The sequence below is a fragment of the Choloepus didactylus genome, chromosome 20 (genome assembly GCF_015220235.1).
Source record: "Choloepus didactylus isolate mChoDid1 chromosome 20, mChoDid1.pri, whole genome shotgun sequence".
NCBI classification, from domain to species: domain Eukaryota; kingdom Metazoa; phylum Chordata; class Mammalia; order Pilosa; family Megalonychidae; genus Choloepus; species Choloepus didactylus.
In genome coordinates this window covers 58981997-59102551 of record NC_051326.1, presented here as the reverse complement: position 1 = coordinate 59102551, position 120555 = coordinate 58981997, and the positions used below count along the sequence as shown (strand labels likewise).

The 120555-nt window shown below is 40.0% G+C and overlaps 1 protein-coding gene across 2 annotated transcripts; it reads right to left on the bottom strand.

Annotated features, from left to right (window-relative positions):
* Positions 1 to 47573: 47573 nt before the first annotated feature.
* GRHL1 (grainyhead like transcription factor 1) lies at positions 47574 to 118413 on the bottom strand. 2 transcript variants are annotated; one of them, XM_037813380.1, is made up of 16 exons: positions 118250 to 118413; positions 114837 to 115023; positions 112259 to 112329; positions 110444 to 110834; positions 109255 to 109331; positions 107701 to 107857; positions 107496 to 107607; positions 106428 to 106522; positions 77928 to 78086; positions 61428 to 61515; positions 60048 to 60187; positions 58935 to 58972; positions 53630 to 53721; positions 52991 to 53076; positions 50359 to 50423; positions 47574 to 49205 (listed from the first exon to the last, which is right to left on the bottom strand). In XM_037813380.1, the coding sequence occupies exons 1-16, from the start codon at positions 118267 to 118269 to the stop codon at positions 49091 to 49093; spliced, it is 1893 nt and encodes a 630-aa protein (XP_037669308.1). In that variant the 5' UTR covers positions 118270 to 118413; the 3' UTR covers positions 47574 to 49090. The 2 variants fall into 2 exon arrangements, with proteins under 2 accessions (XP_037669308.1, XP_037669309.1); XM_037813381.1 differs by having other exon boundaries at positions 61464 to 61515.
* Positions 118414 to 120555: the final 2142 nt, after the last annotated feature.

Sequence of the window (120555 nt, the reverse complement as noted above, 5' to 3'; positions counted from 1 at the left end):
TGACTGTAGTTCCTGCCTGTTTTTCCCATTTTAGTTTCCCAGCTCCCCCATGGATTGTTAAAGTGCTTTTCTGCCTAGCTTAAAGTGGTTTCTGTTGCTTGCAACCAAGAAAACCCTGAATGACTGAAGTAGAGGCCACATATGTATCAGGCGAATCCCAAGCTCCCAGTGCTAGGCTCAAAACGAGGTAAAAGCCCACAAGAGGTTAGCGTCTTCCTTTTCCCTCTGCCTCCAGGTGGAGACACCCCACCTGCTTGCAAATCTCCTTGGAGAAGAAAGGAAACCACCTGCTAATTTACTGCACGTAGCTTCTCACGGGGATTCCTGAGAAGCCCCTGGGCAGACACTGCCACGTGGTCCTCTTCCCAAAGTCGGTGGCCAGGCCACTGGTGAGCCGCCAGGCTGGCACCCTCCCCCCTGTCCTGTGCACATGCGTGCACCCCTGTGACGGCTGCACCCCCTCTTTGTGCACACAAGGACTTCACTGCCATGTGTGATACTCTGCACCACTGTAAAGCCCCCTCCCAGCACCAGGATTGAAGGGTTCAGTTGCCTTTGCTTGGACACCCCCAGTTACCAGGGCAGCCTTCATTTGAGTCCTCTGATCACACTGAACCCAAATCTCTTTCCCTGTCTTTTCTACTCCTTGATCCCCTTTCTGCACAGTGGTCTCAAACACTTCTCCCCCTTTTGTCCATGAGGCCCTCGTTGATCTCAGTGGGTTCAGACCCCTTTCCTCCTCCTTCCCCATTTCCTCCCAAGCACACGCTGCAGCTCTCTGGCCAGAGCCCAGCTGGATCCATTGAGAGACGCTTCAAATGGACACCCTCTCTAGAGGCCCTGGCTTTGTCTACACTGGCAAGGCTTTGTCCACACTGGCAAGGTGAAGCAGGTATTCAAGATGGAGAGGCCCTGGAGCAGATGGCAGCAGATGGTGTTTAGGAACCCCTCAGCCCAGAGGATTTTATGAGAGGGAAAATACCCTCTTTGTTTAAAGTGAAACAGCCTGGCACCACGGGGAGAGCAGGTAGCTGTGGGCTGGGGGGGGGGGGGGGCAGGTGAAGTGGAGACCTCACCATGTGCCCACCTGAAGGAGCTTGGCTCTGGTGGGCAGGCGAGAGAAGGGGGTTATCTGGAGATGACTTTAGTTGAGGGAGAGATGGTTGCGTTTTTAAAGCTGGGAGGGTCTGGAGCCTGCGGACAAGCTGTTGGGGAGATTGCAGACGCAGGAGAGAGGTGGCAGGAGGGTGGCCCTCAGCATAGCGTCAGGACCCTGCTCTTTCCCATCTGGGCATTTTTGAGACACAGGCCTGAAAGCAGTTGGTGTGGTGAGTTGGCAGCAGAAAGCCAAAGCCCCTGCTCAATGGCTTCTATTTTTCACCCTGAAGTGGAGACGAGTTCCTAGAGCTTCTGGATGCCCCGGGATGGAGGGGTCTGTGGGGACGCAGCCTGCAGTGTGGACTTCCTCTGGCAGCTTCAGCTGCTCTGACTGTGGTGGATCTGAAGATGGATCCGGGCAAGAGACTAAGTGGGGATTCCTGAGGGGCGAGGTACCAGGAAGGAGCACAGGGTCCCGGCTTGAGGAAGGAGAAAAGGGAGCTGGAGGTGGGGAGAAGCTGAGAGAAAGGGCTGGGTCCGAGGGATGCACCCCGGAAAGCTGGGGAAGGGCTTTCCAGCCCGGCACAGGGCGTCAGATGGGAGCCAGCCTTCCTTGGGGCAGGGACCTGCACCCGGGCAGGCTCTCAGTGAAGCAGTTTGGTTTTTGACACCCCAGTGGAAGAGAACCTTGGAGTGTTTCCTCCTGAGCATTTTTTGGTGGGGGAAGGGGAAAGAATAGGGGTCATTTGGGCTCAGAAAGAAGGGGTGCCATCCTGGGCAGAAAGCTGCAGTAGGGCAGGGGCTGGGTGAGCTTAGTTCACACGCTCTACCCACCACTGTGTACCCAGGGTGCTTGGTACACTGCAGGTGCTCAATACGGATTTCTTTAAAAATGATTTTAAACTATTCCTTTTACCATTTTGTTTATTTTTAAAACAAGTAAGTAATGCATGCATATACTGTTGTAAAAAATTAAAAATCCAGATCTGCACATGTAAAAAATGCACATCTCCTCCCCTCCCCTTGTGTCTCCCCTCCCTCGGGGCTCACAGCTGTTATGCAGATGGGATTTTCATAGACTAGAAATATGTAGTGTCGTGCACTGAATCATGTAGCTCAGTTTGGACATGTTCTTGGTCTTGGTGTGGACCCATCGTAAATAAGATCTCTTCATGATTTGACTTCAGTTAAGGTGTGGCCCAAATGAATCCAGTAGGACTTGGATCCAGATTCAAGAGTCCTTTCTAGGCAGAGTGTAAGGCAAATGGAAGCCAGGAGAAGCCACCATGCGCATTGCCACGTGACAGAAAAGCCAAGGACCAAGGATTGCCGGCAGCCAGCCCAGAACGCCGCTGTCTTCCGGGAGAAAGCAGCGCCTGGCTGACGCCTCCATTTTGGACTTCTCTAGGCCCCCAAGCCATGAGCCCGTAGATCCCTGTGGTGTAGGCCAACCCACTGCATGGTGTTTGTTTTAGCAGCCAGGAAACTGAAGCAACTATTTCCTAGAAATAGAAACATGTTGCTCTGTTTTGTGTTTCTTTGTTCTAGGAAGGCCCAACCCCAGCCCTGCTTCCTTTGAATGGCTCTGAAGGCATCACTCCACCCCCCTGCCCTCGACCCCCTCTTTGCCAGTCCCCGGCTGTGTGACTTGGAGCACACCCTTTCACCCATTCACCCCTTCTCCGTAAGCAAAGTGGGGAGAATAACGGTGGCTTTTATGGGGTCACATGATTATGCACCAGCTCAGTGAACCAGGTGCTTGGTGCATTGTAATCACACCACCATCATCTTCCTCTCCACAAACCCCGTGGTAACCACCAGCAGGAATTCTGGGCTTTAGATCCCCCAGGAAGCCACGAAGAGCAAGCATTGTGCTGTTTTCCTGTCTGGTTTTTCTAAACTAAGAAAACCCTTCTTCAAGACCTTGATAATTATTCATTGATGAGTGATTATTTCTTTATTGAATGAATGAATGCGAGTGAGAAGAGCACGTAGAAGGGGGGATGTGCACACATAGGAGCCACAGATGATGTAGGGGTCATATTTCACTCTGCCCCTCGCTCGCCCTTACTGTGGCCCCGGTTTCCTCACTTATAAAACCAGCACTGTTGGCAGCTTGCCCAGCGTCCACCCCCCACCTTCTCCCTAGCTGGCCTGGGTTTTGCTCAGGCACCCTCCCCACTCCATGGGCTTTGGGGCAGGTAAGACCTTTCCCACCCCTGGAGGTGAGTCCTGATTAGCCCAGGCCCATCCCTGCAAATCCATTTCCTTCACCAAGGGTTGGTTTAGGAGTGGGCATGGCACCCAGCTCTGGCCAGTGAGATGTGAAGAGCTACACAGGCAGAGAAAGCCCTTGGTCGCCTTTGGGCCTTGTCTTGCCTGGAGCTGGGAGCTGTAGGGCCATCTTGCTCTCAGCTTTAAGAGGAAGCCAGCAGACGGGGCTGGAGGAGGGCAGAGGAGGTCACAGGGGGGCAGAGCTGGAGTCCCTGGAGCCTGTCCTGTGGCAGGATTATTGCTGGCAGGACGACGCAGGAATGAGACACGGACACAAAGCTAAGAATTAAGGGAGCAGGGGGCCCACTTGCATCTCGTGCTAAGTGGATGACAATGCAGCCTTGCTCCAGCTACTTCAGATCAGGTGTATATGCTAAAGGTGCTCAGGTGGGGGAGAGCCCACCAGATACCTATGTTTACATCAGGTGCATACAATCTAGGTTTAAGACAATGGTAGTCACAAGACACACGTCTTTACAGGGCGGGCCTGCATGGCATCTATGCAGGCCTGCGGCTCCGCGTTCTAAGCCACCACCCCAGATGTGCCTCAGGCGACCTGGAAGACTCAGTTCCCCACACAGGACGTCTGGTGAAGTTGGACGGTAAGTGTCCTTCCTGTTGAAGCCACTTGGCGCCGCGTTCTTGTGTGCCTTGAGCGAGGGCACCCCACCTGACCTCAAGGCCACCTCCTGGGTGGGCTGGGGGATGCACGGTGGTCTTGTGTTGGGGTCTTGATGGTTTCCACAACTGTGAGGCCATTCGATTAAGGAGCAGAGCAGAAGGCACGTCCTCTGGTGACCCAGGCCACCACCGAGCCTCCGTGCTGCCGAGCTGGAAAGAGGCATCTTGCCTGGTTCCTTCTCTCGGCCCCCAGGAAAAGGGGCAGGGTCTGACCCTGTCCCGGACCACCAGGGATGAAGGTGAGAGGCAGCAGCTAGGGCTGGGCAGGGCTGAGAAGCAGATTCTCAGGGGCCTGGGCCCCTCCAGAGTCAGACCCCAGCAAGGCCCAAAGCCAAGGCCACAGTGAAGGGGGTGAAGGCTGTGGGCAAAGCCCGTGGCCCCAGACACAGCTCTACTGGCCAGAAACCGAGAAGCCTTCTGAACCCAGCGCTCAGCTCCCACCTGCACCACGCTGTCTCCAGCCGGGCTCAGTCTGGCCCTGTGGAGGCTCCCAGGCTGGGCCTGCAGAAACCAAAGCTTAGGAGAGGTGGGGTGCAGGAGCTCGGCCTGGGGGAGCCACGGAGCCAGGGAGGGGCCACAGCCAGGCAGTCCGGCTCTCCGGATGCTTCTCTGCAACTCAGAGCCAAAGTGGTTTGGGACACTCCAGAAATACAACCAGAGTCCCTTTCTCCCCTGCCCCAGGCCCCCAAGTGCTGGGCTCTCCTCTTTGAGCAGAAGCAGCCTTTCCCAGACTCCGAGTACCTTCTCGGGGCTGCAGCACAGGCTCACCTGGGGGCAGCGGAGACTCAGCAGGGAACGAGGGACCTCGGAGGCAATCGAGATCCTGGGGGTGCAGGGGTCTGGCGGGAATCTGCTTCCCTGTTTTCTTGCTCATTTCCCACAACTCTCCCAGGGGCACGTCTTCAAGTTGCGCTCTCCTGCCCCTGACCCAAAGACCTAGCTCTGCCACGGGGGACGGCTGCCTGGGGGTACCTCTTCACTGCATTCAGCATGTGGTCTGGGGAGCCCCTCACCCAGGTCTCACAGAAGAGAGGCTGGAGGCAGGGAGGCCCTTTCAGGGAGCAGAATAGACAGGCAGAAGGAGCCACCACCTTGGCTTTCATCCGATGGAGCAGTTTCCTGCCGGGACCTAGCTTCCTTCTCCAGGGGCAGGGGGATAGCCAAGATGGCCTTTCTGCATTCCTGACCCTACCAGGGATGGAGGCAGAGTTGGGGGATGGCGGTGGCAGCCGTTGGATGGGCCCTGTGCTCCTCGTGGGAAGGGGCCTCTGCCACCCTGCAGGCAGGTGTGAGAGGGAGGGGAGCCACCAGCTCCGTGACCCTGGGTTCTCGAGTCCAGGTCTAGGCAGGGTCTGGCGCTGGGGGTCACGGGGCCCAGGTGTCTGGCACCAATTTGCCTCTCTGGGACACGGTTTCCCCATCTATGCCCTGTGTAGTGTGGTGGAGCCCGCCTGGGCTCAGATCTGGCCCTCCTGGCAGTCACGAGGGCCTCGGGGGCCTCTTGGGCTGGCCAGGCTCTGCTCTTTGCACACACCCACCTGTCCCTGGGGTCCCCCTCGAGAGCCCCATGGCACAGTCCTGGCCTTGAGGGGGCAAGGGGCACATCCCCACAGGAGACAGAGGACTCTGGGCCTTTGGAGGCTGTCACATGTGCCCCCAGCTCAGGGTGGGGAGGGGGCATCCCAGCAGAGAGGAAACGTCTCCTGTCTGAAGTGGGGAGCTGGAGGGTGACACCAGAGCCCTAGGTTGGATCTGGGAGCTGGAGGGCCTGAAACATTGGGCCGAGGAGCCCAGGCTTGACCCTGCAGGTTTTGGGACACCATCGAGACCCCAGCAGGGCAGTGGGAGGGGCGGGGGTCACAGTGAGCTCAGGCCTCCTGGATTTGATTGAGGTCCAGGCCCTCCACTGCCTGGCTGTGCGAGCTGGGGCAAGTCATCTGCCCAGTGGGCCTCAGTTTCCACAACTTTAAAATGGATGTGATCAAATTATTTCAAACAGTGATGCACATGGAAGGGCTACAGAGAGGAAAGTGTGGGGCGCGTTTTTCACTGTTTGTCTTGAGAATCCGTGTCTGGATGTGTGTGAGGAAATGGAGAACCGGGTGGGGAACAGCCAGGGGGGAGCTGGGGCACCAGGCTAGAGGGTGCCAAGGAGCCAGGCCTGGGCTGTGGTCGTGGGGTTGAAAGGCCGATCACAGAGGCTAGAGAACTGCTGGCCTTGGCCTGAGGTGCCGGGAGGCAGAAGTGGCTCTGGTCCCGTGAGGCCCCCGGCACCAGACCCAGCAGCCGCAGCTGCCAGTGGGTCCCTGGGACTCAGGCCCCCTCAGCAGCAACACAGGGTGGGGGGCTCCCTCGCCTTCTCATGGGGGGCTGCCTAATGGTGGGCCCGTCAGGCCCTGGGATAAGCCAGGAGCTTCCAGCAGGGGCTGGAGGCGGGGGGCCTTGAGGTCCATTTACCTCAGCCCCACGGAGGACAGTCCAGGCCCCCCAGCTCTGTGGCCGGGCCTGAGCAGCTGCCAGACATTCCTCAGGGCTAGGGAGGCCCCGTCCCTGCTGCCCAGAGCCCGGAGGGAATGCAGGGACTGGCGGGAGACTTGTGCCAGCCACATGTGACTCCTGTCAGCTTCAGGGGCCTGGATTCACCCCGAGGCCTGAGCTGGGAGTCGGGGAAAGGGCACCACATCGTGCCAGCTGCAGGGCTTGGGGCCAGGGGACGGCTGGGCCCGACACCCGCAGCCAGGCCCTCCTGGCCAGCTGCCCTGGGAAGGCTGCGTGTGCCTGTGAGGGGCCCAGGGGCCCACTGTCTCCGGGGAAAGCAGGCTGTGGGGTGAGCCCTCTCCCTCCTCCTGGCTCTGACGGGGCGTCCCCAGGCCCAGCCTTTGGCCCTTTCCAGGGCAGGGCATCTGGAGCGAAGACGGGCAGAGGGTTGGCACTGCAGGGAGAGAGGGTGAGGCCTCTCTAGTGGGGCTCCACTATCCCTGCGGCCCTCCTCACCCGTGGGCAGAGGTTCTCAGAGGAGAGAGAGAGAGGGAGAGAGAACTGGGCAAGTTTGCAGAAGCAGAATTAGAGACAGAAGGAGGCAGGCACGGGCTGGAGGAAGAAAGCAGGGAAACTGGGCCCAGAAAGGACAGAAGGGACAAGAGAGGTACAAGCTCAGCGCTCAGTGAGCAGAGTTCCCCTCCCTCAGCTATGCTCTGGGCCACTGCAGGCCATGGTAGTGAGTCCAGAAGGCGTCTGCTAACCCGGAGACGGGTCACTCACGAGGCCAATACACCGGCCGGTTCGCAGCTCACCTTGTCCAGGCCGGGATGGTTCCGCCTTCCTCCCTTCACCTTTATCCGAGATGCTACCAAGTCCTCCTGCTGTCTGACCACAAAGCGTCGCCCTTAAATGACTGTACCTGAGGGTGCTTGCTCAGTCCTTGGCTGCTGACCATTTAGGAAGCTTCCAGAATGTTTGCTGGATTTGTTTCAAGCAGCAGGGTTTTAAGCCAGGCTCCTCACTAAGCGCCTCCCAGCTCACGGACAAGCAAGCCCGGCTGCTGTCCTCCAGCTCACCTCCTCGAGCCAGAGGCAGTGGTGTAAATGGAAGATTCCAGTACAAGTGGCAAGAGTGCCCTGACAGGGGCAGGAGTGGGGGCTGCTGGAGCCCCGGGAGGGGTGTGTGGCTAAGCCCAAGGGTGAGTAGGGGTTAACTGGGGAAAGCAGGGGGCTCCCCAGGCTGGGTGAGCAGCAGGGGTGGAGACCCAGAGGCAGGCCAGGGCAGTGCAGAACTGAGGGGCTCCAACCCAGCTGAGGCTGCAGGGCTGGGGCCGCATCACTGGGGCCTGGGGTGGTATCTTAGTGAGAGTTGTGATTGTGGAAACTCTGGGTGCAGGCAGACTGCAACTGTGGGAAATGGGGAGAAGATAAAACAATTATTTTCAAGTTAAGAGAGCCAGGTAATTTTTAAATGTTTGAAAAACAGCTTGACCAAGATAAATTATATATATCTTGATAAATTCATATACAATAAACTGGCCCTATTAAAAGTGTACAATTTGATAAGTTTCAACATATGTATATACCCATGAAACTGTCACCCTCAAGATAATGAATATATTCATCACCCCCAAAGTTTCCTTGTACCCCACTGTGCCCTTCCACTGTGTCCTGTCCCTTCCCACTCTACCAGCCCAATCCTGAATTGATCTGCTTTCTGTCACTATAGATTAATTTGCATTTTCTAGAATTTTCTATGAATGGAACCAAATAATATGTTTTCTTTTTTTGGTCTGGCTCCTTGGCTATACCATTTTACATTCCCTCTAGCAATGAGTTGGATCCAGTTTCTGTGTATGCTCAACAGCGTTTGGTATTGCCACTGTTTTTTATTTAATGGATATTTGGGATATCTCATTGTGGTTTTAATTTATATTTCCCTAATGGCTAATGATGTTGAGCATATTTTCAACTGCTTATTTGCCATCTGTATATCAAATACAAGCAGGTCACCCATACAAAGTATACCTCTCGGTGGTTTTTTTGGGTGTATTCTGAGTTGTACAACCATCACCACAATCAATTTTAGAACATTTTTATCATCTCAAAAATAAACTCTTCAGCAGTCACCAAACTCTTCCCCTTCCCTCCAGCCCTGGCAACCACCAATCTACGTTCTTTCTCTATGGATTTGCCTCTTCTGGATATTTCACATAACTGGAAGCATATAATATGCGGTCTTTTGTGTCTGGCTTCTTTCACTTAGCAGAATGCCTTCAAGGTTCCTCAAGTTGTAGCATGTTCAATACCTCATTCTTTTCTATGGCCAAATAATATTCCATTGTATGGATATATCCTATTTTGTTTATCCCTTCATAAGTTGATGGACACTTCGGTTGTTTTCATTTTTGAGCTATTATGAATAATGCTTCTATGAACTCTTGTGTACACATTTTTGCGTGCTCATATGATTTTGTTTCTCTTGGACATATTTCTAGGAGTGGAATTGCTGGGTCATATGTTTAACCCCTTGAGAAACTGCCAGACTGATTTTTCCAAAGTGGCTGCACCATTTTACATTCCCACCAGGAGAATATAAGAGTCCCAGTTTCTCTACATCCTTGCCAACACTTGTTGTTATTTGTTTTTATATTATATCCATCATAGTAGATGTGAAATTGTATCTACTGTTATACACAGCAACATTGATGAATCTCCCAGATATAATTATGAGCAAATGAAGCCAGACACAAAAGACCATTTGCTGGTGGGCGGGGCAAGATTGCGGACTGGTGAGCTGTATGTTTTAGTTACTCCTCCAGGAAAGTGGGTAGAAAGCCAGGAGCTGCATGGACTGGACACCACAGAGCGGTCTGACTTTGGGCATACTTCATACAACACTCATGAAAACGTGGAACTGCTGAGATCAGCGAAATCTGTAAGTTTTTGTGGCCAGGGGAACCGCACCCCTTCCTGCCAGGCTCAGTCCCATGGGAGGAGGGGCTGTCAGCTCCGGGAAGGAGAAGGGAGAACTGCAGTGGCAGCCCTTATCGGAAACTCATTCTACTGATCCAAACTCCAACCATAGATAGACTGAGACCAGACACCAGAGAATCTGAGAGCAGCCAGCCCAGCAGAGAGGAGACAGGCATAGAAAAAACAACACGAAAAACTCCAAAATAAAAGCGGAGGATTTTTGGAGTTCTGGTGAACATAGAAAGGGGAAGGGCAGAGCTCAGGCCCTGAGGCTCATATGCAAATCCCGAAGAAAAGCTGATCTCTCTGCCCTGTGGACCTTTCCTTAATGGCCCTAATTTCTCTGTCTCTTAGCATTTCAATAACCCATTAGATCTCTGAGGAGGGCCCTTTTTTTTAATCCTTTTTTCTTTTTCTAAAACAATTACTCTAAGAAGCCCAATACAGAAAGTTTCAAAGACTTGCAATTTGGGCAGGTCAAGACAAGAGGAGAACTAAGAGAGCTCTGAGACAAAAGGAGATAATCCAGTGGCTGAGAAAATTCACTAAACACCACAACTTCCCAAGAAAAGGGGGGTGTCCGCTGACAGCCATCATCCTGGTGGACAGGAAACACTCCTGCCCATCGCCAGCCCCATAGCCCAGAGCTGCCCCAGACAACCCAGTGTGACAGAAGTGCTTCAAATAACAGGCACACACCACAAAACTGGGCGTGGACATTAGCCTTCCCTGCAACCTCAGCTGATTGTCCCAGAGTTGGGAAGGTGGAGCAGTGCGAATTAACAAAGCCCCATTCAGCCATCATTTCAGCAGACTGGGAGGCTCCCTACACAGCCCAGCAGCCCAGATCTGCCCTGGGGGGACGGCACTCACCTGTGACATAGCACAGTCATCCCTCAACAGAGGACCCGGGGTGCACAGCCTGGAAGAGGGGCCCACTTGCAAGTCTCAGGAGCCATACGCCAATACCAAGGACTTGTGGGTCAGTGGCAGAGACAAACTGTGGCAGGACTGAACTGAAGGATTAGACTATTGCAGCAGCTTTAAAACTCTAGGATCACCAGGGAGATTTGATTGTTAGAGCCACCCCCCTCCCTGACTGCCCAGAAACATGCCCTACATACAGGGCAGGCAACACCAACTACACACGCAAGCTTGGTACACCAATTGGACCCCACAAGACTCACTCCCCCACTCACCAAAAAGGCTAAGCAGGGGAGAACTGGCTTGTGGAGAACAGGTGGCTCGTGGACGCCACCTGCTGGTTAGTTAGAGAAAGTGTACTCCACAAAGCTGTAGATCTGATAAAATAGAGATAAGGACTTCAATTGGTCTACAAATCCTAAAAGAACCCTATCAAGTTCAGCAAATGCCAAGAGGCCAAAAACAACAGAAAATTATAAAGCATATGAAAAAACCAGACGATATGGATAACCCAAGCCCAAGCACCCAAATCAAAAGACCAGAAGAGACACAGCACCTAGAGCAGCTACTCAAAGAACTAAAGATGAACAGTGAGACCATAGTACGGGATACAAAGGAAATCAAGAAGACCCTAAAAGAGCATAAAGAAGACATTGCAAGACTAAATAAAAAAATGGATGATCTTATGGAAATTAAAGAAACTGTTGACCAAATTAAAAAGATTCTGGACACTCATAGTACAAGACTAGAGGAAGCTGAACAACGAATCAGTGACCTGGAAGATGACAGAATGGAAAATGAAAGCATAAAAGAAAGGATGGGGAAAAAAATTGAAAAAATTGAAACGGACCTCAGGGATATGATAGATAATATGAAACGTCCGAATATAAGACTCATTGGTGTTCCAGAAGGGGAAGAAAAGGGTAAAGGTCTAGGAAGAGTATTCAAAGAAATTGTTGGGAAAAACTTCCCAAATCTTCTAAACAACATAAATACACAAATCATAAATGCTCAGCAAACTCCAAATAGAATAGATCCAAATAAACCCACTCCGAGACATATTCTGATCACACTGGCAAACACAGAAGAGAAGGAGCAAGTTCTGAAAGCAGCAAGAGAAAAGCAATTCACCACATACAAAGGAAACAGCATAAGACTAAGTAGTGACTACTCAGCAGCCACCATGGAGGCGAGAAGGCAGTGGCACGATATATTTAAAATTCTGAGTGAGAAAAATTTGCAGCCAAGAATACTTTATCCAGCAAAGCTCTCCTTCAAATTTGAGGGAGAGCTTAAATTTTTCACAGACAAACAAATGCTGAGAGAATTTGCTAACAAGAGACCTGCCCTACGGGAGATACTAAAGGGAGCCCTACACACAGAGACACAAAGAAAGGACAGAGAGACTTGGAGAAAGGTTCAGTACTAAAGAGATTCGGTATGGGTACAATAAAGGATATTAATAGAGAGAGGGGAAAAATATGACAAACATAAACCAAAGGATAAGATGGCTGATTCAAGAAATGCCTTCACGGTTATAACATTGAATGTAAATGGATTAAACTCCCCAATTAAAAGATATAGATTTGCAGAATGGATCAAAAAAAATGAACCATCAATATGCTGCATACAAGAGACTCATCTTAGACACAGGGACACAAAGAAACTGAAAGTGAAAGGATAGAAAAAAATATTTCATGCAAGCTACAGCCAAAAGAAAGCAGGTGTAGCAATATTAATCTCAGATAAAATAGATTTTAAATGCAGGGATGTTTTGAGAGACAAAGAAGGCCACTACATACTAATAAAAGGGGCAATTCAACAAGAAGAAATAACAATCGTAAATGTCTATGCACCCAATCAAGATGCCACAAAATACATGAGAGAAACACTGGCAAAACTAAAGGAAGCAATTGATGTTTCCACAATAATTGTGGGAGACTTCAACACATCACTCTCTCCTATAGATAGATCAACCAGACAGAAGACCAATAAGGAAACTGAAAACCTAAACAATCTGATAAATGAATTAGATTTAACAGACATATACAGGACATTACATCCCAAATCACCAGGATACACATACTTTTCTAGTGCTCACGGAACTTCCTCCAGAATAGATCATATGCTGGGACATAAAACAAGCCTCAATAAATTTAAAAAGATTGAAATTATTCAAAGCACATTCTCTGACCACAATGGAATACAATTAGAAGTCAATAACCATCAGAGACTTAGAAAATTCACAAACACCTGGAGGTTAAACAACACACTCCTAAACAATCAGTGGGTTAACGAAGAAATAGCAAGAGAAATTGCTAAATATGTAGAGATGAATGAAAATGAGAACACAACATACCAAAACCTATGGGATGCAGCAAAAGCAGTGCTAAGGGGGAAATTTATAGCACTAAATGCATATATTAAAAAGGAAGAAAGAGCCAAAATCAAAGAACTAATGGATCAACTGAAGAAGCCAGAAAATTAACAGCAAACCAATCCTAAACCAAGTAGAAGAAAAGAAATAACAAAGATTAAAGCAGAAATAAATGACATAGAGAACAAAAAAACAACAGAGAGGATAAATATCACCAAAAGTTGGTTGTTTGAGAAGATCAACAAGATTGACAAGCCCCTAGCTAGACTGACAAAATCAAAAAGAGAGAAGACCCATATAAACAAAATAATGAATGAAAAAGGTGACATAACTGCAGATCCTGAAGAAATTAAAAAAATTATAAGAGGATACTATGAACAACTGTATGGCAACAAACTGGATAATGTAGAGGAAATGGACAATTTCCTGGAAACATATGAACAACCTAGACTGACCAGAGAAGAAATAGAAGACCTCAACCAACCCATCACAAGCAAAGACATCCAATCAGTCATCAAAAATCTTCCCACAAATAAATGCCCAGGGCCAGATGGCTTCACAGGGGAATTCTACCAAACTTTCCAGAAAGAACTGACACCAATCTTACTCAAACTCTTTCAAAACATTGAAGAAAATGGAACACTACCTAACTCATTTTATGAAGCTAACATCAATCTAATACCAAAACCAGGCAAAGATGCTACAAAAAAGGAAAACTACCGGCCAATCTCCCTAATGAATATAGATGCAAAAATCCTCAACAAAATACTTGTAAATCGAATCCAAAGACACATTAAAAAAATCATACACCATGACCAAGTGGGGTTCATTCCAGGCATGCAAGAATGGTTCAACATAAGAAAATCAATCAATGTATTACAACACATTAACAAGTCAAAAGGGAAAAATCAATTGATCATCTCAATAGATGCTGAAAAAGCATTTGACAAAATCCAACATCCCTTTTTGATAAAAACACTTCAAAAGGTAGGAATTGAAGGAAACTTCCTCAACATGATAAAGAGCATATATGAAAAACCCACAGCCAGCATAGGACTCAATGGTGAGAGACTGAAAGCCTTCCCTCTAAGATCAGGAACAAGACAAGGATGCCCGCTGTCACCACTGTTATTCAACATTGTGCTGGAAGTGCTAGCCAGGGCAATCCGGCAAGACAAAGAAATAAAAGGCATCCAAATTGGAAAAGAAGAAGTAAAACTGTCATTGTTTGCAGACGATATGATCTTATATCTAGAAAACCCTGAGAAATCGACGATACAGCTACTAGAGCTAATAAACAAATTTAGCAAAGTAGCGGGATACAAGATTAATGCACATAAGTCAGTAATGTTTCTATATGCTAGAAATGAACAAACTGAAGAGACACTCAAGAAAAAGATACCATTTTCAATAGCAACTAAAAAAATCAAGTACCTAGGAATAAACTTAACCAAAGATGTAAAAGACTGTGCCAGTTTGAATGTATTGTGTCCCCCAAATGCCATTATCTTTGTGGTCTTGTGGGACAGATGTTTTGGTGCTGGTTAGATTTGCTTGGAATGTGCCTCACCCAGCTGTGGGTGGTGACTTCGGTGGGATACTCCTATGGAGGTGTGACTCCACCCATTCGGGGTGGGCCTTGATCAGTGGAGCCATATAAAACATGCTGACTCAAAGAGACTGAACGCAGTGCAGCTGTGAGTGATGTTATTTGAAGAGGAGCAAGCTTGCTAGAGAGGAATGTCCTGGGAGAAGCCATTTTGAAACCAGAACTTTGGAGCAGATGCCAGCCATGTGCCTTCCCAGCTAACAGAGGTTTTCCGGACACTATTTGCCATCCTCCAGTGAAGGTACCCGATTACTGATGTGTTACTTTGGATACTTTATGGCCTTAAGACTGTAACTGTATAGCCAAATAAACCCCCTTTTTATAAAAGCCAATCCATCTCTGGTGTTTTGCATTCTGCAGCATTAGCAAACTAGAACAAAGACCTATACAAAGAAAACTTCATAACTCTACTAAAAGAAATAGAAGGGGACCTTAAAAGATGGAAAAATATTCCATGTTCATGGATAGGAAGGCTAAATGTCATTAAGATGTCAATTCTACCCAAACTCATCTACAGATTCAATGCAATCCCAATCAAAATTCCAACAACCTACTTTGCAGACTTGGAAAAGCTAGTTATCATATTTATTTGGAAAGGGAAGATGCCTCGAATTGCTAAACACTCTAAAACAGAAAAATGAAGTGGGAGGACTTACACTCCCTGACTTTGAAGCTTATTATAAAGCCACAGTTGCCAAAACAGCATGGTACTGGCACAAAGATAGACATATAGATCAATGGAATCGAATTGAGAATTCAGAGACAGACCCTCAGATCTATGGCCGACTGATCTTTGGTAAGGCCCCCAAAGTCACTGAACTGAGTCATAATGGTCTTTTCAACAAATGGGGCTGGGAGAGTTGGATATCCATATCCAAAAGAATGAAAGAGGACCCCTACCTCACCCCCTACACAAAAATTAACTCAAAATGGACCAAAGATCTCAATATAAAAGAAAGTACCATAAAACTCCTAGAAGATAATGTAGGAAAACATCTTTAAGACCTTGTATTAGGCGGCCACTTCCTAGACTTTGCACCCAAAGCACAAGCAACAAAAGAAAAAATAGATAAATGGGAACTCCTCAAGCTTAGAAGTTTCTGCACCTCAAAGGAATTTCTCAAAAAGGTAAAGAGGCAGCCAACTCAATGGGAAAAAATTTTTGGAAACCATGTATCTGACAAAAGACTGATATCTTGCATATATAAAGAAATCCTACAACTCAATGACAATAGTACAGACAGCCCAATTATAAAATGGGCAAAAGATATGAAAAGACAGTTCTCTGAAGAGGAAATACAAATGGCCAAGAAACACATGAAAAAATGTTCAGCTTCACTAGCTATTAGAGAGATGCAAATTAAGACCACAATGAGATACCATCTAACACCGATTAGAATGGCTGCCATTAAACAAACAGGAAACTACAAATGCTGGAGGGGATGTGGAGAAATTGGAACTCTTATTCATTGTTGGTGGGACTGTATAATGGTTCAGCCACTCTGGAAGTCAGTCTGGCAGTTCCTTAGAAAACTAGATATAGAGCTACCATTCGATCCAGCGATTGCACTTCTCGGTATATACCCGGAAGATCGGAAAGCAGTGACAAGAACAGATATGTGCACGCCAATGTTCATAGCAGCATTATTCACAATTGCCAAGAGATGGAAACAACCCAAATGTCCTTCAACAGATGAGTGGATAAATAAAATGTGGTATATACACACGATGGAATACTACGCGGCAGTAAGAAGGAACGATGTCATGAAACATATGACAACATGGATGAACCTTGAAGACATAATGCTGAGCGAAATAAGCCAGGCACAAAAAGAGAAATATTATATGCTACCACTAATGTGAACTTTGAAAAATGTAAAACAAATGGTTTATAATGTAGAATGTAGGGGAACTAGCAATAGAGAGCAATTAAGGAAGGGGGAACAATAATCCAAGAAGAACAGATAAGCTATTTAACGTTCTGGGGATGCCCAGGAATGACTATGGTCTGTTAATTTCTGATGGATATAGTAGGAACAAGTTCACAGAAATGTTGCTATATTAGGTAACTTTCTTGGGGTAAAGTAGGAACATGTTGGAAGTTAAGCAGTTATCTTAGGTTAGTTGTCTTTTTCTTACTCCCTTGTTATGGTCTCTTTGAAATGTTCTTTTATTGTATGTTTGTTTTCTTTTTAACTTTTTTTCATACAGTTGATTTTAAAAAAGAAGGGAAAGTTAAAAAAAAAAAAAAAAAGAAAAGAAAAACAAGGAAAAAAAGATGTAGTGCCCCCTTGAGGAGCCTGTGGAGAATGCAGGGGTATTGGCCTACCCCACCTCCATGGTTGCTAACATGACCACAGACATAGGGGACTGGTGGTTTGATGGGTTGAGCCCTCTACCACAGGTTTTACCCTTGGGAAGACGGTTGCTGCAAAGGAGAGGCTAGGCCTCCCTATAATTGTGCCTAAGAGCCTCCTCCCGAATGCCTCTTTGTTGCTCAGTTGTGGCCCTCTCTCTCTACCTAAGCCAACTTGAAAGGTGAAATCACTGCCCTCCCCCCTACGTGGGATCAGACGCCCAGGGGAGTGAATCTCCCTGGTAACGTGGAATATGACTCCCGGGGAGGAATGTAGACCCGGCATCGTGGGACGGAGAACATCATCTTGACCAAAAGGGGGATGTGAAAGGAAATGAAATAAGCTTCAGTAGCAGAGAGATTCCAAAAGGAGCCGAGAGGTCACTCTGGTGGGCACTGTTACGCACACTTTAGAGAACCCTTTTTAAGTTCTAAAGAATTGGGGTAGCTGGTGGTGGATACCTGAAACTATCAAACTACAACCCAGAACCCATGAATCTCGAAGACAGTTGTATAAAAATGTAGCTTATGAGGGGTGACTATGGGATTGGGAAAGCCATAAGGACCACACTCCACTTTGTCTGGTTTATGGATGGATGAGTAGAAAAATAGGGGAAGGAAGGAAACAGACAAAGGTACCCAGTGTTCTTTTTTACTGCAATTGCTCTTTTTCACTCTAATTATTATTCTTGTTATTTTTGTGTGTGTGCTAATGAAGGTGTCAGGGATTGATTTAGGTGATGAATGTACAACTATGTAATGGTACTGTAAACAATCGAAAGTATGATTTGTTTTGTATGACTGCGTAGTATGTGAATATATCTCAATAAAATGACGATAAAAAAAAAAAGACCATTTGCTGTATGGCTTGTTTATATGAAATGCAAGACTAGGCAGAACTATTTATGATGATAAAGTCAGAACAGTTATCAGGGGAAATGGGGACACTGACGGGGAAGATGCCAAAGGGAGCCCTCTGGGCTGCTGGTAAAATTCTATGTCCTGATCAGGGCAGGTACATGGGTGTGTACATTTGTAAAAATTAATTAAGCCATACATTTAAGATTTAAGAATGGAAGTAAATGCAACAGCATGTTAGCAGTAGTTTTTCCTTTTTAATTGCCATGCTAAGAATTCCACTGTATGTATATAGCACAATCTATTAATTCTACTACTGATGAACATTTGGACTGTTTTCAACTGGGGCTATTATGAATAAAGTTGCTCTAAACCTTCATATACACGTTTTCTTGTGGTCACATGCACCCATCTCTCTTAGGGATATATTTCATAGCAGAATTGCTAGGTCATAGGGTAGGTAATTGTTTAGTTTGGTATATATTAAGCATAAAATTTTGAGGTTTAAAAATAATACAGATCAAAAAAATAATACAGCTCATATTATGCATTAAGTTTTGTGGTCTGCTTTTTCACTTAACATTATAATAAAATTATGTTTTTATTTAAACCTTTATTTGTGATAACTATAGATTCATATGTAGTTGTAAGAAATAATACAGAAAGATCTCATGTACCTTTTACCCAGTTTCAATAATATGTGGAGACTTCCATACCCCACTTTCAATAATGGGTAGAACAAGCAGGCAGAAGACAGACAAAGAAATAGAAGATTTGAACTACACTATGAACCAACTAGACCTAACAGACATCTGTAAAACACTCTATCAGGAGGAGCTAAGATGGTGGCATAGAGTGGAGTGGAAGACTGTTAGTCCCCCCCAGGAACAATTCATAAATGACCAAAAAACTAGTAAATAACCTGGAATAACTGCGGGGAGAGAAACGTGGCTGTCCACTCATCATCCACCAACCTGAATCAGGAGGAGTGCCCAAGATCACAGCATAAAATCTGTAAGTAAAAACTGCAGACCCGCGCTGAGAGCCGAGAGCTGAGAGCTGAGAGCCCCTCCCTCACAGAAGACTTGCGGTGCTAGAGAGCAGCACTCTCTCAGCCCAGCTCCGACTGGGGTTTTAATGTTAACTGCTCAATACAGACAGCGAATCCTCAACAAGCAGACAGAGGCTTTTGGTGACGACTGACCTTGGGAGAGTCAGGGGACATATCTGTCTCAGGACGGGGAGCCCAGAGGATCGGGTGCTATTCTGGCTGATGGGTGAACCTGGGAACTTTTCTGTCCCTTTCTCTCTCTGTAGAGAAAACCTCAGCCATTTTCAGCCCACAGCTCTTTGCAGTAAAGACAGCCTCCGCCATTTTAAAATCAAAACACTTTGATCAGCAGAGTCAGAGAAACAAAGAACTTATTGATATGCAGATGACATCTCTGGAGGGGGCATAGCTTCCCAAGAGGAAAGAGAGGGGCCCAGCTCTACTTCTTGCTTTTCCAGAACCAGACCTCAAAGCCTGGGGGAGGAGAGCCACAGGCCACACCCTTGTACACCAGCCAGTGACAGGCTGACAGGTGCGTCTGCCGGGCAGAAAAGCACAGGTGTATCAATCCTCTAAGAAAAACCATCAGGGAAACCAGATACTGAATATTTCCTCCTTCTGTGACCTGAGCCTGTTCTCGTCTGGGAAAACCTGATTGGGGTGGCCTAGGAGGTCAGATGCCTAGACAACAGAAAACTACACCGTACACTAAGAAAAATGAAGCTATGGTCCAGTCAAAGGAACAAACCTATACTTCAACTGAGATACAGGAATTTGAACAACTAATGTTAAATCAATTCAAAAAGTTTAGAGAATATTTCACAAAAGAGATAGAGGCTGTAAAGAAAACACTGGGCATACATAAGGCAGAAATCAAAAGTTCAAAAAAACAACTAGTAGAATCATGGAAATGAAAGGCACAACACAAGAGACAAAAGACACAATGGAAACATACAACAGCAGATCTCGAGAGGCAGAAGAAAGCACTCAAGAACTGGAGAACAAAACACCTGAAAGCCTACACGCAAAGGAGCAGATGGAGAAAAGAATGAAAAAAATATGAGCAATGTCTCCAGGAACTTAAGGAAGAAACAAAGTACAAGAAGGTATGTATCATTGGTGTCCCAGAAGGAGAAGAGAAGGGAAAAGGGGCAGAGGCAATAATAGAGGAAATAATCAATGAAAATTTCCCTTCACTTATGAAAGACATAAAATTACAGATACAAGAAGTGCAGCATACTCCAAAAAGAATAGATCTGAATAGGCCTACGCCAAGACACTTAATAATCAGATTATCAAATGTCAAAGACAAAGAGAGAAACCTGAAAGCAGCAAGAGAAAAGCAATCACAGTGGAAATTAGGAAATTCTTTGAGATGAATGAAAACAAAACCATAACATACCAAAACTTATAAGATGAAGCAAAAGCTGTGCTTAGACAGAAATTTGTAGCTCTAAAAGCCTTTACTTAAAAAAAAGAAAGATCTCAAATCAATAATCTAAACTTCCAGCTTAAAAGAACCAGAAGAAAGAAAACCAAACAAAACCCAAGACAAGCAGAAGGAAGTGTTAAAATGAAATTCAGGAGGCCATTAGACTGGGGCGACTGGCCTTGGCCAATCCCACCAACAAACCCAAGTAGCAGGATTGCAGCTTGAGAGAAGCTGCCTTTCCATGATGCCTGCTGTTGGGAATGGAAAACTAACACCAGTCAGTCAGAAATAGACACCATAAGAAGGGGCTTTCCACTATGAAACGGCCTAAGCAAGGCAATGCAGCTTAGATATACAATCAGAACTTTTCCTCATTGGTTTCCACATTTGCCCTATGTTCTATTTTGCTAATGCTGCCAGAATGCAAAACACCAGAGATGGATTGGCTTTTACAAAGGGGGTTTATTTGGTTACAAAGTTACAGTCTTAAGGCCATAAAGTGTCCAAGGTAAGTCATCAACAGTTGAGTACCTTCACTGGAGGATGGCCAATGGTGTCCAGAAAACCTCTGTTAGCTGGGAAGGCACATGGCTGCCATCTGCTCCAGAGTTCTGGTTTCAAAATGGCTTTCTCCCGGGACATTCCTCTCTAGGTTGCAATTCCTCAAAAATGTCACTCTTAGTTGCTCTTGGGGCATTTTTCCTCTCTTAGCTTCTCCAGAGCAAAAGTCTGCTTTCAATGGCGATCTTCAAACTGTCTCTCATCTGCAGGTCCTTTCTTCTCAGCTCCTGTACATTCTTCAAAGTGTCCCTCTTGGCTGTAGCAAGCTTGTTCCTTCTGTTTGAGCTTATATAGTGCTCCAGTAAATCAATCAAGGCCCATGCCGAGTGAGTGGGGCCACACCTCCATGGAAACCATCCAATGAAAGATCTTGCCCACAGCTGAGTGATTACATTTTGATGGAAACATCCAACCAAAAGTCTCCAACCCAATCAACACCAATATGTTTCCTGCCCACACAAGACTGCATCAAAGATAATGGCATTTTAAGGGACATAATACATCCAAACCAGCACACCCTATATAAACCTTCTCTTTCCACTCCCTCAGTGGAGTTCCTTACATCTTTCGGTTTGACACTGCCCAATTAGGGAATCATTTGTTGCCTGAATAAGCTTTGACAAAATTCCAAATTGCCACAGTTTATCTTTTACAGAAGGAAATAATAAAGTTTAAATTAGAAAATAACAGAATAGAAAATATAAAAACAATAGAGAAAATCAACAAAACCAAATGTTAGTTCTTTGAAAAGATCAACAAAATTTACAAGTCTTTAGCTATCCTAAACAAGAAAAAAAGGAAAGACTCAAATTACTAAAGGTGGAAATGAGAGAGGGGACATTACTACTGACCTTATAGAAATAAAAAGGAGTATAAGAAAATATTATGAACAACTGTATGTCATAAAATTAGGTAACCTAGATGAAATGGATGAATTCTTATAAAGACAAAAATTACCAAAACTCAAAAATAAATAGAAAATCTGAGTAGACTACAACAAGTAAAGAGATTGAATTAGTAATAAAGAAACTTCCCACAAAGGAAAGCCCAAGATCACACGGCTTCACTGGTGAATTCCACCAAACATTTAAAGAATGATTAACATACAATCCTTCACAAACTCCTCCAAATAGTGGAAGAGGAGGAAACACTTCCTATTCATTTTGTAACACCAGTATTACCCTGATACCAAAACCAGACAAAAAACATCACAAGGAAAGGAAACTAAAGACCAGTGTTGCCGTGGTGGATTGAGTTGTGGACCCCAGTTTGGATATGCTCTTGGTCTTGGCCCACATTCTGGTGGGAGTGGATCCATTGTAAACAAACTCTCTTGAAAATTTACTTATATTAAGGTATTCTTAACTAAATCAAGTTGGGCTTTAGTTCAGTTTACTGAAGTTCTTTATAAGCAGAATGAAATTCAAAAATAGAGAGAGAAAGCCACAGGGAAGAAGTCAACAGAATCCAGAGGGGAAAAAAGACATTGCCATGTGCTTTGCCATATGACAGGAAAGCCAAGGACTAAGGATCACCAACAGCCAGACCCAGAACGCCACAGTCTTAGGAAGAAAGCATCACCTGGCTGATGCCTCAATTTTGGAGGCTAGAAGGATCAGTGTGGTAATGGATTAGAGTTGGAGACATTAGAAAGACCTCTTGTTTAACTTAATATATATACAGATGTTTACACATAGAAAAATGTATACTTGTGTATAGATACATTGGTGGTATACATATATATATATATATTTCTTTGCTCTGTCTTCTAAGAGAGATGAAAAGACAGGACACTCTAGTAGCACCTATGCCAAGATATTTGTTTCTAATATACTCCAGTAAAATGAACCAGTGCTACTTGTAGAAATGACTGATTCTAAGATTGTAGCAGAATATATACAAGATGAGTCTGGAGCATCTTGTGGTGCCAGAAAGTTAGAAAGCACTCAAAAAACAAACACTTCCCCCACAATTATGGAGGTATGTTAAAGTGGCACAGGAACCAAATGAAAGAGCTCCCAGTAGCCAATTTGAGCAACAAAATGAAGTAGTATTGGATTATAACACAGAATATAAAATAAATATCCACTAATCCATCTGATTATTCTGGTTTGCTAAATCTGCTAAAAATGCAAAACACCAGAAATGGAATGGCTTTTACAATGGGGATTTATTAGTTCACAAATTTACAGTTTCAAGGCCATGAAAATGTCCAAGTTAAAGCATCAAGAGGTAGATACCTTCCCTGAGGAAAAGGCCGATGGTGTCCGGAACCCCTCTGTCAGCTGGGAAGGCACAAGGATGGTGTCTGCTAGTCCTTTGCTCCTGGGTTGCATTGCTTTCAGCTTCTGATTCCAGTGGCTTTCTCCTTAAGCGTCTGTGGGTTCTCACTTAGCTTCTCCAGGGCAAACTCTGTGCTTCCTCTCTTAGCTTAGCATCTCCCAGCGTCTGGGTCTGTGTTGTCTCTGAGCTCTCTCTCTCTCTTCCTGAGCTCTCATAAGGACTGCAATAAACTAATTAAGACCCACCTTGAATGGCGAGGTCACATCTCCATGGAAATAATCTAATCAAAAGGTCCCACCCACAATAAAGTCTGCCCCCACATGATTGGATTAAAAGAACATAGGCTTTTTATGAGATACATAAAAGATTAAAACCAGCATAGATAGATAGATAGATAGATAGATATAGATATAGATAGATAGATGGATAGATAGGTAGATAGATAGATAGATAGATGAAATGATAGGTTGATGGATAGACAGAATGATACAGCAAATATCATAACATGTTGAAATTGGTGGTTCTGGATATCTGGGGGGTAAGGGTATGTTGAAATCTCTATATGGGGGTTGTATTATTTTTGTAACTGTCCTATAAGTTTGAAAGCATTTCAAAATAAACGGTAAGAAAAACAACCCAAAATGAGATGTCACCACACACCCACCAGGATGTCTATAATCGGAGACAAAAAACAAGTGTTAGTGAGGACATGGAGAAACTGGAACCCTCATATGCTCCTGGTGGGAATGTAAAATGGTGCAGCCACTGTGGGAAACAGCCTGGCAGTTCCTCCTCAAGTAGTTAAACACATGACCCAGTAATTCCACTCCCAGTTATATACCCAAGAGAAATGAAAGCCTATGTCCACGCAGAAACATGTGCATGAAAGTTCATGTCAGCATTATTCACAACAACCAAAAAGTGGGAACAAACCAAATGTCCATCCACCGAGGAATGGATAAACAAAATGTAATATATCCATATAATAGAATATTAGTCAGGCATGAAAAGGAATGAAGTTGTGATATACGCCACAACACGGATGAACCTTGAAGGCATTCGGCTAAGTGAAAAAAGCCAGACACAGAAGGCACATGTTCCATGGCTCCGTTTTTATGAAATATCCAGAATAGGCAAATCCGTAGAGACAGAAAGTAGATCAGGTTGCCAGGGATGGGGTAATGGGGAGGGACCAATAATGGGTACTGGGTTTCTTTGTGTGGTGATAAAAATGTTCTGAAATTACATAGTGGTGATGGTTACACCACCTTATGAATACTAAAATCCATTGAATTGTACCATTTTAAATGGTGAATTCTATGGTATGTGAATGATATCTCAATAAAACCTAATACTAATGGTGTATATTAAAGTTGGGATGGAGACCTTCTTAGCTGTGATGGGTCCTTCCCATTTGAGTGGAGACATTCTCAAACTATTTGGTAATGGGTGTGGTGGTGGGGGGCTCCCTGAGCCCCAGGCAGATGGAGCAGGCCTGAGTGGGCCAGGAGAACTTCAGGAGGCCCGAGGCTCTGGGTGCTTTGAGAAGGTGAAACGTGGCACCAGGACCAGAGTGGTGGTGACCTCATGCCTTTATCTTGTCAGAGAGTGAAAGGGATGGAGAACAGAACCTGGCCCCAGCAGTGCCTACCCTTGGCACAGGGCCACCCCGGAAGTTTCCCCCATACTCAACCCCCCAGGCTTGCTGCAAAAGGCAACTTTTGACCCAAACCACATATGCTGGTATGGTGAGCTGTCACAGAGGTGACGACATGATGCTCTTCCCCCAGGTGACTGACTGCCCCAGGGTTGGGTGGCCTGGATGAGCTGTCTTTCCCTGTGCTTCCCTCCTAGACACAACTGCCTTGGCCTTCCTGGCCAGGGACTTCTGAAGAGCTGGCCTGTGCTTCTGGCCAGATGTGCCCAGTGCCCCATGGTCAGACTCGCTTGGCAGCCAGTCTTTCCTGAGGTCCAGTTCATCCCTCAGCAGCTGCTGCAGTGACCTCTCTCCCAGACCCCTCCACCTGGGCTCGGGTCAGGGTTCAGCCAGCCCCAAATGGCAGCAGAGTGCAGGGCCTCTGGGCCTCCGAAGGGTAACGTCAACTTGTCCAGAGCCACTTCACACCCTGCTGCTTCCTCTCCACTCCCGACCCTTGCCCACCCTCAGAAAGCCGCCTGGCCCTGGCTTCCAGTCTGGAAATCCAGGCTGGGGAAGTCACTAGTGTCCCCTTGACCACTCCCTTCCAATCCCGAGGGAGCTGGAGGGAAAGCAGCAGGTCAGCCGGGGCCTCTGAGGAAGCAGCTGGTTCAGACCGAGGGAACAGTCAGGCTGGCTTCTATCGAGCTGAACACTCCTGCTTTGAGGACTGATTCAAAAAGAATAAAAATGAAGAAAAACGGAGTCAGCTATCCAGAGTGGATTAGAAACCGAAAAGGGGGCTGCTGTCTCCAGACAACCCATATCAAGCATCTCCTGGGTGCCAGGCACGGCGCTAGGCTCTGGGGACAGTGGGAAGGTGGCGGGCTCTGTCCCTGACTCTGTGACGGGGAACAAGCAATTGAGCCTCCGTGAGCCTCAGTTTGCTTCTGTGCAAAATGGAGGTGATGACGTCTCCCCTGCAGTGCCCTGCTTCACCGTACAGCATCGCTTCGAGAGTCCATGGCACAGCTGATGTGTGAGCAACCTTAGGATGGATTTCTCCGCTCCCTTGGTTTCTCCTCCAGGGACCGTCTTGATCCTTGGGGACACCCTTGCCCTATGGAGCCACAGCTCCCCGGCCTGCGTGGCCTGCACAGTGTTTGCTCACTCTTATCACAGCCGGCCACACAAACAGAGATGAAGTGGCTCTGTGTGGGTGCCCGGTAACTGAGCCATCCCTGCCAGCTGCCAGGCTAGCCTGGTGTTCCATCTGCAGTGACAGGGCGAGGAGCCTACCGCCACATCTGGCTCAGTGGAAACTGAGAGGGTTAGACTGAGGGAAAATCCAGTTTGCTGGAAGTTGGGGAAATGCAGACCTCAGGAGAAGGTGCACTGCAGCAAGAAGGGCTGGCTGGCCTCTGGCCCCAGGAGGACTGGCAAGGGCTGTGGGGCCCCGGTCCCTGCAGGGCTGAGCTCCAGCTCTGTGCAAACAGGCCACTCACAGAGCCCTTCTTGGAAGGAGAGTCACCCCTCGGCACTAAGGAGGGACGGGGAGCCAGGGCAGGCAGCCTGCTTACTCCCCAGAGAAGCACTGTTTGACCTTGGGTTTAGATGGGCAGAATCAGGAATGGAGGGCAGGCTGGGTCCTTGCATGCCCTTAGCCTGTGGTCAAGTGCTGCAGACCTATAAAAGAGAGAATTTTGTTCATGTGGGGAAAATTGTAAAGATCTATATTTATTCCAATGTTAACCACACTCCTCCTTTAAGGTGGCTCACAAGAGCAGTCTGGGTGATAAACTCCCAGGTGAATTTTAAGCATTTGAGACTAGAAGGAATCATGCTTCACCCCAAGGAGAGACCTTGCAAACAAGTGGGTGGGCTGTTACCATTAGGAATTTTCTCATCCAATAGGTCCATGGCCAGTGGTGGTTGGACTTGACATATGGTAAGACACAAAGAAAGAAAAATAATCTTCAAAAGTAATAGAGCAAAAAACAACTATTTTACATTTATTTTATTTTTTTTTTAAAATCATTTCGTGTTTTCCTAAAAATTAAGCAAATGTGTGCATTTTTTTTCCCAGTAGGGCAAAGTAACTAGGTCATGGAACGAATGAAGAGATAATCATGATGAAACTGTGCAACTTGCTGTATGACCTTGGGTGATTTCTGAACACACAGGCTGGTGTGCACTTGGGTGTGAAATGATTTCCCTGGGCTTTGGACTTAATTTTCTATAAAGAGTAACAGAAAAATCATGACTTGAAAGGCATAGAGGTCAAAAGTAAAATCCACTTAGAGCACTGAAATTATCGTCCTTCAAGTACACACACTTCAGTTGAACCTGAGCTCCAGGGGTACATCAGATGGGAACACTGATAAAAATTCCAGGGAAAGAAAGTCAAAGTTTTTTTCTCGATCACTGAGAGAGAACGCACCCACTGAATTCATTACCCTCCTATGAAGCTGTTTTACTAGCTTTCCTCAGCATTTCATAACTTGGAAGAGAGACGGGTAGACTTCCTCTTCAGCAGCAACATACAAGAGAATGACTGTTCAAGAGAGAAGAGCTGGGATTCAGCAAGTCCAGTGATCTTTTAGGGGCTGCTATCTATTCATTCATGTCACAAACATTTGATGGTGTGATTGATTCATTCATTCTTTCAATGAAAGTTTATTGACCACTTTATCAATCAGGAAATAAATGGCACACCCAAAATAGGATAATTCAAGAAGGGATTATGTATAATGGGGAACATAAAGGGTAAGGGTTGTAACTTCCAGCAAGCAGCAGCTAAGCCCTGAGGGAGTAAGGAAGTGGCTGCTGCACGCGGAGGGAGAGCTGTGTCCAGGACGCCCACCTGAGAGGTCCAGGGAGCCCCAGGAGAGCAGGCACTGTGACGGAGATGCTTGCTTGCGTGACTTGCAGGTGGAGCTAGGGAATCAACACCCTGACCTCATGCTCTTCCTTTCCTCAGATCTCCTGCCAAACCCACACAGATTGATGTGGTCCACGAGGGTCAGCCTCTTGGGGAGGAGGGTGGGGTGGAAAGGATGGAGAGTGGATCTGGAGGAGCCAATAGAAGAAATTCAGCACAAGTGTCCACAAGGTGCCAGGCACTTTCCTAGGTATTTGGGACTCATCAGTAGATAAGTCAGACAAAACCCTTCTTCGCTTGAAGGTACCTTCTAGCGAGGGGAAGCAAACAATAAACAGTGTGTATAATAATTAAGTAAATTATATAACAGATTAGAAACTAAGTGCTATTGTTTTAGCTTGCAGGCTGCTACAACAAACACCACACTGTGGGTTGGCTTAAACAATGAGAATTTATTGTCTTCTGGTTTCAGAGGCTGGAAGGCTTGTTTTTCTTTCAGGTAGTGTTCTAGTTTGCTAATGCTGCTGGAATGCAAAACACCAGAGATGGATTGGCTTTTATAAAAGGGGGTTTACTTGGTTACACAGTTACAGTCTTAAGGCCATAAAGTGTCCAAGGTAACACATCAGCAATTGGGTACCTTCACTGGAGGATGGCCAGTGGCATCCGGAAAACTTCTGTTAGCTGGGAGTGCACATGGCTTGCATCTGCTCCAAAGTTCTGGTGTCAAAATGGTTTTCTCCCAGGACGTTCCTCTCTAGGCTGCAGTTCCTCAAAAATGTCACTCTTAGTTGCACTTGGGATATTTTTCCTCTCTCAGCTTCTCCCAGGCAAGAGTCTCTTTCAATGGCCATCTTCAAACTCTCATCTGCAGCTCCTGTACTTTCTTCAAAGGGTCCCTCTTGGCTGTAGCTCCTCTTCAAAACATCACTCACAGCTGCACTGAGTTCCCTCTGCTTGTCAGCTCATTTATATGACTCCACTGATCAAGGCCCACCCTAAATGGGTTGGGCCACACCTCCATGGAAATATCCAGAGTCATCACCCACAGATGGGTGGGGCACATCTCCAAAGAAACACTCCAAGAAATCTAATCAAAACTGATAACATCTGCCCACACAAGATTACTTCAAAGATAATGGCTTTTGGGGGACATAATACATTCAAACTGGCACAGGTAGGTAGTATTCTGTATGGCCAGCAACCCTTGGGTTTCTTGGCTTTCCCATAACATGGTGATGTCTTCTCCTTTCTCTTCTGGGTTCCACTGACTTTCAGCTCCTTCCCCTGACTTTCTCTCTGTCTGAATTTCTTCTGATTATAAAGGAGTACAGTAATCAGATTAAGGACCACCCTCATTCATTTGGGCCACCTGAACCAAAATAACAACTTCAAGAGATCCCTTTTACAATGGGTTGGCACAATAGGAATGCAGATTAAAAATAAAAACATGTGATTTTGGGGGTATATAATTCAACTGACCACATCTATGGAAAAAAAAATAGAGCAGGATAAGGAGGCCTGGGGGGTTAGGGGTGAGAAAGGGAGGAGGTGGAGGGGCCAAGCAGCAACTTATTCTTCACCTGGGAAGGGATATCTTGACATGCCACACATGACTGGGCCCATAGACATTTTACTGAAGTAGGTTCCTGAATTTTTGTAGGATTTATTGTCCATCTTCTGGCACACATGTACCTTACTAACATGTCTAAAGAAACTGCTATTGCTTTGCTCACCAGACCTTTTGGGCATATCATCAGTGGAGGAGACGGACTTGAATGGAAAGGTGATCGAGATCCCTACAGAGTAGACTCCAACACAGGGCTGGAGAGTTGATTTGAGCACTGATGTAGGAGAGAGACAGTACATTGTTGGCCCTGCCAGCTGAAAGAAAACTGTTTCTGGTGACTTTTGTTAACAGATATAGAGAAAAAAGCATTTGTTAGGAGGGGAAAGTCTGAGACTTAGATTTTTATTCATCTTGCTATAATACCACTGGCTTCCCTCAGGCTCATACAGATTCTTTCTGGTAACGTGACAAAGACTGAGCATCTCTAACATGACTCTCAGTCAAACATGGTGGCTTTTATTGCCCACATGTCAACATTTGCTTTGGACATCCTGAAACCTTAAGTGACGTAGCCATGTAGTATATCAGCTGATGGTGTATGCAACTAAAAACAAGCACAGAGCAAGGCCAGAATGGCTGAAGAAGACTGAGAGGGGAGAAGTAGTAAGAGATGAGGTCAGAAGGGTCAGGGAGACAGATCCTGTATACATTATAAGAGACTTTGGTTTTACTCTGAGTGAAACGGAGCAAGCAGATAAGGAGCTCCTGCAACAGCGAAAATGAGAAGGAAAGAGAAAGAGGAAGAAATGCCAGGCCTTAAGGTCTAACTGGATGTTGGGGGTGAGAGGACAGAGTTAAAGATGACTCCTAGATTTTTGACTTGGATGCATTCAAAATATATACTAGAGGAGAAGCATGATTGAGAAGAAAGATGAGTTTAGTTTGGGATGTGTTAAATTGAAGTACCTGGTTGGACATCCAGGGAGAGATGTCCAGTAGGAGGTTAGCTCTGGGGATTAAGGGCAAGATCAGGATTGGTGAAAGAAATGTGGGAGTCATCAGTGTTAACAGTGACTAAAATCAGAGATGGGAGCAGAGACCACAGGCTGGACCTGGGGAAAAATAACATTTCAGTTGTAGGTGCGGATGGTAAAGGAATGTTTTAAGAGGTAGGAGAATCAGGCGAGTGTGCTGATGTGGTAAACATTTCTCTGTTCCTTCTCTATGATCCATTTCTGTTGCCAGTTGCCGCAAAGCCCTGATTTCTGTTTGGGAAGTTGTGTGGTTAAGGGAAAGAGATTTTCATCCCAGGGCCGTAATGATTGGTTCACAGATGGACATGTAAACAGGGATGATTCAACCAAAGTGAAACCTATGACTTTTTGCTGGGAATCCTGGGGCTAAAATGCTTTTTCTTTTTCTTTAGGACTTGAACCAGGAGGCAAGTAGTTTTAGGAACAGGTGGAAATAATCTGTTTTTTCCTTTAAACTTTTTATTTTGAACTAATTTCAAACCTACATGACAGCTGTGAAAATAATACAAACCCCATACAGAGAACGCCTACATATCTCCAACCCCTAGTACCAAGATCCTCCACCAATTTTAGTATTTTGACACATTTGCTGCACCACTCATCTATCTATCTATCTATCTACCTATCTATCTATCTATCTGTCTATCTATCTATCTACCTATCTACCTATTTTCTGAACTTTTGAAAGTAGACTGTATACATCATGTTCCTAGAACATTTAATACTCCCATGTACATTTCCAAAGAACAAGGATATTCACTTAACCGTAAGTGCAGTGATCAAGTTCAAGGCATTTGAACTTCGATATAAAGCCTACAGTCTATATTTCAGTTTTTTTTCATATGTCCCAGAAATGTCTTTGGGCCTTTTCTCCTCCCTTGTTGGATCCTGTCTGGGATATACTGCATTTAATTGTCATTGTCTCTTTAGTCACTCTCTCTCTCTTTTGTTTTTAGTCTAGGATCATATATACAACCTAAACTTTCCCATCTCAAGCACTCCCAAACATACCAATGGGATTAATCACATTCACAATGTTGAGGTACCCTTACTACCTTCCATTATAAACAGAACCTCGACACCCATTTTGCATTAACATCCTTTTCCCCTTGTCCCCTGTCCCTGGAAACCTACACTCTACTTTCTGTCCCTATGAGCGTGCATATTCTCCAACATTTTCTCTGTAGCTACCATGGAGCTTAAATTTAACATCCTAGATATGTAACAATCTAGTTTGGTTTGATACCAACTTAACTTCAATAATGTACACAAACTATGTTCCTATACCCCTCCACGCACCTCCCCCCTTATGTAGTTCTTGTCACAAATTACATTTATATATTATGAGTACAGGTCGGTGGGGCAAGATGGTGGAGTGGTGAGGTGTAGGTTTTAGTTACTCCTCCAGGGCAGTAGGTAGAAAGCCAGGAACTACGTGGACTGGACACTGGACAGTAATTTGACTTTGGGCATACTTCATTCAACACTCACAAATGCATGGAACAGCTGAGATCAGCGAAGTCTATAAGTTCTCAGGCCAGGGGACTCGTGCCCCTCCCTGCCAGGCTCAGTCCCATGGGAGGAGCGGCCGTCGGTGATGGGAACGAGGAGGGAAAACTGAAGTTGCGGCTCTTATTGAAAACTCTGTCTGCTGATACAAATGCCAAACATAGATAGACTGAAACCAGACACCGGCCAATCCGGGAGCAGTCAGCCCAGCGGAGAGGAGATAGGGGCTTGCAAAAACAGCAAAAAAAAAAAAAAAAAAAAAAAACCCAAAATAAAAACAGAGACTTTGGGGAGTTCTGGTGAACACAGAAAAGAGAAGGGCAGGCTCAGAGTCAGGCTCTTATGCAAATCCAGAGGGCGAGTTTCCTTGTCTGAAGAGCCAGTTTCTCTGCTTTCTTGATTGTTCCTTAATGGCCCTAATCTCCTTGTCTCTTAGCATTTCAATAGCCCATTAGATCTGCAAGGAGGGCCCTCCTTTTTTTTTCTCTCTCTTTTTCTAAAACAATTACTCTAAGAAGCCCATTACAGAAAGCCTCAAAGTCTTGCAATTTGAGCCCAGACAAGAGAGCTCTGAGATGCAAAGCAGTAAGTCCAATGACAGAAAATTCGCTAAACACTGCAACTTTCCAAGAAAAGGGGGGCATCCCCTTACAGCTATTTTCCCGGTGGGCTGGGAATGCTCCTGCCTGGTGCCAGTGCTACAGCTCAGAGCTGCCCCAAACAACCCAGTGTTTCAGGAAGTGTTTCCAACAACACATGCACACACCACAATATCAGGCATGGACAATAGCCTTTCCTGTACCCTCAGCTAATTGTTCTGGAGCTGGGAAGGTGGAGCCATGTGAAAAGGGGGAAATTAACATGCTCCATTCAGCCATCCTTTCAGCAGACTGGGAATGCCCCTACACAGCCCTGTGACCCAGAACCTCCCTTGGGGGATGCTGCTCGCCTGTGACATAGCACAGTCGTCCCTCAGCAGAGGACCTGGGAGTGCACGGCTTGAAAGATGGACCCACTCCCAAGTCCCAGGGACCATACGCCAATGCCAAGGGACTTGTGGGTCAGCAGCAGAGACAAACTGTGGCAAGACTGAACTGAAGGATTAGACAATTGCAACAGCTTTGAATCTCCAGGAACACCTGGGAGATTTGATTAAAGCCACCCCCCACCTCCCTAACCGCTCAGACAACATGCCCCATATGCAGGGTGGGCAACACCAACTACACATGCAAGCTTGGTGCACCGATTGGACCCCACAAGACTCACACCCCCACTCACCACAAAGACAAAGTGGGGGAGAACTGGCTTGAGGGGAATAGGTGGCTCATGGATGCCACCTGCTAGTTAGTTAGAGAAAGTGTACTCGACGAAGCTATAGATGTGACAAATTAGAGATAAAGGCTTGAATCAGTCTACATATCCTAAAAGAACCCTATCAAGTTAAGCAAATGCCAAGAGGCCAAAAACAACAGAAAATTTTAAAGCATATGAAAAAACCAGATGATATGGATAACCCAAGCCCAAACACCCAAATCAAAAGATCAGAGGAGACACAGTACTTGGAGCAATTAATCAAAGAACTAAAGACAAACAATGAGAGCATGTCACAGGATATAAAGGACACGAAGAAGAACATGGCACAGGATATAAAGGACATGAAGACCTTAGATGAGCATAAAGAAGAAATTGCAAGAGTAAATAAAAAAATAGATGATCTTATGGAAATAAAAAACTGTTGACCAAATTTAAAAGATTCTGGATACTCATAGTACAAGACTAGAGGAAGCTGAAGAGTGAATCAGTGACCTAGAGGATGACAGAATGGAAAATGAAAGAACAAAAGAATGGGGGAAAAATAGAAAAAAACAAAATGGACCTCAGGGATATGGTAGATAACATAAAACATCCAAATATATATTATGAGTCTAAAGCCACTGATTCCTCATTACCTTTTATGCATTTGCCTTTAAATCCTATAGGAAGTAAAAAGTGGACTTACAAACTAAAAACACAATAGTACTAGCATTCATTTTTACCCATGTTGTTACCCATATCAGAGATCTTAATTTCCCATGCAGCTTTGATCTATTTTCTATTGTCCTTTCCTTTCAATCTGCAGAACTCTCTTTAGCAACTCTTGTAGGGCTGGTCTAGTGGTGTTGACTTCCCTCAGCTTTTGTTTAACTGGGAATGTCTTAATCTCTCCCCCTTTTCAAAGACAGTTTTGCCAGATATAGAGTTCTTGGTTGGCAATTTTTTGTTTCCAGCACTTCAAATGTGTCATCCCACTGCCTTCCTCCATGGTTTCTGGTGAGAAATCAGCATTTAAATATCACTGAGCCTCCCTTGTACATAACATGTTGCTTCTCTCTTGCAGCTCTCAGTGTTCTCTGTCCTTGGCATTTGACAGTTTTATTATAATGTGCTACAACATGGGTCTATTTGGGTTTACCCTGTTTGGAGTTCTCTGAGCATCTTGGAAGTATATATTGTCTTTTTCATTAAATTTGGGAAGTTTTCATCTGTTATCTCTTTGAATATTCTCTCCACCCCATTCTGTGTCTCTTTTCCTTCTGGGATTCTTTCATTGTGTTTATTGATAATGCTTGATGGTGTCCCACAGGCTCCTCAAGCTCTGTTCATTTTTTTTGTTTCTTCCTTCTGCTCTTCAGACTGGATGATTTCAATTGTCTTATCTTCAAGTTCACTGATTCTTTTTTTCTGCCAGCTCCAATCTTCTTTTGAATCACTCCAGGGAATTTAAATTTCTGTCACTGTAGTCTTCAGCTCTGTTTGGTTCCTTTTCATAATTCCCACCTCTCTATTGATGTATTCTCTTTGTATTCATCTGCCATTTTCCTGATTTCCTTTAATTCTTGATCCATGTTTTCTTTTAGCTCCTTAGGCATATTTAGGACCATTTTTTAAAAGTCTTTCTCTGGTATGTGCCAGGTCTGGTCTTCCTCATTGATTGTTTCCAAGGCTTTAATTTTCTCATTTTCCTGGGCAATTGCTTCCTGTGTCTTTGTATGTTTTACTGAAACCTGGACATTTTGATATTTTAATGTGTGTTATTGCTGGAATTTAGACTCTGAGGTGTCTGTTCCTTAAGCTTGTATCCAGTTAGCATTATGACAGCTTTCCTTGAATGTCGGGAGCTAACATAAATAAATCATTCAATAAATAAAAAGGAAAAAACTCTCTCAGACTTGGCAGATTAATTGGAGGGAGTTCTCTCCTTTGGGGGTTATCCATAAAATGATTTTAGAGAATAACTCATGACCAACATGTAGGAGCCTCCCTGATCCTTTCTGCACATGTCTTGTCTTGGGCATGGACATATGGCCCTGGGAATTCCCCCATTTACACAGATATGCATGTCCTGTCTTCCCTAGGGAACTGTTTCCTCAAGGTCCTGGGAATTGCACTGTATGTCACACAGCCAGCAATCCCTCGTCCCAGGCAGCACAACTTGACTGCTCTCCCAGTGTTCTGTATGAAAGCTCCATGAGCTGCCTTCTACACACACACACACACACACACACACACACACACACACACAAGGTCAGTCCCTCAGACCATCACCAGAGGGAATGGGCCAGTCATACCTACTCCCAGTATGTGCATGAGAGTTACTCTGCTCCTTTTGGAACTCAGACCAGGGACCTGCACCAGAAGTGTGGGCCGGCATTTGCTGAACCAGTGAGGGGAAGGGGGTGGGACCAGCCAGAGCTCCACAAGAGCCTAGCACTTTTAAGTTATCTTTTTCTTGATTCAATGCTTTCTGGGTTACTGCAATCCTTCAACTGTTTTCTGGAGCTTTGAGAAGGATGTTTCTGCCAGTTCTTGCTGGTTGTTCAGAGCTTCTGTAGGAAGATGGAGTCCAATATCTTGGTAGGTGCAGAGCTGTTGGCAATCATCTTGAGACCACAAGAAGAGTGAGAAGATGAAGCTCACCCAAAGAAGAGAGTAAAAAACTAGGTTGCTGGCTCCAGGTTCAAGTTTTGCCACCTTTCATCTTTTCAATTATGAAAGCAAAATGTTTCCTTTATTGTTTAAATAAGTTTGAACAGAGTTTCTGATACTTGAAATCTTCTAGCTGAAACACTGGTTATGAAAGCCAAAGTAATTTAAAAGGTTGCCATTAAGATGATAAAGAAAACAACAAAAACAAAATAACAAAAAAAGGTTGCCATTAATATCAAGTGCTGTAAAGAGATACATGTAAGCAATTAGCAATTAGGCAATTTAGCAATCAGAAGGTCACTGGTAACCTTGGAAAAGTATTTTCAGCAGAAACAACATGTGACAGTGGAAAGAAATGAAGTTTGGTGTTAATCATACTTCTGTCTCTTCTTAGCAGTATGATCTCCTGAACCTCTTTGAGTCTCGTCTGTGAAAAGAGGGCAATATCCCCCATTTCATCTGATTCCTGGGAGGCTTCAAGGAGATTATGTCAAGGGTCTAAAAGCTCAACAAGTTAGCTCAATAAATGGTATGACAGGGATTGAGGTCAGATTGCTGTGGATTGAAGTGCACAAGTGAGAAAGTGGAACAATAAACAGATTATTCTTTCAAGGATATAAACATACAGCATACAAAAAATGACATACAAATGGCCAATAAATATGAAATTTGTTCAACATCAGAGAAGTGCAAATCAAAGCAGTAAGATACAAGTGTTAAGATGTCCAGATACAAGTGTTAAGATGTGCAGAAATAAGTGTTCTCATACACTCAGTTGGTAGGAATATAAATTGGTTCTCTTTGGATGGCAATTTGGCAATATCTACTGAATATGAACTAAACATATTCTTTGACTCAGAATTCTTCTGCTAAGAATTCATCCTACAATTTTACATTACAAGTACGTAAGGGTAGATATACAGGCATGTTTTATGCAGCAATGTTCAAAATAGCAAAAAGTTAGCCTAAACGTCCATTAGTGGAGCACTGATTAAAAATCTATATAACAGAATACAATACAGTCATTACAAAGAACAAATGTCTGAAGGATATTGATAAATGAAATCATTAGTGAAAAATAGTATGAATAGTATATCAGTTTGCGTAAAGGATTGCTGGGCTGCCTTCAAGAAGTTATCAATGGTCACCTCTGGGGAATGGAATTGCATAGGTAAGAAACTCATTCTTTAGAGAAATCATCTCAGGAGGTTCTAAAATTCATGCTAATTGCCTACTTTTTTTCTTAACATGTGTTACATTTATAATAAAATTGATGAAATAAAGTTTAAAGATGATTTGAAGGGGGTAATGGATAAAGGGGTTGAGGATTTAGGAAGTCTGTTGTGTTGTGTTTTTTTTTTTTCAAGATTCAGTATAAGAGACTTGAACAGAGAAGAAATGATTTATTTACCTATTGTTACTTTTTTTTTTATTAAATTCAGTTTTATTGAAATACATTCGCACACCATACAATCATCCATGGTATACAATCCACTGTCCACAGTATGATAACATAGTTATCCATTCATCACCACAATCTATCTCTGAACATTTTCCTTACATCAGAAAGAACCAGAACAAGAATAAAAAATAAAAGTGAAAAAAGAACACCCAAATCATCCCCCCATCCCACCCCATTTGTCGTTTAGTTTTTATCCCCATTTTTCTTCTCATCCATACAGTAAACGGGGTGTGATCCACAAGGTCTTCACAATCACACTGTCACCCCTTGTAATCTACATTATTATCTAATTGTCTTCAGGAGTCCAGACTGCTGGGTTGGAGTTTGGTAGTTTCAGGTATTTACTTCTAGCTATTCCAATACATTAAAGCCTAAGAGGTGTTATCTATATAGTGCATAAGAATGTCAACCAGAGTGACCTCTCGGCTCCATTTGAAATCTCTAAGCCGCTGAAACTATTTCGTCTCATTTTGCATCCCTCTTTTGGTCAAGAAGATCCTCTCAGTCCCACGATGCCGGGTCCACATTCATTCCCGGGAGTCATATTCTGCATTGCCAGGGAGATTTACATCCCTGGGAGTCGGGTCCCATGTAGGGGGGAGGGCAGCGAGTTCACCTGTCGAGATGGCTCAGGTAGAGAGAGAGAGGGCCACATCTGAGCAACAAAGAGGTACTCAGGGGGAGACTCTTAGGCACCATTACATGCAAGTTTAGACTCTCCTTTGTGGTAATGAGCTTCATAAGGGCAAGTCCCATGCTCGAGGGCTCAGCACATCAAACCGCCAGTCCCAATGTTTGTGACAACATCAACACCAGTCCAGGTGAGGATGTCCAACACATCCGCACCTTCCCCCAGATCCTTGGGGCTGGGGAGGGGGAGGCTGTAAATATATTTTTTATTATCTGCCCAAATTACTCTGGGATGTGTCACTATTTCACTCCAGCCTATACTAACCTACTGTATCTCACTTCCTATTCAAAGTTCCATGCAATTGTGGTGTTTGAACAAATCGACTGTGGAGTTGTACCGTTTAGAAAATTTAGATCCTGTACCAAATAGATATCTATTCCCTTGGTCTCATATGGAAGTTGAAGTTTTAAAACACAATCAGTTTCAACCTTTACCCTTTGGCCTGGCTTGCCCTGGTCTTAACCAGACCTGCTTCATTCATATCACTAATTGAAGTCTGGGCTCTTTTTCAGCTTTTTTTTTTTTTTTTTTTTTGACAGTGGCTGTATGCACTAATACTGACATTCATATCTGCTGAGCTCTAGCTCTGAGTTTCAGGTGTCTCAGAGATATGCATTGTTCCAGAGACCAATCAGGTTATACACTAGGGGATCAGCATCTCAAAGTTTAGAGATCGACATTACAATTCAGGGATAGAGTTAACTGCTGTAAGAGCTTACAATCTAGGGACTATTACAATTATTATGTCCATGTTAGGCTATGTTCTAAGATTAAATTCTGAGTTTACACATTGTAGTTAGTCCATATTGGTGAGGCATCATCTCTCTCACCATGTTTTCTCCAACACTTCTACTCCTATATATATTTTTTCCTACAATTTTATAGAGTTATATTCTCATACCATACATTTATCCACAGTGTACAATCAGTTGTTCATGGTATCATCATAAAGTTGTACATTTATCACCACAATCAGCACTTGAACATACTGATTACTACAAGAAAAAAAATTTTTTTAGCAATAAGAAAAAAATGATAAAAAGAAAAATAACATGTCATAGAATACAATATACTAGTAAGGACAGCAAATAACACTGCTACCAAGAATCCCATATTCCTCCCCTATATCCCTCTCTCATATACATTTAGCATTGGCATATTGCCTTTGTTACATTATGTGGAGTTATATTACAATGTTACTGTTGACCATAGACTCCAGTTTACTTTGATTATGTTTTTTCCTGAATACCATCCCCTTTTCAAAGTTCTACATGGTTGACATTCATTTGCTTTCCCACATGCAAAACCATTTTTGTATTTGTATATCTAGTAACAGTCATTGGCCAGTCCAGTTTTTGCCATGTTATACAGTCCCAGTCTTTATCATCTATCTTTACCTCTGGTGTCATACATTCTCTTATCCCACCTCTTTCAGCTTTACTCACAGACATCTTTGTTCAGTGTACTTACAATACCTTGCTACCATCACACAGTATTATGCTATCTATTTCTGGATCTATGCAATCAATCCTAAACATTCTGTAGTCCTTCAGCATCAAATGGCTGATCTCTGCCCTCTTTCTATCTCCTGGTCGCCTGTGTTGTCAGCTTTTAACTCCCAAAGTTTGTCCATTAATGTCTGTTCATATTAGTGAGACCATACAGAATCTGTCCTTTTGTTTCTGGCTAACTTCACTCAACATAATGTCCTCAAGGTTCATTCACATTATTACATGATCCATGTCTTTGTTCTGTCTTACAGCTGCATAATATTCCATCATGTGTATATACCACAGTTTGTTTATCCACTCATCCTTTGATGAACATTTGGGCTGTTTCCATCTCTTGGCAATTGTGAATAATGCTGCAATAAACATCGGTTTACAAATGTCTGTGTCTTAAGTTTCAGTTCCTCTGAGTATATACCTAGCAATGGAATAGCTGGGTCACATGGCAAATCTATATTTAGCTTCCTGAGGAACCTCCATACTGTCTTCCAGAGTGGTTGCACCATTCTACATTCCCACCAACAATGAATAAGTGTGCCTCTTTCTCCACATCTTCTCCAGCACTTGTCATTTTCTGTTTTTTGGATAATGGCCATTCTGGTAGGTGTGAGATGATATCTCATTGTGGTTTTGATTTGCATTTCCTTAATAGCCAGTGAAGTTGAGCATTTTTTCATATGCTTTTGAGCCATTTGTATTTCCTCTTCAGAAAAATGTCTGTTCATGTCTTTTGCCCAGTTTTTAATTGGATTGTTTGTCTTTCTGTTATTAAGATGCAGGATTCCTTTATATATTCAGGATATTAAACCCTTATCTGATACATGGTTTCCAAATATCATCTTCCATTGTGTAGGTTGCCTTTTTACTTTTCTGACAAAGTCCTTTGATGTACAAAAGTGTTTAATTTTGAGGAGATCCCATTTGTCTATTTGTTCTTTGGTTGCTCGTGCCTTGGGTGTGAGGTCTAAGAAACCACCTCCTATCACAAGATCTTTAAGATATTGCCCTACATTTTCTTCTAAGAGTTTTATGGTCTTGGTGCTAATGTTTAGGTCTTTGATCCACTTTGAGTTAATTTTGGTATAAGGTGTGAGATGGACATCCTCTTTCATTCTTTTGGAAATGGATATCCAGTTCTCCAAACACCATTTATTGAACAGGCTGCTCTTTCCCAGTTGCTTCGGCTTCACTGCCTTATCAAAGATCAGTTATCTGTAGATGTGAGGGTCTACTTCTGAACACTCAATTCGAGTCATTGATCAGTATATCTGTCCTTATGCCAGTACCATGCTGTTTTGAGAACTGTAGCTTTCTAATATGCTTCAAAGTCAGGTAGTGTGAGACCTCCCACTTCATTCCTCTTTCTCAAGATATTTTTGGCTATTCGGGGCAACTTACCCTTCCAAATCAATTTAGTTATTGGTTTTTCTATTTCTGTAAAGTAAGTTTTTGGGATTTGAATTGGTATTGCATTGAATCTGTAAATCAGTTTAGGTAAAATTGCCATCTTAACTATATTTAGTCTTCTAATCCATGAACATGGTATGTTCTTCCATTTTTTCGGGTCTTGTTCAATTTCTTTTAGCAGTTTCTTATAGTTTTCTATGTAAAGGTCTTTTGTGTCCTTGGTTAAGTTTATTCCTAAATACTTGATTCTTTTGGTTGCCAGTACCATGCTGTTTTGAGAACTGTAGCTTTCTAATATGCTTCAGTCAGGTAGTGTGAGACCTCCCACTTCATTCCTCTTTCTCAAGATATTTTTGGCTATTCGGGGCAACTTACCCTTCCAAATCAATTTAGTTATTGGTTTTTCTATTTCTGTAAAGTAAGTTTTTGGGATTTGAATTGGTATTGCATTGAATCTGTAAATCAGTTTAGGTAAAATTGCCATCTTAACTATATTTAGTCTTCTAATCCATGAACATGGTATGTTCTTCCATTTTTTTGGGTCTTGTTCAATTTCTTTTAGCAGTTTCTTATAGTTTTCTATGTAAAGGTCTTTTGTGTCCTTGGTTAAGTTTATTCCTAAATACTTGATTCTTTTGGTTGCTATTGTAAATGGGATTTTCTTTCTTGATTTCCTCCTCTTGTTGCACATTACTTGTGTATAGGAACACTACAGATTTTTGCATGTTGATCTTGTAGCCTGCCACTTTGCTGTATTCATTGACCAGTTCCAGTAGCTTTGCTGTAGATTTTTCTGGATTTCCTACATATAGAATCATGTCATCTGCAAATAGTGAAAGTTTTACTTCTTCCTCTCCAATTTGGATGCCTTTTATTTCTTTTTCTTGCCTAATTGCTCTAGCTAGAACTTCCAGCACAATGTTGAATAACAATGGTGATAATGGGCATCCCTGTCTTGTTCCTGATCTTAGAGGAAAAGCTTTCAGTCTCTCCCCATTGAGTGTGATGTTAGCTGTGGGTTTTTCATATATTGCCTTTATCATATTGAAGAAGTTCCCTTCTATTCCTATCCTTTGAAGTGTTTTCATCAGGAAAGGATGTTGAATTTTGTCAAATGCCTTTTCTGCATCAATCGAGATGATCATGTGGTTCTTCTGCTTTGATTTATTGATGTGATGTATTACATTAATTGATTTTCTTGTGTTGAACCAGCCTTGCATACCTGGAATAAATCCCACCTGGTCGTGGTGTATAATTCTTTTAATGTGCTGCTGGATTTGATTTGCGAGTATTTTGTTGAGGATTTTTGTGTCTATATTCATTAAAGAAATTGGTCTATAATTTTCTTTTTTTGTAGTATCTTTGTCTGGTTTTGGTATTAGGGTGATATTGGCTTCATAGAAAGAGTTAGGTAGCTTTCCCTCTTCATTTTTTTTGAAGAGTTTGAGCAGGGTTGGTACTAATTCATTCTTGAATGCTTGGTAGAATTCACATGTGAAACCATCTGGTCCTGGGCTTTTCCTTTTTGGAAGCTTTTTGATGACTGACTCAATCTCTTTACTTGTGATTGGTTTGTTGAGGTCATCTATTTCTTCTTGAGTTAATGTTGGTTGTTTATGCTTTTCTAGGAAGTTGTCCATTTCATCTAAGTTGTCTAGGTTATTAGCATAAAGTTGCTCATAGTATCTTCTCATTATCTCCTTAATTTCTGCAGGGTCAGTAGTTATATTTCCTTTCCCATTTCTGATTGCATTTATTTGCATCTGCTCTCTCTTTTTTTTTGTTAGCCTAGCCAGTGGTCCATCGATTTTATTGATTTTCTCAAAGAACCAACTTCTGGTTTTGTTGATTCTCTCTATTGTTTTCCTGTTCTCAATTGCATTTATTTCTGCTCTAATCTTTGTTATTTCTTCCCTTCTGCTTGCTTTGGGGTTAGTTTGCTGTTCTTTCTCTAATTCCTCCAGGTGAGCAGTTAACTCTTCAATTTTTGCTCTCTCTTCTCTTTTAATATAGGCATTTAGGGCAATACATTTCCTTCTCAGCACCGCCTTTGCTGCATCTCGTAAGTTTTGATAAGTTGTGTTTTCATTATCATTTGCCTCGAGGTATTTACTAATTTCTCTTGTAATTTCTTCCTTTACCCACTGGTTTTCTAAGAGGGTGTTGTTTAGCCTTCATATGTTTGTGAATTTTATGACCTTCTGCCTTTTATTTATTTCTAACTTCATTCCATTGTGGTCTGAGAAAGTGTTTTGTATAATAATCAATATTTTTAAATTTGTTGAGACTTGCTTTGTGACCCAACATGTGGTCTATCCTAGAGAATATTCCATGAGCACTTGAGAAAAAAGTGTATCCTGCTGTTGTTGGATGTAGTGTTCTATAAATGTCTGTCAAGTCTAGTTCATTTATCATACAATTCAACATCTCTGTTTCTTTAGTGATCCTCTGTCTAGATGTTCTATCCATTGATGAGAGTGGTGTATTGAAGTCTCCAACTGTTATTGTAGAGGTATCTATTTCTCCTTTCATTGATCGCAGTGTTTGCCTCATGAATTTCGGGGCATTCTGGCTTGGTGCATAAATATTTATGATTGTTATGTTTTCTTGATGAATTGACCCTTTTATTAATATATAGTGTCCTTCTTTGTCTCTTTTAATTGTTTTGCTTTTGAAGTCTAACTTGTCTGATATTTATATAGCTACTCCCGCTTTTTTCTGGTTGTTGTTTGCATGAAATATCTTTTTCCAACCTTTCACTTTCAGTCTATGTTTGTCCTTGTGTCTAAAGTGAGTTTCTTGTAGACAGCATATAGATGGATCCTGTTTTTTAATCCATTCTGCCAGTCTGTGTCTTTTTATTGGGGAGTTTAATCCATTTATGTTTAGTATTGTTACTCTAAGGGCAGTACTTTCTAGTACCATTTTGTTTTTTGGAATTTATATGTCATATCTTATTTTTTCCTCTCCTTTTACCTTTCCTGATAATCATTTCTGCACTCTTCTCCAACTCTCTCTCTCCTGTCTTTTCCTATCAGCTTGTAGCACTCCCTTTAGTATTTCTTGTAGTGCTGGTCTCTTATTCACACACTCTCTCAGTGTCGTTTGTTTGAAAACGTTTTAATCTCTCCCTCATTTTTGAAGGAAAGTTTTGCTGGATATAGAATTCTTGGTAGGCAATTTTTCTCTTTTAGTATCTTAAATATATCATGCCACTGTCTTCTTGCCTCCAAGGTTTCTGCAGAGAAATCTGTACATAGTCTTATCGACCTTCCCTTGTATGTGATGGATCACTTGTCTCTTGCTGCTTTCAGAATCTTCTCTTTGTCTTTGACATTGGACAATCTGACCAGTGTCTTGGAGTAGGTCTATTGGGATCTATTCTATTTGGGGTACGTTGCACTTCTTGAATCTCTAATTTTCTGTCTTTTATAAGAGTTGGGAAATTTTCAGTGAATATGTCTTCTATTACTCTTTCTGCCCCTTTTCCCCTCTCTTCTCCTTCTGGAATACCCATAACACATACATTTGTGCATTTCATGTTGTCACTCAGCTCCCTAAGACCCTGCTCATATTTTTCCATTTTTTTCACCATCTGTTCTTTTGTGTGTATGAAATCGAATGACCTGTCTTCCAGTTCACTGATCCTTTCTTCTGCCTGTTCAAATCTACTGTTGTGTCCCTCCATTGTGTTTTTCATCTCCTCCATTGTGGCCTTCATTCCCATGAGTTCTGCCATTTGTTTTTTTAAGTTTATGAATACTTCTTTATGGTCATCCAGTGTCTTCTTTATATCCTTCAGCTCTTTTGCTATATCTTCCTTCATTTCATCGCATTTATTTAGCATTAGTTGCCTCCACTCCTGTGTCTCAGCTGAGCCACTAGTTTGTTCCTTTGGCTGGTCCATGTTTTCGTGTTTCCTGGTATGGCTTGTTATCTTAAGTTGTCTAGGCATCTGATTTTCTTGATTAGTTTATTTTGGAGCTTGTTTTCTATCTTTTACCTAGTAGTTTTCTTGTTGGTTGGCTTTGTTCTCTGGCCTCTGTTATTCAGTTCAACTTATTCTAGACCTCTAACTTAGGTTCTATTTAGTTGATCAGAATTTTTCCCCTCTTGTTTTTTCTGTTTCTTGCTCTGCCTCTATGTAACCTTTTTGTGAGTGGGTCTCCTCAGATATGGTCGACCCTAGTCAGATTTTCCCAGTCTAGTGAGGCCCAGGTCTCATCGGGAGGGTATGGAGTTTTCCTGAGAATGAGACCCTCCTATGAGGCCTTTAGAATTGGTGCTTTTCCTCTCCTGTCCAGCAGGTGGCGCTGGCCAGCCCGCAGCTCCCCCACCAGTGTAAGGAGGTATGGAGCCTTTAGTTCTCCTGGTGACTCTGATCCTGTCGGGGGCATGGCAGACTGAAGCCGGAATCTGAATTCCAGCCCCTGGGGTCTGAGTTCCCAGAAGGAGGACTGCCAGTTGAGCTGGACCTCCCTCCACTCTCCCAATCCTCATAACTCCAGTTGTCTCTCAGGGGCACTATTCCCTTCTCCCCTCTCCTCTTTGGGGCCTCCCCAGGTAGATTCCTTGGTCAGCCTGAGTTGCCAATTAAAGATGGGAGTGGAGGCCTTCAGTAGTGAATACGGAATTCAAAGACACTGTGGGTACTCTGTCTCCCCCCAAGCCCAGCCTAGTCCCTCAACCTGGGCTTTCCAATAGAAAAATAACCACATATGTTACTCTTAGATTAAAAAAAAAAAAAAAAAATAGAAAAGAAAAACAAGAAAAAGAAAAAAGAAAAAAAAAAAGAGTCTCTTTTAAAAGTCTTTCCCCAGCCTGGAAGTTTTGTCAGTGTCAGAATAGAGCATTTAAAGATATGCTTTGGGCTATCGTCTGATAATTACTCTCCAACAGCTTCAGTTCCACCCCTGCCGGGGGCTACTGAAATGCAAAAAAATAAGGGATCAGTGAGAAGCCCAAAGGGACAAAATGTAGGGGAAAAAAAATGGCTTTTTTGGAGTCTGGGAATGGGTGCCTGCTTTTATGTGCCCCCACTTCTCGGAGCCCAGCCCTTCTTTAGCACCCCAGCTCCCAAAGTTAGTTAATTAATTTGTTAATTAATTCTGCAGTTGAGGATGGGTTGGGCCTCCCTTCTTGCCCTCAGATTGCTGTTTTTTGTCTTTTTCTTCCCCCCCTTTCAGGGAGCCGGCAGCAAGACAGTCTGTGAGGTCTGGGTGGGGAGGGGCGCCAGACCCCTGGTCCGGGGAACTTACAATGTTCGCTGCGATCTCAGCTTTTCCTCCAATTACAAACTTGCGTCCAATGTGTGACTGGTTACTGGAGACCCCGAAAACACTGTTTCATATAGTTCTTGGGTAATTGCCAGCTGCTCTAGGGGAGAGACGAAATTCTGCTCCTCACCACTCCGCCATCTTGCCCCACCCTCTACCTATTGTTATTCTGTATCCCGTTGTGACAGCTGTTGAGATTGGACAGAACACTGGAGAAGGAGTCAGAAGTCAGAAGTACTAGATTCAAAGCCTGGCTACAGTACTTACTAATTGTGCAAACTAAGGTGAGATGAAAATATTGTTAACATTGGGTGAAAATAATACAATGCCTCTTTCATAGGGTAAATGAGCTAATGACCATGAGAGCACACAGCACAGTTATTCCAAGTAACAGCCAGCTAGCCTTGTAGGTGCTCCATTCAGTCTTCTCCTGTTACTCCTTCCTAATTAAGATCATGTCTTCTCCTTGAAGCCACCTTTTCTTGAGCCCCATTGTCTCTTCTGCTTTACTGATTGCCACCCTGTTGAACAGACAATTCCCACTTCCTGTCCCCACTCGGTGTCTACTGGTTCATGTCCAACCCAAGCTAATTACTGAGCTTATAACTTCTAAAAAATCTCCTTGCTGTCTTACAAGTTACAAAACTGTTTCTTGGGCATCTACTACGTAACTAGCATTGTGTTGGGTGCCAGAGATCCAAAGTTGACTAAGACATCAAACCTTTTCTCAAGGAAATTAGAGGTTGTGAGGACTGGCGAGTTTCCAGTTACAATATACAGTAGTGATTGCTGAGAGAGAGGGAGCATTGTGTGCTGAAGAATCCAAGGATAATGCCACCGGGGAGATCCGGAAAGGCTTGTTGTCATGAGGGGAAAGCCAAGTTTTGAGGCAGAAGAAAGAGCTAAGTGACAAAGGGAGAAAAGAAGTGCAGTGTGTGGGAAGGTAAGGAATATAAGGGAATCCCAAATAGCTCCGTGGATCCCTGGTAAAGGGAGAGCATGGGAAAGCCCTAACAAAGGCTCGAAGAGAATAGATGGGCCAGATCCCATAGAGCTTCCTGTGCTAAAACTGTGGAGCCACTGAGTGATCAGGGACTAAGTATGTTGGTAAGGATTCTTGACTTGTGATCCAAGGATCAGAATGAAAAATGCATAGATGTCACAGGAAGTCTATCAAAGAGTTTACTTCATTAATTTAATCATGTATTCATTAAAAATATTTTTGGTATCTATCACATTCAGGCCCTAGTTTACCTGAATATGCTCAGAACAGCTGTTTGATTTAGAAATTCTGGTAAATTTAAACATTACTGGAATATTCTAAATATTTTATGCTATCTTTTAAAAATTAAGAACACTTAAGATTTTAGTTCTGAAAACCTTTACCACTACTTTATCTTTAATGGTTCAAATGTGGTAATAGGTGAAACAGTATTCAGGGCTTCCTTAATTATTCCTTGGATCATTTCAGATACCTGTAAGGAAAAAGTAACAGGAAGGAAGGGACCTAAGTATACTTGTTGAGAAACAAGGAAAAAGTACTAAGGAGATTCTTTACAGCTCTCATATTTCAAGATCCAAATTTTGCTTTACTGACTAGTGAAAGGATAAAGACAAATTGAATAACAGAAGAAAGACATATTACGAAATAGACATATAAAATTTAATCCCTTTGGTTTAAAATACATCTTCAATTATACAATTAAAAACAACAAAGACAAAATCAATGTCATAAAATAAAATATAAAATAGTATATGACCCGTGTCCCATTGTATCTTATATTAGAAAACCCACAATTTAGTTCACAGACTTCATTAGAATATCCATCAATTCTACTTATACAAATGACCTATTCTAGTTTCCAAAACCTAAAGATACCCATGATTTTATTTCTGTGATGAACTTACATTTTTTAGTATTTTTATATATTTAAACATGTGTAGAAAATGTTCCCCTGCCATAGTAATATATTCTCATAAATTCATGAATGCTTTTTAGAATTGTTAACATACAAGATAATCAAAGCTTAAAGGCTCTGAAACATGATAAAATAAAAATAATTTCTTATAACAGGAATATCAGGAAGAGCTGCATTCTGAGCTGGATAGCTTAGTTCACAATAACTGCAATATGCCTGTTGTAATTACTGTGTTTGTTCCTCTGTATTATAGGCACATCTGACTAATACAAGCAAACACAACAGACATGCATTGCAGTAGTATTTTTCTTCTACTTCATTCGTTAAACAGTGCAGAAATCCAAAAAATAATATTCTCAATAGCAAACAGAATCTCTGTCATTTGAGAAGGTTTGCTATACTATGGAATGATTGCTTGTGTTTGGGAAAACACAGAAAGCTTTTTAGTGGGTTCCACTAAACACAGTATTCTAACTGCTTGGTGCACATTATCAAAAATAACTTAACCTTTTGTCTAGAGAACCTCTTTAAGGTAGATCTTATTGAATATCTTCACTATATGTACACAGATACCATATTTATATATTATATATTTATATAAGACATGTATGTACACATTTACAGAAACAGACCTTCAAAAATATATTGCACTTATATACAATGCAGCTTTATCTTAACTGATTTCATACTGTAATCCATTTAAATTCTTCATAAGAAAGACAGTTGATATGTCCAAGAAAGTTGCAAAGGAAGATTTCAGTAACATGCCCTATTCTAGTAAACATTTATTGGAGGATTAGAGTTTAAGGGAGAAAGGGGCTCATCCCTTTATTCTTCAGATGCAACTTTCTCTAACCTGAGGCAGTCCGAGTTATACTGAGTTCAGGCAAGAGCACAAAACCCTTAAAGCCAAGCCTATTGCTTTTTCTGAGTTCCAATGAAGAGACAGAAGGTAGGTAGCCCAATATTTTTATAAATAATGTAACTAGATAGCCTAAAGATTCCAAGATAATCTATTAAATTTTAGAACAAAGTTTTCATTTTTAATCCTAAGTATCTGTACTAGAAAATGCAAACATAATGGTATATGGATTTCTCTGTCACCTGAAAAAGGCCAATGCAATATATTAAACGTTATCTTCAAGCCAAATACTTCTCCTGACATCCATCCACATTTGGAAGGTAGTTGACTGGTATGCCTACAGCTTGCCAAACAATAAGATCTACTTAACACCTTCATTTAACTCATGAAGTTGTGGGCCAGTATGCCTTTAGATCTCAGTGAGGGTGAGTTTGTATGAGCCTCCTGCTTCCTCAATTTGTAACTGGAAGGTATCTTCATTGGAATAATGCTTCACAATGTTGTCATCCATGTTCACCAGTATCCTGAATAAGGAGAGAGAAAGACATTCACTTCATTCCTACTAGGCTTTAGAGTCAGACCCAGATTTTTAAATAGCTACCTCTGACACTTCCTAGCTGTGACATGAGAGACAAATTACTTAAACCTCCCCAAGCCTCAATTTCCTCATTTATAAAATGGGGATAATAATAGTACCGATCTCATAAGGCTGTTGTGAGAATTAAATGAGGGAATCAAGTTTTATAATAGTGTGTGGCACAGAATAAACAATAAATATCAGCTCATTTATTGTTACTTTGGGCATGTAGCAATCACTAAAATGGTAGCTAACATAATATGATAAAATAAATCTACAGAAGGAATACTTCATTGGTCTTGTTTTAGAAAGTATATTTATCAAATTAATCTACATGATCTGCAGCCACAGCTCCCTGTAAAAAATGTCTGCCCTGGTAAGTTATCCTCAAAGTTTAACTGAACCACTTTCCATTAGTGTCATCTAGAAAATGCCAATTAAGATTTATTTTAGAATTAAGCCCACAAAGTCTTCTACTATACCCTGCTTATCCATGCCAAACAGCACAGGCAGTTAATCAAAACAAAATCGAAAGTATTAATTTCTGGACAACAGAACAAAGTCTCTTGACTTCAAAATATTATCTAGGGAAGGATGATAAAGTAGAAAAATTAGAGACTTTAGAATTTGAATCATGGTTCTATTAGTAACATGCTGCAAGACCCTGGTCAAGTTTCTTAAGTTCTCTGTGCCTCAGCTGCCTCATCTATAAGCTACAAATAAAACTACCCATCTCAGACGGATGATGTGAAAATTAAATGAAATATATGTAAAGTGCGTGATCCAGTGCCTGGCTCATGATGAGTGCCTGACAGACAGAGTAATTATTATTGTTATGCTTAGTAAACTTAATAATGTGTTCTGAAATTTAGAGCCACTTCACTGCTGCCAAGTATGGAAAGAGCAAATAAAAACTTTACTTGAAGGAAAAAAAAAACATCAAAGAGGTTTTTAAAAGGTAGACCAATTTTACGTGGATAATTTAATGAGAAAAAATACATTCTAGCATTAATGTTTCTATAACTTTCTGGACTGGGCACAAATGCATATAAATAACATAATTTTATTTGGAGGTACTAAGAATGTCAGTCAATGCTCACCCCTTTTTACATTTCTTAAATATTTTCCCAATCTTGTCATGGGGAACATCATACTTGTCTGAGATCTAAAAGAGAAAAGAACAACAATTACAAAGTGCTGTTTTCATGGCTTAAAAATACACACACACACACACACACACACAAACTCAACTTTCTATTTTGCAAAAATGCCTATAACAAGACATGAATAAGACCCAGTTCATGTCTTTGGAGCTTTACCTTCCTCTGGGGGGAGCTGGAATCAAGTTCCTGTTAGTTCCCCCTAATTTACAGATACCAATAAGCCAAGTGATTGGAAAAATATATACAACTAAGACAAGGTAAGTGTATGATACAGTCACAGGTATTTTCATCAAATGTATGAAGGCCTCCCTTTGGAGTAGACACATCTAAGTCATTAGCTCAGTCTCCCCTCATCAATAAATGAGACTCTCACCACAAACTTCACAGGATTGTTGTGAGGATTAAAGACTGTCCAATTTTAGATACAGAATTATGGGAAGGAAAAGAATTTTAATATTCCATAGTCCAGAAGAAACATCAAAGACTTCTCTGACCATGAATTAAGAATTCCGCCTTTGCCAATTCTACACAGAGCCTCTCTAGAAAACAATAAGGAATCTTGGAAAATCATGAAGGCTCACAGCTAAACCTCAGCATCTCCTCAGTCTCAGCCCCTCCTCTCTTTTCTTAATTGTCATGAGTGGGCTACACAGTGTAGTGAATTTTTTATCGGTGTAAATTTTGGATGTTTTCCTTTCAGAGAATAGAAGCTACTGCTAAAGAGAAAGGAAGAATTACTACTCCAAGGACAAACAGCTAATTCAGTCCACTGGGAAGTCACAGATCAAATGCTTTATTTGGAATTGTCTAGACCACTCTCAAACTGGGATTACTGCACCGGCCTCAATTTGAAGAGCAAAGCTCAAGGCAACACTAAGAGATGAGGCCTCAGAAGACCAACCTTCATATCTCTTTCAATTTAATAAAAATAAAAATTTCAAACCAAACTCAAGCTTTGTACTCCGATCATAAAAATAAGTCCATTTCTTTTTTGTATCAATGGTTAATAATTCCTTGTCTATTTATAAATTGCCAGCTCCAAGAGATTTAAGATACTGTAATGAATTCCTTATGAGTTACGAGCAAGTAATGTTTGGCATAGTGAGCCCAATCTTTTCCACACTCTCTTCCCTTTCCATAATCAAGAGTTTCCATGATTCTTAAGAAATAGAAGAGAAACCAAGGAGAAATCAAAATGGTCCTTGTTGTTTGTGATATAAGTGGGAAAGAAACATGCTATAAGAGATGTCTGTGAACTCCAGGAGCTTCCCTTGAGAGATTAAACAACAGCTCCTCAATAACCTACTGTCTCCTCACTTCGCTTAATTTTTCTTCATTATACTTATTAATATCTTAAAAATTACAAATTAATTTATTTACTTGCTTTGTCTCTACCTTTCTGACTAGAACTTAAACTCAATTAGGCATTGCATCGCCTACTCTTGTAACTCTAGTTCCTGGAACAGTACCTGGCACAAAGCAGGCCCTTAAAAAATATTTCTGAAATGAATTCAGTACACTGTAGTTGTCAGGGGGAGCCAGAGGAAACATACTTGTAACTAAATGATGCATATGCTTTGAGCTTAAAGATTTCTATGATTTATAGGAGGCTGAGGTTGACAAATTTCTGGATAAATGGATGATCCCTGAATTTTACCCAGGGGCAAGGCCAAAATGGGGGGCCAGTACAGCACCCTTTACATGTTGTCTCTCTTACTGAGGTCCCAAAAGGGAATACTCAGTTCAGTTTCCTCTTCAGCCCTTTGTTGAGGTCGTGGGGGAAGATTTATGAGCATCACAGGTTACTTTTCCAGTTTCTTTCAAATATGCTTTGGGTAAGGTCTTAAAACAAGTTCAGTAATTCCCTAGAACCAAGAGTTTCAAAGACATATCTAGGAGCCACTTATTTTTAAAGAGTTTACCCGTTTATACATCCTTATATGTCTTGTCCATCTGCCCATCTGTGTGTATATATCTGTATATCCCTATACAAGAGGAAAGTGGGACTTTTCATATAAAAATCCAAAATACAATTCTGACTATTAACAACTTGCAGAATGAGTCCAAGGTATGACTATGAAGCCCCAACCAAACCATGGGGAGCAGAGGGCCTGTGGGAAGGCCTCGGGGCTGGGTAGCCTCAACACTGGAGCCACTATTTTTATGTGCAAAGTTTTTAAGATTTTAATATTTTAAAAATATTTTTTTTTTGCTAAATGGTTTGCTAAACGGCAATTTCACTTTAACCAAGTATATAAAATTTAAACTATTTCATAGTCCATCACAAATTCATTCAATTCAGTGAAATAGGCAATTGCTGAGTGATAGTGATTACTATGAGCTAATGTGCTTGGCACAGGAGTGTAAGACACAGTTGGAAGAGACAGACATGCAAACAAACAACTACAAGGTAGGATAAAGTGTGTGATATAATACAGGTGGGAAAGGTTTCAAAGATTTGAATACAACAAAGGAATCTGGATAGTTTGATAAAATTTGTTTCAATGGAATTTTATCTAAGTTTGCTTTCATCTTTTTTTAAAGGCATTATGAAGTTTATACTACTTACAGCTTCCATTAAGCCTTTCAAAGACGGAGTCTTGAGCATCAGGGCATCAAAGACTTCTTCTGACTCCTTTCGAACATAGAGTAGAACTAACCAGGAATAAGGAGATGAAATGGAAAAAAAAAGGACACAAGTTAATTCATATGAGAAGACAATAATGGGTAGTGATTGAAATAAAAATACACATCCATATCAAGGGCAACAAACAGGAACCAAAATAAAATCTGTCCTAAAGAACACAGCGTTTACCTTCTCTTTAACTCTAAGTCTAAGCTCAAGCTAGATGTTGGTCTGATGGAAGAATATTCAAGAAAATGAAAATACAAAAGATTCTTGAGCAATTTATGCTGTTAACAGATTCAGGACCCACTTCTAATTTTATTTAATTAAGTAATTATTATTAAGATTTATTCTTACATCATACAATCATCCAAAGTACACAATCAATTGATCACATTACCATCATATAGTTGTTCATTCATCACCCCGATCTATTTTTATACTTTTTCCTTGTACCAGAAAAAGTGAAAAAAAGAATAATAAAATAAGTAAAAAAAGAACACCCAAATCACCCACCCCTCCTGCCCTATTTTCACTTCTAATTTTAAACTTGCACTAAGAAACCTAAACCAACACACCTACCTCTCTTTGGTTCTTCTATTCGGGTCAGTTTAGTAGGAGGTGAAGTAGCAAACTCATCTTCTGTTCCATATGGCCCCCTTTTCATGTTAGATCTGCAAGTGATCCCAAGTTTACAATTAATGACTTCAACTTAAATGCCAATTATCAAATCAACGGCATAAACAAAGAGAGTTCTAGGATTATCACTGCATTTTAGATTTAAAATGACCTTCATTCTTTATCTGGTTCAGCTTCCTTACTTTGTGGATGAAAAATTGGAGGCCCAAAGAAAGGTTCTGACAGACTTAACTAGGGCTCAAGAATACGAATGGCAGGTTTACCTGCAGACATCTTCCATCGCTCTTCCCCTAGATCAAGCTGCATCAAAATGGAGACTTTTTACATGAAAAATTTTATGGAGTAAGACGGAATTAAAATAATCTTGTATAGGTGGTAACAAAGGAGAGGGAATTTAAAAAAAAAATGGAGGAAAGTTTAAGTAGGAAAGTGCAAGGCCAGGACAGATGAAACAGAATGCCCCATAGGAAAGTAAATCTAGAAAGCTAGGTTGGGCCCTACTGGGGAGTATCTTGATCATTAGGCTCTAAAGGAATTACAGATTTTAGGTTGCAGGTAACAGGAAATCTTTAAAAATTTTGCAGAAGAGAATGCTGTGATCAAAGTGTGTGGGAAAGACTGGAGGGGACCTCAGGACCTACAAGCAGAATAATGAGGTAGGGAACTTTTAGGTTAATCAGAATAAGATTATAAGAATTTAAAATTTAGTAATGCCAGTGGAAATAAAAAGGAAACAATGGATACAGGAGATTTTGAAGAAAGAAGTGAAAAGATTTTAGTGACTGCTATCAAAGGCACAAGTTGAGAGTTCAGTGATTTTGAGGCTCAATGTGGGTAAACAAAAACATAGCAAAATAACTGGAAATGAAGAAAATGAGTGCTTGATTTGAGCAGAAGAATTAATTAAAGAATAGGGGTTGGGCCTTAAAAATATTCAGTCTGCCTGCTTCTAGAACATTAACAGGCAACCCAATGTAAGTCCCTGAAGGATTTATGTCTAAAAGCACTAAGAATTCAAGTGGCCTTTCAGAGACAGACTAGGAGGCAACATCCATGGAGGTAGGTTCCAAAAACAAGAGTTCAAGTCATGAGAATGGATTAAAGATGAGGGAAAACAAAGGGATGGGGGAATGAACCTCACAGAAAATCCTAACTTAGTGTGTCAGGAGTAAGCCCAGTGAACATGAGAGAGAAGATCTGTCAGAGGTCTAAGAGAATCAAGATTACAGCAACAGCAGAAAAACAAAGGGAGCAGAGTCTTAAGAAGCAGAGAGAGTCAATGGTGTCAAATGGGGCAGATAAATTATGAGGAGGAGAAGACCTGGTAAAAGCCCACTACTGTACTATTATGCAGCTATTAAAGTGATGCTTAGGGATAAAATTTACAACATGAGAAAATATGATAAATCAGAGAAAAAAATACAGAGCTATATATAAAGAAGTTCTTGTTCATAAAGGAAAAAACACATATATACATACTTACAAACACACGAACTCAGAAAAAAGTAAACTTGGTAACTCGTAATGTTAATAATGGTTTCTGCTAAGTAGTGAAATTATTTTATTGTTAACTCTTCATTTCTTACAAAAGAAATCAGAAGGGATCCTTAAAAGAAAGCTATGAAAATGGAAGCCACATTTAGGGAGATGAAGCACAGCCTGGATGACAGAAAAGCAGAGGCAGCAGACAAATAAAATGCATTAGGGAAAAACAGTGGTGTCAAAAGGAGATAAAGAAAGTAAAAATAAAGGGCAAAAGATATACCAGAGTGAAATAAAGTTAAAAAACCTGTGATAAAGCAAAAGTGCTTTCAAATCATCTATTCAATTGTGATAAAGCTATTCATTAATTGAAGCCTCAGAAATTCTTCAAACTTTGTTTTTAAGGCTACCTCCCCTGTGGATCTGTTTTGAGTCATCTAGAATTACACTTCTTCCCACATATAAATAAAATTTGTCAGCAAGTCCTGTTGGCTCTACTTTCAAAATAAGTACAGAATCCACCTGCTTCTCACTACCTCTGCTGCTATCATCTTGGTTCAAGCCACCATCAGTTCTGGCTGGATTACTGCGATAGTGCCCTAATTTGTCTTCTTGCTTCTTCTCTTCCCCTATATAGAATATTATGAACAGAGCAGCCAGAGTGATTCTGTTAAATGAAAATAATATCATGTTTCTCCCTTTTCAAAACCTTCCAAAGCTACACTGTTCAACTGACATGTGATGCAAAATATAAAATACATACTGGATTTTCAAAACTTACTATGAAAAAAATACTAGGTTATTGACTTTTTATATTGATTATATGTTAAAATGATAATATTTTGAACATGTATATTGAGTTAAAGTCTATGGTTAAAATTATTTTCACTTGTTCTTTTTTACTTCTAATGTGGCTATTAGAAAATTTAGAATGACATATGTAACTCACGTCACATTTCTATTGGACAGCATAGCTCCACTGGCACCCTATCCTACAGTAAATGCCAAAGTCCTACAATGGGTTATGATGCCCCACAAGTCTGACCCTATCCCCTATTTTCCCCTCACTCACTCCTCTCCACCCACTCTATCCTCCTTGCTGTTTCTTGAATATGCCTCATATGCTCCTGTCTAAAGGCCTTGGCACTTAATGTTTTCTCTTTCCCTAGAAATTTGCATGGCTCTTTTCCTCATCATCCTCAAGTCTGTTCAAATACAGCCTTCTCTGTAAGGCTTTCACAGACCATCTTATTTATGTCTACAAACCTCAGTACTTTCCATCTCCCTTCTTAATTAATTTTCTCCCTTGTACTTATCACCATATAGAAATTACTTCTTTATTTATTGTCTGTCTCCTCTTTACTAGAATGTAAACTCCATGTCTGCTTATTCACTTATGTAACCCTGTACCTAGAACACTGCGTGGAACATAGCTCAATTTATGGAATGAATGTTACAGGATGCTTTCCTTCAGTCAGTATAAAAATATAAATAAGTAACATAAAACATAAAGTTATCAAGGGCTTAATGGTGCAATCTAGGTTCTCAGGAACCTCCCTCTACTTAAAAGATTAGACATGTATTTTACATGAAATGTTTAATTTTCGTACTACCTTTAGCAGATAAGGGATTGCTGAATGTCATATGGGCAAAGTGGCAGAGATGGGAGCAGTATTCAAATAATGAAGAGCAAAATGGAATTCAAAACTTGCATAATGGACTGAACAATGTATAGACCTACAGAACCAGAAAATAACAACAGCATGAACTGTATCACCAACATGGCTTCCATTCTCAGAAAGGAGAAAAAGATATCGATCTGGATATTTGGGTTGCTTCAAATCAAGAGTATTGAATTTAAAATAATAAAAACAAGTTACCATTTATTGAACACTTACTATGGGCATTTTATAGTCATTACTCCATTCAATTTAATCTTCATAACTATACTGTGAAATACAAACATTGTAGCCTCATTTGACAGTTAGGAAAACTGAGGTGCAAAATAATATGCCCAAGGTTACATAACCAGAAAGTGATAAAGTTTATGTGTTTTTAAAACATAGGTTCTTTCCATCTGGTACACTTTTCTAAAGAGTAAATCAGTGTCAAAAGGAAAAGAGATTTAAAAACCAAGGCATACTCATGCCCCTTTCCTCAAAAATTTAGTTCTGAAACCATCAGGTGGGAGAGAGCAAGGCTAGGTCTGAATAAGAGGAGGAGGAGGGCGCTATAATGGCCCCAAAGAGAATACCAGATCCACAAGAGGGTAAGGAAAGCATCTAAGGAGGAAGGGTGCCCAGCATGGGAAGTCAGAATCCAAGTGGAGTCCCCGAGGTTACCCACATAAAGAGGAGGCAGCAATACCTCAAAAGCAACAAGCACACCTAGGGCGCCAATCTGGGATTCTAAAAGCCATTCTCTATTAAAAGGAACCAGGGTTCCTTGAAGAGGCTGATTCCAGGGTTGGAGAAGGGAAAGTAGAAGAACCTGGAACATTCTGTGCCTGAAAACAAAGGAATGCTTAAAGAATAGGCTGGCATGCTGAAACGATCCAGCGGCTGGCATGAATGGCTCCCACTGACCAGTTCTGGGACAATTTGAGCATGGATTATAACTTACTGAATAAAATAGGAAACCGAGTCCATACTGACTTAAATAAATGAACAGATAGAAAGTTTAATGTGGAATGGGATATTTACAAAGTTTTAAAGTATCCTCCCATAAAACAATTACAAAAGGAGAGTAACTTCACAGTAGACAAGCCTGACAGACAACACTTTAATTAAGTGGTCATTGTGTGCCACTTGATAGGATACACTGAGAAAACAACACAGCAAACTTCTAAGGTATTCCTGTCATGCATAACTCGAATCTAGTCATGAGAAAATGAGACACAAACTGAGGGACAATTTACAAAATAACTAGTTTATAATCTTCAAAAGTGTTAAGTCAGGAAAATCAAGGAGAGTGAGAAATTGTTACTGATTGGAGATTAAAGAGACAAGTAAATACAATGTGTTATCCTGAAGGGTTCCTTTTGCCCTAAAGGACACTGGAACAATTGGTAAAACTCAAATGGGGTTCCAGGATTATATGGTGTACTGGTTTGAAGCTATGTACACCAGAAAAACACGTCCTGAAGCTTCAAACCATTCCTGTGGGCGCAAACCCATTGTTAAGTAGGATCTTTTGAAGAGGTTACTTCATTTAAGGTGTGGCCCACCTCAGTCAGGATGGGTCTTAATCCTATCACTTTATAAGCAAAATGAAATTCAGACACAGAGAGAAAGCCATAGGAAGCAAGAAGCTGAAGGTCAATGAACCCGTAACACAAGGGCGAGGCTGCCATTTGCACTGCCATGTAACAGAGGAACCAAAGACCAACACCACTGGCAGCCAGTCCAAATGCCAGTCTTCAGAAAGAAGGCATCACCTTGATGGGGCCTTGCTTTGGACTTCTCCTAGCCTCAAAACTATAAGCCAATACCCATTGTATGGTATTTGCTTCAGCAATGAAGAAACTAAAACATATGGCATCAATATTAATAGAGTGATTTTTGACTGTTATTCAGGAGAATGAACTTGTTTGTAGGTAACATACACGAAAGTATTTAAGAGTAATGGGTCATCAAGTTGGCAAATCACTTACAAATGGCTCAGGAAAAAATGAAATTTTTGCACCACACTTGCAATTTTTCTGTAAGTTTGACACTGTTTCAAAATAAAAAGAATTCATTAAAACAAAACAAAATACAAATCTTACCCTTCACCCTCCAATTCTTCTGAGGCAATGGGAAGAACCTAAGGCCAAAAAACAGATTGCTTTTCAAAAATTGCTCAAAATGTTTCAAACCATAAATGTATTGTTTGTAAAATGGGAATAATTTTGAATTTTAACAATCTAACACAAAAGTCTTTACCCTTATTTTTCAATACCAGATAATTACAGATATCTTCAATTACTTTAACCTAGGGGTTGGCGAACTATGGCCTGTGGGCTAAATCTGGCCCCAATGGCTGCTCATATAATTAAAGTTTTATTGAAACCCAGCCATGCTCATTCAGTAAGGTATTGTTTATGTCTACTTTTGCACTAAAACGAAGAGGTGAGTAGCCATGACAGAGATCATATTGTCCTAAAAAGCTTAAAATATTTACTATTTGGCCCTTTACAGAAAGTTTGCCGAACTCTGCTCACTCCAAAGTTTCTCCTTAGAAACTGAACACAAAGGCAATGGTTTCCCTAACAACTCTGAAAAAATCATTAGTCTTTACAAATTTACCTAAAAAATGCATGGTAAACTGTCTTTTTTATATTTATTTGAGCTCAGCAAAAAAACATGCTCCACGCACTCTCCTTAAGTTTCCATCTCTAGTAAGCTTTTGCTGACAAGCAGAGAGTGACTATTTTTTAGATTTAGAATTAGTTGCCAATGATGATTCAGTTACTGAAACCACCAAGAGAAGCTTCATAGTTCTTTATGTTATTAATGCTTCCTACCCTACATATTCCACTGGCTCTTTCCTTCTATCAAGATCCTATTTTGATCATCTGGGAATACCCTTATTCCCATGTTAGTTAAATTCACAAGACCACCGACTCAAACTCCAAATTTTGTTACTATTCTAGAATCTTTTAAGTTAGGAAAGAGAACTAAGATGATAGTTTGGCACCTGTCTTCCAAATGAACAAAGCTGACACATATTTATTGCAAAGGTATCATGTCACCCCAACTGAAAGTTCCAAAGAGCTGACACTTACCACTGGTCAAACTTCACTAAATTTTGGCTTCTATTTACCATGAATAATGCCAAATAATTTCTTTTTGTCTTGTCTTACTTCCCTGCAACCACCCCTGGAATACTGGTTACCTACATGAGTGCCCCGTTGAAGGTTGACAAAGTGCACATCAGGAATGAAGAGGACAGGCTGGGTATCAAGATCAACAAAGGGTTTGAAAACCGTGATGTCCATTCGTTTGTGAGAGGGAAGCAGTGGCACTTTAACGTCAGAAACTGAAAAAAACAAAAACAAAAACGAGGAGACCCAAGTCAACAGATTTTATATACAGGCTGAAGGAAGGCCACAGAGCATTCTCAATGTTTAAGAAATTTAAGGAACACATTAAGGTAAAACTTTATAAGAAACAGATCATGTTTCCTGAATTAAGAGAAAAACCAGTTTTATGAAGGAATATGTTATGCGTATTTATACTCAAATCAATTGAACACCTTATCAAAATCAAAAAAGGTATTTTTAAACACACACAGACATACACAAACAAGATTTCAAACAGAGGCAAAGCATATTTAGTTTTTGTCCAAAAGGCTAAAAGTTATAATTGTATGAACATAATTTGGAAGTAATTCCACCTTAGCTGTCCTCATTAAATCACTTATATTCCAACAGTGATGTGTCCTTCAACTTTAGAACATACTGAGCAGCTCAATCCAGAGGTGAAAGAGAGGTGAAGAGCAAGCATGACTGTCTAATTTTTAACTTAATAAATTACAGACTTCACCATGCCCTATAATCTGGCCTTGAACTACTTAGTGGTGAGGTTTCCCAGTCAGTTAGCTGCTGTCTGAAGTGACATCAGGAGATGGCACTTTGGTGCCAGTAGGAGAACCTGACTGAAGTCCTACAGGACAAACGTCTGCTGAGGCAGACAGACTGCTCAAAGAACAGATGCTGGAAGCCCACACACTACAGATGAAACACTTCAAGAACAGGGAGCTTTGTTTTTTCCCTTTTAGCTAAAGAAATACAGGATTTTATGAATATGAATAGTGGTCACATAAAAAAAAATAAAGAAAGCTTTCCTACTAAAATATTCAAATAGAAACCCTATAGATTCTGCAAATGTTAGAACACTATACATAAGAAAATTATACTTACTGGGAATGAGGACTTCCTGAATTCTCAAAGAGTCTTACTATTTTTTTTTAATCTAGACAAGTCCCAATTTTACTATCAGCTATTTAGGTATAATGTATATTATTTTTCAGAACTGGAACCAGCAACCTTAACTAAAATTGGCTGCCAAAAAGCCTGAGAGCTCTGGAAAAACTCAAGAATCCTTCCTATAGTTCTCAAAAAAGAAAATTACTTAGATTAGCCAATCATACCTAACCCCTTCACAATTTTCTGTTTGAGCAGGAGCAAACATTCACTATTATATCTTCTGCTTGAAAACTCAAGCCACTATTCTGAATGGAAAAGGCATTAAGGCATGGTGGAAGCATTTCTACTTACAGGCATTCAACTGAGAGCTGGGGTCAGTACACTTGCCTTTTCTTTTGCTTTGTTTTCGTTCTTCATCCCTGATTTTCCGTTCAGCTCCCTGAAAGTCAAGGGAAGACAAGACATGACTCTGTTTATCTCATGCCCTATAAAATATCTAACTCATATCCTGACCAGTGGGGGGAAAAATTTCTCTCTTTTCTCTAGAGATGAACTTCATGACTTAACATTCATGGAACTTATCATGGTAGTTTCCTCTATAAAGCCTACTCTTAAAATTATTTTTAACTATAAGAAATTACAGGGAAACAAATATTTAAGAAACAAGCAAATAAAGCAAAATTCCTCTCAATAATGCATGTGCTCAGATTAAATTAAAAGCTACAAAAGTTTGATAATGTACCACTCACATTGCCTTCAAAGAAATTAGTGTTTTTCTTTGTCTAGTAGCCCCCACCCCCACCTCAAGAAAATGAAAGAAAAAATACAAGTTGACCCTACTTTTGAACATACTTTCCTATGTGGGAAATGTTATAATTGAAAGTTGTGATTTGGTCCAAGGACTTGGCATCAACTAAGTAACAGATATGACCAAACGTACTTCCCAAAAGCAAAGCCATAACTGTAAGTTTGCATAATTTAAAAGAGAAAAAGCATACTCCCAGTCCTATAAAAAGGACGTACATGTACTATGTACAGCAACTATACCAAGTAACAATGTGATACAACTGAACCCAAGAAAATATAAAAAAAACAACTCAGTAATAAACATGGTCTGAAATTAAGGAAGTAAGAATAAAATATAACTATTCATTAATCATTTTGCCTGATTTATTGGCATTTCTTTCTGATGACAGATTTCTTTATAGTTGTCCAGTTAAGTCTGAAACGGTGGCTTTTTTTTCTGTAAATAAATCCCTTAATAGCAAAGAGGCAATAAAAATCATCCAGCTGATCCCAGCACTTTCAAACAATGAAGCCACATTTAAAAAACAGAATATGAAACTACCTTCTGCCTTTTTTAGAAGGTGTTAATATACTAACATACCATCTGCAAACATACATCCTGCTTATGAAAACTGCTATGTAATACCGACACAAACATTTTCTCCCTAACATTAAAAAAAGGTAAACACCCTCAACCTTTTAGCCATTATTGTAACTCTCTCAGTTCCTTCTGAAAAAAAGTCTAACAATAATGTCATTTTGATGATAAACTACACCCTCCAAAAGGTAGTTTTATAAAATAGGACATTTCCTTCCTTATTTATCAGTTACATTCATAGTGATAAGGGACTTCTGCTTCTACCCCACAGACCAGATTTACCCTCCACCCTGAAACAAAACAAAACAAAACAAACAAAATACATGCAACAAGAATTCCTAAGACACTGGTCACCAGGTAACAAAAAAAAGTGATTCCTGAGAGATGGGAAACAAAAGAAGTGGGCCCTTCGATTGCCCCAGGTTGCCACCTTCGGAGAGTCCTGGCTGTGGCACAGGGAGGAGGAATCTGGGTGGAGCCTGGTAAATTCCCTGCCTTGAGGAGACAGAGCTGAGATCTGGTAGCAGGAGATCAAGGTAGCAGGACAAAGTATCGAAGGGGAAAGAGCTACAGCGAGAGAACTCTAGAAATCAGTGCCTGAAACTCACACACGGCCAGGAACAGTGCATGTCCCCATCAACCAGACTGGATAAACTTATAATTCACAGGCATTTGGTAGAATGCTCAGGAAAATCTTGCCTTAGAAGCAGAGACCCACCTATCAAATCATAAAAGACCTGAAAGAATCAAACCATTTCCAAGTAACTTAGATTCTCAGAACAAAGCTTAAGAGGATTTATAAGAAAACAAAAATATCCAGCACCCTGAACAAGGTAAAATTCACAATGTCTGGCATCTGATAAGATTATCAGGGCTACAAAGTAGGAAAACACAACCATAATGAGAAGTATAATAAAGCAATTGAAACAGACCCAGAACTGATACAGACATTAAATGGTTATTATAACTGCATTCCATAAAAATCTGGTGAAATAACTGAACAAGTAGGGACATTAAAGATACAAAAAAAAATTAATTTAGCTTCAAGAAATGAATGTCTGAGATGAAAAATACACTGGATGGAATTAACATCAATTTACACATGGCAAAGGAAAAGACGGGTGAACTTTAGGACACAGTAATAGAAACTATCGAAAATGAAAGACAGAGGAAAAAAAATAATTCCAAAAACGGAAAATAGCATCAGTGAGCTGTGGGATAACTTCATGTGTGTAACTGCAGGCCTTTAAATGGCGAGGGAAGAGAAACCATTTGAAGAAGCTATGGCTGAAAATTTTCTAAATTTGATGAAAATGATAAACTCAAAGATTCAAGAAGTTCAACAAACTCTAAGCACAAGAAACAGAAAGGGGAACATCATAATTAAATTGCTCAAATCCAGCAATAAAGAGAAAATCTTAAAAACAGAAAAAAAATGACCAGTTACATACAGAAGAACAAAGATAAGGATGACAGCAGATTTCTCATGAGAAACAATGCACAGCAGAAGACAATAGAGCAATATGTTGAAAACATGTGAAAGAAAACTCTGTCAACGTAGAATTTTATGCTCAGCAAAAAGATCTTTCAAAATTTAAGGTGAGGAGGTGGGGCAAGATGGCGGACTGGTGAGCTGTATGTTTTAGTTACTCCTCTAGGAAAGTAGGTAGAAAGCCAGGAACTGCGTGGACTGGACACCACAGAGCAATATGACTTTGGGCATACTTCATACAACACTCATGAAAACGTGGAACTGCTGAGATCAGCGAAATCTGTAAGTTTTTGCGGCCAGGGGACCCGCGCCCCTCCCTGCCAGGCTCAGTCCCGTGGGAGGAGGGGCTGTCAGCTCCGGGAAGGAGAAGGGAGAACTGCAGTGGCAGCCCTTATCGGAAACTCATTCTGCTGATCCAAACTCCAAACATAGATAGACGGAGACCAGACACCAGAGAATCTGAGAGCAGCCAGCCCAGCAGAGAGGAGACAGGCATAGAAAAAAAACAACACGAAAAACTCCAAAATAAAAGCGGAGGATTTTTGGAGTTCTGGTGAACATAGAAAGGGGAAGGGCAGAGCTCAGGCCCGAGCGCAGGCCCTGAGGCGCATATGCAAATCCAGAAGAAAAGCTGATCTCTCTGCCCTGTGGACCTTTCCTTAATGGCCCTGGTTGCTTTGTCTCTCAGCATTTCAATAACTCATTAGATCTCTGAGGAGGGCCCCTTTTTTTTTTTTTTTTTAATCCTTTTTTCTTTTTCTAAAACAATTACTCTAAAAAGCCCAATACAGAAAGCTTCAAAGACCTGCAATTTGGGCAGGTCAAGTCAAGAGCAGAACTAGGAGAGCTCTGAGACAAAACGCAATAATCCAGTGGCTGAGAAAATTCACTAAACACCACAACTTCCCAAGAAAAGGGGGGTGTCCGCTCACAGCCATCATCCTGGTGGACAGGAAAAACTCCTGCCCATCACCAGCCCCATAGCCCAGAGCTGCCCCAGACAACCCAGTGTGACGGAAGTGCTTCAAATAACAGGCACACACCACAAAACTGGGCGTGGACATTAGCCATCCCTGCAACCTCAGCTGATAGTCCCAGAGTTGGGAAGGTGGAGCAGTGTGAATTAACAAAGCCCCATTCAGCCATCATTTCAGCAGACTGGGAGCCTCCCTACACAGCCCAGCAGCCCAGAACTGCCCTGGGGGGACGGAACTCACCTGTGACATAGCACAGTCATCCCTCAACAGAGGACCCTGGGTGCACAGCCTGGAAGAGGGGCCCACTTGCAAATCTCAGGAGCCATACGCCAATACCAAGGACTTGTGGGTCAGTGGCAGAGACAAACTGTGGCAGGACTGAACTGAAGGATTAGACTATTGCAGCAGCTTTAAAACTCTAGGATCACCAGGGAGATTTGATTGTTAGGGCCACCCCCCTTCCCTGACTGCCCAGAAACACGCCCCATATACAGGGCAGGCAACACCAACTACACACGCAAGCTTGGTACACCAATTGGACCCCACAAGACTCACTCCCCCACTCACCAAAAAGGCTAAGCAGGGGAGAGCTGGCTTGTGGAGAACAGGTGGCTCGTGGACGCCACCTGCTGGTTAGTTAGAGAAAGTGTACTCCACGAAGCTGTAGATCTGATAAATTAGAGATAAGGACTTCAATTGCTCTACAAATCCTAAAAGAACCCTATCAAGTTCAGCAAATGCCATGAGGCCAAAACAACAGAAAATTATAAAGCATATGAAAAAAACAGACAATATGGATAACCCAAGCCCAAGCACCCAAATCAAAAGACCAGAAGAGACACAGCACCTAGAGCAGCTACTCAAAGAACTAAAGATGAACAATGAGACCATAGTACGGGATACAAAGGAAATCAAGAAGACCCTAGAAGAGCATAAAGAAGACATTGCAAGACTAAATAAAAAAATGGAGGATCTTATGGAAATTAAAGAAACTGTTGACCAAATTAAAAAGATTCTGGACACTCATAATACAAGACTAGAGGAAGCTGAACAACGAATCAGTGACCTGGAAGATGACAGAATGGAAAATGAAAGCATAAAAGAAAGAATGGTGAAAAAAATTGAAAAAATCGACATGGACCTCAGGGATATGATAGATAATATGAAACGTCCAAATATAAGACTCATTGGTGTCCCAGAAGGGGAAGAAAAGGGTAAAGGTCTAGGAAGAGTAGTCAAAGAAATTGTTGGGGAAAACTTCCCAAATCTTCTAAACAACATAAATACACAAATCATAAATGCTCAGCGAACTCCAAATAGAATAAATCCAAATAAACCCACTCCGAGACATATACTGATCACACTGTCAAACACAGAAGAGAAGGAGCAAGTTCTGAAAGCAGCAAGAGAAAAGCAATTCACCACATACAAAGGAAACAGCATAAGACTAAGTAGTGACTACTCAGCAGCCACCATGGAGGCGAGAAGGCAGTGGCACGATATATTTAAAATTCTGAGTGAGAAAAATTTGCAGCCAAGAATACTTTATCCAGCAAAGCTCTCCTTCAAATTTGAGGGAGAGCTTAAATTTTTCACAGACAAACAAATGCTGAGAGAATTTGCTAACAAGAGACCTGCCCTAGTGGAGATACTAAAGGGAGCCCTACAGATAGAGAAACAAAGAAAGGACAGAGAGACTTGGAGAAAGATTCAGTACTAAAGAGATTCGGTATGGGTACAATAAAGGATATTAATAGACAGAGGGGAAAAATATGACAAACATAAACCAAAGGATAAGATGGCTGATTCAAGAAATGCCTTCACGGTTATAACGTTGAATGTAAATGGATTAAACTCCCCAATTAAAAGATATAGATTCGCAGAATGGAACAAAAAAAATGAACCATCAATATGTTGCATACAAGAGACTCATCTTAGACACAGGGACACAAAGAAACTGAAAGTGAAAGGATGGAAAAAAATATTTCATGCAAGCTACAGCCAAAAGAAAGCAGGTGTAGCAATATTAATCTCAGATAAAATAGACTTTAAATGCAGGGATGTTTTGAGAGACAAAGAAGGCCACTACATACTAATAAAAGGGGCAATTCAACAAGAAGAAATAACAATCGTAAATGTCTATGCACCCAATCAAGGTGCCACAAAATACATGAGAGAAACACTGGCAAAACTAAAGGAAGCAATTGATGTTTCCACAATAATTGTGGGAGACTTCAACACATCACTCTCTCCTATAGATAGATCAACCAGACAGAAGACCAATAAGGAAACTGAAAACCTAAACAATCTGATAAATGAATTAGATTTAACAGACATATACAGGACATTACATCCCAAATGACCAGGATACACATACTTTTCTAGTGCTCACGGAACTTCCTCCAGAATAGATCATATGCTGGGACATAAAACAAGCCTCAATAAATTTAAAAAGATTGAAATTATTCAAAGCACATTCTCTGACCACAATGGAATACAATTAGAAGTCAATAACCATCAGAGACTTAGAAAATTCACAAATACCTGGAGGTTAAACAACACACTCCTAAACAATCAGTGGGTTAAAGAAGAAATAGCAAGAGAAATTGCTAAATATATAGAGACGAATGAAAATGAGAACACAACATACCAAAACCTATGGGATGCAGCAAAAGCAGTGCTAAGGGGGAAATTTATAGCACTAAACGCATATATTAAAAAGGAAGAAAGAGCCAAAATCAAAGAACTAATGGATCAACTGAAGAAGCTAGAAAATGAACAGCAAACCAATCCTAAACCAAGTACAAGAAAAGAAATAACAAGGATTAAAGCCGAAATAAATGACATAGAGAACAAAAAAACAATAGAGAGGATAAATATCACCAAAAGTTGGTTCTTTGAGAAGATCAACAAGATTGACAAGCCCCTAGCTAGACTGACAAAATCAAAAAGAGAGAAGACCCATATAAACAAAATAATGAATGAAAAAGGTGACATAACTGCAGATCCTGAAGAAATTAAAAAAACTATAAGAGGATATTATGAACAACTGTATGGCAACAAACTGGATAATGTAGAAGAAATGGACAATTTCCTGGAAACATATGAACAACCTAGACTGACCAGAGAAGAAACAGAAGACCTCAACCAACCCATCACAAGCAAAGAGATCCAATCAGTCATCAAAAATCTTCCCACAAATAAATGCCCAGGCCCAGATGGCTTCACAGGGGAATTCTACCAAACTTTCCAGAAAGAACTGACACCAATCTTACTCAAACTCTTTCAAAACATTGAAGAAAATGGAACACTACCTAACTCATTTTATGAAGCTAACATCAATCTAATACCAAAACCAGGCAAAGATGCTACAAAAAAGGAAAACTACCGGCCAATCTCCCTAATGAATATAGATGCAAAAATCCTCAACAAAATACTTGCAAATCGAATCCAAAGACACATTAAAAAAATCATACACCATGACCAAGTGGGGTTCATTCCAGGCATGCAAGGATGGTTCAACATAAGAAAATCAATCAATGTATTACAACACATTAACAAGTCAAAAGGGAAAAATCAATTGATCATCTCAATAGATGCTGAAAAAGCATTTGACAAAATCCAACATCCCTTTTTGATAAAAACACTTCAAAAGGTAGGAATTGAAGGAAACTTCCTCAACATGATAAAGAGCATATATGAAAAACCCACAGCCAGCATAGTACTCAATGGTGAGAGACTGAAAGCCTTCCCTCTAAAATCAGGAACAAGACAAGGATGCCCGCTGTCACCACTGTTATTCAACATTGTGCTGGAAGTGCTAGCCAGGGCAATCCGGCAAGACAAAGAAATAAAAGGCATCCAAATTGGAAAAGCAGAAGTATAACTGTCATTGTTTGCAGACGATATGATCTTATATCTAGAAAACCCTGAGAAATCGACGATACAGCTACTAGAGCTAATAAACAAATTTAGCAAAGTAGCGGGATACAAGATTAATGCACATAAGTCAGTAATGTTTCTATATGCTAGAAATGAACAAACTGAAGAGACACTCAAGAAAAAGATACTATTTTCAATAGCAACTAAAAAAATCAAGTACCTAGGAATAAACTTAACCAAAGATGTAAAAGACCTATACAAAGAAAACTACATAACTCTACTAAAAGAAATAGAAGGGGACCTTAAAAGATGGAAAAATATTCCATGTTCATGGATAGGAAGGCTAAATGTCATTAAGATGTCAATTCTACCCAAACTCATCTACAGATTCAATGCAATCCCAATCAAAATTCCAACAACCTACTTTGCAGACTTGGAAAAGCTAGTTATCAAATTTATTTGGAAAGGGAAGATGCCTCGAATTGCTAAAGACACTCTAAAAAAGAAAAACGAAGTGGGAGGACTTACACTCCCTGACTTTGAAGCTTATTACAAAGCCACAGTTGCCAAAACAGCATGGTACTGGCACAAAGATAGACATAGAGATCAATGGAATCGAATTGAGAATTCAGAGACAGACCCTCAGATCTATGGCCGACTGATCTTTGATAAGGCCCCCAAAGTCACTCAACTGAGTCATAATGGTCTTTTCAACAAACGGGGCTGGGAGAGTTGGATATCCATATCCAAAAGAATGAAAGAGGACCCCTACCTCACCCCCTACACAAAAATTAACTCAAAATGGATGAAAGATCTCAATATAAAAGAAAGTACCATAAAACTCCTAGAAGATAATGTAGGAAAACATCTTCAAGACCTTGTATTAAGCGGCCACTTCCTAGACTTTACACCCAAAGCACAAGCAACAAAAGAGAAAATAGATAAATGGGAACTCCTCAAGCTTAGAAGTTTCTGCACCTCAAAGGAATTTCTCAAAAAGGTAAAGAGGCAGCCAACTCAATGGGAAAAAATTTTTGGAAACCATGTATCTGACAAAAGACTGATATCTTGCATGTATAAAGAAATCCTACAACTCAATGACAATAGTACAGAGAGTCCAATTATAAAATGGGCAAAAGATATGAAAAGACAGTTCTCTGAAGAGGAAATACAAATGGCCAAGAAACACATGAAAAAATGTTCAGCTTCACTAGCTATTAGAGAGATGCAAATTAAGACCACAATGAGATACCATCTAACACCGGTTACAATGGCTGCCATTAAACAAACAGGAAACTATAAATGCTGGAGGGGATGTGGAGAAATTGGAACTCTTATTCATTGTTGGTGGGAATGTATAATGGTTCAGCCACTCTGGAAGTCAGTCTGGCAGTTCCTTAGAAAACTAGATATAGAGTTACCATTCGATCCAGCGATTGCACTTCTCGGTATATACCCGGAAGATCGGAAAGCAGTGACACGAACAGATATCTGCACGCCAATGTTCATAGCAGCATTATTCACAATTGCCAAGAGATGGAAACAACCCAAATGTCCTTCAACAGATGAGTGGATAAATAAAATGTGGTATATACACACGATGGAATACTACGCGGCAGTAAGAAGGAACGATCTGGTGAAACATATGACAACATGGATGAACCTTGAAGACATAATGCTGAGCGAAATAAGCCAGGCACAAAAAGAGAAATATTATATGCTACCACTAATGTGAACTTTGAAAAATGTAAAAGAAATGGTTTATAATGTAGAATGTAGGGGAACGAGCAATAGAGAGCAATTAAGGAAGGGGGAACAATAATCCAAGAACAGATAAGCTACTTAACGTTCTGGGGATGCCCAGGAATGACTATGGTCTGTTAATTTCTGATGGATATAGTAGGAACAAGTTCACAGAAATGTTGCTATATTAGGTAACTTTCTTGGGGTAAAGTAGGAACATGTTGGAAGTTAAGCAGTTATCTTAGGTTAGTTGTCTTTTTCTTACTCCCTTGTTATGGTCTCTTTGAAATGTTCTTTTATTGTATGTTTGTTTTCTTTTTAACTTTTTTTTCATACAGTTGATTTAAAAAAGAAGGGAAAGTTAAAAAAAAGAAAAGAAAAACAAGGAAAAAAAAAGATGTAGTGCCCCCTTGAGGAGCCTGTGGAGAATGCAGGGGTATTGGCCTACCCCACCTCGATGGTTGCTAACATGACCACAGACATAGGGGACTGGTGGTTTGATGGGTTGAGCCCTCTACCGTAGGTTTTACCCTTGGGAAGACGGTTGCTGCAAAGGAGAGGCTAGGCCTCCCTATGGTTGTGCCTAAGAGCCTTCTCCCGAATGCCTCTTTGTTGCTCAGATGTGGCCCTCTCTCTCTGGCTAAGCCAACTTGAAAGGTGAAATCACTGCCCTCCCCCCTACATGGGATCAGACACCCAGGGGAGTGAATCTCCCTGGCAACGTGGAATATGACTACCGGGGAGGAATGTAGACCCGGCATCGTGGGACGGAGAACATCTTCTTGACCGAAAGGGGGATGTGAAAGGAAATGAAATAAGCTTCAGTGGCAGAGAGATTCCAAAAGGAGCCGAGAGGTCACTCTGGTGGGCACTCTTACGCACACTTTAGACAACCCTTTTTAGGTTCCAAAGAATTGGGGTAGCTGGTGGTGGATACCTGAAACTATCAAACTACAACTCAGAACCCACGAATCTCGAAGACAGTTGTATAAAAATGTAGCTTATGAGGGGTGACAATGGGATTGGGAAAGCCATAAGGACCACACTCCACTTTGTCTAGTTTATGGATGGATGAGTAGAAAAATAGGGGAAGGAAACAAACAGACAAAGGTACCCAGTGTTCTTTTTTACTTCAATTGTTCTTTTTCACTCTAATTATTATTCTTGTTATTTTTGTGTGTGTGCTAATGAAGGTGTCAAGGATTGATTTAGGTGATGAATGTACAACTATGTAATGGTACTGTAAACAATCGAAAGTACGATTTGTTTTGTATGACTGCGTGGTATGTGAATATATCTCAATAAAATGAAGATAAAAAAAAAACTGTATGATCAGAATAAAAAAAAAAAAATTTAAGGTGAAACAAAGACTTTTCAGAAATACAAACCCAAAGAATTCATCACCAATAGACACACACTACAAAAAATGTTAAAGGAAGTCCTTCAGGTGGGCAGAAGGAAAATGATACCAGAAGGAAATCTGGATCTACATTAGATATGAGGAACAATGGAAATGTTTTAACTAATTGGGCAAACATACAAGATTTTCTTCCATATTATTTAAATCCCTTTAAAAGATATTTGCTTAAATAAAAATTTAAAAAAAGGATTGTAGGAACTTTTAATATGTATTTAAGTAAAATATGTCAACAATACAGCATAAAGGCCAGGAGGGAAGAAATGGAAATATAGTGTCATAAGGTTCTTATACTATGCATCCAGTGTGTTCTGGTTTGCTAATGCTGTCATTATGCAAAATGCCAGAAATAGATTGGCTTTTATAAAGGGGGTTTATTTGGTTGCAAATTTACAGTCTGAAGGCCATGAAAATGTCCAAATTAAGGCATCAGCACAAGTATACCTTCACTGGAGAAAGGTTATTAGCTGGGAAGGCATGTGGCTGGCAAATGCTGATCCCAGGTTGCATTCCAGCTCCTCTCTCAGCTCCTGCACGTTCTTCAAATTGTTGTTCTTGGGGCTTTTTGTCCTCTCTTAGCTTCTCTGGAGCAAACTCTGGGCTAGCATTTCCAAAGTGTCAGCAAAAGTCTGTTTTCAATGGCCATCTCCAAAATGTCTCTCTGGGCTGTAGCACCGAGATCCTTCTGTCTGGGCTCTTACAGGGCTCCAGTGATTTAATTAAGATCCATGCTGAATAGGCAGGGCCACACCTCCATGGAAATAATCCAATCAGAGTTATTGCCTACAGTTGGGTGGGTCACATCTCCATGGAAATACCCTAATTCAAAGATTCCAACCTAATCAACACTAATATGTCAGCCCCCACACGATTGTGTTAAAGAACATGGCATTTTGGGGGACATAATACATGCAAACTGGCACATAGTGGTATAATGTCACTTGAAAGTAGACCGTGAAGTTAAAGATGTATACTATAAACCCTAAAGCAACCACCAAAATAACAAAGAATTATAGCTAATAAATCAATAAAGAATATAAAATGGAGTAAGAGGAGGCAAAAAAAGAAAAAAGAGGAAAAAGGGAGAAATAAACAGATAGGGCAAATGGAAAACAGTGAGACAACAGATTTAAACCTAACCCTATTAACCACACTAAATGTAAATGGTCTAAACAACTCAGTTAAAAGGCAGAGTCTGTCAGACTGGATCAAAATACAAGAACCAAATGTATTGTGCTTGCAAGAAACACACTTTAAATAAAAGGACACAAATAGGTTAGAGATATAAGGATGGAAAAAGCTATACCATACTAACACTAGTCATGAGAAACTTGGGCTATTTTAACATCAAAACAGATTTCAGAGCAAAGGCAATTACCAAGGGTAATTAATTTTTATGATAAAGGTGTCAGTCACGAGGACATAACAATCTGTAAAGAATGATAAAATCTGCCCCTAATAACAGCTCATCTAAACAGAGTAAATAAAGAATAGAATTTAGAAAGGTCTAAAGTAATTTTCAATGTAATTCTCAAAGTAATTTTCAATGCAAAGTTTACGAGTCGTAACAGAAATGATTAATTCCACAATATGGAGGCAGTAGGTAGAAGAAACCATATAGAATCGTTATGCTGCTATGACACTATGAAGAACAGTTTACATTCATGCTATTGTGACTCTCTCTTTCTCTCAGACAGCAACTAAAGAGACTGATCTTGGACAATCACAACAGGCCATGGCATGTGTTCTCAGTTACAGCTATAAAAAATATTACTCTGATGAAGAAGAAACTCATGAGAAATAAGTGCCAATTAAATTTTTCTCTTTTAAATTAGACCAGGCATATATATATATATGCTCATAGAAAGAGGAACTGCCAAATTTCCATGGTTAGAGATCCAGTTTCTGCTCCTGTTTTCTCTGATAAAGTGCTAAGTTGCTGCTACTTCTGAATAAGAGAATATTCGCCAAACTAGTTAAGTAACATATAACTAAGTACTGACAAAACTTTCTTCTTAGGAGAAAAAAATAATATAAATACCTCTGAAGGATACCAACAGATGCCTTACTTCTAGTTTCTTAGAGAGATCATAGATCAGATTCATAAAATATTAGCGTTTTAAGAGCCAACAGATGGAAATATAAATGACAGGCATCCAATAACAAGAGAGTCAAATCTCAGAAAGGACAGAATTGAGGAGGCAGGTAGATATTTCAAAGAGAAGAGGAAGCACAGGACAAACCCAGAATAAAGGATGCAATCACAATCACAAAAGAATGACAGAAAACTATAACCAGGATGCATAAAAATCAAGAGTGGATGTGAGGTCCTGTGGGGTTTTCTGTGGTTAAAGGACTTTGAAAATTAATTACATACAGCTCATACATAATATTTTCTTCTCATGCAGGATTTTATATTAACCCATGATAGCTCTGAGATTAAAAAACGAGGATGAAAAACACAGTGTATTAATGTTACCTCCTACGGCTCTTTAGTAACCAGCTGTTATATAACCCTTATTACCACTCCTATATACCATAAGGTCGAAAATGGGAGAGTAGATCAACAACTTTTATTTTCACTTGGATCTCTAGGACCACACACCCCATGCAGGGAAAAAAACAGATAATGAATATTTCTAGAGGCCCTACAAAGAAAGTAACCAATGGAGGTTGAGTGTCTATTTACAAGGGCTACACAAAGTACCACTAAAAACAAACACTCATTTTTCTAACCATGCTTTGTGTGATTTTCTTTTACCACTTCATAGTGTTTATTCCCAAGTGTGAAAAATCAGTGATTGACTCTGGCCTGCACATTTCACATCATATCCAAAGCTTTGGATATTATGTTCCCCACATGTGCTCTAAATAAACAGATGAGCATGCAAGCAGTACCACTAGTAGATGAAATCTTGTGTTGCCCCAAACTACATTATGTTTGGCAACTAAGAAGAAAAGATATTTTGCTTCCCAGAATATGATGATAGCACTGCAGTTTTTAAGCATTCACACAGAAAAGAGACCTGGTTTCCAAACTTTGTACTACCACTGATTAACAGTAACATTGGACATTTCATGAAAACTTTTATGCATTTTATTTTTTAAATCAGCTGGCTACCAATACAGAAGTTGCCCTCAAAAAGTCTTGACACTAAAACCAAATAATGTTTAAAGGCATGAATCGTTATGATTCCTCCCTTAAGAACTGTTTACATAATTTTACCATCTGATATGGAAAACTCCAGTTCATGCTAATTCATGTTGACATCCTCTAATACAGCAATGTTCAAAGTGTGATCTGTACACCAATATCAGTCTAAGGACTGTTATGGTCTGAGGAAAGATATGTCAGATATTGAGAATGATTAGAAAGCAGTTAGAAAAATTTTATGTCTGTTGAATCAAATAATTAAAAATGGCACTTATAGCTTGCATGACTTATTTTTCATTTCATTTGTTTCATTTTTCTTGTAGAAAATGAAATTAAGTTCATGATAGAATACAAATAAAAAATTCTACTTCATGAAGTAGAAGTTCACAACAGATTAGAAATAAAAAATAGAAATCAAAAATGCGACCCTGTAAATAACTTGACACACTGCTCTCATAGATTATAGTACTCTACACTGAGGGAAGTCCCTGATTCAGGAACTGCTCTTCTGGAAGTGTTCTTTAATGGTGTTATTTCAGTAGAGGGTCTCACAGCTGGGACCTTGCATATGGCATTAGAGCAAGCCACTATTGTGTTTACCACTTGATATTAGCAAAGGTCTTTTGAAAAATAAACATTTTTATAGCATTCAAAATATGAATTTTAAATAATATCAAGGAAAATTACTAAATAGACATAGAATTTTTTACAAACAGCAGATATGAAAAACATTTTTTAAGTTGAACAGATAAAACTGCAATTTCTCCCTAGGTTTTTAGAAAAAGGACATGGATATTCCAATAGTTTTTCTTTGGATTTTCTTTAGACTGAAAAGAGGAATGTGACATAAATAAAAGGAATCGGATTTACAGTCAAAAATCTCTGCTCAACACTAGACATGACCCATAATTTGTAAAATGCAGTAAGTGAAAGCACCATGTGGGAGGCAGAATATTGGTCCCCCAAAAGATGTCCACATCCTCATCCCTGGAACTGTGATTATGTTTGGTTTCAGGGCAAAGGGGAATTAAATTTACAGATAGAATTAAGGCGGCTGATGAGATGACTTTAAAATACGAAGAGTATTCTGGCTTATGCAGGTGGGCCCACTGAAGGATGGCTGTGCCAGTTTGGATGTATTATGTCCCCCAAAACGCCATGTTCTTTAATGCAGTCTTCTGGGTGCAGATTATTAGTGTTGATTAGGTTAGAATCTTTGGATGAGGTTGTTTCCATGGAGATGTGACCCACCCAACTGTGGGTAATACCTTTGATTAGATTATTTCCATGGAGGTGTGGCCCCACCCATTCAGCATAGGCCTTAATTAAATCACTGGAGTACTTTAAAAAGAGCCACACAGGCCCAGACACTTGCTGCAGCCAAGAAACACACTTTAGAGACAGCCATTGAAAGCAGACTTTTGCTGATGCTTTGAAGATATTAGCTCAGAGTTTGTCCCGAGAGCTAAACCTAGAGACACTTTGGAGAATGCCATTTTGAAACACAACCGAGGAGCAAAGGAACAGCAGACACCAGCCATGTGCCTTTCCAGCTGACAGAGGTGTTCCAGATGCCACTGGCCTTCCCTCAGTGAAGGTATCCTCTTGTTGATGCCTTAGTTTGGACACATTTATGGCCTTAGAACTATAAATCGTAACCTAATAAACCCTCTTTATAAAATCCAATCCATTTCTGCTATTTTGCATAATGGCACTTTAGCAAACTAGAACAGTTTCAATCCACTAAATTTGTGGTTACAGCAGGAACAGAAAACGAATACAACCTAGCTCATTATCAGGCACATGGTAGGTACTCAACAAATGTTAACTGAATCCGAGAGCCTGAGAAAGCTCTCTGAACTTGGAAGGTCTTAGGCTCATTCACTATGGTCAGATGCTGTGCATTGTGGACTCAATGCAAAAGTTGGGATGATAGACCAGGTCTTTCGGAGCAAAAAAAGCTTCTAGTTATCTAGCGCCTTCTAGAAATCTTAATAAAAGAGAGGTTTTATATGACAAGGCGAAAAGAAGTGGCAAAAAAGAGTCCAATATTTCTGAGTGGAAAAAGTCAAATTCTTCAATCTTACCTCAATGGACCACTCATTCATCTACAGCTGCTTACAGTTCTCATGGATACCATAATCTCCTACCCTCAAGACAGAGTGAACCTAGGAGATTTTCTCTTGATTTAATCCAGCTGAGACCCTGGCTCTGTACCTGGCAAAAGTGATAAACTCTTCTCCAGAAAAGAAAAAAAAAAAAAAAAAGTAAAAGTAGCCATAGCAGAGAAAAGAAGTAATCCTGAAATCATTTTGGGTCTTATGCTTTCTCTTCATGCCTAACTGTTGCTACAGAAAAGAATCTGAACCTCATCTTCTCCTGCTTTATTAAGTTTAGTAACAACTTACTAAAAGGATGTTAAGTCAGCCATTTGAGACCCATCTACAATGGAGTCCTCCATCCAATACAGTGGTTACTCACTACAAACCCCAGAAAGCTAAGGTGCCATCAAGAAACTGAGCACAGTTCAGTATGCATCTCATGTACACTAGTTTCACTTTACTAGCCGTTCTCAACAAGTATTTGTCAACCCTTTTAATTTTATAATGAAAATGAGATATTTTTCTTCTTTCTAGATAATGTCTTTGAAAGGCTTTAACAACAACTGCTAATTTAAAATATGCTGTTTTATATTAGCAGCAACACATTCAACTTGAACTTAAATATTAAAAAGACTGTTTTTGTGTGAGGAAAAGTATATCTCAAACTGAGTTTATTCTAAGCATCCCTTCCCAATCTTACCTTGTCACAGAAGACTTTTATCTGGCAGTAGGCCCGATGCACAGGCTTATTGCTACGGTTGTTATAACTATAGGTGTCAATTTGGATGTTAAGAGGCAACCCCTTCACACCCTTCTGAGAAGAAAAATCCGTGCTTAAGCAGTTCACAGAGATGAAAACCTGTAAAGGGAAAAAAAGGTTCCATAAGCAACAGACACCAACAGTCAACTTAAGCACAGCTTAGAAAACGATTAATATCACTGAAATTACTTAAATAGATTTTACATGAGCAGAAAAATATTTTTAGGGGTAATAAAGGGTTTATTTTAAAACTACCTTTGGGCATAGGAATGGCAAGTTACAAAGGGATAAAACGGACAGCGGCTTTGAACCCCTGCTGATTTTCCCTTCCAGAATACTTATTTAATATCAGTCAGGAGAAGTGGAAGTTACTGGTTGTCTTTCCTGATGTCATTTTTAAATGCCACCAATAGCATATTTCTCTTTGCAGCTGTTTTATTGCTAAGTAAAGACTCTTTGGGAATCCACCTGTATTTATGTTTATACCACATCTTAGGATAAAGGATAACCTGTAGTATCCAATGTCCTAATATTTTGAAATTCAGGAAATCAGTGTTCCTCTAATCTATAATATGTATAATTATGATTTGAATGGAGTTCTCTTTCAATCCCTGCCTTTCCAGACTACAAAGTCTTAATTTTTTTCCAATTTGTTCTTACTGGTCTTTTGGTTATGGAATCACATTAGGCCAAGTCCTCAGGGAATAATTTACAAAATACAATAATCTCCATATCTCTTTTCTGGGTGGTGACCATGATCAGTTCAAGGGTCTTTCATAATTTAAATAGCATTTGGATTCTTATCTTTACATATCCAGGTTAAAGCTAAGACAAAAGTGGTAACGTGTTTACAGACTGAGAACATGCTCATGAAAGACTAATTAAGATTATAAAACAGTAAATAATGCATGCCCCCATTCAAGGCAGTTTCCACAAACATGTCGTTGAAACTTACTAGGAGAATAAACCAAGAAGATGTCATACTGGTGGCTTTATTTCCATGAGATACGAGAAAAATCCAATTCTTTAAGCAATAGATATGGGTTCTATTATTCAATCACAAAATTACTTTGAAGAAAACTGTCTAAAACCAGACTTGGAAAGTGTCAACTTATGGCTTCAAAACTGTGTGTGTGTCTGTGTTTTTATCACTACCCAAGCTACCATTTTTTTCACATAAGCAATTTTTTAAAGAATGTATTTCCAACTATAATAGGTTTACACTAGCTACTTTCATTTCAGCAGTTGACATATAACTTAGCAATGCACTAATTAGGTGAGAATCTACCCCAGTTGGGTTTCTTCTCTTTCAAAAGGAAAAAAAGATGTCACGCCCTTTCTCATTTCCCTCTCTTGGCTCCAAATCAGTTAAGAAAAATGTATACCTGTATGTTTCTATTCCAAGCAAATTTTCTCAAAAGTTAAAATAAACCGAGTCACATTATTAATGTGGTACCAGAGGTTGTTACTGAGAGAAGCCCAGGTGAATCTCTATACAACAAAGGAACATGCTCCATTTCCCCATATTTTTCTGTGATTCGGAAGTTTAACCCACCCACACATTGTCACAATGCTTCTACGTCCCTTTCAACTCCAGTTTTAGAATGTATTTGATGAATGAGCACCACATAGTGGATATTTTTGGAATTACAGTTTTGAAAACTAGGGTTGGCACATTTCAAAGACCCAGAGCCTTAAACTTAGGTAGACTTATTCCAGTCCAAGGGTCAACAACTTCCTTAGCCCTAACAACCAAAAATAGGTTTACAGTAAGAAGTACTAAGTGCCACTGGCAGAAATAAGGACCAGACAGGGATAAGGATAAGTTAGAAAAGAAGAGAAAAAAATTTGTAAGAATGTAAAATGAAAGAGTGCAGAGTGAGGTGAAGGAGAAACATCACAATGACCAAGAACCCTTTCTAAAAAGTATGAAAAATGTTGAAATAGGTTTTTGACCCTTGCTGTAGTCTAATGAGGCTTCTAAGTAGGAAAAAACAAAAATAAATCCTACAAAGATTATGATGACTAGTCCAAATTAACAGATTTAAAAGTCCTCGCTCATCTTGTCCCTTCACAAACACAGGCTAATCTACTCACTGTTCCTAGAACATACTTTGTTCGTTGCAGCCCCACCTCTCTGTCCTTGCCATTTTTCTCCTTCTACTTCCCTACTCATCCTGGTCTAGATCAACTCTAGCATTTCTCTTTGCCCATCTAAATCTTTAAAGATCCAGTTCAAGTACCACCTCCACAGATGTTCCCATTCATCCCAAACTTCCATAATGGAGCCATCAACAATAACAGTAAGATAATTTACTGAGCACCTAACACGTTTCAGAACCTGTATTAGGTGCTTTAACAACATTATCTCATTTAATCACTACAACCTTGAAAGACAGTGGTATTCCTTTTTTATAGATGAAGCCCAGAAAGTTTTTTAAAACTTTTCTCAAGGAAGAAAACAAAGGAAGTAGCATTTATATCCAGAACTTTTTTCCTTTATATAACTTGTTACCTTTCTTTTCCAAATCAACTTTTTTTGCTATAATAATTACCTGGCTTTTATTTGCTATCTGGAATGGTTTGCCATTTTAACATGTGTATGTTTCATTTCCCTGATTAGACTGTAAATATTGGGTAGTTGAGGTCACACTTGTCTCAATCCTTAACACAGCGCCCTATCTATGATTGCCTTATCTTACCTGTTATGGTTTTTCCATTTAACTTATTTATTTCTAGTAAATAAGCAAATTGCTTTAATTTCGTAAACAATTAGATCTAGATATACAAGCAAAAAGCACAAATGAATTTCAGATTCATTACAGGAAGTTTGAGCTTTGACTTCATGTGTTTTCCTATATATATTTTTAAATGTTTCATATATAATCCATAAATCCAAGTTAAGGAGAAAATCTATAGGACAGATTCAGGCTTTAAAAAAAAAAAAAAGTCTCCCAAACAACTGTGCACATAAAGTAACCAAATCACTGCATTTTCCATTTTACAACCAAATAGAAAACCTAAGCTCTTTTCTGTCATTCTAGGCCATGTGGTTCAATTCCTACCTCAAAATCAGCTGCCTGGGAAAGTTACACTTTACCCCCAACAATTCAAGGAAGTCTATGACCCAAAGTGATACTCCACTTTACAAGAGGATTTCATGGAAATCCAATCTAAAACCTAACCCCCCCTTGCTTCCCAGTTTTAAGTTTCTATTCAAAGCAGAAATAAGCAGGAGCCAAATTCCAGGATCACTATAAATATGGAGTCTTCAGAGAAGCATTACCCTCACTATTTCTGATTACCTGCAATTTCTTACTTATATACATTTTTCTCTTATTTTTAAAATCAATTATTTCCCAACTTAGAAGTTTTCTAAAACTATCAAAGAAAGTTTACAGCATCCCTATTTCAGTATTTAAAAAATACCACCTTGTTTAGAAAAATACACAAACATACCAGTAAACAGTGAAAAAATGTGAAATATAAGCATACTAGACCAGGAACATAAGGAAAGGAAGAATATGGACTGAAGATCCTGAAAAAGAAAAAAATGGGGGCTCATCAGGCAACTTCCAGCAGGATCCAGGTCAACAACAAGCAGGACTCTCAATGGGGACATGCTGGTGCTCAAGGGCTGGGTTTCGGCCTCACTAAAGGCTGGTAAGGGGAGCAGGATGCCCATTACATTATGTGTGGACAAGAGGTAATGTGTTCATCTTTTTCACTGCTGGTGGGACTGTGGAATGGTACAACCACTCTGGAGGACAGTCTGGCAGTTCCCTAGAAAACTAGATACAGAGTTACCCTTCAATCCAGCAATTGCACTTCTCAGTATAGACCCAGAAGATCTGAAAGCAGTGACATGAACAGATATTTGCACCCTGATGTTCACAGCAGCATTATTCACAATTGCCAAGAGATGGAAGCAATCCAAATGCCCTTCAACAGATGAGTGGATAAACAAAATGTGGTATATACACACGATGGAATACTACGCAGCAGTAAGAACAAGGTTGTGAAACATATGACAACATGGATGAACCTTGAAGACATAATGCTGAGTGAAATAAGCCAGACACAAAAAGAGAGATCTTGTATGTTACCACTAATGTGGACTCAATGAAAAATATAAAATAAATGTTTTATTTTGTATAATGTAGGGGACCTAGAGATAGATAGCAACTAGTGAAGGGGGAAGGATAATCTAGTAAGAACAGATAAGCTATTGAGGGTAATCTTAATGTTATGAGAATGTTCAGGAATGATTATGGTCTGTAAATTTTCTTGGGTATGGTAGGACCATGTTGGAAGCAATGCAGTTATTTGTTTTTCTTTTCTTATTCCTTTGTTTTGTTTCATTTGAAATTTTTAAAAAATTTTTTGATAAGGAAAAAGTAAAAAAAAAAAAGAGGTAATGTGTTCAATAGAAAAAGGCTTGGTCTGAAAATCAAAATATCTGCATTTTGTTACTAATTAGCACTGTGGGCCTGGCAAAGGGAGCTCATCTGTTACATGACAGGGTTGAATTAGATAATCTCTAGATTGCTTCTAACTCTAGACTCCTATGATTATATTTATATTAGAAGATGATGAATCATCTATCCCTACTCTGCATTTAGCAGTGAAAATAATTGTGTGTAACACATTTATAAATCAATGTCTTATAAACCATGTTGTTTTTAAAGTACCATATAAGGTCGCCATTTAAAGGTATTGTAGTGACTACTTGTGTAAAGTAAAGAATTCTATAAAGCAGTGGTTCTAAAATGCGGTACCAGGAGCATCACATTGCCTGGGAACTTGTTAGAAATGTGTAGATAATCAGGCCAGATCCTAAACCTCTGTGTCAGAAGTTCTAGGGTCTTTAACAAGCTCTCCAGATGATTCTGATGCATGTTAAAATTTGAGTACCACATCTGTAAAATAGTGGTTCGCAACCTTAACTAAATTAGAATCACCTGAAGGAACTTTAAAACTTATTGCTGCCCTGGCCACACCTCTAGAGACTCTAATTGCGATGGGTCCTAGACATTTGGACTGTTTTAGATGCTCCACAGATGATTCCAGTGACTAGTCAGGATAAGAACCAGTGTGGGTCAAGTGGTTAATCGTCTATATATTTACAAAATTTGATCTACAAAAGGTCTCCTTTGTCTCTAAAACTCTTTGAGGTTATTAAAACAAGTCCCAATATAATAGTTCCCTTTCTTTAAAGAGGGCACATTTTTTTTTATCTATGTATCCCATCAGGTTTTTTTTAAATTAAAATTTTTTTACAGAGGCAAGAAAAATATTCATTTAAACCAATGGAAAGATACAAATGAAAGCATTATGCCCAACCCTGCTATTCAATATAGCCAGGCAAATCCTCAAATACTTATAGTTGATAAGATAGTAACAAAAAAACTATTAAAAATCTACTAAACTCTTATTTGTATTACTCATGTTACAATTGATTTTCAGAGAGATTTCTGTTTGTGGATGAACTTGTAAGTTCTGCTGGAGGTTTATGTCCTAACATGAACTATAAGGCAAAGCATGATTTGAATTGTCTTTTTCACTATACTGCAACCTCCTTGAGAACACAGACAATCCCTTCTCTCTCTATTCTGATGTCTGGTACATAGCACATACTTAACAAATAGGAACTTAATAAAAGATGGAAAATGCATAGAGAACAGTGAATAAATATGGCTGAGAGTAAGTACAATGTGGACATATAAAATAGCTTTTCATTTATTTGTCTAAATCAAGAGTTGGCAAACTTTTTCTGTAAAAGGTCCCAATAGCAAATATTTTAGCCTTTATGGGCCATATACAACTACTCAACTCTGTAAAGCGCTTAGAATGCAAAAGCTGCCACAGACAATAAACAAATGGCCATGGCGATGTTCCTAATAAAACTTTATTTACAAAAAGAGGCAACTGGCTGGACTGGGCCCAAGAGCTGTAATTTGCTGACTCCTGATCTAACCCATACCCTAAATGGTTCAATGTTGTGTAGATATTCGTTTCTTCTCACAACATCACAATGTGGTAAACAGAGAAGAGGTTATTGTTTCCACTTTGGTAATTCAATATTTCCATTTTCCATCTAGGTGAATTGCTGACGAAATATCCAGTGTGAACATCTAGCTGATACATTATTTAACCCATGGAATCAGACAGTCTTTATCAATACAACTACACTCATCAAAGAGACCCGGGTAAGTTCTGAGAAAAGCTCAGCCTCCCTCTAGGAACCTTTTTGTAGGAAGGTGACAATCTTCAGTGAGCAGCACCCAAAACAGGCAAGAAGGCAAGTATAGGAATTCAGGCCAGACTTCTCCTTTGAATCCTATGGAAGCAACAAGATGGGAGTATTTTGTTTCTCACAGTTTTAACACTTCAGATTGGGTCTACCTTTGAATGAGCATGACCAATGGGCCAAATTAACAACATCTGGATAAAACAAATATTCAGACCATTATCACTGTGCAAATAAATACTTTTGGTAGATGTGATTACAGGAAAAAATCCAATTATCTCCTGCAGATGATGGGAAACAGGTAAGAGGGAATCGTTACATATCCAACTACTACTCTTTTATAAAGTACATACACATACACTCTTTTTAAAAGTCCTATTTCTGAAGTCTGAGAGTAGGCTGAATGATACATGTCTAGAATGACGTAAAGAACTGTGAAACAGAACTTGAAGAACTCAAATAATGACCTTCTTCTCTGTTTGCATACTTCCTTGTAGCTTAGTTGAGGAAAAGGTTGATTTGATTCAAATACTCAGAACATAAATCTCAAAAGATGAGCAACTAATGTTCCCACCCAAAACTACTAAACTGAGGAAAAAAAAAAACCCACAAAAACAAACAGCTCAACAGGCCAAAAATGCCTGGCAAGATTCCCTTTTAAATGTTGGGCCCATTTTTCTAAGGAAAGTTCCTCATTCTTGGCTAAGAATTCATGCTTTTAGAACTTTCCAAAATACTTAATTTAATTCAGTTTCAAACCTCAGCTTGAAACTGAGAGGAAAAAATAACAACAAAGAGATTACGTTATCAAAGGATCAACTTACATTTTTTATTCCAAATGCTTACAAGCACAAAAACCAACAAGAAATCAGATCTTGAACTAATTCATAATGATTTTTCCAGGAAGCGTAAATGCAGCCATACAATATTGTTCACACAGTTGGCTGCTTTCTCCAACGTACTCTTCAAGGGGGGAGGGGCGGGGGAGGAAAAAGACAAAGGGAAACGGTATGCTCAAAACAGAGATCAACATCAGACGGTCATTTCCCAGCAGGTAAAGTGAAAACAACTAAGAATAAATTTTAACAACTCCTATTTCACCTACTCTTTTGGACTTGAATAATACCACCACCACCAACCAAGGCACAATTCTAGTAAAACATGCCAACCATCAAGTCTAAAGAGAGTAGTCTGATATGTGAACTTCAACAAATGATTTTAATCAGTGGGGAAAATTACAGAAATATTTTTCACCCTCTAATTCACAAAAAGAAAGCACTGACAAAATAAGAGTGACATCACAAAGCTGGCAGTGTAAGACTTCCCTGGAAACTTTTCCCCTTAGAGACAGCAAATGAAAGAGCAGATTCAACTGGCTTGGAACTCTAAAGGATGACAGAGGCTGAAGAAAGACCCACAAATGCTGAATCAAAGTAAAAAAAAAAAAAAAAAAAAAAAGACATAGGGAATTAAAAAAAAAAAAAAAAGAAGAAGTAGGAGAGTGGTGTGGACTTCCCAGTCTGGACACTACACCCGTTCTCAGTCCACAAGGTTTAAGAGACACACAGTGACAGCTCCCTGACCAAGATATTTCCTGCTGTGGTCACTAACCACAGAGCCACTCCCAGCAGCAATCATGTATGGGGTCCCAGGGCCACAGAGACCCCAGGTGGGGCCTAGCCGTCAGTGGGCACACGCACTCCAAGTGGTCCCCTGGACACTGGAGCAATCTGTGACGGAACCATTGGCAAGCCGTGCACACCCCCAGCCTGGCATCTGACTGCTGGTGCACCTAAATGACATCACTGGGTATTTTTGAACATTGACCCCATCTGGCTTCATGGGTCAGGATCCCTAATGTGAAAGTCACTGGAGGGAGAAAAGCCACACGAAATGGGAAAAACAAACCACTGTAAGGCAGGATGGACCCAGGGCTGAAAATTGGAGTGAAAAGGCAGCCCGGAATGCAGGAGAGGAGTTGAGCAAATCAGTCACTGGGAGGTAAATTTCTATAAGGAAAAAGAGAACAGTCCAGGACTCCTGAGAAGGAACAAAGGAAAGGAAATCCTCTCCTGAAGCAAAAACAGTCCCACATAACTGAGTAATCTAAAAAGTTACTGCGCATGCCCAGGGCAAGAGGCAGTACAGAAAGACCTGAAGAAATCCAGGCTGTTAAACACAGGCCGCGCTAAAGGTTCAGTATCAACTGGATCAAGTGTTGAAGAAGAGCCTTAACATAGACAATCTACACTAAAACCCCAGGCAAGAGGGAGAAACTGACTTCCCGAGTCAGCACATGAAAACAATAAAATGCCCACACATCAACAAAAGATTTACATAAGCCATACAAAGGTAACAGGCAGAGATGGCCCATTCATGGGGACAAATGAAAACTTCAGAGTAAACATAGAAGTGGAACAACTAATCAAAGACGTTCAGGTAAATCTCCTAAATCAATTCAAGGAGCTAAAGGGGGAAATGGATAGAATAAACTAAATATGGACACAGAACTAAATGATATAAAGAAGACAATGTGTGAACAAAAAGAATTAGAAAGTTTAAAAATCAGGACACAATAGAACTTTTAGGGATGAAAAACACAATAATGGAGCTTAAAAATGCACTAGAGGTTTTCAACAGCAGATTTGAACAGGCAGAAGAAAGAATCAGCAAAAAGAAGACAGGACAATAGAAATCACAGAATCAGAAGAGCAGATAGAGAAAAGGATGAAGAAAAGTGGGCAGAGCCTATGGAACCTGAGGGACAGCATGAAGTAAACGAACATAAGCATTATGGGAGTCCCAGAAAGAAGGAAAGGGGGCAGAAGAGTATTTGACAAAATAATGGCCATGGTGACAATGAATTTCAGAAGCAGGCTGGCCGAAATAGAGATAGAAATTCTCTCTGATTTCTGAAATCCTTACATTGCTGAAAATAATCTCCTCTATTGGTTGTAGATGTAATCAGCTATAGATGCAATCAAACGACTAATAATTTAAATCCACAAAATAATCTCTGTGGTAACAATCAGGCCAGTGCTTGCTTGACCAAACAATGGGACACCATTAGCTAGCCAAGTTTGACACCTGAAATTAAGCATCACAGAAGGAGAGACAGACAGGGATGGGGAGAGGGGAAGAGGGGGGAGGCATTTACTCTTTTAGTTTTAAAACATGTATATGTTCAATACTCATTAAATTGCTTTAATTGATTTAAAAAATGACCAGAAGTTTTCCAAATCTTATGAAAGGCATAAACATACATATCCAAGAAGCACAATGAACTCCAAACAGGAAAAACCCTAATAGACTTCTCCAAGACATATACTAATCAAATGCTGAATGCCAAAGATAAAAAGAGAATTCTGAAAGCAGCAAAAAAAAAAGCAATTTGTCACATACAAAGGATCCTCAATAATACTAAGTTCGAATTTCTCACCAGAAGCTATGGAGGGAAGAAGGCAGTGTAATGACATACTTAAGGTACTGAAAGAGAAGAACTGCCAGCCAAAAATTCTTTATCTGGCAAAACTGTCCTTCAAAAATGAGGGAGACCCGCCCCCCCATGTGGGACCTGACTCCCAGGGGTGTAAACCTCCCTGGCAACACAGGATATGACTCCTAGGGATGAATCTGGACCTGACATCGTGGGATTGAGAACATCTTCTTGACCAAAAGAGGGATGCGAAATGAAACAAAATAAAGTTTCAGTGGGCTGAGAGATTTCAAATGGAGTCGAGAGGTCACTGTGGTAGGCATTTTTATGCCCTATACAGATAACACTTTTTAGTTTTTAATGTATTGGAATAGCTAGAAGTAAATACCTGAAACTACCAAACTCCAACCCAGTATCCTTGACTCTTGATTGTATAACAATGTAGCTTATAAGGGGTGACAGCGTGATTGTGAAAATTGTGAAAACCCTGTGGATCACACTCCTTTTATCCAGTGTATGGACGGATGAGTAGAAAAATGGGGACAAAACCTAAATGAAAAATAGGGTGGGATGGGGGGGGTGATTTGGGTGTTCTTTTTTTATTTTTATTTTTTATTCTGATTCTGATTCTTTCTGGTGTAAGGAAAATGTTCAGAAACAGACTGTGGTGTTGAATGCATAACTATATAATTGTACTGTGAACAGCTGATTGTACACCATGGATGATTATAAGGTATGTGAATATATCTCAATAAAACTGAATTTTTAAAAATGAGGGAGAGTTGAAGACATTCATGAATAAACAACAACTATAAGAGAACATCATGAAGAGACCTGCCTTACTAGAAATGCTAAAAAGAGTTCTTCAGGTTGAAAGGAAAGGACAGAGATGGTAGCATGGAGCGGTATGAAGTGAAGATCTCCAGTAAGGACAATTACACAGGTAAACACAAAACCCAATAGTATGGTATCCTCAGTATGTAACTCTCCTCTTTATTTCTACAAAGTTTAGAACATAATTGAATAAGAAATTATCATACTTCCCTGTTATGGACATGCAAAATACAGAGTGGTAACGTGACAAAAACAACATAAAGACGGGAAACAGGGGGATAGGAGCAGAGGCTGTGTATGCTATTGAAGTTGGCAACTTTTCAAACTCAAATGTTATAGGCTTAGTTGTTTAATACAAACCCCAAGGTAACCACAAAGAAAGAATTGAAAATACATAGAGAAATGGAAAAGAGAAATGGATCAATCACTTACAGTACAAAAAATCAACTATACACAAAAGAAGGATACAATAAAGGAAAAGAGGGGAAAAAAAAGATACAACATATAAGAAGCAAAGGACAAAATGGCTGAAACAGGTCCTGCCTTATCAGTAATTATATTGAAAGTAAATGGATTAAACTCCCTAGTCAAAAGACACAGATTGGCAGAATGGATTACAAAAAGCATAATCCACTTACATGTTTTTTATGAGACTCCTCTTAGACCCAAAGACAAAAATAGGTTGAAAGCGAAAGGATGGAAAAAATAGTCCATACAAATCAGCAACCAAAAGAGAACTGGAGTAGCTATGCCAATATCAGACAAAATATACTTTGACTGTTACAAGAGACAAAGAAGGACACTATATACTAACAAAAGGGTCAATCTACCAAGAAGAAATAACAATCATATACATTTATGGAACCAACCACAAGTGCCCCAAAATTCATGGGGCAAACATTGACAAGACTGAAGGGAGAAACAGACACCTCTAAAATAATAGTTGAAGATTTCAATACACCACTTTCATCATTGGGTAGAGCATTTAAGAGAAGATCAATAAAGAAATGGAGAATTTCAATGATACTATAAATGAATTAGACCTAACAGACATATACAGAACACTGCATCCAAAATAACAGAATACACATTCTTCTCAGGTACACATGGATCATGCTCCAGGATAATCCACATCTTACATCACAGAACAATTTTTAATAAATTACAAAAGATTGACATCATACAAAGCATCTTCTCTGACTACAGAATAAAGCTGGAAATCAGAAATAAAGAGAGAAAAGGAAAATTCACAAATATAAGTTAAATGGCACGCTCTTAAAGAATCAATGGGTCAAAGAACAAATCACAAAGGTAGTCAGAAAATATCTTGAAATGAATGAAAATGAGAACACAACATATCAAAACTCATGGGATGCTGGGAAGACTGTACTCAGAGGGAAATTTATAGCTCTAAAAGCTTACCTTATAGGCCCATGTTACTATTTTTGTTTGTACCATGACTCCTGTTATTCCTCCTTGTTTTGGAGTCTTGACTCTGTCCTTGAACTGGGGCAACTTGGAGGTGTCAGACCCTGCTTGTTCGCCTGTCACCAGCAGAACTACAGAAGCACACCTATGTGTAGTTATTGCATCCAGCACTTCAATAAACACTTAAGTGGAGAAAAAAGAAAAATTTAAAAAGAGCAAGCTCAAATCACAGACCTGATCTCACATGTGGAGGAACAAAAAGAAGAGCAAACTAAACCCAAAGTGAGCAGAACAAAGGGAAAAAAAAAAAAAGAAAAAAAAGAAAAAGATTGGCACAGAGATAAATGAAATAGAGAATTAAAAAAACAATCGATGAAACCAAAAGTTGGTTCTTCGAAAAGATCAATGGAATTGACAAACCCTTAGCTAGACTGATAAAGACACAAAGAGAGAAGATGCAAATAAATACAATCAGAAATGAGAGGGGGTCATTACCATGAACCCCAAAGAAATAAAAAAAGATCACAAGTGGATGCTATGCCAACAAATGAGATAACCCAGATGAGATGGACAAATTCCTAGAAGCATACAAACTACCTACACCAATTCAAGAAGAAACAGATGTCAATAAACCAATAACAAGCAAAGAGATTGAATCAGTAATCAAAAACTTCCCAACAAAGAAAGCCCAGGACCAGAGTGCTTCACAGGGAAAGTCGAACAATCATTACAAGAAGAATTAATACCAATCCTGCTCAAAAACTTGAAGAGGAGGGAACACTTCTCAGCTCGTTCTATGAGGTCAGAATCACCCTAACGCCAAAGCCAGACAGAACAAGAACAGAAAATTACAGACCAATATCTCTCATTAATCTAGATGCAAAAATCCACAACAAAACACTAACAAACCAAATCCAATAGCACATTAAAAGAAGTATCCACCATGATCAAGAGGGATTTATCCCAGGTATGCAAAGGTGGTTCAACATAAGAAAATCAATTAAAGGAATTCACCACATTACTAGAACAGAGGAAAAAAACACATGATCATTTCAATTGATGCAGAAAAGGCATTTGACAAAATTTAGCACCACTTCCTAATAAAAACACTTAGAAAACTAGGAATAGAAGGAGACTTCCTCACAATGATAAAGGGCATAAATTAAAAACCCATAGCTAACATAATACTCAGTGGTAAAAGACTGAAAGTTTTACCTCTAAATCAGGAACAAGATAAGGCTGCCCACTGTTACCACTGTTTTTCAACATCGTACTGGAAGTTCTAGCCAGAGCAATTAGGCAAGAAAAGAAATAAAAAGCATCTAAATTGGAAAAAAAAAGAAGTAAACTCTCCCTATTTTCAGATGACATGATCATATACATAGAGAATCCTGAAAAATTCACAACAAAGCTCTTAAAGCTAATAAGTGAATTCAGCAAAGTCATGGGGTATAAGATCAAAATGCAGAAATCAATGCTGTTTTAAATATTAGCAACGAGCAATCTAAACAGGAAATCAAGAAAAAAATTCCAATTACAATAGTAACTAAAAAAACCAAATATCTAGGAATAACTCTAACCAAGGGTGTAAAAGACATGTTCAGGGAAAACCACAAAACACTGCTGAAAGAAATTAAAGTTCTGAATAAAGGGGAGGACAATCCATATTCAAAGATTGGAAGGCTAAATGATGTTAAGATGTTGTTGAGGATTAAATCATGTGCCCTCACAAAAGGCATGTTCAGGTCTCACCCCCTGGTCTTATGAGTACGGATCCACTGTAAATAAGATCTCTTCAAGATGTTACTTCAGTTGAGGTGAGGCCCAATTGAATAAGGTGGGCTTTAATTCAGTTTACTAGAGTCCTTTATAAGCAGAATGAAAGTCAGATGGAGAGAAGAGCCACAGGGAGCAGCCAGAAGCTGGAAGTTAAAGAAACTGGAACAGAAAAAAGACACCACCCTGCTATGTGCACTGCCATATGACGGAAAAAGCCAAAGAACCCCAAAGATCGCTGGCCAGCCAAAAGATATCAAACCCTGGAGGCAAGCAAGCCTTCTAGCCTTTGAAACCACAAGCCAATAAATTCTTGTTGTTAAGTCAATCCCATGCATAGTATGTGCTTTAGCAGCCAGAAAACTAAAACAGATGTCAATTCTACCCAAAGCAATATACAAATTCAATGCAATTCCAATCAAAATTCCAGCAGCCTTCTTCACAGAAATGGAAAAGCCAATTGTCTAGTTCATATGACGGGTGAGTGGTCCCGAACAGCCAAAACTATCTTGAAAAAACAACAGTTACAGGACTCATACATCCTGATTTTAAAACTTCTTACAAAGTTACAGTAATCAAAACAGCATGGTACTGGAACCAGGACAGACATACAGACCAATGGAATCAAACTGAAAGTTCAGAAATAAACCCTCACATCCATGGCCAATTGATCTTTGACAAGGCTGCGAGTCCTCTCAGTGGGGAAAGAATAGTCTCTTCAACAAATGGTGCTGGGAAAACTAGATAGCCATATGCACTTCAAACCATATAAAAAATTAACTCACAATAGATCAAAGACCTAAATATAAGAACTAAAACTATAAAACTCCTGAAAATAATGGGAAGCATCTTCAGACCCTGTATTGGGCAATGGTTTCTCAGACTTTATACCAAGAGCATGAGCAACGACATAAAGCTAAATGGGACTTTACGAAAATTAAAAACTTTTATATATCAAAGGACTTTATCAAGACAACCTACAGAATGGGAGAAAATATTTGGAAACCATTTATCTGATAAAGGCTTAATATCTAGAATATATAAAGAACTACTACAACACAACAAAGACAGTCCAATTAAAAAATGGACAAAAGACAAATATACATTTCTCCACAGAAGATAAACAAATGGCCAATAAATACATGAAAAGAGGCTTAATGTCATTACCCTTCAGGTAAATGCGAATCAAAACCACAATGAGATACTATCTCATACCCACCAGAATGGCTACAATTTTAAAAACAGAAAATAAGTGTTGGAAAAGATGTGGAGAAACAGGAATATTTGTACATTGTTGGTAGGAATATAAAATGGTGCAGACACTGTGGAAACCAGTTTGGCAATTCCTCAGAAAGTTAAGTATAGAATTGCCATGTGACCCAGATATCTCACTTATAGGTATATACCCAAAAGAATTTAAAGTGGCAACTTGAACAGATATTTGAAAACTGATGTTCACAGTATCATTATTCACAATTGCCAAAAGGTGGAAGCAAGTCAAGTGTCCATTATCAAGAATGGATTAACAAAATGTGGTATATTATTCAGCAGTAAAAAAGAATGAAGTTCTGATACATGCTACAACATGGATGAACCCTGAACACATAATGTTGAGTGAAATAAGCCAGACACAAAAGAACAAATACTGTAGGCTCTCACATATGAAATAGCAGAATATGCAAATTCATAAAGTCAGAAACTAGAATACAAAAAAAAGAGTTACCAGGAGCCAGGTAGGGGAGGGCCTAATGGGGAGTTAATATTTAATTGGTATAGAGTTTGTGTTTGGGGTGATAGAAAAGTTTTAACATGGATGATGGCGATGGAGGCAAAACTTTGTGAATGTAATTAACACCCCTGAATTGTACATTTGAAAAGGAATAAAAAGGAAATCTTATGTTATATATAAATTACTACACCAAAAAAAAACACACACACACAAAAACCCATAGAACTGTACAACACAAAGAGTGAACCTAACATACACAGCGGGCTGAAGTTAACAGCATAATTATAATTAATATTGTTCCATCAATTGTAACAAATGTACCACATTAATGCAAAATGTTAATAGCAGGAAAAACTGCGTAAGAGGGGAGCATCTGGAAACTCTGTACTTTCTGCCTGATTTTTCTGTAAACTGACTGCTCTAATTTATATTAAAAAAAAAGGCATTGACAAAGCACTTTGAATTCTTCCATTAAAAGATACCCAAAACAACCTGGCTTTTAAAATAAAACAGAGTAACAAAGTACTATGCTTATGATAATAAATGAGAGATTGTAGGAGTTTATCATGATAACATCATAGTGGTGACTGGGAAAATTAAAGAGGTAAGTAAAATCATTAGCAACCTTCAATATTTCTCCACAGTATGAAGGAAGGAATCCAAATTCTGTGGTTGTGGTATACAAGGTATTCTAAAATCTAACTCCCATTCTTGATTCACACCTCACTTATACACATATTTACCCTTTGGGAATCTGTTTTCTCTGCTGCTAAATTTTAAAATAACTTTATTCTATTCTCTACCAACATCTCTCTTATCTATAAAGATCTATTATCAATGGATATACCTTCTTCGAGAAACATGCGCTAATCTACCCAAATAGAATCCATCACTCATTTAGCTGTGCTCCTATAACACTCTGTTTATAACCCCATTTTAATACTTATCAAGCTGTACTAAGTAGCTTTTTACTTTTCCCACCCCACACTTGGTCAGACCTTGTGCTCCTTCAGGGAAAGAGTCGCATCTCTATACTCTCATTACCTAGCTCAAAGAAAAGAATAAATGGGCACCCGAACCAGCCACCTCTATTTAACAATTTTGTCACTGTCATACTGTAATTAGTGAGTACTTTAAGTCTCTTGAGGGCAAGGACCATGTGTTACTCATTTTAAAAATTTCTTCCAGTGTTTAGTATGTATTTTTATTTCACCAATGCATTTTGTCTATTACTAAGTGGTACTGAATAAAATACTGGTAATGAGAGACAGAAAAACCATGACTATCCAAAAATCTACATATTATCTCCAAATCCTATTTTAACAAATTTCAACTCCTCACACCACAGTGCCCAAGAACAAACAAAAAACATTTTATAAAAAAGGTAATATAAAGTTACACAAATTAACCCTTCCTTCTTCCAACTGTTAGTAGAAGAGCCTGTGAACAATAAAATAGTTAAAAATCAGGCAATGAAATGAAAAAAAGAGGAAGACTGCTTAACTGACACATTAGGCAATCACCTAATATTACTTTCATTACCAAATCTTTAACCATTTATTCTTACCCAAAAATTTGCAACAGTGCACCACTAAGTAATAAAGACTAAACTTAGCATTCAAGATGCTACATATTTGACTCCAATCTACCTTTCCAGCCTTATTTCTATCACCAACAGTATTTCTAAAATGTGAATAATCAACACATCCTTTTTAAAAGAGAAAAAAAAATGCTGAACTCCTAAAAATACATCTACACCCCAATCATACCAGACTTTTTGAAAAAAACTCAGCATATGGAGCTGAGACAATACTCGCTTACCTGTGCCAATATTATATGTTATGATATGTATATTATGATGTACAATTAGAAAATTCTAGTGAGTTTTAACTAGCTGATAAATATAAGCAAGACAAGAGAAAAGATCTACTAGAAGGAAGAAAAGAATAAAGAAAAGTGGGTTGAAGTGAAGAAGCTACAGAAAGTTGGTAACTGAAAAAAAAGTTTTACTTTCCAAAAATGCACTTATCCTTGTGGTCTACCCTAAAAACATTTACCTTTAATATGAATATCATATAGTTCATATTCTTTGGCTAATCGTTATCTCAACTCAAGAGACAAAGGGCCAAGTTGTGATTGAGTCTTCAGACTCCGAATATACAGACAGTAAAAGATAAACAGTAAATTGATCACAAAGTTAAAGGTGGAATCCATGTCTCCTGACTCTAAAACTCAGTGCTCTTTTTCTCTAAACCACACTGCCTCTGTGAAGAATACAATGCTGGAGAATTACTTAATGGAAAAAATGGTGAAACAGGAAGATTTAGGGGAGGAAAAAAAAAAGTGGCCCCCAAACTGATATGAAGTTTTTTTTTTTTAATCATGAAGCATAAAATTAAAGGTCCCTATATTTCAAACCAAACAGCAAATGTGTGCCAAGCTTCCTCTTTGACTTCACATATAAGTCACAAGACCTAGCTGATGATGTGGCTCATTAGAGACAGTTGTAGCTGTATTGGATACAGTCCCAGTTGCCTCCGGGAGTCTTTATCATTTTAACTCATTCTAGCATTAAATTCAATTTAGCCAAATACAGATATAATAGCCATAATTTTGTTTGTGGGATGAAACTGATCTAGCAAATTCAAAGTAGAAACCATGGAATAAATTTAGTTTAATTATTCTCCAAACCAGTCAAAAAAATTGTTCTAAGACTTTCTAAGTAGTTGTTCTTAAAACAGAAATTTCCTGGCAACAGAAACTAAAATGTGAGGCCAATAATGTAGTTTATTTTTATCTCAACCCCAACAGCATTAATTAAAGAGAATAAAACCACTATCATTCCAATATGCTCATATGAAGTTATAAATATCAGCTGAAGCCAATGGAGTGGGAAACAGTTTAAACTAAGAAATCAAGATCAATTCTTGGCTAAAGTCTAATTAGATACGGACATTTACTCAGCATTAAATGGCAAGGCACTTAATCATAACCAGCACTCCTTCCCTGCAACCAAAAAATAAATTAAAATTCTGATTTTCTTAGTTCTGTATGAGCTTTGTATTTCCTCTACTTCTTACCTCTATGTGCTGGCTTAATCAATTAGTTAAGCCCAAGTGGTATAAAGAATGAGTCATAAACTCAAAAACAGAATCCAGTTCCATTACTAATTCATCCGATAATAAAAACAAAATCCCATTACAAAATAATATTAACTAAAAAAGACTTAAAATGTGAAACTGTCATATGTGTTATTTCTCAGACTATCAAAAGATCATCAGGATTTTAAAAAAAGGAAAGATGAGGGGTAGGGAGGATAAAGATGTGGGAAGAGAACATTAACTTGAAATCTTCTCACATCTAAGAGAGGCGTTTCCCTGAAGAAAAAACAAGGATCTAGTCATCACCCTTGATGTTGCCACAATGGTTCCTTCCCACACCTCCCACACATCATCTTTAGTTTCTGCAGAGATTGCAGAAAGCCAGGGAAAAAGTGAGAGAGAGAGAGAGAGAGAGAGAGAGAGAGAGAGAGAGAGGGAGGAGGGGAAAGAGGGGAGGAAGAAAGGGGAAGGGAGGAAAGAAAGGAGAGAGAGAGAATCATTCTGGATAGACGTATATATTATTCTTCCCTCTATCATACTGGTGAACTTAAGTATACTTGGCAGATACAGTGATTTGGCACCAGTTGTCCCAAATAAGTAGAATGTTCTGAAATATGCAGAACTGGATTTAGGTGTGACACAAGGCAAACACAGACCACATTCCATCATCTCTAGGTACAGAATATGGGTCATAAAGGGGAGACTTGGCAGGCAAGCTTACTTCTAACCAAAATTTCTAATTATAAGGTATTTTCCACTTAAGAAAACAAACTAAAGAAAAAGTCCCTGAACAAATAATTAGTGAGGAGAGTTTACTTACTAAAGGATTTGGAGTCGTGTATGTACAAGAGCTAACACTGCTGCCATATAAAAGAAATAAGGACTCCAAGGCTCCCTACATACTGCCTTCAAACATTTATTCTAGGTAAATTCAATAACTAATAATGTCAGGTTAGAGTCAAAGCTCTCCAATTTAGTTTTAAGTAATAAAACTAGTTGAAATGACAGATTTAGAAAACCGCCTTAGATGGAATTTCCAGGAAGGAGCTAGAAGGAGGGTTAAGGTGACAAGCTGTCAAAGAAGAAAGTTCTATAGAAGAGCTTATTGTTTCTTGACAGTGGCAGAGTGGGGGAAGGAGAAAAGATTAACCAAAAAAAATAGAAAGAAAGAAAAACTAATTCAAGTGACAGCAGAAATAGTGACTAAATAGACACAGGCGCTTCAAACCCGTTTTACAAGATGCAAGTTTCACTACTAAACTAAAGCTTTCTTCAGCTGCCAAGTGTCTCACTTGCCCAATCAGAGACATCATACACTTGGCTCTTACCCTCAGGCATGTGCTGTAATAAATGTGAGCTATTGTTACCTGTGGATTCTAAAGTTCCACCATGATTCAATGTATTATACTTCTGGACAGAACTTCTTGCTTAGACACTACAGAGTACACTCCTTGAAATGCTTTCAAGCCAAAGTCGAACAAAACTAGCTAAAAAAAAAAAAAAAAAAAAAGTAAAGAAGTTTAAAGAAGAAACAATCCTCACGATCATACCCAAAACAGTTTCTGCAAAGCAAAACTTCGAATTACCAAGTAAGTAGAGTTTATTCCATTTCAGTTAATTAAAGGCACTCTCTACAAATTCCTAATCAAAGAAATGCTCTTACACTGATCAAACTACAACTCTAAAGATTCTTCATTGCCTGTAAAGGAAGGAGACTATCTCTCTGGAACCAAAAAAAAATACATTTTTTACTTTAATAAATATGTATTTTCAAAGTGCACGAAAGGAAACAGTAGTTTACTGGAGTCAAATGAATCTCAACCGGAGGCTTCCACTTCTATCTTTAGTTTCCCTAGCATTTTAAGGTTAGAAACATACGGACATTCCAGTTTAATCTAGTTCACTTTGTGATCTGTCTAGACTCTAAAAGTCTCTTATTCTTTGTTTTAAGAGTAACAATGCTTCCTGATTTCTTTCTAAGCCATAGGATCTATTTAGGCCAGGAAGTATACACTTTAGTTTTAAACCTCCTGCCTTAATTTAACTGCAATTGCAAGTAAGATATTTGACTCATTTCTCTCCCTCCTCCCTCCATTCACACTGGAAATTTAAAGCTGTGAAACAAACCAAACCTGCTCCTGCTTAATGCAACCAAACATGGCAACACCTTATTTTAATGGAGCACTTGATTGATGGTTCACTAGAATGGAATCCCTATAAATGCAAGCAATATGCTCAGTCCAAACAAATAAAAAATTGCTCTCACAATGAATTCCAAATATTACACATAGACAAAACAACAAACTGTTATTAAACTCATAAACCTGCATCCCACAAGCACATCCAAAAAGTCTTAAGTTCAAGTTACCAGAATGGTTACACCCCTTTTTTAGACAAAAACTGCCTCAATAATCCCTCACCAGGAACTTCATATACTTCTGCTGAGACAAGGAGAGAAAGGGGAAGATACCAATGCTCCATCCAAACACAGGATCCCTTGTGGTAAAGCATCTTGGTACTCCAGTCAGGCTCCAAATTCTATTTTAATCCTCTTCCTTTTCCAATATGAACCTTTCCATGACACACAAAACATTTGGTTCTGAAGGACAATCCTTCAGAATATCTCGGAGTTCCTTCTTACAGCTGATAGATTCTAATTAAAAGTAAAAGCACAGAGACAACCTAAGATGGTGGCTAGGTGAGACAGGGCAAAAAAACACCTCCATGAAAAATACTAGATAAAAACCAGAAAGTGACCCAGAACACCAGTTCCAGCGATGCACCAGCCGGACAAGGTCTGCTAAATCCACAGGGACCATGCATTTGGTGAAACCAGGAGTCTGCATTCTGCAACAAGTAAGTGAGCTGGCTGAAAGTCCAGCAGCCACGCTGCAGTGTGGGGAAACCGTGGCTTGGCGTTTGGAGATGGACTAGTTCCCTTAAAAACAAACAAACAAACAAACAAAAAAACCGGGGAGCGGATGCAGTTACGACGGTGAGAACCGCGCAGTGAAGCATGGCAGAAGTGGACTGTGCCAACATCTCAGTGTCTGGCGTGGAGGATAGCCTGCTGCTGATTGTCTCAGGGCCAGACGATATGGAGAACCCAAACCCAAACACCAAATCAAAAGATCAGAAGACACACAGTACTTGGAGCAAGGGTTCGGGTTCGGGTTAGGGTTCGGGTTAGGGTTAATCAAAGAACTAAGGACAAACAACAAGAGCATGGCACAGGATATAAAGGACATGAAGAAGACCCTAGAAGAGCACAAAGAAGAAACTGCAAGAGTAAATAAAAACATAGATGATCTTATGGAAATAAAATAAACTGTTGGCCAAATTAAAAAGACTCTGGATACTCATAATACAAGATTAGAGGAAGCTGAACAACGACTCAGCCTCCCTGAGGACCACAGAATGGAAAATGAAAGAACAAAAGAAAGAATGGGGGAAAAAATCGAAACGGATCTCAGGGATATGACAGATGAAAGAGTATTCAAAGAAACTGTTGGGGAAACTTCCCAAACCTTCTACACAATACAAATACACAAAGCATAAATACCCAGTGAACTCCAAATAGAATAAATCCAAATAAACTCACTCTGAGACATATTCTGATCAGACTGTCAAATACTGAAGAGAAGGAGCAAGTTCTGAAAGCAGCAAGAGAAAAGCAATTCACCACATATGAAGGAAACAACATAAGACTAAGTAGTGACTACTCAGAGGCCATCATGGAGGTGAGAAGGCAGTGGCATGCCATATTTAAAATTCTGAGAGAGAAAAATTTCCAACCAAGAATACTTTATCCAGCAAAACTCTCCTTCAAATTTGAAGGAGAGCTTAAATTTTTCACAGACAAACAAATGCTAAGAGATTTTGCCAATAAAAGACCTGCCCTACCTCAGATACTAAAGGGAGCCCTGCCAACAGAGAAACAAAGAAAGGAGAGATATAGAGAAATTTAACAGACATATATAGAACATTACATCCCAAATCAACAGGACACACATTCTTCTACAGTGATCACGGATCTTTCTCCAGAATAGACCATATGCTGGGACATAAAACAAGCCTCAATAAATTAAAAAAAAAAAAACTGAATTTATTCAAAGCACATTCTCTGACCACAATGGAATACAAATAGAAGTCAATAACCAGTAGAGACTTAGAATAATTCAAAAACAACTGGAGGATAACAATGAGGGGGAGATGAAAATATTCCCAGATAATCAAAAGCTGAGGGACTTCATCACCAGTAGATCAGTCCTGTAAGAAATGCTAAAGGGAATTGAGTGGGCTAAAAGTAAGGGACACTAAACAATTGACTGAAACCACATGAAGAAATAAAGATTTCCAGTAAAGATCACACGGTAAATATAAATACCAATACTACTGTATTTTTGATTTATAACTCCACTATTTACTTCCTACAGGATCTAAATTACATAAACTCTAATGACAAATCAGTGGTTTTGGACTCAATGTAAAATACGTAATTTTTGAGAAGAACTACATAAAGGTGGGGGAATGAAGAAGTATAGGAACACAGTTTACGTGTCCTATTGAAGTTAAGTTGGTATCAAAAAAAAAGAAGATTGTTATAGATTTAAGAGGTTAAACTTAAGCCCCACGGTAAACACAAAGAAAGTATCAGAGAATATGACCATAGAGATGAAAAGTAGAGTACAGGTTACGAGAAGTGGGGGAAGGGGCAATGGGGAGTTAAGAAATGAGTGTCAAGTTTCCGTTTGGGGTGAGGGGAAATTTCTTATAACCAATGGTGGGAAGGTGAAAGCACTGCAACATTCTAAATGTGATTAATCCCACTAATGGAATGCTAGGGAGGGGGTGGAATGGGAAGATTTAGGCTGTATATATGTTTCCACAACTGGGAAAAAAAAAAAAAAAAAAAGACAGTCTAAATAGATAATGACAACTAAATGCCAAGGATGATCCTGGATGGGATCTGAGGATGGAGGAAAGGAGGCTCAAAGGGACACAAGTGGGACAAAAGAAAGAAAAAAAAAGGAAATACAGAATGTAAGCTTTGTATCAATGTTGAATTTCTTGAACTTCTTAGGTGCACTTAATGGGATTGCATAAACGAATGTTCTTGTTCATGGGAAATGTATATGTGAATTATATTGTTTGTTCAAGGATGTGTGCAGCTTGCTCTCATGTTCAGAAGACAGAGCAATAGATGAAGGATGATAGGGAGGGAGGGAAAGAAAGAAATGGTGGTGTGACAAGATGTTAAAGTTGGTGGATCGGGGTATTGGGGGAGGGGGGTCGGGGTATGCTGGAATTCTGTGTATGGGGTTTGTACTGTTTTTGCAACTGTTCTTGTAAGTTTGAATCTATTTCAAAATAAAATTAAAAAAAAAAAAAAAAAGTAAAAGCACAGAATATTCTTATTTGACAGGGTTTTTTTTCCCTCTAGGGCACAGGATGCTCTGATCTTGTCCTACCTCCTATCTCTGATTGCCCTTCTCCCCTTCTCGGTCAAGGCACTACATCAAAGATAAAAAAAAAATGTAAGGATCTGAACCATGAAGAGAAAAGTGCATTGAAATCAGTTATGTCACTCTCAGAGATAAGATCATGCCATCAAGAAAAAGATGCAGTTCCATCTGGCTTTAATTGGACCAAAAACTGAAGGTCTAATAAAGACTTATTAAAAAAGAAAAAAATCAAATGAGTCAATGGTGGCTGCACCTCTTCCACCTTTTAGTGTAAGAATTTAGATTTGTCACTATTGGAAAAAACTATTAGTTAACTATTTTGTATCCCTGAGATTCATTACATCTTTAAAAGGTTTGCTTAATATTCATGAAGATCAAAGCCACATATAGATGAAAAAAATCTTTGAATGTAGCTGTTTTCCTATTTGCTACATTGCCTACTTAATTATAAACAAAGATGTCCCTACATAGTAAAATAGACATCCTTTCCTATTAGTGTTTCCTTGGATTATAGAACTTCCTCAGAGTTGGCTGGCCTATTTGGCTGGCCTAATTTTCACTGGATTCAAATACAGTCATTTTTAAATTTCCATTTCTCTGTAGTCAAACGTTACTCACCCAGCAAGAAACATAAAATATTCCTGGTAGCAAAAGTGCACTTATACTACAGGAATTTATATTAGTGAATCCATAATACTGCTCTATTAGTAAGTATTCTTATATTTTAAAATAGTCTCCCCTGTCAAGAACACTTTCTATCCATTTCAAGGTCTAAATTCTTGCCTTCTTAGAAGGCCTTTTTTCCAATGACCAAGCAGCAAACACAAAATCATGGGGCGGACTAAGTGCTTTTTTATGGATACTGAGTAGACAGCACTGCCTCATTAAATGTGAACAGAGGTAAGGCATCATAGCATGGTGCTAAGCATTCAAAGAAGTTAATTCCCTCTCCCAACTTCTTTTTCCTCTATTTATTTTAGATCTTCAGGCTTTGAGAGGCCCTTACTTCATATCACTAACCAAATCTCAAAGCTGTTGTAAACGCTTAGATTTACAACCCAAGCAAGAAATTAAACCCTAGGCCAAGATGTGTAGCCTATCCAGAATTACTTGAGATATACTAGGTTTAGGAAATACTGAAACTGGAACAGAACAGAAAGTGCCTAATTTATAAAGTGTGTCCCTAAAATTCATTTGTAAAGGGATGTAAACGCATTTTTCCTTTAAAACTGTTATGTTTAGGATCTCAACCTGTTCCACAATTGCCTATTTAACCCACTATATACCTGAACCACAATGCTAGTGTTGTTAGCCTGGATCTAACACAGTGCCTTGTACACAGCAGGCATTCAGGTATTTGCTGAATAAAGCCAGGAATTCCCACAATAATGAGGAAAAGGCGCAGAGCTAGTTCTGGATAAAATGGTTATAGAGTTGAAGTTTGTGTTTACCTTTCTCCCACCTCCCTTCAGGCACCCCCCTCCTCATCTCCTAGTCCTATTTCCCACATGACTAGAGCCCTCATACCTTGCACTACAAATTCTAAACTTCAGCACCTCACCAGAGCACTATCTTTTAATGTTTCAGAGGTAAAATTGCTTCTTCTCCCTGTAGCTGATCTCAGCTGTACATCAGGAAGGAAAAAAATCTGATTAAGTTATTTCACAATGAAAAGTGAATACTTCATGAACTTTAAGTTGCCCAGGGATTTGACTCTTTAAAAGATGCCTGACTATGCCAATAAATCTCTCTAATTTTCTGTGGAGTACAATAAAATCAATGAAATAGGTCTACACAGTAGACAGATTAGTACTAAGATATTTCTGCTATTCAAAGCAACTTCCTTCTTCCTTAGCACTTAGAAAACTATGATTTCTTATAAGTTCTGTAACTTCTTAAAATTTCCATGGTAATGGCAGGTATATGTTTATATTTATGAACAGAGTGAACAGGGGTAGTATGAGTGTTAGCTTGGGCAGTGTTTTTCCCAAACTGGAGCATAAGCCAAGGCTGTCAAGATTCAACCTACTCTGTCCTCAAAATATAATCACCTCCAAAGTGGGAGGCAGAAACTAAAGGGACGATTCAGATACTGACACTGGGCCAGAATTCTGGGGTTACTCATTCTGGCACAGCCAAAAGAGTATGTTAGATATCTTTTTAAAAAGGGAAGAGGGAGGAAATGCCACAGACCTGCAATAAACTCTTATGTTTAAGAGAAGGAATTGGGACTAAAAAATCTAGAAATTTAATTCTAACGCACCCTTGAAGCTGATGCCTAACATCAGCTTCAAAAGGTAGCAGCCTCATTAAGAAATGGCACACCATCCTTCCGGAAGCATTAAAAAAAAAAAAAAAAAAAAAATGTCAGTGCTAGGGGACTGGAAGGGGAAATGAAACTATATTCACCTACACCAATTAACCATGCCATTAAGGCTACTTAAGACACACCTCCAACAATATTTCTCATTAATACAAATATGCTGTAGGCCTTCAGAATAAAACAAGCCATTATCCCTATCAGTCATCTTGGCTTTCATTATTCCCACCCTACAGAGTGACACATCAAACAAACAAAACACCCTGCCCATATGCAGAGCTTTTCAGCCAAGATCTCCAAGCACTCTGACAAGTACTTATTAACCCTGACAACACCCCAACAAAGAGAGTTGGTCACTATAGCCTTTTTATTTTTCCATGGGAATAAAGGGGGAAAACTGAACTAGTGAACTAAGGGACTAACCCAAGGTCACAGATAAGTGAGAGATATGAACTCAGGACTTCTATGTTCTTAATCACCTTCTCCACACTTTCTCAATTAGTATCTAATGGTGAGTAGGAAGTATTTCTCTAGCTTGCTTTAAGAACACAAACCACCTCTGATGGCACAGAGCCACCTCTTCTTATAAGGTGTTCTTAGCAGCCAGCACAGTGAGTCCTATTATGACATTTAATTTCAAAATAACTACAATTATATAAAATAGAAAGTTTTCTTTTCTTTCTAATAGCTCCTCTATAGTGAATTCATTGTTTAATCAGTGACCAAACTCTAGACTAAATAGCCTGCTGACATGTGTGTTCGATCAAGGTAGTCAACAAGAAAACCTTCATGCAATTACAATAACTTAAGCTTCCTTACAGACCAGTGGCCCAAACTTACTAAAACTTAAAAATACACCTTTACCTTAGACATGATGACTGCAATAAGAAAGGAAAGCAATTATAGTATAATCTTAACACAGCTCTCAAAAATCTAGTCATGATTTTTAAAAGCAACCTTAGACAGTATAAAATGGAACTTAAAAACACTCAGCACTTAATACAGTGTCTCACTTCACAAGTTACTAAAATTCTCATTGAATAAATAAAAAAAAAAAGAACAGAAGGTGATTATGAGTTTGTACGTGGTTCCTGACAGAGAAAAATATTCCTAATATCGCAACAAATACTAAAGACCAATCATATTTTAACAACTGTCCAAAACAAAAACAAAAAACAAAAATAACCACCATGTTTCTACTGTGTTGCTTGAGCTTCCAATTATTAAACTAATCCAAAGAGAGAAAACATACCAGAACTCTAATAATTTAGTGACGAGAGGGATAATACTAAAAGGAAGAATGCTGTGGGAAGGGCAGAAATGACTGAAAAAAATGTTTAATTTTCTTTAAAGGGTACTAAAAACTCCAATTAGAATTATCTAAATGACCATCTGAATTGAAGGCAATTCTTCGATTATAAAAGCCCAAGAGAAGAAAAATCTTAACATAAGTTGTCTTTACAAGGTAACAATGTGAAATAAAGTATTGCTAATAACTTGTAATTAAGGACCTTTCTCCAACAAACTCAAATAACTTTGTAAGCACTGTCTTAATAGTCCTTACAACATCCCTGCATGGAGGGAGAGGACAGTTACTGACCCCCCTTTACAAAAGAGAAAATGAAGGCAAAGTGAATGAGGAATCAGACACAAGGTCAAACAATGAGTAGGAGCAGACTACAACTCAACAAATGCTGACGTTCATTCTGGTGTTTCACATAATAGACCACATGTGTTGACGAATGTTAAGAAAACTACTCTTTTTTGGAGGCAGTAAAGATAGAAAGGGGAGAAGGATAATTTCATTAAGGTCTGGAAAGAAGCTTTATTTTCAGAAAATGGAAAATGAAAAGAGAGACAGTAAAGTATCCAGCTGGCTCTGATTAAAAACAAGGAAGGAATGAGTCCTGTCCTGTTTTTATATGCTTCATGACTTAAGGCTACAACCTACCGTCTTAGAAAAGCTTAATCTCCCTATTCGTTATCACAGGAATGAAAACATATAAAACAGTTAAAAATATCAGTTGTCAAATCATTAAGCTCCTCCCACTGCTCCTCAAACAGCTGGAAATATAGGAGGCCCTGGGATTTTATTACATACCTTTGCTTCATCATTAATGTCCCAAGTGAAAGAAATGGCATTATAAGCAATTTCCTCTATGTTACTGATGGTATTGAAGCTTTCTTTGTAGTCAGCTATTAGGGAAATGATGAAAAAGAAAAAGAAATTAGTGATTTCTAGTTCCAATACGAGATTGTAGCAGTTCAAAGTAAGATTCAGTTTTTCATATTATCACCTCTGGATAAATTAAATTAACATTTTGACGGGTTGAAAGAAGTAAAAAAAATGAAAGAAAAAGAATCCCAGAATATTTATAACAGAGGCAAGCTTAGAGATATTAGTTTAATACCTTCATGTCAAACTTTGGAAATTTAGGTTTAAAAAGTTTAAATAATTGTCCCAAGGTCATAAAACTAGTCCACAGAACCAAAATGAGAACTCAGTTCTTCTATTTCTTCTAAAAAGAGAACATGAGCATTACAAAAGGGAAAGGAAAAAAGTTACACTGAGATTAACAGCCATCTGTGCTACAGATGATGATTTTATAAGAACATTATATACAGGACAGGAACAGAGGGTTTCATAAAGCTACCTCAATAAATATAAATTTGCCTTGCTGTTACGCCCCAAGCGATAAATCTCTGAGTCTATTTACAGATATAAGAGACAGGAAATAAAGTTCAACAAGTAACGAGGAAAGACTGTTAGGCAACAGCATGTCAGTATATTTTCATTTATTTGTTGATTTGTTTTTTTCCTCCATCTTGTCATCTCCAAATAATAAGAATCTCTTAAAGATGACATCACCCCTCAAAAAAGTCACAATCTGAAAAGTGGGAAACTCTTGTATAAGTTAGCTGGCTATACAGCTTCTGGTCCCAGTGTCATATAGAATCCCACTGCACGGGGCACATGTCCTTATGAAGAAAGTAATGGTAAGACAGCACTGATTCCAGGAAGCCAAGGACAGTGTCTGGAACAGATCAGTAGTTGGCATAAAAATTCAAATGCTTTCGGCAGGAAGCCGATCACTGCCAAAAATAATTGGATTTAGAAAACTGGATGCTTGCACCTCTGGGAGTAAAAGCAAGCTCCTGAGCTACTTACCTATGTCAATGCATCTTTGTTTAGCAGTGTGCTGCCGGGAGTGCCAGTATTTCCAATGCCTTAGCTGATCTTCTCTGCTTTTGTCTTCAGCAAATACCACCATGACCACACTCTATGAAAGAGAACATATTAAAACATAAAGACACCAGAAATGGAAATATTAAACTCTCGCTAGCTTTCTTAGAGAACTAAGAGCAGAACTTACTCGAACTTTGCTGATGGGGTGGTGGATTCCTTCATTGCTGCTCACTTCCTTTAGGGTGATAGGATAGAACTGGCCTTTGTTCAGGTACGTCATAGTGCTGTCTCCTGGCTTCTGGCGAAGTGATTTTGAAGCTTCCAGGGTATATTCAAAATTGTTCCTATGGGACAAAAATGGCACAGATCTCTAAGTCACTCTCTTGGAAGCTTCCTCCATGCTTTAAGTTCAATCTTGAAATGTATTAATGGATGGTGATAGCAAACTACCAGGAAAAATCCAACTGACTAGGCCATATTATAAATAGTATTTGCTACCTTTTCTATGATAAAAATAATATTAAAAAAAAAAGTACTTAGCAACCTATAAATTCTCAAATCTCTCAGATGTGGGACTATGAAATGCCTACTAGAAATTCTATGTGATGTTAACAATTAGACATTTAGAGGTTAAGGATATTAAAGACACTAATACAGGAAAAGCACTTTGGAAGTAAATCCTCACAAGACATGCTGCCAATCTGGTATTTACCTAGCAAAAGTTGCAAACGGGCGATTGACGGTCCTTGATTAAATTCACTTTGGCCTGCAGAGCATTTGGTAATTTTTGTTTTTTATTTAAATATCCTCACAATTCTTTACAATTTCTATTATCTTACATTACACCCATATATGCCTGTTTTTGTAAATAAAGTTTTATTTGAATACAGCCACATCATTTGTTTATGTTTTGTCTATGGCAGCTTTTGCACTACAAACTGAAAGAGACCGAATACAGCAGCAGAGACCGGATGGCCCATGAAGTCCAAAATACTTTTTCTGACCCTTCAACAGAAAAAGTCTGCTGACCCCTATCCCAGATCCTAAGGCATCTGAGTTTGTGACTCCTGTACCTTAAGGGAGGCCTATAAGTAATGTCTCAACTCCCATAAAGTCCTAGACATTGAAAAAAAAAAACCTTTTATTGCAAAATATAACACACATAAAAATGCATAAAATGAAATAAAATTATAAAGTGAAATTCTAGGCTCTAAAAAAATCTGAAGGCATTTATATATGTGTCTAATTAACTGAAAAAAAAAAAAATCACCTTCCCAGAGTGAGATATAATTTTGTGAGGATAAAAAGCAGAGGCTGTCAGGTCAGAAACAGATTGATTTTGTTTATTTTATTACTAGTGAGGCTAACAGAAAAAATAAGTCTTTTATACACATGATTCTATTCCTAAATTTTCACAGAATCATAGACTTGGAAACAGATGGGATTTGAGATATAATTTAATCCCCTCATCTCTTCATTTAGATTCCATTTACTACTATTACATACAGAAACCAAAGGGAAGAAAAAGCACCAACACCAAGAATTAAGGAAACCGGAAACAAAGCTCAGAGAGTTCAAAAGGAAATGCACTGCAGCAAATGTCCACTACCAAAGGTATTATCACAGTAATTGTAGTAAGAGAAGGGTAAAAGCCCACTAAAGCCACCTCTGATTTATTAACAGAAAAGAAATAAGTCATAGAAGCTGAAAAGTAAAAATCAAATTAAAAGACAACTATTACCCAGAAACACTGTCAAAAACATAGTCCTCTGAATTCATGCCAGGCATCCGCAGACTGAGATCCGAGGGGAAGAAAACCTGAAATATCAATATAATAAGCCACAACTATTTAACTGGTTATCATGGTTACTGAAGACCAAGATCTGGTGCAGCATAAAAGTATGTGGCTTACAGTAACCCACTACTCTTTCAATATTCATTTTCAAAGAAAAAATTTAAAACTACAAAAAAGAAAAAGCAAAAGGAAAAGGGAAAAGAATAAAAAGGGTTTTTACAAGTTTAAAAAAATGAGAGAAAAAAATTTAAAAGTAAAAGAGAAATTCATTTTTAGATGTCATTCAAGTAAATTAAGACACTCTATACTGGTACTACCACAAAGTACTTGTGATTCATTATTCACATTTCCCATCTTTCCCACACATCCCAATTCTGCTCAAATTCTAGAATCTGCAATCAAAATCTTATGCCTTTTAGAAATCAGCCCTCTCACTGTACCAAGTTAAAATACAGTATCAAGTTCACACCAACGCTGGATGGAATTGGTATATTTTCTCAGGAAAGGCTTCTCTTCTATGCTTACCTCTATAAGCAGAGATAGATGCTCATTTCCCCCCAACAACTCTTTAACAATGGCTTCAAACATTTTCAGGCCCTAACTTTTACCTGAGTGAAGTATTCATCATCATAAGACCCTTGAAAGTATTTGGAATTAATTTGTAAATTTTGTACAACGCATTTGTCATCAAGATCTGTCTGCACCCCTGACTATACTAAAATCAAGATACACCAAGCATACACATGATCAACCATTATACATGGTCAGTTGCCGAGTTTGTTTTGGTCTAGGACAAAACCTGAACAAAACAGACTATGCAAATATATCTGTAGTCAATGGAAGATTATGTATGGAGTTCTCTTTCTCTTCCTCTAGCAAATCACTTAGCTGAAATCATAATCGTTAACTCAGCTGCTGGTAAGATTAGCTATGTGCCCTTGATAATAATTTCTGGTTTTATAGGTTTAGTTTACAAATTATCCCCATGGGTCTTTTCTCTTTAAAAAAAAAAATCTTTTATTCCTAATCCATTCATTTCAGGCTGAGTTTCAAGCTTACATAACAAGGAAAAGGTGGAATCCAATATTTATACAAACACACAGCCATCTTAGGAAGATGTTTTTGTTTCCTGTACCTCTTGAACGCCTTCCTTGAAGGTCTCTGAAAAGGTAGAGTCTGGAGTACGCCTTTGAGCATTTGGGGGTTGAGCACCAGAGCTGAACTGGTCGGTACTAAGGTTCCGGTCGAAAACTACCACACGTTCAGAGGGCTCAGGATGATACACTGCTGGGGGGATTCCCACAGCAAAGCCATGTGACTGGGTCTCTGTCTTGATGGAGTGGGTAGGCATCGTTGCTATGGAGACAGTGACTGTTGTATCAGGAGCTGTTAGATGGCCTCTCTTATCAATGCCCAGCTGGTTGCCATGAGGAAGGACAATGTTAAACGGCACATTTTTCAGTACTTGCACTCTGTTTTCTCCCGCAGAAATGAGGGGCTGATCAGTCACATTTGGTAGGCTGTTTCTTTAGGAAAAGAAAAGAAAATCATGTTTTCAAACTGAATGCTGGTATAGTTCTTCGACAATTTTTATTTTCCTAATGGCACTGGGCTGTTGGGCTCCGTGTAAAAATAATAATACACTTGGTAGAGACCAAATAAACAGACTGGTACAAAAACCCATTACTAGAAAAATAGACTTCATAGTTATAGGTCAAGTAAAATGCAAAAGTATCAAGCAAAATTTCATTTGAAATACTGAGGACTGAGTGCAATCCTCTTAACACACTTTACTAAAAATTATCATATTTTACTAAAATTTGAAACTATAGATAGGCTTGCTTAGAGCAGTATAGAATAGTGGTTACAATGTAGACTTTAGAGTCGGACTGCCTTAGTTCGGATGCCATGTGACCTTGAGCAAGTTACTTCATCTCTCAGGGACTAAACCTTCATCTATAAAATGGGGATAATAATGGTATCTAGCCTAACAAGGTTATCAGGAGAATTAAATGAGATGATACACTAAAATGCTTATAATAATACCTGGCACACATGTGTTCAAGAAGTATGAGCTATTATTATTTGGCCACTACTTTTCCTAGTACTTAGGCACTGATAATTGATGAAGCTGTCGATGAACATATGTGAACTTATACTATTTCTCTACTTTTGTTATGTTTGAAAATGTCCATAATAAAAAGTCAAAAACAAAAGCCCTTCCCCAAAGGGCAATTATGAAGATTAAAACAACAACATGAAAAATACTCACGAAACATGCTAAGTATAAGAAAGCATATGAGCAAATTCTATCTGTGACTACAACCCCAACCACACAAAATGTATATGCACATCAAAATAAATAAATAAACCATCAGGATAGTGGGGTTCTAAGTGATAATTCTTTCTTTAACAATTTTAAATTATTTTATTACTAATAAAAGACAGAACAATTACATGCAATTAATTATGGCTATAAAATCAAGCCTTAATTTAATTTTCTCAGAATTTTAACCCAAAATCATTTCAACAGAAGTCTGGAACACAGTTTAATTTATTTAAGTTTTTCTTAGGCAGTTATTCAAGAGCCACTGGTACTTAATATTTGTTCACTGGACCCCCATCTCTGCCTTAAGCTGCATCCTCCTTAAGAGGACCTTAAAAACAAGCAAACACTTCACTTATTACTGAAAACATCCTTTTAGAGGAGCAAGTTAATGTTTTTATATTCTAGAAAGGGCAACTACACCTAAAGAAACTGGTAACTTTTCAGGATAACAGAATCATAATTAGTAAGAAGCAAATCAGTAACAAAATCTGACTTTAGATGTTAAGAACCAACTTACCTATCTCTTCCACCAGTGCTTGTTCATTTAAGCAAACTTTTTATTTTCACAGAAATGTGTATTTGTCATGTGTACCATTTATGTTGTTGTATATTAAATGTTACCTTTTGCTGTGGTCTGGTTCTGGGTGCTCAACATCTGGTTTTGCTGTTGATGACCTTCTCTCTCTTGGAACCTTATGTATTAAGACACACGAAAAGAATTTAGTTTTTCCTCAGTGAGGTATAGCTCACCGAGGCACAGTCTTTTATTTGTCAGTAAATTCAAACATTCACATATTTATTCAACAAATATCTACCCAATTGCCTACTCCATGCCAGGCTCTGGGAACACAACAAGGAAAGAGAGAGTCTGCCCTCAAGGATTTTACAATCTGGTCACCAGGTTGATATACAAAAAACAACTTATTTAGTTGCCAAATAAACTCGGGGCACCAAAAATTTACTTTGTCAATGGAGTTTGGGTTTCTTAAAAGAAATACCTCTGGCCTGATTTTACTCATTTATCTAAATAATATGAGAAAAAGCTACCGATAACACAATAGGGCTCTTTCAACTTTCTCAAAGTTCTTTTCCACCACCCTTACTTTCAGAGCAAATACATAATCAAAAGGAACAGCCATGTTAACAGTTTATTTCCAAGAGTCAAAAGCTGGCCTTCATATGATAAATCACTTTAGATACTTTACAATTCACAAGTCCATTACCCAAAGGGCAAATCTAACTCAGTTTATTCTATTCCTTTTGTGATTCTGCTTTTCTTTGCAAAGGAGGCAAAAAGTAGGCAAACGTTATTGGTGGGTGTCTTGAAGACAACGACTCAATTGAGCCTTAATCCCAACATGTACTCCAAAATTGTCAAGACATTTAAACCTGGTTTTCAATGTGAGAATTCTATTCCTACATTCTTGTTTCACCATTGAAGACAAATTAAATTATTATTTATCTATTAACATTGTGCTTTTAAAGATCTACCTAAGTTATGCATCAATGACTGAAACAATGAATCAGTTTATTTAAAAAATAAAATTACCCTAATTGTTATCACAAGAAGCCTGAAAAATAAGTACCACTAAAACTGTCACCCTTTATGAAGATTTATGTCCCAGTAAGACTTAAAATACTTTAAGGACCTTTTTTTAAAACACACACACATATATATTAAGGCAAGGGCATCAACAAGAGGAAGAGAGAAATAACATGTGGCAGGATCTCCTTAAGAGGGTACAGCCCTTAGTGTTATATTACATTGGTCCTTCTAATACTAAACTTGGTTTTCTCCATTTCTCAAAAGTTTCAGTTAAAAATATGCAACTCCATAATTAATATTTTAGAAAACTTACTATTTTTATACTGACTTAGTCAATAAAACAAGCCACAAGAACAGATACAAACAACTTCTACTTCAAAGGAACTTGTCAAGGCTAAGCTTCCCAGGCAAGGGTTTCTTCTAGCATCGTGAGTTATTATACAAGTCTCCTTCATATTTGAAAGAGAAAAATAAACCTGACCCCAATCCTTCAAACACAACAAGCTGGACAAACAGTCTCATACTAGGAAGTGATTAAATCTTTTGTTCAGGTCACACTCTAGTTTTGATAAACTATCTTCTTTTCTTTCCCCCTTGGTGAATTTCTTGTATTAAGGAAAGAACATAGTGTCAATAAGGCAAACAACTGGTGAATTGACGTGAAGTTACTTATCCTATTAAACTTTTCTGTAGGTTTGAAAGTTTTCAGAATAAAAAGATGGCAAAAATAAACTTTTTTTGTAAATATATATGGCAAATATATATGCGGAGTACAAAGAAGACACTGTCATTAAGAAGCTTTGCCCCCCAGTTTCATATTGGTCCTGGAAACCTTGAAAAGATCCTGTCTTTATAAGGTAGTGGTGAAACACACTGATTACACACAGGAGTTATATAGGGTAATAATGAGACAAAGGCCACATGGTAAAGTTGTGCCTCAACTCAGTTTACTGTTTTAAGTTGTTTTCTAAACTCCTAATAGCATAGCAATCCCCGAATATCTGCTATTGGTCAGAAAGAAGAATGCCAAGATGAATACAGCAAACAAAGCAAAGTCCTACAGGAGGAAGAATGTTGTACAGAAGACGACGGATTTGGGCATAAATCAGATCAAAGCTGAAATCCTGGCTGCAACACATACAGTCTGTGACCTGCAAATCTCATCTGCAAAATACAGATAGTACCACATATTTTGCCGTTTCTGGAAAGTTTTTTTTTTTTTTTTTTTTTCCATGAATCCTACAATCAGTTCAAATAAAAAAGATCCTGTAATATCATTTTGGGAAAAGGAAATCACCCTAACTACACAGGAATAAAGGTTAGGGAACATGTAAGTCAACCACAGTCTACAACTCACAGTAAAATGTTCAGTATCAATAAGACACATCTACCATCTTCTCTTACAGTGGCTTCACCTTTTCAGATACAGTCAGAACAGATGATTACTGCACAAGTGTTAAAAACAACCCTTTGACTCTATGATTGTAGATTTTCAGCTTTGAACCACATTAAGTCAAAGTACTCATTAAACTATTTATAGTCACTACTAAAGCAACTTGCGCTACATTACAGCAGCAAATCGGTTTTACATGCTGTTCAATCAAGTGCATCTTAGACTGCTGTTACGGGTTTTTAAAAAGTAGGCAAAACTACCTTGTAATAGTCATACAGCAAGCCCAGTGCAGCTGCACTGTCTTCATCTCCATTGATGCTCATCATCGCTTTGGTTGCTGCAGTGAGTGGGTTTTCCAGGAAAGATTTCCAGGCTTCATCCTCACTAGTGTAGGAGCGACGCTGTGGATAAAGTGCTTCATTCTGAAGAACCAACACTGGCCGTTTGCTTTGGAGAAATTTAAAAAAAATAATAAATTTTTCTTCTGCAAGGCATCTATAAGCTAATTTTGAAAGAGCCAAACAACCAATTTCCTGACATCCCCATAAAATAGTTTATTGTTTTATCAATGATCCTAGTAAGTCAAATTAAGACAAGACCAGAGGACAACCCACTTAAATGCAGGCCAGTGGGTCACTCAGTAAGATATGAGGTATTTGGGCAGCCACGGAACCTGCAGTGAACCCACAAGTGGAATCCAGAATACACCATTTGGCCAAAATGCAAAAAACAAAACAAACAAACAAAAACACTCCAAGAAAATGCCAGGCTTTAATCAAACATAAGGACATGGTAAGGCAAAAGAGAACATTAATTCTCTTAGGGCACACACAATCAGGACTATCTATATTCTCTTAAACAGATTCTGCCACATGTTATTTCTCTCTTCCTCCTGGTTGATGCCCTTGCCTTAAAAATTTTCCTACCTTAAAAAAGGAATGGGGGTGAAGATGGAAAAAAAGGGATTTTTTCTTTTAATCCTTGGGGGTATATGAGAAAATTAGAATATTCTACTGATGACCAGCAGATTGAGCATGGAATGTGGTCAAAGGGGACTGTAAATCAATAAAAAAGGCATAATTTTCTGAAAAGGGAGTTAACTGTTTATCTTCGAGATAAAACACTTAAGAATCTACAACAATAAATGAAGCCAATGAACAAAGAGGTTTTTTTTTTTAATAGCTGAATATCTGTTTTTAAAATCTTTATAGTTTTCCACACAGGGCAAGAAGTGTTTTCTTTTAATACTACAGTTCAGAGGGAAAAAATCCAGAAAATGAAGTGAAATCTTACTGAAGCCTTATAGATTAAATTTAAAAGATTAAAACAAACATTACCAATTCCAAAACCTTGAAATGTAAACAGTCTCAATAACTGTTCAGTTTGTACTATTTAAAGTCAATAAACAGCAAAAGTGGAATACTGACTCTAGCAAAACAAAGCAGCTTTCTTTTAAAAGGAAAGAAAAAAAAAATTTTAATGTTCAGAACTACTTTGAATTGTCATTAACAAGTAAATTTAAGGATCAGTTCTTATTGCAACACACAAATAAAATATGTAAATGGCCTAAAGGTGACCTACCTACTCTAAAAGTGAATGTAGAAAGACTGATTATCTTTTCAAGTAATCAACAAAGGTTAGGGTTTGGCAGTCACCCAGCCCCTTTAACAGATTTAGAAAAAGGCGAATATCTTTGAAAAAGGGAAGAAAAAATCCCACAACTTAATTTATTCTTAGTCAAAACTAAGTATTATTTCAAAGCCATGTTTTTTTTACTCATGTGCAGGCAAAAAGTCCTAGGAGCTTACATTAGGTAAGAGAAAGAAGTCTTGAGGAGGTATACTATTTTAACCCAAAACAAACAAAACTGGTTGTTCAAAGAAGATAGTTTGTTTAAAAATGGAGAAGACTGTTTATACAAACAAATTTTAAAAAAAGAAAGAAAGAAATACACAAAGGGGCATTCCCTGAGCCATCATGAGGGAAGTATAATAGCTTTTGAACCAGTGGTACCTTGTGGGGATTTACTGGTGTGCTGCTAGGCTATTATTAATCTTGTAATAGCTACTTCCAGAACATTATGACTACACTTGGCTCATTCAATTCCCCGTAACTAGTTTTTCAGCTTCTCTTCTCCTACCCCCAATCCAAACTTGTACAAGCAACAGAAAATAAATTACATATTTTTTTTTGCAAATGTTTTTACCTTCATAACCACTCTGAAGGTGTTTTGTATTTCTCAAGTGTGTCTAAGGCCAACATTTTAGCTTTGGAAATGTGGCCCTATCTAACAGTAAATCAAGAAATAAACACTAAAAACCAGTTGCCTTTCTTAGTCTAGTTCCTTCTGTGACAGTAGGGTTGTTATTAGTCCCTAAAGGCTCATCATGGCTTTCAGGTGAGTCTTTAACCCTTCAACAATGATCTATCAGAAACTTTTAGAATATATTTCAGATTATCCTTTAACTGCATATTCTACAGAACAAAAATAGTCCATTTAAAATATGCCATACATAATAGCTAATCCTCTAATCCAGAAAAAAGAGCTCACCCGAACAAAATGATTCTTAACAAATAATCATAAAATCGAGGATGTACGCATGTGCCCTGAATTTACTGATCTGAAATATATTGATTCATGTGACGCATATACTTTTTCTATATATGGATTTTCGTTATTTTGGAATCATATTCATAGAAAAGTTGTAAAGAAAATACCGAAATATCCCTCCTCCCGTTTTCCCCAATGTTAACATTTTACATAACCGCGTTACATTTGTTAAAAAGCTTCTTTTTCATCACAAAGTGATTCCAAAAGGCATATCTGGAAGAACAGAACCTTCTAGTGTCTTGCCCTGACTTAGAAGTTTCACCCTCTTGATCTTTCCCAGCCTTAAAAACACAGTCATCTGTAATTACCATAGATGATCAAGTGGCAACTTAACTCCCACGGCGCTCTTCTCCTCCCAGCTAGGGAGCCGAAAATCCCAGGACCCCAGAGCACTCCCACCTTTCCCTAACTTTCTGTTCCTGAAGGTTCTATGGGGTCTGCCGATGCGCCCTGTTGAGCGATCTGGAGGAGGTTACCTGTGGAAGTCCAGCTGGCCAGCTGAACCTCGCGTCTCCAACACATCCACTAGCCCCCTGAGCCCGGGAGACACGGGGAGAAGGGAGGGTGGGAGCGGCGCTGGGGGGCCCCCGACTGTCCCCCGACGGCCCGCGCGTCATCTGGGGGGGACAGGGACGCAGGGGCGGCCACCCCGGCCCAGCGGTTCCGCCCGGCGCTTAGGGGGACTGGGGAGCGAAAGCCCTTCTCGAGAGTCGAGTTTCCCAGAGGCAAGTGTCTCCTCAGGAGCCGCTTCAGAGGAACAAAGAGGGAAGCGGTGGGGGAGCCACGGGGAAAGGAACCCCGCCAGGACGAGCCGCCCCCGACCCGCGCCCCGCCGCACCTGCCGCGCCCCGGCGCCGGCCCCAGCGGCGGGAGACGCGACGCCAGCGACGCCAGGGGCCCGGCCCGGGAGCTGACGCCGCCCCCGGTCGCCCGGCAGGTGCCGGCCCGCAGCCCCCGGAGCCCGCGCGCGGCCGGCCGAGGCGGTGTGGAGGCCCCGGCCGGCTCCTCAGCCTCGCCCCTCGGGCCGCGGCGGCCCGACGCCCGCGCCGCGCTCGCACTCACTTGTCGTACTCCTGTGTCATCGCGCTCGCTCGCCGCCGCCGGGCCGCAGAACTGGACTTTCGGGTTGGGACAGTGCACCGGATCCCGGGGGGAGGAGGCGGCGGCGTCCGGTGCGTCCGGAGCAGCGGCCCCGACGGGTTGGGTTCGCTTTTCTCGCTCTCTGAGCCGGCTCCGCGCGGACTGCGCGCCGTGGGGGGCCGGGGCCCGGTCTCCCATTGGCTGGCGGCGCGCCGGCCCGGGGGCGGGGCCTGCGGGGCCGGACGGCCGGCGGCGCCTTCTGATTGGCCAGCGGGCGGGACGGGTTGAGGGACAGGCGCGCCGCGGAGTTCGCGGCGACGTGCTGGGAGCGACGCGCCGGGCCCTTCGGGCCGTCCCCTCCGGTCCCGGCTGGCGTCCGGGCTCCGTGGCTACACACGCCCGCCGGCCTCCGGCACGGGCTCCTTTCCTCGGAACCTCCTTCACCCTGGGCGTGCTCCCGTCCTTTCCCCGCGCCTTCCTCAGCCTCTCCCCCCACAGAGCCCCCGGTTCCAGCCCACCCAGTTGCCAAGGACACATTGACCCGGCTGGGGTCTCTGACACACGCCCACCCGCTTTCTTTCAGTTCTCACATCCAGTTCCTTGCTGAATCCTATGGCTTTTACCTTAGAAATATCTCAAAAATTCCCCCCTTCCTCTCCTTGCCCACCGCAGCAGTGCAGTCTCCGAACTTTCTGGACGACTGCTATGATCCCCTAAAGCCCTGTTTTCCAGCGCGCTCGGAGGGATCAGATCGGCCCCACTGGAAACTTCGCAAATGCCTGGTTCTCCCTCTCCCCACACCCCTCGGCGACCCCACCTCACTCCTGGGGTCCTACCAACCTCCCCGTCTGCGCTTCAGCCCTCCCACCCCGCACTCCCCTCCCCAGGGTGCGCCTTCCTCGGTCTCCATCTTTCCCTACCCACGAAGGCTCCTCCTTGCTGCCCTTTCGCCATCTCACACTTCTTGCCACCCAGCGTCTACTCATCCTCACCCGTATCTGTGGCCGGAATTTTCCTTCCCGAGATGGAGCGCTCTTCTCCAGGGTCTGCCCATTCTTCAACAGATATTTATTGATAGACCCACTATATGCCAGGCGCTGTTCGAGATGCTGGCGACAGGGCAGTGAAGAAAACAGATAAAATTCCCTGCCTTCATCCAACATCTTAGGGGTAACAGACAATAAACAAAATACGTGGATTATATGGTATTTTAGAAAGTGATAAGTTCTACTGGAGAAAAATTAAGCAGAGCAGGCAGATAGGAAGTGCGGAGTGGGTGAGTCAGGGTTTCAGGAACCTGAAGGAGTTGGGGCAGTGAGCCATGAAGACACTGGGGCCATCAGTGGTCCCGGCAGACGCACAGCGACGCAAAGGCCCCAAGGCGGGCACAGGCGCCATGTGTTCAGGAAGGGCGACGAGACCAGTGTGGCCAGAGGAAGATACAAAAGGAGAGTAGGGGAGATGTAGGCAGAGAGGTAATGGAGACAGGGGCAGCCGATCGTGTAGGGGGCCTCGCTGGCTTCTGTAAGGACTTCGTTTTTGGTTTTTTTTGTTTGTTTGTTTTTTTTACTGTGAGAGAGCGAAACACTGGAGGGTTTAGAGTAGGGCAGTGACATGATCTAGCTGTGTGGTGGAGGGGACAAAGGTGGAAGCAGGGAGACCAGGTATTAATGCAATAATACAGGCAACAGGTAATAGTAGATTGGCCTGAGGTGGTAGCAGTGGAAGCGGTGAGAGGTAGAACCAACAGTGTTTCCTGAAAATTGGATATGGAGTATGAGAGAAAAAGAAAGTCAAGAAAGACTATAAGATTTTTGATTGAGCAACTGGAAGGAATGATCCACGGAAACAGAGAAGACTGCAGGTGTGGAAGGTTTGGGAGAGACCAAATGTTCTAATTTGGACATGTTAAGTTTGAGTTTTGCATTAGAGATCCAAGTAGATATATGGGGTGGGCTGTTGGATATAAGTCTGGAGTCCAGGGGAGAAGTCTGAGTTGAAGGTATACATCTGGGAGTCATCAGCATGTAAGTGGTATTTGAAGCCTTGAGATGGGCTGAGATCTCCCCAGCAGTGACTGGAGAAAGTGCATGGGACCAAGACTGAATCCTGGAGCCCCCCACCTAGAGAGGCTGAGAAGAGGAAGAACCAGGAGCGGAAATGGAAAATGAGAAATCACTGAGGCAGGAAGAAAATTGAAGTGTGGAAGCCAAGTGAAGAAAATGAAAGGAGAAAGGAGTGGTCAACCGGGTCACACTCTGCCAATAGGTCAAGAAGAGGATTTAGCA

Excerpts from the sequence above, each read along its gene's own strand:
- GRHL1 (XM_037813380.1), bottom strand. The coding sequence starts at position 118,269 with ATGACACAGGAGTACGACAA. Across the intron at positions 115,024-118,249 it reads ATGACACAGGAGTACGACAA|CAAACGGCCAGTGTTGGTTC; the intron begins GTGAGTGCGAGC and ends ATTTCTCCAAAG. Across the intron at positions 53,077-53,629 it reads AATAGAAGAACCAAAGAGAG|TTCTACTCTATGTTCGAAAG; the intron begins GTAGGTGTGTTG and ends ATTCCTGGTTAG.